The sequence below is a fragment of the Petromyzon marinus genome, chromosome 15 (assembly GCF_048934315.1).
Source record: "Petromyzon marinus isolate PM22_M1 ecotype Great Lakes invasive population chromosome 15, UKy_Petmar_22M1.pri1.0, whole genome shotgun sequence".
Classification (NCBI taxonomy): domain Eukaryota; kingdom Metazoa; phylum Chordata; class Hyperoartia; order Petromyzontiformes; family Petromyzontidae; genus Petromyzon; species Petromyzon marinus.
In genome coordinates this window covers 20,151,563-20,295,741 of record NC_133681.1, presented here as the reverse complement: position 1 = coordinate 20,295,741, position 144,179 = coordinate 20,151,563, and the positions used below count along the sequence as shown (strand labels likewise).

The following is a 144,179-nucleotide window of genomic DNA, read 5'->3' as shown; positions in this document are numbered from 1 at the left end:
AGTTTATATTTAGTCCTTTCACATCGGTTTATTGTATGATAGTTGGGTAGTTGCAGTTCTTTAGCGTCAATATACTAAATGCCTCTGTTGATATGTAAACTCTGACTTTAACATAGCTACTTCCGTGACCAGTTACATGCTAATTCCTCACATTAACATTATGCTAATCTCCCAGTTATATGCTAATTTCTGACTTTAACATCCTGCTAATCTATCACATTAACACAGCTACTTCAATGCTAAATTATTCTGTTGATATGTAAACTCTTTTGGCAAGGCGCTCTGCTCCTCCCACCCAGCTTAAAATACGCTGCCAAGCTTAGCAGTGTTCATTGGAGCGCTGTCTTTTCGACAGTTCTGTTTCTTCACCTGAGGACGGCTGCTTGTGTTGTGGCCGAAACGTCGTGAGAATTTAATTTTATTATGTTTTATTTTATTATTTCCCTTCTACGTGACTTTACCGAAAGAACCAAGAAGATGAATCTCTGCAGTCACGAAAGCTTTAAATCGAAATTTATTCAAATCAAGTTGTTTTCTTTTTACCACAGTACTTTATGGAATCCTGAAGAATAAATGAATTTTTAGAAGTATTAAACTACACTTGAAGATGTGTGAGAATGTAATTCTGCAGATGCAAGCACAGGCAAACTCGTATCTGCATATACAAGTTTCTGGGCCTCCTCACTTCACCAAACCCGCATTGACCGGCATGGTGAAGTATGGTTAAACAACTCCCACGAACGGCATGGTGTGGGGGAGGCCTCTATCAAAACGCTGGATCGACAAAGGGCTGATACATGTCACGACATTGTACGTTAAGATCGTTCTCTCGTCAGCACAAGCCGTCTATGTGGACAATAGAGGGCACGACACACGTGTACACGATGTTTGTGTGCGTATATTCAGCGTGTGTATCACGTCATAATTATACAAGGTCGCGATTATGCTCAAAACGAACCAAATGTATAACATCACGAATAACTTTGGAGGTCTCCAGAGCCTGAACAATATTTGAAGTAGACACTGACCCTTGTCACGAGTTCTTATGAACTATAAACTAAACTATAAACTATTTCTATTTAACCAGGTAAGGCCCACTGAGCTATATAACTCTTATCAGAAGCGACCTGGACACAAATGATAGCTCAACGAAAGTGGCTTATCATGTGGACATTTATAGCAGTCAAGTACTCTAAATTCACGTTTCTAAATGTGGAGGGGAAAACCGAAGGACCAGGAGAAGAATCTACGCGACCACAGGGGAAAAAAATAAACAAATACAGAGCAGGCGTCAGGGTCTGGATGGAACCTCCACGCTGCTGTAGGCCTGCGAGGTAGTTAACATCTCGACACCGCGGCGCCCCTTATTAAAAGCTTAGTCATGTCTAGCAAGGTTATTGACTCATTTCACTCGACTCACGGCACCACAAGTAATGTATTAAACAAATAAAACAATAATAAAGTAGAGAGGCGCTACTTACATTTAACAATGTTGTTGTTAACTTTAAAAGGAGCGCGCTTCCCTCTGGCTTGCAGTCCGGCGTTCGCGGTCTCCACTTCCTGGATAAGCCACGCCCGTCGCGGCTATGCCCCGCCCACTGTCGTGCAAGCCACGCCCCCGTGGATCGGGCCAAGCTCATCCCACGGTGAAAGCCCCACAATCGGAATCTTTATTTACAGACAGTCCTCGACTTACGAACGCCCAAATTACAAACAGCCGCACTTCAGAACCAACTGGCATGAAATATAAATTATTTTATATCGCCTGAAAACGCGAACTCGCGCTTGTGAGTGAGTGCGCGTGCGTGAGTGTGAGCAGGGGGCACAGGTGGTGCATCAGCCAGTCATCTCAGTCATCTCAGTCAGTCGACCCGTGGCACCACCTGGGTCTGCCCCGTGACCTGCCAGCGGGCGTTCGACACTTCACGTGGCCTCAAGGTGCACATGGCCTGGCACAAGCGTCGTGGTGACGTCACCGCCACTTAGTGGCGAATGGCGGTTGTTGTTGTTGTTGTGAGACAGTGAGAGAGTGTGAGGTCGACTCAGCCTCAGATGAGTTCCTGGTGCGGTGTGGAGTGAACATCGCTACTGGGGGAGACAAAGGCGACCGTGGAGGAGAATCCTCCAGGTGCTCACTGATACACTCACCAACTTTACCTCACCAATTACACCTCACCCACCTCACCACCCCAATTACACCTCACAAACCTAACCTCACCAATTACACCTCACCAATCACACCACACTCACCTCACTCACCAAACACCAACTCCACTAACCGCACAAATGGCACTCATCACACCTACTACACTCATCTCACCCACTACATTCACCACACCAACCACTACATTCACCAAACCAACCACTACATTCACCACACCAACCACTACATTCACCACACCACCCACTACGTTCACCACACCACCCACTACATTCACCAAACCAACCACTACATTCACCACACCACCCACTACATTCACCACACCAACCACTACATTCACCACACCAACCACTACATTCACCACACCAACCACTACATTCACCACACCAACCACTACATTCACCACACCACCCACTACATTCACCACACCAACCACACAGTCACCAGACTGACTGCACCCATCTCATCCACAGCACCAACCTCACTCATCTCACCAATCAAAACTCATCTCAACGACCGCAATTCACCACCTTCCATGCTGACATCTACATCAGTGGCCAGCAGATGGCAGCATCTACAGGCCACATTCTTGGCCAGTCGATGGCAGCATGGAACGGAGGTTACCGAGCAATCTATAAACGTACGATATTTATTTTGGCTCTCTACGAGGCGTGAGATCTCAGGTAGGTCTGGTTACTCACACGTACACATTATTTGGTGAGGAATTGGCAAGACGTCCCAAGCAGAATCCTAAAAATTAGAGACTCAACAAGGCATCTGTGGATGAAGTCAGGCCCGTGTCTGTCTGCTCGATTATTTCATATCTGTCAACCCCTTATCAGGGCCGAGCTTATTACAGACCAATTCATACTTTATTGGTCACCCCGTGCCCTTATAAATCTCAACGTAGTGAAAACGCGTTATCGTGTGAACACGCGGGACAGACCCAGGTGTTGTGGGTTAACTCCCCGAGATAAACTTTCTTCCAACTTTGTCTTTTATACGCCCGGCGCTCCGCCAATAATTGTTGTGAGCGTCGCTCCTCTGCCCTCTGTTGTTCATGGAGGGAGACTGCACCCCAGTGCCCAGTATCATCTTCCGCGAGCCTCTTCAAAATGCTGATCTTGACACCGCTGGAAGCAGTCATAGGCCTTGACCTCACCTCACAACAGTGCAATTTTAACAGCTCAACATCAAAACACAATGATGGGTCGCTTGCACCAATCGCACAACATCCCAGCATTGACTCTCAGCTGTTAAATTTTGATTTAAAGCTTTAGTGACTGCAGAGATTCATATTCATGGTTCTTTCAAATTTTCTTGTTGTGGTTTTCACACCTGATGATGATTGCTTGTGTTGCAGTCAAAAGGTCGTGAGAATTTTATTGTTTTATATTTGTATTATTTTATTGTTTCCCTTCGACGTGACTTTCCCGAAAGAACCAAGAATATGAATCTTAGCTGTTTCTTGTGTAGAGAGGGTCACGTGTGTCACCATAATTGCCCTAATCCTACAACTCGTGCTGCGTAATATTTTCACAGTGCCTCTGTGAATGTGTATGCTTTGACTTTAACATAGCCATTTCTGTGACCAGTCACAAGCTAATCACTCAGCCATTTCAATGCTAAATTCAATGCTAATTCCTTTGTCAAGGCGCTTTGTTTCTTCTCACACAGCTTAAAGGTCTCGATCTGAGCTTGGCTTTGTTCGCTCCAGCGCTGTCCTCCAGACAGTCTCGTCCCTTCACCTGATGAAGGCCGCTTGTGTTGTGGCCGAAACGTCGTGAGAATTTTATTGTGTTATTTTATTTTATCAATTTATTACTGTATTCTCATTCTACGTGACTTTACCGAAAGAACCAAGAATATGGCGTGTAGATGCTGCCATCTGCCGGCCACCAACGTGGCGTGTAGATTCTGCTAATTGAAAAATTAAAATAATAAATTGAAAATAATAAGCAAAAATCCAGATTCATATTCTTGGTTCTTTCGGTAAAGTCACGTAGATTTAAAAATAATGAAATAAATTTAATAAAAACAATCGGAAAAAATAAAATTACTTTTATTTGTAATTTTTCAATTGGCATAATCTACACGCCATATTCTTGGTTCTTTGGGTAAACTCACGTAGATTTGAAAATAAAAAGAAAATAATTAAATGAAAATCATGAATTGTTATTATTATATTTTGATTTAAAGCTTTCGTGACTGCAGTGATTCATATTATTGGTTCTTTCAGTAAAGTCACGTAGAAGGGAAACAATAAAATATATTTTTTAAAAATATTATTTAGATGTTTACTTTTCTTTTATTATTTATATTTTCTATCTACGTGACTTCACTCAAAGAACTAAGGATATAGCGTGTAGATTCTGCCAATTTAAAAATACAAAAAAAAATCAAAATTTTGTTTCATTTTTTTTTAATCTCTGTTACTTTACCGAAAGAACCAAGAATATGAATGTGGTTTTTGCTTTTATTATTTTCAATTTCACACTTTTTATTTGATTTGATTTTTTTTCTATCGACGTGACTTTACCGATAGAACCAAGAATATGGCGTGTAGATGCTGCCAATTTAAAAATTAAAATAGATTGAAAATAATCATCAAAAATCCAGATTCATATTCTCGGTTCTTTCGGTAAAGCCATGTAGGTTGAAAATAAAAATAATAAAATTAAAAAAATACAAAAGATAAATGGAAAATAATGAAAGCTTTTATTATTTTCAATTTATTATTTTAATTTTTTTTTTAATTGGCAGAATCTACACGCCATATTCTTGGTTCTTTCGGTAAAGTAACGTAGATTTGAAAATGAAAAAAATATAATTAAATTAAAAAATACTAAATCATGAATTATTATTTTTTCTTTTCTTTATTATTTATATTTTACCCAAAGAACCAAGAATCTGGCGTGTAGATGCTGCCACCTGCCAACGTTGGTGGCCATCAGATGGCAGCATCTACACGCCAGATTCTTGGTTCTTTCGGTAAAGTCACGTAGATAGAAAATAATAAAAAAATAAAAAAATGAAAATTATGAAAGCTTTTATTATTTTCAATTTATTATTTGTATTTTTAATTAAATTATATTATTTTTTATTTTAAAATCTACGTGACTTTAACGAAAAAAACAAGAATTCGGCGTGTAGATGTTGCCACCTGCCGGCCACCAACGTGGCGTGTAGATTCTGCCAATTTAAAAATTAAAATAATAAATTGAATATAACAAAAGCTTAAATAATATTAAAAGCTTTTATTCAATTGATTATTTTAAAATTGTATTTTTTTTTATCTCCGCGACTTTACCGAAAGAACCAAGAATATGAATGTGGGTTTTTTGCTTTTATTATTTAAAATTTCACATTTTTATTTGATTTGATATTTTTTTATTTTCTATGGACGTGACTTTACCGAAAGAACCAAGAATATGAATTCCTGAAGTCACGAAAGTTTTGTCACAATCTACACCCAACAATGGTGGCCAGCAGATGGCAGCATCTACACGCCAGATTATTGCTTCCTTCGGTAAAGTCATCATACTGGTAGGAACGAAGTTGTAAACTGAGTGTACCAGCCTACAATAGATTAATGTGTCCGTCCGTCCGTCCCCTTTCAATACTTTAACGAAGTGTAATACTGGTAGGAACAAAGTTGTAAACTGAGTGTACCAGCCTACAATAGATTAATGTGTCCGTCCGTCCCCTTTCAATACTTTAATGAAGTGTAATACTGGTAGGAACGAAGTTGTAAACTGAGTGTACCAGCCTGCAATAGATTAATGTGTCCGTCCGTCCGTCCCCTTTCAATACTTTAACGAAGTGAAATCTCGTGCTGTTGGGTGTAAAATCAGCAATAGACAGCGCAGAGACTTGTCCTACCAGCCCACCCTGCAGGGACCTGTTAATAAAATTAAAATAATAAATTGAAAATAATAAATTGAAAATAATAAAAGCTTTTATTAGTTTAAATATTATAATTTATATTTTTCAATTTAATTTAATTATTTTTATTTTCAAATCGACGTGACTTTACCTGAAGAACCAAGAATATGGCGTGTAGATTCTGCCAATTTAAAAATTAAATAATACATTTTAAATAATACAAGCTTTCATTATTTCAAAATTTTTTGTATTTTTAATTTAAAAAGCTTTTAGTATAGCTTTTATTATAATATCATAATATTATAATCAAAGCTTTTATTATAATAATAATAATAAAAAGCTTTTATTATAATAAAAGCTTTTTATTATTTTAGGATTCTCCTCCATGGCGGCTTTTGTCTCCCCCAGTAGCGATGTTTACAACACACCGCACCAGGTACTCATCTGAGGCTGAGTCGACCTCACACTCTCTTACTGTCTCAAAACAACAACCGCCATTCGCCACTAAGTGGCGGTGACGTCACCACGACGCTTGTGCCAGGCTATGTGCACCTTGAGGCTACGTGAAGTGTCGATCGCCGGCTGGCAGGAGGTCACGGGGCAGACCCAGGTGCCACTGGTCGACTGACTGAGATGACTGAGATTACTGGCTGATGCACCACCTGTGCCCCCTACTGTGCCAACTTGCTGAGCTTTAGCCACCCGACGGTCTGCTCGTTTTTCTGAGCGTCGATCCTCCGCCCTCCGTTGTTGTTGGAGGGCGACTGCCTCCAACTGCCCAGTAGCGTCCTTCACGAGCCTCCTCCACAGAGGCCGATCTTGACACCGCTGGTACCAGTCATTGGCAAGTCCATTCAGCTCCATATCCTCCTGTACCACATCACTCCATCTCTTCTCTAGTCCGTGCCACGCCCGTTTAGCTCCCTCGATCCGGCCGAACAAAAGCTGTTTGGGCATGCGGTGATTGGGCATGCGGGCTACATGGCCCAGCCAACGCAGCCTTGCCTGCTGGAGGAGCTCACCGATGGGACTTTGTCCAGATCTTTCGAGGATTTGTGAGTTCCTCACACAATCCAGCCTGGTTAAACCCAGGATTGATCGTAGGCAGGCCAGCCTAAATGTTTCTAACCGGTCAAGATGCTGCATTAGGGGGTTCCACGTTTTGCAAGCGTAGAGAAGGGAGGGAATGACTGTGGCCGAGAAGAACCGAAGCTTCATGCGGAGCGACAGACCAGGTAGCTTCCACACAATGTTACACAACCGATGAAAAGATAATGCTGCTCGACTAATTCGGAGTGAGACCTCTGCTGTTAAACCGGAGCCGATCATGAGCACACTGCCCAGGTATGGAAAACTCTCCACTCTCTCCCCAACTGCCCCATCACCGATTGGGAGTTGTGGGGGTAGAGTGCCCGATGGCACAACATACCCAGGCAGGTGCTTCGTTTTGGTGGGGCTGATGGTAAGGCCCCACCTCTTAGTGGCACACTCCAGTTTCAGCAGCAGCGCCTCCAACTCCTCCTCTGAATGAGCAGCAATTACCAGGTCGTCGGCATACATAATGTGGTTGACCAATAGGGAGACATCCCTTGACCGCACCTGGGCAGCGATCAGCCTCCCATTGTATCTGTACCAGACGTAAATTCCTCTGGTACAGCTACTGACGGCTTCACGAACTATGTGGTCGAAATAGATGTTAAATAATGTTGGAGCCAGAGGACATCCCTGTCGCAGGGAATGGCTCTGACTCCCGGCTATGTAGTTTTACTCGGGTCTGCTCACCATCATGAAGGTCCTTAATGAGTGTGAGCAGAGGGTCAGGGACTCTGAAAGCACGAAGAACAACCCAGAGTCCAGGCCTACTGATGGTATCATAGGCCTTAACCAGGTCAATAAAGCAGAGATGTAGGTCTAGTTGGAATTCCCTCCACCTCTGCTGTAGCAGACGGACAGAAAATATTACATTTTTGCAGGACCGCCTTTTCCTGAAACCGCATTGGGGCTTCGCAAGCCTCTCCTTAGCGTACCTAGCAAGGCGATGTTGAATAATCCTTGCCAGGACCTTTTCCGGCACACTGAGGAGTTAGATGCCCCTGTAGTTGTTACAGTCTGTGCGGTCCCCCTTCTTAAAGAGGGGGACCGCCAGGGCATCCTTCCAATCCTGCGGAACCCGTCCAGTGGCCCAGACTGCTGTTATGATGTCATGTAGGGCAGTCTACGCACAAACGCCACCCTCCCTCAGCATTTCGCTTGGGAGATCATCTCTGCTCGGTGCCTTTCCTGGTCTCAGACTCTGAAGCGCCCTCAGTACTTCCTCAACGGATGGTACCTCAGCCAGCCACTCACAGAGGGTGACTTCCTCCTCCAATATTTGAGGCACCGCATCCTCAGCAGGGTCATCCCCACTTTGTCCCATGATGTTTTCTAGGCTGAGGGATTCCCCCTCCCCCAGGACCTCACAGAAATGCTCAGCAAATCTGCAAACCTGTCGCTGGGGGTCGGAGATTGGATCACCCTTCGTTCCCCTAATGATGTAGTGGGTATAAATTGACGAATAAACTTCTGATGAGACAACACGATATTTATTGTCTTCCTTACAAGTCCCTAACACAAAGGGTATATCGGTCCCTTTATCCGATCCCTGGGGAGGTATGGCCTCCGGATTATAGGGCCCTATCACTGGGTACCCCGTTACCCTTTCTCCGGCTGGGACCATAGGAGAGGCTATTTGACCTGACCGTACCCGGTCCGTGGGTCCTGACCACTGGGCTCACTGAGCTCTGGCCCTTAGAAGGACAACGGAGCTTGGGGTCCAGAGTCCTATCTTCAGCCCAGGTCTTCGTTCTTCAGCTTGCAGATGACTGAGCCAGACCTCTGAGAGGTCCGGCTTTTGGTTCGTGGCTTGCTCCGCCCTAGCCACGCTTCCCTTCTAGAACGTTCTGGAAGGTGACATCATCCCCCGGTTCCCCCCTCCCGGGGCCCCGGGGAATGTGTTCCAGGATCCGTTTGCTAGGGTTTATCGTTGGCCCCTTTTTGGGCCATGGACATTAGCCCTGGCGTGATAGCGCTTCCGCCCCCTATTGACGATAAGGGGAAGCTACCAGCCCACAGAGTGGTGAGTGACGATTACCCCTACAATGGTAATAGGTGTGGCGCTGTAGGTTACTTTTTTGATGGAGTTAAATAGGGATTTGTGATCGCGGGCCATTGAGGCAGACTCCATCTCCTCAGCAACCCGCGACCACCACCCATCCTTGCAGCGCCTCACGGCTCTCCGAACCTCCGAGCGAAGGCTGCGGTAAGCCTCCTCATTCTCTGACGTGGGATGCTGTAGACGATTAGAGTGAGCCTGTCGCTTTTTCTCAACCATCCTGAACACCTCCTCTGTCAGCCAGGGTCTCTGGGGAGGTCTGGACCGCGTACACAAAGCAGCCATTGCAGCTGCATGAGTCACAGGCTTAAACCTCGCCCATTTACCCTCGACATCAGGAGGAGTGGGGGACGATGCTGTCTCACTCACACTCACTCACAGCGCGAGGCCGACTCATTACATCTCGCGGAGGATCGCGCTGCGGAACAAAAAAAGTTCCGCGGTTTCAGTTTGCAAGCGCGAGTTCGCGTTTTAAGGCGATGGGGGCCATCCATAAATGACGTCACGCACCTGGGGAGGGGGGGGTCAGACATTTGTGACGGGGGGGGGGGGGTTTGAGAAATGTGACGTCACGTCAAAATGCGCAACTTAAAATAAATATAGACAACATGTTCTATTTAGTTAAATAGACTTTTTAATAAATGTTTTCTCCTACAACATCAGAGTGCAGCGCCACATTAAATACAATGACAATAGTTTAAAGCGATTTGAAGCATGTTTTATTTTCAAAATGAAAATATGGTTTGGGGGGGGGGGGCAGAGCTTTGTGACGTCATACTTGAGGGGGGGGGGGTCTGACTTTTTGTGACGCCGTGTGACGAGGGGGGGGGGTTAAAAATCGTCCAAAATCGCGTGACGTCATTTATGGTCGTGATATATTATTTTTTATTTTATTTTTCCTACCTACGTGACTTTACCGAAAGAACCAAAGAGGACTTATTTTGGTGGATAAGGAGTAAAATAGTAGATGATAGGATCTGCACTATTGAGGAGTTCTGTTATAATGAATCTGTTGTAATGAATCTTACGTCACCTTAAGTATGCCTTTGTGAGTACACTCGTGACACGGGTGTCATGCGCGTGACCTTTGTCTTTTGTATCAGATGTGCGAGAGCAACTCCGCTGCGAGTCATGGTGGTGCTGGGAGAATTGCCTTTACCATCGATGGCACTTCACCAGCACCCGTCTCGACCCCACCTCAATCCGGTAGAGTTACAAGAGCGAAAAAACTCATCTCTTGTGACGTCTGTGGGAAAAAATTCCAACTGGCATGGTGCCTAGAATCCCACGTAAGAACGCACAAGGAGACCCGTGATCAATGGTGTGGCATATGCGGACGAAGTTTTGATCAGCCAGGGAAATTCAAAAGGCATATGAAGACCCACGAAAAGTATTACATGATAAAGGGTGCACCAGGCTTGGTGAATAACGGCAGTTTTGCCAATGCTGTGTTGAATCCGATAGTCACTAGAATCTGATAGAGTCACTAGAGTGAGAAAACGAATCTCTTGCGACGTCTGCAGGAAAACATTCCAACTGGCATGGTGCCTAGAGTCCCACATGAGAATGCACAAGACTGGTGGTCAAAGCTGCAACATCTGCGATCAAAGCTTTGATCAGCCCTACAAACTCAGAAGGCATATGGAGTAACCCACGGAAAGAACTCAAGGGGCGCACGTGGCATGGTGAATGACGGCAATTTTGCCAATGCGGTGTTGAAGGTGTGTCAGAGCTACTCGGCTGCGAGTCATGGTGCTGGAAGAATTGCCTTTGCCATGGATGGCACCAGCAGCTCCAGCAGCAGCTTGTCGAGTCCTGGTGGTGAGGAGGCAGAGTTGCAGACAATGCCACCTTCTGCAAAGGGCGCACCTGCGTGCAACGAAGTTATTGCTATCACAGCGACCGCGCATGGAACGAAGGCGCCTGCTGGGAAACGCCACGCCTGACCAGCGCCCGTCTCGACTCCACCTCACTCCCATAGTCACTAGAGTGAGAAAACAAATGTCTTGCCAAGTCTGTGGGAAAGCATTCCAACTGCCATCATGCCTAGAGTCCCACATGAGAACGGACAAAGAGACCCCTGACCAATGGCATCTGCGGTCGAAACTTTGATCAGCCAGGCAAATTCAGAAGGCATATGGAAACCTACGAAAAGGACTATTGGATATTTCTTTGCTGTTCTATTACTGAAGCTATCAACAGAAGGTGTGTACCGGATTAATTGCACTTGTGGCAAATGCTATGTAGGGCAAACAGGACGAATGATCAGCACGAGACTAAAACACCACAGAAATATGAAATGCTCGCAAATACAACTGTCAGCAGTAGCAGAACACGCGTGCCCACAAAGACACTCAATTGATTTTGATAATGTTGAAGTTCTGTGCAAAACTAGTTACTACTGGCCAAGACTAATTACAGAATCTATCGAAATTTAAATTAAGAAAAATAATTGTAATCGTTTGGATAGCTACCGACTTAGTGCTGCATGGAAGAGAATAATCAAATTACCGTTTGTACGGATATTTTAGAACACACAATGGACACTAAGTACAAGATCAATGGGCTAGCATAATGTGCATGTATAATGTACGTTGATTCATTAATCCCCCCCCTACTTTGCGCTCAAAGAGCGCACAAATGTTGTCATCACATCTACGCCTCTATATAAGGAATGAAACAGGTGGACTTCTCCCAAATCTTGCTGTTGCCTGATGAAGCTAGTTGTAATTACTGATACGTCGTACTCCGATAGTAAATGTTGTGGCTTGGCTCTCCAACACACCACACACCGGTGTGCTGTACTAGTGATGAATTGGCATGTTCTGTTTACGTGACAACCCTTACTAGTTGGCTGTCGGGCAGTGGCGGGTTTAACGACACATTTATATAGTAATAGGTTTTTACCCTTTTATCTGGCACCAAAACTGACACCTTTATACAAGGGATCATGTTTGCAATAACCACAACACAAGCAGACACTTGCCTGGCGGACCACGAATTTCAACGAATTTCAATTCGTGGTCCGCCAGGCAAGTGTCTAACTGTGTTGTTGGCCTGACTGGTTTTGCATCACGTTATTTTTTCTTAGGTTTGTTGAATTCTCGTCTCTCATCTTCTTGTTGTATTTACCTCCGTGCAGTTTGGCGCTCTCTATGTGTTGCGTTGGTGTCGCCCTATATGCTCCCTCGCTATTTGTTGTTTTTTTACACCTGATGAAGATCGCTTGTGTTGCGGTCGCAACGTCGTGATTTATTTATTTTAATATAATTTTATGGTATTTCTACATACATGACTTTACCGAAAAAACCAATGAGTAAAAAGAGACAACTCTGATAATGATATACACTGTCCTTGAAGTTGATTGGTCCACACCCGAGATGGCTTTTCTTAGAGCCTAGTCTCCACTGGTGTTGGACCAGATGACGCCAAAAGGCATAGAACTCAAAAACAGCGCACTATCAGAGTATTGAGAGCTCGGGGTAAGAATATACATTATGAGACCTCCTTTGCCAGTAGCAAGATATAGTAATAGGTTTTTACCCTTTTATCTGGCACCAAAACTGACACCTTTATACAAGGGATCATGTTTGCAATAACCACAACACAAGCAGTCAAAATGCAAACAAAAAGAGACAACTCTGATAGTGATATACACTGTCCTTGAAGTTGATTGGTCCACACCCGAGACGGCTTTTCTTAGAGCCTAGTCTCCACTGGTGTTGGACCAGATGACGCCAAAAGGCATACAACTCAAAAACAGCGCACTATCAGAGTATTGAGAGCTCGGGGTAAGCATTTACATTATGATACCTCCTTTGCCAGTAGCCAGATATAGTAATAGGTTTTTATCCTTTTATCTGGCACCAAAACTGACACCTTTATACAAGGGATCATGTTTGCATAAAGGTGTCAGTTTGGTGCCAGATAAAAGGGTAAAAAACCTATTACTATATCTTGCTACTGGCAAAGGAGGTCTCATAATGTAAATGCTTACCCCGAGCTCTCAATACTCTGATAGTGCGCTGTTTTTGAGTTGTATGCCTTTTGGTGTCATCTGGATCAACACCAGTGGAGACTAGGCTCTAAGAAAAGCCGTCTCGGGTGTGGACCAATCAACTTCAAGGACAGTGTATATCATTATCAGAGTTGTCCCTTTTTGTTTGCATTTTGATTGCTTGTGTTGTGGTTATTGCAAACATGATTCCTTGTATAAAGGTGTCAGTTTTGGTGCCAGATAAAAGGGTAAAAATCTATTACTATATCTTGCTACTGGCAAAGGTGGTCTCATAATGACACATTTATATATTTACGCGATCCAACCCATAAAACCTGTATTCTGGATATTTATCGCGAAAGCGTACGTGTTAAACTGCCATGTATTTTTACGTCTATTGCTGTATTTTCTTACGTGCAATATATTTAATAAACCATCCTAATTTATTCATATTTGTGTTCATAGTTATATCATTGTTGCGCGTGCGGTGTGGTCAGTGGATATTGTTCAGTGGATCAAACCGGGACAAATATTTTTGCAGCAGCTGTGGCTGCACATTGCAATAGCGCATTCCGAATGGTGTAGAACGCATTGCCCAGAATCTGTATCTGTGTGCAAACACCAGGTATGGTTGGTAAGAAACACGTTGGTTTTAAATGAATAGAACTCGAGCTTCAGCCATATTGTTCATTATAGACCCCACTTTGTAAGAATTAATCACGCAAACCTTGCGCCTGATTCATTTGAGTCGGTGTGCTCATGAGCAACAGGGCATTTGTGGCAAGGTGTTAATGTACCACAGATTAGCACGGTTGGCTACGTACACTGCGAAAGAAGTTCAACACATCTTCTTTGGGTCTTTCCGTAAAGTCACGTAGATAGAACAATAAATAAAAATAAAGTGAATAAAAAAGTAAAATATATCACGACGTTTCGATCACAACACAAGCAATCGTCATCAGGAGAAAAATTATGACGATTGCTTGTGTTGTGATCAAAACGTCGTGATATTTTTATTATTATTTCGTATTCACTTTATTTTTATTATTTTATTGTTCTATCTACGTGACTTTACCGTCGTGAGAATTTTATTATTTTATATTTTTATTATTTTATTGTTTCCCTTCTATGCGACTTTACCGAAAGAACCAAGAATATAAACTATATTTTTTTATTTTACCAGTTTGAGGCCCCACTGAGCTATGGAGCTATTTTTCAGAAGCAACCTGGCTATCACAAATGTTATCTTCAACGAAGTGGCTTATCCCGTGGAAATTTATAGAGGCCAAATACTCTAAACGCGTGATGTTTATTCTAAATGTAGTGAAAGAGACATGCAACCTCAAAATATACAGCAGGCGACAGTGTCGGGATTGAATCCACGGCCTCCTGCGTACCAGGCGAGGTAGTTAACATATTGCCACTGTGGTGCCCTGTGGTCACGTGAGGCCTACCACTTCTGAATCGCTTGTGATGCATATTTGAACATTACTGCAAGCGTCTTAGCCTCATTCATTAGTCAGGTATTCGAAGGGAATATTGTCATTTGGTAACGCTATTTCAAATATCGCTCATTAAACGTTCAATTTTAATGCAATGCAATTGAGGGACTTTGTGGAGTCTTGTCGTGGTCTGGAGCTGTGGTTGTTGTGTTGCTACCTTGCCCAAGCTTGCATTTGTTGACAAATTGGCAGGAATGTATGTACTTTGTATTTTTAGCAATTTGCTTACATTTTCTCCATCTTGCCTCTCATCGGTTTTGGAAATAGCTCGCTGACCCTCCCCTACTGGACATATGTGAAAAAGATCTTCATAGCTCATCGGATTCCTCCAGGATATAAAAAAGATTCTGATTCTGATTAATCAGTGGCGCTGCGAACAACCTATTCCCTCTATTGCTGCGGGAATCTGCATCCACACATGATCAAGCACCCCTTGTAATGCAATACACTTGGTTCCTTTGTCATAGACATGTAATTCTGCAAATGCGCAGAAATGTCTACCGCATGCGACTTACTCCAGACAAGGTTAGACTATTAAATGTGACCTGTTGTGACACGTCTAATGTGTATTGTGTGGTCGTTATCACAGAAAGATGCATCTGGTAATGTCCTAATGGACCAAAAATAGTAAAAAGGAGGCTGGGTCTGTGTTGTTCAGAGTGACCACCATATACAGACTCTTGTACGTACAAACGAGTTCGGTTCCATAGGTCTGTTCGTAAGTCGATTTGTTCGTGAGTCCAACTTTACTCCCATCGATTTCAAACACGTTTCACGACTTGTACACTAAACACGGGGAATGGCTTTAACGTTTGCCTCTGGTTCTTCACGTTCTGCAGATGTAGATGCCACCATCACCACCTATTGTGCGGTGGTTGAACTTGCGACTCTCGGTCCGAACAGGAAACTGGACATACGGACAGGTTTGATCATATCTCTGAAAGTTCGTAAGTCGAATGTTCGTAAGTAGAGGAGTCCCTGTGTAGTGGCATAGAATCGTAATGTAACAGCATAGCGCCTGCTGCTGGCAGGGAAAGGGATCTGAGGCTTACGGCCCTGACGTCAGCAGGCCAGGTTATACACAAGAGGGGGATCTAGGGAAAGGTCGCAGAAGGGGCACTGAATTCATAATGATACAATAATTCAGTAACACTGTACAAGTGTACAGCACGTCAGATAATTACATTGCCTAACCCTGGTTGGAAACACCGTGGGAGTGAAGAAGAAGATTGATTAATAATCATTATTTACATTTGTAAGGTGCATTTTATCCGTATGCCACCAGACTTAACTTGGAGTGTCTAAATTCTCTTTGCCCACCAGAATGAATAGACCTCATCTTTCCCACCCCTGCAGACTTGGTATTAAAGTAGATACATGCTAATGTTTACAAAGTAACGGGCACTTGACCAATTTCATTTCCACATAAATCAATCATTTGGAAATAGGCCCCACTATACCCCACCGACTACAGCACTCTAATCTTGCCTCCTCGTTTTGCCTCTTCCACCTGCCTCATGCTCGTCAGCACCGCCTTTCGTGCAGCCATGCGGGTGTGAGGTCATCATCACGAGAGGCCGTGCACTTCATCGTTCGCACACGGCGGAGGAACCACTGAAGTCAAACGTTTACATACGTGCGGTTTAGTGGGGTCATTTCCGAGCGAACTCGGTTTTAGAAGTGTTTATCGTTGAATGTGGAAGGGTTTGGGTTAGTTTTCGGGTTACCACCTTTTCCACTATGGAGATCAAACCCAGACCTATGTTTCAGTCGGTCTAGGTCTGTCAACAACCATGCAGTAGTAAAGTTCAGCACAGTACCGGTACCAGATCTCGGTACAAATTAATTCATGCCACCCAAACACAGATGCCAATTCACAGACTGTCTCGGCTGGACCGGGACAGGAGGTAACCCAAGGGTAGTGGGAGGATAACCGCTTTGTGAGCTATTTGATAGGTAATGCGTTCAGAGTATTTGGCTGCTATAAATTTCCACGTGATAAGCTACTTCGTTAAGCTATAACTTGTGGCCAGGTCGCTTCTGAAAAAGAGCTTAATAGCTCTCAATGGGCCTTACGTGGTAAATAAAAAATAGTTTACTTTAATGGTATACATACTTGAATTTTACTGCGGATGTTTTAAAACATGTCCTGTCTAACTGTCAACTTTGTTTGAATTTCAGTGGGAGAAGATGCTTCTCACACAGACGTTAAAGCAGGTACCAGAGTCCACCTGAAGCTACTGCAGTGTGCGCCTCATTTAGGATTCCGTCCATTACTGTTGGTGCGATGGTTTGGATTTTCAAGTTGAAATCTACTAGTTCATTTTATTTTTACCCAGGCGACAACTCAATTGTCAAGGGTAGTCCTGTTTGGAAGAGGCTATCCTCGTCTCTTGAGTTCCACATCTTGGAGAGGATGTGATTAGTCAGCATCGATGCCATTTTAGTTGGTGTCACGCATCATGCGTGCATTCTTAAATTACTGACGCCGACTGAAGACTGAAGATGCAAGTGTGCCATCTGACAATGAAAGTTATGAAGCCATTTTTTGTCATTGCCAATTTTCCTTTGTGCTCTGTCAGAGTCTGGGATAACACGGCCTTGGTGAAGTCCCCTGGACTTGTGTAATTTCTGTATCAATTATTTTTTTCATTTTGACACCTCTGCTCCACGTCCTTCAATTGCATCCATCTGCACCTCCGATTAGCACGGCTGGCTGACGTATGGCGCGAACGAGGTTCAACGTACATACCTACAAGGAGTGTAAATTCATATGGTGCCAGAAACTCTGCACGAGTTCGTGCCGCGTTCTCCCGATGTTGCCGTCGATGTTTGTCCAGCGACAAGCCATTCGTTGCCAAGCGCGAACCTGTCTCACCTCCACAATCACAGGGCCGAGTGTGTGACGTGTCCGGCAAGCCGTGTGATGTGTCTGCGGATGATAATCTTCAGCAGAGGCCTGTGCCTTCTCCCACAGACGCCGCTCAACTGACGCCGCTCCCAGCGCCACCGACCTCTGCTTCCCCGGCCACGGCCACGGGGAGTTCCTCTCCTCTGCTGGACAACCCGTGTGCTGGACCTGCTGCTCCACCACACTTGCCTGCGCACTACACAGGCACAAAGAGGTACGGGCAGAACTAATGCATACAGTGAGGGAAAAAAGTGTTTGATCCCTTGCTGATTTTGTACGTTTGCCCACTGACAAAGAAATTATTAGTCTATAATTTTAATGGCAGGTTTTTTTGAACAGTGAGAGGCAGAATAACAACAAAAAAATCCAGAAAAACGCATGTCAAAAATGTAATAAATTGATTTGCATTTTAATGAGGGAAATAAGTATTTGACCCCCTCTCAATCAGAAAGATTTCTGGCTCCCAGGTGTCTTTTATACAGGTAACGAGCTGAGATTAGGAGCACACTCTTAAAGGGAGTGCTCCTAATCTCAGCTTGTTACCTGTATAAAAGACACCTGTCCACAGAAGCAATCAATCAATCAGATTCCAAACTCTCCACCATGGCCAAGACCAAAGAGCTCTCCAAGGATGTCAGGGACAAGATTGTAGACCTACACAAGGCTGGAATGGGCTACAAGACCATTGCCAAGCAGCTTGTGGAGAAGGTGACAACAGTTGGTGCGATTATTCGCAAATGGAAGAAACACAAAATAACTGTCAATCTCCCTCTGCCTGGGGCTCCGTGCAAGATCTCACCTCGTGGAGTTGCAATGATCATGAGAACAGTGAGGAATCAGCCCAGAACTATACGGGAGGATCTTGTCAATGATCTCAAGGCAGCTGGCACCATACTAAGAAAACAATTGGTAACACACTACACCTTGAAGGACTGAAATCCTGCAGCACCCGCAAGGTCCTCCTGCTCAAGAAAGCACATATACATGCCCGTCTGAAGTTTGCCAATGAACATCTGAAGGAAGTGTTGTGGTCAGATGAGACCAAAATGGAGCTCTTTGGCATAAACTCAACTCGCCGTGTTTGGAGGAGGAGGAATGCTGCCTATGACCCCAATAACACCATCCCCACCGTCAAACATGGAGGTGGAAACATTATGCTTTGGGGGTGTTTTTCTGCTAAGGGGACAGGACAACTTCACCGCATCAAAGGGACGATGGACGGGGCCATGTACCGTCAAATCTTGGGTGATAACCTCCTTCCCTCAGCCAGGGCATTGAAAATGGGTCGTGGATGGGTATTCTAGCATGACAATGACCCAAAACACACGGCCAAGGCAACAAAGGAGTGGCTCAAGAATAAGCACATTAAGGTCCTAGAGTGGCCTAGCCAGTCTCCAGACTTTAATCCCATAGAAAATCTGTGGAGGGAGCTGAAGGTTCGAGTTGCCAAACGTCAGCCTCCACACCTTAATGACTTGGAGAAGATCTGCAAAGAGGAGTGGGACAAAATCCCTCCTGAGATGTGTGCAAACCTGGTAGCCAGCTACAAAAAAACGTCTGACCTCTGTGATTGCCAACAAGGGTTTTTTCACCAAGTACTAAGTCATGTTTTGCAGAGGGGTCAAGTACTTATTCCCCTAATTAAAATGCAAATCAATTTAGAAAATTTTTTACATGCATTTTTCTGGATTTTTTTGTTGTTATTCTGTCTGTCTTACTGTTCAAATATACCTACCATTAAAATTATAGACTGATCATTTCTTTGTCAGTGGGCAAACGTACAAAATCAGCATGGGATCAAATACTTTTTCCCTCACTGTAAATGCTTTCAACATAAGTTGGAGAGAGTTGAGCCTTTCAAGGAATTCGGCAATGCTTTCCCACCTGTGACTGCTCCCGATATATGACTCGAGAGAATGTAGGTTTTGCTTGCAGGCCACAGACACACTCACACATGAATTATGCGTTTGGTATTATCTCATGGAAAATAATAAGTTGCACAAGGGCCAGGGTCATGCCCCATTCATTCTGAACGATTAAACCAAACTGACCCACGTTCACACACGAGAGCAGAGAGGTTGGCTGCATGGTGACGCATGCGAAGAACGCGTCCCTGTGAAAGAGTTAGAAGGTTCCCCTTCGTACCTTCTTACTCTCCCTCCCACCCCCTCCTTCCGGTCAGGTGATTTTGAAGTGTCGTCGTCACGCGAGGACGTGGACCGAGACAGCGCGTGGAACCAGTGGCTGCGCTCCGAGATTCCGGGGCTCTTCCTGCTGGCCCTGCACACATTTACCGTGAGTCGGTGTAGATGTGGCCTCGCGACTGGGGCTGCCACCTGTCCGCGTTTGACCCCCGGACAGTGTTCGGGTGGCAGCAGGAATTGATTTGTGTCGAGATCTGGTACCCCGGGTATGGCTATGGTTGATTTTATCACCGTGAAATGCACAGTTTTAACAATAGACCTGGGCTCGCTGAGAAATGTGCCTGGGTTTGCTCTGTCGTGGAAATGGTGGCAACTGTACTTGGGGCATCGGCACGTGTATTCGCACTCCGGCTCCATTTACACCGAGAGTCACATGCTTGTCTCGTGTGGGGAGTGGTGGTGTAGCTGTTAGGGGGCATCCATTTAGTATGTATGCATGGAGAGGGGAGGAGGGGTTAACCAAATGTGTACCCTTGCGTATGGGGGGTCTGCTGACAATGTGTAAGCCGACTGCAACGGCATGAATCTGCCCATCGCAGTGACATGGGGAAGTAATTGCTTCCGACAAAGGCGTTCTATGACCTTTTAAATCGTACTCAGGTTTGAGAACGGGGACAGTTTTGCATTAATGACTCTGAATCATTACAATTCCTTGACTCTCCGGCAGTGGTGAATCGTTCCAACCACCAGTATGAATCGTGTATATGTTGTGTACGTGTATGCACAGCTGTACCCATTGGCTTCTGTTGTGGTCATGTACGTTTATTTTTTATTTCGTGGAATATCACTTGCTGTACTCTACGCTGTGAGTGCTTTGTGTAGATAGGAATCATGTTATGTAGAGAATATAAATCTAATTCAGTACCTCTATATGTCTCCCACAGACGAGCGGGGAGACAGCAGCCAGGCGGTGAGCCGGCACTCCCAACAATCGCCCAAGATCTGCGGTTCTCTTTACATTCCGATATTTGCAGCCACTTACTGAGTGTTTACATGTGGGGGGAAACCAGTACACTCGCAGAAAACGAACGAATGTGAGCAAGGGGGCAACGTTCTATCCCGTGCAGATGGAAAGGATTCCACAGTTGTGATCCACTGCCTCCTGGCAAGCCAGGGTATGACTCATCCTCGATGCCCACCGGAAGGGAGATTGCACACTTGCAATTGAATTCCCTGAGATTATTTATATCATGGGGTAGGCAGTGACAAAGCCCCTGACTCACTTAACACGAACATGCGGTCCAGTGCATTGTACGTGCAAGGATACTCGCTTTCCACAATGTATGAAAGTGTGTTGTGCTTGAATCTTGACTTAAAGCTTTCGTGACTGCAGGAATTAATATTTTTTGGGTCTTTCGATAAAGTCACGTAGATAGAACAGTAAAATAATAAAAATAAAGTGAATACAAAATAATAATAAAAATATCACGACATTTCGATCGCAACACAAGCAATCGTTATCATTTTTCTCCTGATGACGATTGCTTGTGCTGTGATCGAAACGTCGTGATTTATTTTAATTTTCATTCACTTTATTTTTATTATTTTATTGTTCTATCTACGTGACTTTACGGAAAGACCCAAATAATATGTGTTGAACTTCTTTCGCAGTGTACGTAGCCAACCGTGCTAATCTGTGGTACATTAACACCTTGCCACAAATGCCCTGTTGCTCATGAGCACAGCGACTCAAATGAATCAGGCGCAAGGTTTGCGTGATTAATTCTTACAAAGTGGGGTCTATAATGAACAATATGGCTGAAGCTCGAGTTCTATTCATTTAAAACCAAACGTGTTTCTTACCAACCATACCTGGTGTTTGCACACAGATACAGATTCTGGGCGATGCGTTCTACACCATTCGGAATGCGCTGTTGCAATGTGCAGCCACAGCTGCTGCAAAAATATTTGTCTCGGTTTGATCCACTGAACAATATCCACTGACCACACCGCACGCGCAACAATGATATAACTATGAACAAAAATATGAATAAATTAAGATGGTTTATTAAATATATTGCACGTAAGAAAATACAGCAATAGACGTAAAAATACATGGCAGTTTAACACGTAGGCTTTCGCGACAAATATCCATAATACAGGTTTTATGGGTTGGATCAAGTAAATATGTCGTTAAACCCGCCACCACCCGACAGCCAACTAGTAAGGGTTGTCACGTAAACAGAACATGCCAATTCATCACTAGTACAGCACACCGGTGTGTGGTGTGTTGGAGAGCCAAGCTACAACATTAACCATCGGAGTATGACGTTTCAGTAATTACAACTAGCTTCATCAGGCAACACAAGATTTGGGAGAAGTCCACCTGTTTAATTCCTTATATAGAGGCGTAGATGTGGTGACAACACTTGTGCGCTCTTTGACCGCAAAGTTGGGGGGGGGATTAATGAATCAACGTACATTATACATGCACATTATGCTAGCCCATTGATCTTGTACTTAGTGTCCATTGTGTGTACTAAAACAGCCGTACAAACGGTAATTTGATGATTCTCTTCCATGCAGCACTAAGTCGGTAGCTATCCAAACGATTACAATTATTTTTATTTCTTTAAATTTCGATAGATTCTGTAATTAGTCTTGGCCCGTAGTAACTAGTTTTGCACAGAACTTCAACATTATCAAAATCAATTGAGTGTCCTTGTGGGCACGCGTGTTCTGCTGCTGCTGACAGTTGTATTTGTGAGCATTTCATATTTCTGTGGTGTTCTTTTAGTCTCGTGCTGATCATTCGTCCTGTTTGCCATCCATAGCATTTGCCACAAGTGCAATTAATCCGGTACACACCTTCTGTTGATAGCTTCAGCAATAGAACAGCAAAGAAATATCCAATAGGCCTTTTCGTAGGTTTCCATATGCCTTCTGAATTTGCCTGGCTGATCAAAGTTTCGACCGCAGATGCCATTGGTCAGGGGTTTCTTTGTCCGTTCTCATGTGGGACTCTAGGCATGATGGCAGTTGGAATGCTTTCCCACAGACTTGGCAAGACATTTGTTTTCTCACTCTAGTGACTATGGGAGTGAGGTGGAGTCGAGACGGGCGCTGGTCAGGCGTGGCGTTTCCCAGCAGGCGCCTTCGTTCCATGCACGGTTGCTGTGATAGCAATAACTTCGTTGCACGCAGGTGCGCCCTTTGCAGAAGGTGGCATTGTCTGCAACTCTGCCTCCTCACCACCAGGACTCGACAAGCTGCTGCTGCTGGAGCTGCTGGTGCCATCCATGGCAAAGGCAATTCTTCCAGCACCATGACTCGCATCCGAGTAGCTCTGACACACCTTTAACACCGCATTGGCAAAATTTCCGTCATTCACCATGCCACGTGCGCCCCTTGAGTTATTTCCGTGGGTCTCCATATGCCTTCTGAGTTTGTAGGGCTGATCAAAGCTTTGATCGCAGATGTTGCAGCTTTGACCACCGGTCTTGTGCATTCTCATGTGGGACTCTAGGCACCATGCCAGTTGGAATGTTTTCCTGCAGACGTCGCAAGAGATTCGTTTTCTCACTCTAGTGATACTATCAGATTCTAGTGACTCTATCGGATTCAACACCGCATTGGCAAAACTGCCGTTATTCACCAAGCCTGGTGCACCCTTTATCATGTAATCCTTTTTGTGGGTCTTCATATGCCTTTTGAATTTTCCTTGCTGATCAAAGCTTCGTCCGCATATGCCGCAACATTGATCACGGGTCTCCTTGTGCGTTCTTACGTGGGCTTCTAGGCACCATGCCAGTTGGAATTTTTTTCCCACAGACGTCACAAGAGATGAGTTTTTTCACTCTTGTAACTCTACCGGATTGAGACGGGTGCTGGTGAAGTGCCATCGATGGTAAAGGCAATTCTCCCAGCACCACCATGACTCGCAGCGGAGTTGCTCTCACACATCTGAAACAAAAGACAAAGGTCAAGCGCATTACACCTGTGTCATATGTGGACTCACAAAGGCATACATAAGGTGACAAGATTCATTATAACAGATTCATTATAACAGAAGTCCTCAATAGTGCAGATCCTATCATGTACTATTTTGCTCCTTATCCACCCAAATAAGTACTCTTTGGTTCTTTCAGTAACGTCACGTACGTAGAAAAATAAAATAAAAAAAACATTACGACATTTCGATCGCAACACAAGTGTTCGTCGTCAGGCGGAAAAAATAATCCAGCGGTAGAACTGCTGAACCAGCGAGAGAGCTGTTAAAACAAGAGGTTATATACGTGGTGAAGGGCAACCAGGTGGGGTCTGAGCTGGAAAGGAATTCCATCCCCGGATGCAAGCACGTCAGTTGTGTTAATGGGGGAGATTAGGGAGAAGATTAGCATGAAATGAGCTTCCGTCGCCGCATAAGAGTATCGTCCTCGCATATGGGCACAAGAGCAGTGTTAATGGGAGATCAGCACTGTGTTGATGGGAAAGATTAGGCAGAGAGATTAGGGAGATTAGCAACTTAATGTCATGTCTATGTGTAACACAAGCCGCGGCGCTGCCAACTGCGCTGTGAGAAGCAAGCACGTCCAAGCAAGAGAACCACCGCAGTGAGACACACAGCCCATCACACAGCCAGAACCATCGATACATCGAGGCTAAGGGAGCAGAGGTGGCCATGTTAGTGAGACCCCAGCCCATTAATGCAGAGGCACCTAACAGGGCAATGCAACTCAGAGAGTCGGAGATAACAGCCAAACGGCAGGGAAGAATGGGAGCGCCACAGCAAGTTACGACTTTGCTTGGTTAATAACGTCCTTCCAATGATTGCTCAGCTTATACCCATCTTCTCGGTTGAAATTGTCTCCGTGTTTATTTTTCTGGATGGCTTCATGGACAAATCTTTGATGGTAGCCCGAAGGTTTGCAGAGTACCTTGGTCTCGGTAAAATAATATCGTGCGAGCCCACTGCGTTATAACAATGATCATCCACGGCAGAGGTATTGGTTCTGCCGTGTTTCAAATCTGCCTTGTGTTCGCGAACACAGTCCGAGACATGTCGTTTCGTTTCCCCAATGTAACTGCTGCCGCAGGACACAACTTAGTTTGTAGACACCAGGGTATTGCATGTCAGGAATGACATCCTTCACAGGTGGGATCAAATCACGGATTTTGTGTACTGTATTGAATTGGACCTGGATCTTGTGTTTGTTTAAGATTTTGGAAATATTTTTGGTGAAACGTGCTATGTACAGTAAGGTGATTGTTTTTATTGGATTCTCAGAAGGTTGTCTCCCCATGGTTGGAGATACAGCTTTGCGGATTGTGCGGTCTGAGTATCCATTCATCTTGAGGGCTTGGTGTATGTGTAGAGGCATTAATCGGCACTCCCCATCCTGTTAGCGGGTAGCTTCCCCTTTCTCGTCAACAGGGGGCGGAAGCGCTATCACGCCACTGTTAATGACTATGGCCCAAGGGGCCAACGACAATCCCTGGGAAGCGGATCCTGAGACACATTCCCCAGACCCCGGGAGGGGGGACTGGGGGATGATGTCACCTTCCAGAAAGTTCTGTAAGGGAGGCGTGGCTAGGGCGGAGCAAGCCACGAACCAGTATATAAGCCGGACCTCTCAAGGGTCCGGCTCAGGCATCTCCAAGCCGAAGACTGTAGACCTGGGCTGAAGTTAATACCCTGGACCCCAAGCTCCGTCGTCCTTCCAAGGGTCGGAGCTCAGTGAGGCCAGTGGTCAGGACCCGAAGACCCTGGCACGGTCGGGTCAGCATAGCCTCCCCTAGGGCCCCCAGCCAGAGGACAGGGAATTAACGGGTTCCCAGTGTTAGGGCCCGTGTAGTCCGGAGGCCATACCTCCCCAGGTATCGGGTGAAGGGGCCGCTACCCCTTTGTGTTAGGGACCCTGTAAAATAGTGTTAATAAATATCGTGTTGCCTCGCAAGAAGTTCTCCGCCGATTATTTACCCACTTCATATGTGCTCCAGTTCACTGGCTAGGTGGCGCTGGTCGGAGATGCAGCGGATTATTTTTTCCACCTGAGGACGACCGCTTGTGTTGCGATAGAAACATCGTTATATGTTATTTTTTATTTAATTTTTCTACCTACGTGACTTTACCAAAAGAACCAAAGAGTATGGATTTCTGCAGTCACAGAAGCTTCAAATCATCACCCAAATAAGATTTTGTATATGAACAACAATGACTATCTCCAATTTCCAAATGTTACCCACCAGAGATCCTTTCTGTATATACACAACAGCAAGCGAATTATAGCACAATACGTTCAGTCCCTATTCATGACACACTTGACTCCCAATCCTCATGTAAGATTGCAATATAATTTCTGCTTGAGGGCCCGTCAAAAAGTGTTGAGAATGGACACTTTTTCCAAAAAACTACGTAAAATATTCTTAATTAAAAGTCCAGTATAGTACTATTCGTGGCACTCATAAGTGAACTTCATTATTGCTCATGTTAATTATTACAATATTAACTATTTACCCAGGAAAGCCTCATTGAGTCTAAAGACTGATTTTTTTCAGAAGTTTCCCATTGCAATGAGATATTTGGCAATTACATTAATGAGCGTTTGGCTCTGTGTGAGTAGAACCCAGAGAGACCCCCACCTTGCACATGGGGAAACAGCACAACTCTGCACAGATTCTACCCACACTCGATAAATAATTAAAACCGATCTTGATTTGAAGCTTTTGTGACTGCAGGAATCCTTACTCTTTGGTTCTTTCGGTAAAGTCACTGTGGAAGAAATAAAATAAAATAAATCACGACGTTTCGATAGCAACACAAGCCATCGTCTTCAGGTGAAAATCGCGACAGCCGCGATGTCTGCTGCGAGCAGCACGATGTCTGCTGCCTTGTGAAGAGAAGCTGCTACCAGCAAGTCCCACATCCACAATTGGAATTTTTATTTACAGGCAGTCCTCGACTTATGAACGCCCAAATTACAAACAGTCGCACTTCAGAACCAACTGCCATGAAATATTAATTATTTTATATGGGGTCGTCCATAAATGACGTTACGCGATTTTGGACGATTTTTGACCCCCCCCCCCTCGTCACACGGCGTCACAAAAAGTCAGACCCCCACGTCAAATATGACGTCACAAAGCTCTGCCCCCCCCCCAAACCATATTTACATTTTGAAAATTAAACATGCTTCAAATCGCTGTAAACTATTGTCATTGTAGCGCGTATTTAATGTGGTGCTGCACTCAGTTGTTGTCGGAGAAAACATTAAAAAGTCTATTTACCTAAGTAGAACGTGTTGTCTATATTTATTTAAAGTTGCGCATTTGATGTGACGTCACATTTCTCAAACCCACCCCCCCCGTCACAAATGTCTGACCCCCCCTCCCCAGGTGCGTGACGTCATTTATGGACGGCCCCCATCGCCTTAAAACGCGAACTCGCGCTTGCAAACTGAAACCGCGGAACTTTTTTTGTTCAGCAGCGCGATCCTCCGCGAGATGTAATGAGTCGGCCTCGCGCTGTGAGTGAGTGTGAGTGAGACAGCATCGTCCCCCACTCCTCCTGATGTCGAGGGTAAATGGGCGAGGTTTAAGCCTGTGACTCATGCAGCTGCAATGGCTGCTTTGTGTACGCGGTCCAGACCTCCCCAGAGACCCTGGCTGACAGAGGAGGTGTTCAGGATGGTTGAGAAAAAGCGACAGGCCCACTCTAATCGTCTACAGCATTCCACGTCAGAGAATGAGGAGGCTTACCGCAGCCTTCGCTCGGAGGTTCGGAGAGCCGTGAGGCGCTGCAAGGATGGGTGGTGGTCGCGGGTTGCTGAGGAGATGGAGTCTGCCTCAGTGTCCCGCGATCACAAATCCCTATTTAACTCCATTAAAAAAGTAACCTACAGCGCCACACCTATTACCATTGTAGAGGTAATCGTCACTCACCACTCTGTGGGCTGGTAGCTTCCCCTTATCGTCAATAGGGGGCGGAAGCGCTATCACGCCGGGGCTAATGTCCATGGCCCAAAAAGGGGCCAAGACAGTAAATATCGTGTTGCCTCATCAGAAGTTTATTCGTCAATTTATACCCACTACACCATCATTAGGGGAACGAAGGGTGATCCAATCTCCGACCCCCAGCGACAGGTTTGCAGATTTGCTGAGCATTTCTGTGAGGTCTTGGGGGAGGGGGAATCCCTCAGCCTGGAAAACATCATGGGACAAAGTGGGGATGACCCTGCTGAGGATGCGGTGCCTCAAATATTGGAGGAAGTCACCCTCTGTGAGTGGCTGGCTGAGGTACCATCCGTTGAGGAAGTACTGAGGGCGATCCAGAGTCCGAGAACAGGAAAGGCACCGAGCAGAGATGATCTCCAAAGCGAAATGCTGAGGGAGGGTTGCGTTTGTGCGCAGACTGCCCTACATGACATCATAACAACAGTCTGGGCCACTGGACGGGTTCTGCAGGATTGGAAGGATGCCCTGGCGGTCCCCCTCTTTAAGAAGGGGGACCGCACAGACTGTAACAACTACAGGGGCATCTAACTCCTCAGTGTGCCGGGAAAGGTCCTGGCAAGGATTATTCCACATCGCCTTGCTAGGTACGCTAAGGAGAGGCTTGCGGAGTCCCAATGCGGTTTCAAGAAAGGGCGGTCCTGCAAAAATGTCATATTTTCTGTTCATCTGCTACAGCAGAGGTGGAGGGAATTCCAACTAGACCTACATCTCTGCTTTATTGACCTGGTTAAGGCCTATGATACCATCAGTAGGCCTGGGCTCTGGGTTGTTCTTCGTGCTTTCAGAGTCCCTGACCCTCTGCTCACACTCATTAAGGACCTTCATGATGGTGAGCAGACCCGAGTAAAACTACATAGCCGGGAGTCAGAGCCATTCCCTGCGACAGGGATGTCCTCTGGCTCCAACATTATTTAACATCTATTTCGACCACATAGTTCGTGAAGCCTTCAGTAGCTGTACCAGAGGAATTTACGTCCGGTACAGATACAATGGGAGGCTGATCGATGCCCAGGTGCGGTCAAGGGATGTCTCCCTATTGGTCAACCACATTATGTATGCCGACGACCTGGTAATTGCTGCTCATTCAGAGGAGGAGTTGGAGGCGCTGCTGCTGAAACTGGAGTGTGCCACTAAGAGGTGGGGCCTTACCATCAGCCCCACCAAAACGAAGCACCTGCCTGGGTATTTTGTGCCATCGGGCACTCTACCCCCACAACTCCTAATTGGTGATGGGGCAGTTGGGGAGAGAGTGGAGAGTTTTCCATACCTGGGCAGTGTGCTCATGATCGGCTCCGGTTTAACAGCAGAGGTCTCACTCCGAATTAGTCGAGCGGCATTATCTTTTCATCGGTTGTGTAACGTTGTGTGGAAGCTGCCTGGTCTGTCGCTCCGCATGAAGCTTCGGTTCTTCTCGGCCACAGTCATTCCCTCCCTTCTCTACGCTTGCAAAACGTGGACCCCCCTAATGCAGCATCTTCACCGGTTAGAAACATTTAGGCTGGCCTGCCGACGATCAATCCTGGGTTTAACCAGGCTGGATTGTGTGAGGAGCTCACAAATCCTCGAAAGATCTGGACAAAGTCCCATCGGTGAGCTCCTCCAGCAGGCAAGGCTGCGTTGGCTGGGCCATGTAGCCCGCATGCCCAATCACCGCATGCCCAAACAGCTTTTGTTTGGCCGGATCGAGGGAGCTAAACGGGCGTGGCACGGACTAGAGAAGAGATGGAGTGATGTGGTACAGGAGGATGTGGAGCTGAGTGGACTTGCCAATGACTGGTACCAGCGATGTCTCTACTGGGCAGTTGGAGGCAGTCGCCCTCCAACAACAACGGAGGGCGGAGGAGCGACGCTCAGAAAAACGAGCGGAGCGTCGGGTGGCTAAAGCTCAGCAGGTTGGCACAGTAGGGGGCACAGGTGGTGCATCAGCCAGTAATCTCAGTCATCTCAGTCAGTCGACCAGTGGCACCTGGGTCTGCCCCGTGACCTCCTGCCAGCCGGCGATCGACACTTCACGTAGCCTCAAGGTGCACATAGCCTGGCATAAGCGTCGTGGTGACGTCACCGCCACTTAGTGGCGCATGGCGGTTGTTGTTTTGAGACAGTAAGAGAGTGTGAGGTCGACTCAGCCTCAGATGAGTACCTGGTGCGGTGTGTCGTAAACATCGCTACTGGGGGAGACAAAGGCCGCCGTGGAGGAGAATCCTAAAATAATAAAAGCTTTTATTATAATAAAAGCTTTGATTATAATATTATGATATTATAATAAAAGCTATACTAAAAGCTTTTTAAATTAAAAATACAAATTTTTTAGAAATAATGTAAGCTTTTATTATGAAAATGTATTATTTAATTTTTAAATTGGCAGAATCTACACGCCATATTCTTGGTTCTTCAGGCAAAGTCACGTAGATTTGAAAATAAAAATAATTAAATTTAATTTAAAAATATAAATAATAATATTTAAACTAATAAAAGCTTGATTATTTTAAATTTATTATTTGAAATTTTAAAATACAAAAAAATAAAATACAAATAATAAATTGAAAATAATAAAAGCTTTTATTATTTTATAATAAATTGAAAATAAAAGCTTTTATTATTTTCAATTTATTATTTTAATTTTATTAACAGGTCCCTGGAGGGTGGGCTGGTAGGGCAAGTCTCTGCACTGCCTATTGCTGATTTTACACCCAACAGCACGAGATTTCACTTCGTTAAAGTATTGAAAGGGCACGGACGGACACATTAATCTATTGCAGGCTGGTACACTCAGTTTACAACTTGGTTCCTACCAGTATTATGACTTTACCGAAGGAAGCAATAATCTGGCGTGTAGATGCTGCCATCTGCTGGCCACCATTGTTGGGTGTAGATTGTGACTTAAAATTTTCGTGACTTCAGGAATTCATATTCTTGGTTCTTTCGGTAAAGTCACGTCCATACAAAATAAAAAAAAAATATCAAATCAAATAAAAATGTGAAATTTTAAATAATAAAAACAAAAAACCCACATTCATATTCTTGGTTCTTTCGGTAAAGTCACGGAGATAAAAAAAATACAATTTTAAAATAATCGATTGAATAAAAGCTTTTAATATTATTTACGCTTTTGTTATATTCAATTTATTATTTTAATTTTTAAATTGGCAGAATCTACACGCCACGTTGGTGGCCGGCAGGTGGCAACATTTACACGCCGAATTCTTGTTTTTTTCGTTAAAGTCACGTAGATTTTAAAATAAAAATAATATAATTTAATTTAAAAATACAAATAATTTTCTATCTACGTGACTTTACCGAAGGAAGCAATAATATGGCGTGTAGATGCTGCCATCTGGTGGCCAACAACGTTGGCAGGTGGCAGCATCTACACGCCAGATTCTTGGTTCTTTGGGTAAAATATAAATAATAAAGAAAAGTAAAAAAAATCATGATTTAGTATTTTTTCATTTAATTCTATTATTTTCATTTTCAAATCTACGTTACTTTACCGAAAGAACCAAGAATATGGCGTGTAGATTCTGCCAATTTAAAAAAAAATTACAAATTAAAATAATAAATTTAAAATAATAAAAGCTTTCATTATTTTCCATTTATCTTTTGTATTTTTATTTATTTAATTTTATTATTTTTATTTTCAACCTACATGGTTTTACCGAAATAACCAAGAATATGAATCTGGATTTTGATTATTATTTTCAATCTATTTTAATTTTTAAATTGGCAGCATCTACACGCCATATTCTTGGTTCTATCGGTAAAGTCACGTCGATAGAAAATAAAAAAAATTATCAAATCAAATCAAATAAAAAGTGTGAAATGGAAAATAATAAAAGCAAAAACCCACATTCATATTCTTGGTTCTTTCGGTAAAGTCACAGAGATTAAAGAAATGAAACAAAATTTTTATTTTAAAATAATAAATTGAAAATAATAAAAGCTTTTATTATTTTCCATTTATTTTTTTGTATTTTTAAATTGGCAGAATCTACACGCTATATTCTTAGTTCTTTGGGTAAAGTCACGTAGATAGAAAATATAAATAATAAAAGAAAAGTTAAAATTTAAATAATATTTTAAAAAATATTTATTTTATTTTATTGTTTCCCTTCTACGTGACTTTACTGAAAGAACCAATAATATGAATCACTGCAGTCACGAAAGCTTTAAATCAAAATATAATAATAACAATTCATGATTTTCGTTTAATTATTTTCTTTTTATTTTCAAATCTACGTGACTTTACCGAAAGAACCAAGATTATGGCGTGTAGATTATGTCAATTTCAAAATTACAAATAAAAGTAATTTTATTATTTACGATTATTTTTTTATTTAATTTATTTCATTATTTTTAAATCTACGTGACTTTACCGAAAGAACCAAGAATATGAATCTGGATTTTTGCTTATTATTTTCAATTTATTATTTTAATTTTTCAATTTGCAGAATCTACACGCCACATTGGTGGCCGGCAGATGGCAGCATCTACACGCCATATTCTTGGTTCATCTTCTTTGGTTCTTTCGGTAAAGTCACGTAGCATGAGAATAAAATAATAAATTGGAAAAATAAAATAACACAATAAAATTCTCACGACGTTTCGGCCACAACACAAGCGGCCTTCATCAGGTGAAGGGACGAGACTGTCTGGAGGACAGCGCTGGAGCGAACAAAGCCAAGCTCAGATCGAGACCTTTAAGCTGTGTGAGAAGGAACAAAGCGCCTTGACAAAGGAATTAGCATTGAATTTAGCATTGAAATGGCTGAGTGATTAGCTTGTGACTGGTCACAGATATGGCTATGTTAAAGTCAAAGCATACACATCCACAGAGGCACCCCTTGACAAAGGAATTAGCATAGAATTTAGCATTGAAATAGCTGAGTGATTAGCTTGTGACTGGTCACAGAAATAGCTATGTTAAAGTCAAAGCATACACATTCACAGAGGCACCTAGTAAAAATCAAACAGGAAAATTTAGCATTGAAATAACTAGGAGAATTTAGCATTGAAATAACTGAGTGATTAGCTTGTGACTGGTCACAGAAATGGATGTGTTAAAGTCAAAGCCTACACATCTGAGCTATTAATAGTAACTGGGTCAGTGTCTACTTCAAATATTGTTCAGGCTCTGGAGACTTCCAAAGTTATTCGTGATGTTATACATTTGGTTCGTTTTGAGCATAATCGCGACCTTATATAATTATTACGTGATACACACGCTGAATATACGCACACAAACATCGTGTACACGTGTGTCGTGCCCTCTATTGTCCACATAGACGGCTTGTGCTGACTAGAGAACGATCTTAACGTACAATGCCGTGACATGTATCAGCCCTTTGTCGATCCAGCGTTTTGATAGAGGCCTCCCCCACACCATGTCGTTCGTGGGAGTTGTTTAACCATACTTCACCATGCCGGTCAATGCGGGTTTGGTGAAGTGAGGAGGCCCAGAAACTTGTATTTGCAGATACGAGTTTGCCTGTGCTTGCATCTGCAGAATTACATTCTCACACATCTTCAAGTGTAGTTTAATACTTCTAAAAATGCATTTATTCTTGAGGATTCCATAAAGTACTGTGGTAAAAAGAAAACAACTTGATTTGAATAAATTTCGATTTAAAGCTTTCGTGACTGCAGAGATTCATCTTCTTGGTTCTTTCGGTGAAGTCACATAGAAGGGAAATATTAAAATAAAACATAATAAAACAAAATTCTCACGACGTTCCGGCCACAACACAAGCAGCCGTCCTCAGGTGAAGAAACAGAACTGTCGGAAAGACAGCGCTCCAATGAACACTGCTAAGTTTGGCAGCGTATTTTAAGCTGGGTGGGAGGAGCAGAGCGCCTTGCCAAAAGAGTTTACATATCAACAGAATAATTTAGCATTGAAGTAGCTGTGTTAATGTGAGATATTAGTAGGATGTTAAAGTCAGAAATTAGCATGTAACTGGGAGATTAGCATGATGTTAATGTGAGGAATTAGCATGTAACTGGTCACGGAAGTAGCTATGTTAAAGTCAGAGTTTACATATCAACAGAGGCATTTAGTATATTGACGCTAAAGAACTGCAACTACCCAACTATCATACAACAAACCGATGTGAAAGAACTAAATATAAACTACATCAATTTAATAAATGTACTCAATATATTCTCCACTAAGCTGAGCTACTAACAATAAGTTATTATACATTACACTTCTATGTCGCAAAAAATATTATAATATGCCTCCAAATAATATTTTTATTATAAACTGGCATAGACAGACCACAACACTGAATTATACACTGAGTTACTATACACTACCCTATACGTTAGATTATAATAATATTAGACTTGTAATATTACACTATGTATTATTTTACCAACCCTACTGTATACCACACTGCTGTAGATTCACTATACAATTACGATACTATATATTACCAAATAAATTATATTAAACATTACACTGAGTACTTTGTTGAACAGGGAATGCTTTGAGCTTGTGGGTTGAATCCATCTGTGTGGAGTTGTGTTATTTCCCAATATGCAAGGTGGGGTCTCTCTGGGTTCCACTCACACAAACATCTCAATGCAATGGGACCTTTCTGAAAATGCAGTACTTAGACTCAATGAAGCTTTCCTGGGTAACTAGTTAACATTGTAATATTAGCATGAGAGATAATGACGTTCACTTATAAGTGCCATTAATAGTACTATACTGTACTTTTAATGAAGACTATTTTGCGTAGTTTTTTGTAAAAAAGTGTCCATTCTCAAAACTTTTTGACCGGCCCTCGTACAGAAATTATATTACAATCTTATATGGAGATTGCCAGTCAGAGTGTTGTGAATAGTGGAGTGAACGTGTGGTGCCATCATTATATTGTTGGTGTGTATATACAGAAAGGCCTATTGGGTGGGTAACATTAGGTAATTGGAGGTAGTTAGTCATTGTTGTTTAGAAACAAAATATTAATTGGGTGGATAAGAGGGTAAAATCGTACATGATAGGAACTGCAATTTTGTGGAGTTCTGGTATAATGAGTTGTAGTATATATGAATCTTATGTCACCTTAAGTATCCCTTTGTGAGTACACTCGTGACACGGGTGTCATGTGCGTGACCTTTGTCTTTTGTTTCAGATGTGCGAGAGCAACTCCGCTGCGAGTCATGGTGGTGCTGGGAGAATTGCCTTCACCATCGATGGCACTTCACCAGCACCCGTCTCAACCCCACCTCAATCCGGTAGAGTTACAAGAGCGAAAAAACTTATCTCTTGTGACGTCTGTGGGAAAAAAATTCCAACTGGCATGGTGCCTAGAAGCCCACGTAAGAACGCATAAGGAGACCCGTGAGCAATGGTGCGGCATATGTGGACAAAGGTTTAATCAGCCAGGAAAATTAAAAGGCACATGAAGACCCATGAAAAGGATTATATGATAAAGGGTGCACCAGGTTTGGTGAATAACGGCAGTTTTGCCAATGCGGTGTTGAATCCACCATCGCCCTATGAGATGTGCTCAGTCTGCGGATTTTTAAGTCCTATTGAAATCCTGAAAACTCATGAAAGTCTTCACGCACAGTTCTTGTTCAGACCGAAGCCTGAACATGATTACACTTCGACAAAAGATAGCGGCGTTAAGATAAATGACATGAAATCCAAATTTCTTGAATGCTTTGGCCTAGTTCCACGTCAAGAAACTGCTTCACCAGTCAGTGAGAATAAACCATACGCTGCTCTCGATCCTATTACGAGCATGAAAGTGTTGATGACCTTGCAGCAGAATAAGAAGGAAAAGCGAAGTAGACCTAAGTCCATTAAAAGAAAGAAGACCACCACCAGTGTCACCAATTGCAGCAGTAGCAACAGCCAGAATTCGGACATCAAGAGGATGGACTGCACGGAAGCAGGAGGCTGCGTGGAGCAGAGCATCCCCAAGGTGGATGAACCCAACCTGGCACCTTTAGGTACGTCCTAGTAATGCACACACTACATTTCATTTGGATGTAATTCATAATTTCACAAATTAGTTAATGTACGCATATGTTGACCATATCTGTATGCCTGCGCTGAGGAGTCTAGAGATCTGATGTGGTGCTGCTCGGATGTTGGGTTAAACCGTGAAACTCGGGGTTTTCTGTCACCGAACCACGATTAAACTGGCTTCTCATTGATGGTCTTATCCAGTTACCAAACACTTCTTCCAGCAAACACTTGAACCTACAGCCCCAGAGCCCACTTGGACTCTTTGATGAATACCTCGAGATGGGTACAATGAGCTCAGAGGATCACACTACGGAGTCAACGCGTTTTACTTTATTATAAAAAAAACACACACAATTGGGTATCATTTGACTATATAGGCACGTGTGTACGGCCCCTGTGTATCTGTCGGACATTGTTGTGGGAGGGAAATTACCCACACTTCGGGTTGTTGAAGGCAGGGAGCACAGATGTAAGAGCTTAGATGTACAATACAACAATGTAATTTGCTGCACTGTCCTCTGCTGCTCACAACCCCACAATAACTATTGCATGGTCACCCATCCAACCAATTTTCAGGCTCAGCTCTCCTTAACTTCTGGGATCTGATTAAATCTGACGCATACTGGGTGATTTGGCCATAGGCACCAATCTATGGATATACTGTAACACAATTGTCTTTGAGCATGCGCGTATGTGCATATGTACGGAGTTAAGTTTTAGAAACAATAGGAGCACATATTTGCTCCTCTTGTCTGCTAACCAATGCAGCTACATTGGTCAGCTTGGATTGACGGTTTTCCCCCTTACTATTTATTTAAAACTCTTGTGCATCATGTCCACTGTGGTTAACTGCTGTGATTTGTTGGCATTTCAGCCACAGTGCATATGCCTAAAAATGTGTGGTACGGTTAATGGAGTCCTCAATACAGGATGTGATCTAGTTATTATAGCCACCTAGTGGTGGAAAATGGTGCAAAAGAAACCCAGGTGAACCAGAGCTGAACATTAAAGATGGTAGTGGCTGGTCGCATGTCAGTGGCCAATGTAATGGACACGATAATTTTGTGAACAAATGACACGAAAATGTGACCATATTTTGGGGTCTCCTTTGACTAAAACACATTCAATGCATTGAAAACATGTTTTGTTTGCTTAAAGTAATCACAACATAACAGCATTAAGAGTGTATGTCTATATCCTGTTTCACTCATTATCCTATCCTTGCCCCCCTACCCATTCTCAAAATATACCCCAGTTATCCAATTCGGGTTTGTCACTCTCTTCGTGGCATCATTTCCACTTGCGCCATTGCTCGCACTGCTCAACAACATCATCGAAGTGCGGGTCGACGCGTGGAAGCTCGTAACAAAGATGAGGAGGCCTGTGGTTTCACGAGCAAGAGGAATTGGAGCCTGGGCCGACATTCTGAGTATCGTTGCCACCCTCTCTGTAATCACCAATGTAAGTCGCCAGATTGTCCGCTCGCTTTCTCGCTCAATATCCCATCTTATGAGTGACATAACATGTCATGTTAGCCGTGTGGGTTCTTTTTACCATACTTCACCATTCTGGTCCTGGCAGGTTTGAGAAGAGGTGTAGTGGGGGACCAGGAGCGGTTCGGGTATCACTCGTCACTGATGTTAGTCGTAGCTGGAAGTCAATTGCATGTGTGCTGAATTCAAAGTGCAGTGCACGAATCACTGCACCACCGCTCCTATCCACTCTCTCCCAAAATCGCAAAAGGTAAAGCCTTGCCATTGCTTGCTCATGTCACTGCTGGCAGAAGGGCCTCAACTAAAGGTAGCTCTAGAGAACCCCTCTACACGGTATTTGGCCTACTCTTCCATGATGACCAGACATGTTGTAAGATGTGGAATTACCTGCGCTAAAACAGTGATGAACCCATTTATATTGCTAATTGGACAGAGGTGGGGGAGATTTAAGAAAATGATCCATTGCTTCAACTGTTGTGTCAGGAGAATGAACTGACGACTGCCAGATTGCAAGTCCTTATATGGTAACCATTTCACTCTGGCAGCAACCCCCCAAATTGTATTTGTGAAAATTAATGTAATTGCCAAGGTAAGATGTTCAGAAGCCTTGGTCAAATCATTGCATGCTAAGTGACCGCTATCGCTGTGCCTCCGTATGCTAATTCCACAGTCATGCATCTTGGCATTCACAACGGACATCATCCCACGCCTGGTGTATTATTATGGATACTCAGCAGAGTATGGCACAGGTTCGCCTACAATGCATGGGTACACGGAGGACAGCTTTTCAATTTTCAAGATCAGCAACTTCAAGGAGCAAAATTATCCCAACATCCTGCCAGCCTGGTTTGATCCGGCAATCCACACAACCTGCAGGTTTGTGCCATTCAGTGTCATGCCCAGCTATCGGGGGTGCCGTCCCTGCGAATGTGATGCACTGATGTCTGGGTGTGGCGTCCTCCTGGCTCCGCCCCTTCCTGATTATGCTCGTTTTCTTCCTCTTTTCACTCCGTGACTTTCCTTTTAAGACCCACACTTCCCCTAGGCCCCACCTCTGTTTATGCCCTGCCCCTTACCGTGGACACAGGGTTTGGCTTCGTTGGGTAGTAAGGGGTTGTGGTAGGGTTGGGGGAAGAGTGTGCATGGTGGGTGGGGACAGTAAAGGGGGTGGGGGGGGAATTGGAGGGGGGGAGCAGTGGGTACGGGTGGGATGGCTTCACAACCAAAGTCCCACTTAGAGAAATATAATAATAGATTGATATAAATTCTAGCTCATTGTTACCCTGCTAAAGAGTAATGTTATTTATTTATCTATCTATCGATCCACGACTGCTTAATTGAGTCTCAAGATCCCTTTTCAGGAAGACCGTGCATTGGGATTCCAGTTTAAGGTGGTCTTATGCATGTGGGATGCAATAAGAGGTCCTGGAGAACCCATGATAATGAAATGAAGCTTAAAGGTCCACACAGACATGAAACCACTTGCTCTACAGCCATCTTCTGGTCACCTCACAGCACAGTTAGTTAGGAAATTGATGCGATCTACCAACCCTTTTCTGTAACGTTTTTGAATTGCTGGCATACACAACTATAATCAATATAACCATATTGATCGATATTTAATATAACCTTACTTGACTATGACCAAATCACCACGAATACAGCTAATCTTAGATTCCGGAAGTCAAGCAGGCTTGAGCCTTGTTCGTGCTTAGATTGATGAACACCATGCACAATGCAGGTGCAGTAGGCGACTTTGGAGCTAGGTTGTCAGCAGTGGGTAGATCAGAAAAATTAATAGTTGTGCTATATTGTTCTCCCATTATCTGTACTCCCTACCTTCACCAACCTGGTACGGACCAGCGTGAACCATGGTCAATAGAGCCCCCACAAGCTGCACGTTGTGGGAAGGCCCTCTTTCAGAAGCGGATTTTTTAAAGGGCTGTGAACGCATATACCGTTTGTGCACAACCATACTTGTTCAATTTAGCGCCAACTCTACTTTCGAGGCACTTTGCTCAATATAGTCCATGCGTGCTTGTGGTTGTATGTGTGTAGGTATCCAGGTCATCGCTACCCGCCGGATCATCCCCAAGCCTACTCCGTCACCAAGCAGTACTGGAAAGTACTGACGGCAAAGCTGGCCTTCGTCATTGCCATGCAGGTACACATCAACATGCACACACACACACATTCATAAACCCATTGAAAGATAAAGGTACAGCCCTCCAATTACTTGCTCATGTCACTGATGGCAAAAGGGCTCCTGCTATAGGGAGCTCAAGAGAGACCCTTAAGATGTATTTGAACTGCTCTTCCACACTGGACAGACGTCTTGGGAAGAGCTGGGAGTTCCCGCACTGAACAGCACCAAACTCAGCCGACCAATTGACTGGATGTATTCCACTTACACTGCTTGGTGGATAGAGGCAGTGGAATGTAAAAAAAAACCTTTCACCGTTGTTTACACTCCCACGATCAAAGATCAATTCACACCCGTGACCTCTGGATTGCAAGTCTAGTGTGCAAAGCCTTACACTACTGCACCATCGTATAGACTCATCTGTGAGCAGTTGTTAAGGTCAGCAGAGCAAACCGTGATCATTGTCAATGGGTCATTACAGATAATGCCAGTAATGCTATTACACCTCACAATTGCACAGTATTTCTGAGATCACAAATAATAGTGGTAATACAATACTCACTTTCATCATGCAGCAGACGATTCATGTTGTTGATGCAATTTGTCACACGTAAGCATGTGTGCGTGTGGGAAGGGGAGCGGCTGCGTAGTTGTTTGTGAACTGCGCTACCAATCCTGTGTGACCGGAGTACTATTTCTGGCCACAGCCAACAACAGTGGAAAATATTAGAACCAGTGTTGAGCTTCCCTTAAGTTGATTCTGTCTTAAAATGAGTACTTGATGAAGTGTGTGAAAATCATCACTGGCGAGATAAAGGTGCACACCACCCCCACAGGCACTGTGCCACCCTTCATAGATGCACTTGTCTCAGTCTGTGAAAGGCTACACAGGGAATCTTTGTAGTGGTGACATGGCCGAGTGTAAGTGTTTGCTGATTGTTGCGGTAATTTGCGGCTGCCCAGGTGAATACTGTGGGTGCATTAACTGCACATCATAAATGTTGCCTGCTGCATAGTGAACGTAAAAAACCCATTAAGTAATTCAAAAAAAGTGTCTCGGTATAATTTGCCAAATGTTCAAAAATTACTCAAATGACTTAATTTAATTGGGAAAAACGACGTAACAATATAATATCCCTGGGCTTCAGGTCCCCGGAATAGTTGACCTGAGATGTAAAGCACTTTAAGATGCTGCCATATTATATTTAGTAAGCACCCTTTACATGCAAATCCTGAAACTGAAAATCCTTTACCTGTGTGTGGACGTGTGCAGCACGTGGTGTTACTCACGAAGGCCTGCATTGCATACATCATCCCGGACACGCCATCCCATGTGCGCGCCTGCAGGCGCCTCGAGCGCTTCGTCGTACAGACGATTCTGCAGCAGGCAGAGCTGGGCCGTCTCCGTAACACCCTCCTCACCGATGCCCCCAGCTCACCGCCATCTCCTCAATTCCACGTTGAGGATGAGCAGGCAGAGATGGGCCTGCTTCGCTGCTCGCTGCATAAGGAGTCTCCTGGCGTATTGCACCCACCCCAGCCGTGCCACATGGAGAATGAGCAGGCAGAGAAGACTGGTGACGACTCACTGCTGAAGGGATCCGAGGAGGAATCAAGCAACGAGGATTCGTCAACTGTCTTCTACAGCGTATAAATCTACTCTGGCTTTTAAAGGAGGCTGCTATCCTAACTCTGTTTGCACGTGGACAAGGACATTGCAGTCGAGGACTATCTGTATATATATATTAATAAATACGTTTATGATTTAACATGTCTCAATCATCTCATGTCTGTTCATACGAATCACGATGTGAATGAGGAAAACTAGAAATTATTGTTATTTTGTATATATTTTAAATTTTGGTTTAACATGTAGGCTTTCGCGCCCAATATCATCCATAGAGGTGTTTTTTGGATTAGATCGCATACATATATAAACGTGTCGTTAAAACCCGCCACCACTCGACACAGCCAACTAGTAAGGGTTGTCACGGAAACAGAACAAGCCAATTCGTCACTGGTACTTTGGAGAGCCAAGCCACAACATTTACAATTGGAGTACGACGTTTTGCCAGTAATTACAACTAGCTTCATCAGGCGACAGCCAGATTTGTGGCACTCTCGCGCAAAGTGGGGGGGGGAGATTACCGAGTCAACGTACATTATGCATGTGCATTATGAGAGCCCTTTGATCTTGTCCTTCCTGTCTATTGTGTATTAAAATAGCCGTACCAATGGTAATCCCTATTGAAGTATGCTGCCCTTTATAGGCATGCATTTAAATAATGTATTATTTGTTGGCACCCGTGTTCAGCAGTAGCAGAACACACGTGCCAACAAGGACACTCAGTTGATTCTAATGTTGAAGTTCTGTGCAAAACTAGCTACTACTGCCCAAGAATAATTCGAGAATCTATCGAAATTGGAAGAAAAATTTACAGTTCGGATAGCTACCGCCTTTGTGCTGTGTGGAAGCGACTCATCAAATAGTACATTAGATGAAACTCCGAGTACCCACTCAGGAGGTATAGTGGTAAAACAGTGGAGGAAAAAAAAGCTTTTTTTTTTTAATTTGCCCTTGTTGAATGATAGAGTCGATACACACAGCAAGCGAGATTAAGAAAGCGCATCGGAAGAAATACCGGAGGAGAGAGAGAAGACAATTGCTTGCTGCAGAAGGAAAGGCATTCCTACCGAGGGAGACAAGTTGACAAAGATTTTGATCATGGGAACCGGTGGCGTGGCTCGATCTTCCCTATGTGCGCAACACGCTACCGAAGGAAAACAGAAAATCCTATTCAAAGGCTAAAATAAGCTCCATTTTTTGTATAAGAGCCCGATAAACAATAACCCCATCCATAGACTGAGAAAGAAAGGGAAGAGCCTGAACAAAGGGGAGGAGATTACGACGGAGATGGGTTGGAGGTGGAGAGAAGGGGAGAGGGGAGGCCGTAAAGGCAGCTGCACATTCAAGGAAAGCGGTGTAGAAAGAGTTGAACGGGGACATGGAGACAGCAGAGACAAGGGTGGAGAAAGAGGAAGAGAGGATCTTTCAGTGCTCGCTACAGGAAACCCACAAAACTGAATTTCCTAAACTCGTGTCGCCTCCGTGACAGCAGCACCACGAACGCCACAGACTCACGCTCCCCAAATCGACAATACCATCTCCATTGCCGACCAGCCACGAGATGGTTGCTCTCAACACCTCGGTCGTGGTGTAAGCAGCAAAAGACTTCCGGCTGGTGAGCATCCGGCCATTACGAGGGTTGGAAAGAAACTGAAGCACGGGGCGACTCCCACAACCTTCGGGTATTTCCAAACTGGATGACGTCTTGGGATGAAGCTAGAAGTAAGCCAAATCTGCACTCAATAAATGGGACAAAGATTCCAGAGAAGCCTCCAGAAATGTCACAGGAGGCTCGGGTGCGAGAAACCAGACTCCATGTGGGGTCCTCCAGACCTTTGCCCTCCAGTTCATCAACATTTGTAAAAGCAGGACGTCTCAAAGGTACGTAGCATGGGTGAGGTACGAGGTTGAGAACCACGTTCCGAGATTAGGCGCTTTGACAGGTTGGGGTCCGAGTAAACTTTTAATGGAGCTCACCCTATGACATTACAGATAGAAGGATAGTGTGCCGGCACAATCCGGACACCCTGCTACACCGAAACAATCTGCTGCATCAAACTCCCTGGTACAGCTAAACACTGGCACGATTGCGCTCAAATACACACAAACTCTCGCTCGGCCAGTTGGTACACAGGTTGTCAGTTGTGGGGGATGCGGGCCCCCGGCTCCCCCCCTGGGGGAGGGCTGATCTCGAGAGGGCTGCGGGCTCCGGACTCCTCGCTCGAGTGAGAGCAGCCGCTACTCGACTCCTCGCTCGCGGTGAGAGGGCTGCCGCTCTCCGGCTCCTCTCCTCGCGCCGCAGCCCCTCGGGTCCGCGGGTCCTGTTTGTGGGGCATAGCTCGGGGCTGGCACGTGGCTGCCTGGAATCAATCCGTCGCTTCTCAGCCACTCAAACGCGACGTCTCCGCTCACACAACCCCGCGCACCACTCACACGAACTGAACGGGGGGTCAGGGGTCAGAGGGCAATGACGTCCTTCGCACACGCGTTGCCGCCGATGCCGGGCAATGGAGATTGTTTAAAGGGCTGCGGGGCGGGGATTTAGAGTCAGTTTTAGAGCGACACACCAATCGCACGCGCGGGACGGGGGGGTCGGGGGTTAAAGGGCAGGGACGTCACTCATACACGCATAGCCGATTGGGGGGCTGTATTGGAGATTATTTAAAGGGCTGTGGGGGCGGATATTCGGGATTGGTGTTAGCCCGCAGTCACGAAAGCTTTAAATCGAAATTTATGTTAAGTGTAATGTGTTGGTGTTAATAAATAGTGTTGCCTCCCAAGAAGTTGTGTGCGCCTATCTCAGCCCATTACATATAAGTGTAGACATGATTATGTAATTCTTGTGTTCATACAAGTGTAGTGACACAGCGCTGACTGCTGTCCATTAGCGGCAACTGCAGTGGAAAGTTTGCACACACGCCGTTGAGCATATATACGGGTATGCCGGCCGGGCAGAGGAATTGGGGCAAGGGTCATGGAAGACCTCATAGGGAAGCCTCTGGAACCCTCTGGTCGGTTCGAGAAGGGAGGCGTGGATAGGGCAGAGCCAAGCCGCGCCGAGTAGAATATAGAATATAATATAAGCAGCGGAGAGCGAGAGCTCCGGGCTGCCGGTTCTGGGAGTGGACTCGTCTCGTCGTCGCTGTCGTTGCCACCGCATTCGCCCAATCATTGCGTGGCCAGACAGTAGCTGGCCTTCTCGGTCGACGCCGTCGGTGCAACACAGACAGGGTCGTGTCTAGGCCGGGCTCTATGGCAACGTGGTCGAGTGAGGCCGGAGTTGGTGTGAACAAGATAATAAAGAGACGGTGTCTCCTGCAACTACCTCGTCTTCGACAGTGTGTGCGACACACACCACACGTCGGAAGGAGAACACTTCACAAGTATAAATGCTGCCTGTGTCAGTCGAGTCACATTTGCTCTAATTTATTTTGGTGACCTAAGACAGGAGAAGCAAAATGCACTTCTTCAGGAAGTGATATTTTTTTCATAATGCAGAGGCTGTGCCTGATACACATCTTTCATGTGCCCAGTAAACGCCATATGGCCAGATCTTTGCATTGAATTCCAAGTATTAATTCCTCCATACTTGTGCACAGTTGAGTTTTTATTCCATTCCCTTCATGAACCATGTCTTTGAACTTTACATCATAGTAAGATAGTACATGCCGATGAATAATTAATAGATGCTTGAAAACATCTATCCCCAACCATCTGCCTGTGTTTGGCCTAAAACCCAATCACCCAGAATGCCCAAATTCACCTTACATACTCTAGGAATGTAAGCAGGTTAATGCTTGTATATCCATCACAATCATCACCCCCAAATGTGAAGACATGTCACGAGACTCGCTGACTTTTCTTAAAATACTTGAGAAATACAAATCATAGCTGAATATTTTCAATTCCATGTGTATAAGCCTTTGTCTCAGATTTATTGTAAAATAAATATACATGTACAATATAAACATTCAAATATCAGAAAATATTTAATGTATGTTGAATTTCTTTCACACTGTACATAACCAACCATGCTAAACAAGACATGATAAAAACAATCCAAGTCATGGGTTGCATACAATATGCAACTTTGGTTTATTGATTACAAGTTACATAAAAGGTTCTGAAATTTTACAATACAGGTATAGTGCAATCTAAATAAGCAAATGTACTTTTACAGTGATTTCCCAAATGTTTATAACTACACAAATACTAGCATGTATGTTCCCAATAAAGTAGTCTCCTTCCAAAATGGATAAAACCAAAATAAGTTTAGTTGTGCTCACAATATTTTTCACATATCCGTTCTCTTTCAAGTGACATTTGAGTCTGCATGGATTTGCTGTGCAAAATACTGCTGCAACCATTCACTAACTCCAACCCTGAACGAACTTCATCACATTTTTCCAATACTTTGTTGTGGCACTTCCATTAACAGGGCAATTACTGTGCCCCATGGGCCCCACAAGTTCACAAGTAATTGCGATTCACACCACAGCACCTGAAGTACCATTGATGTTTAACAACCATGAATTAGCAGGACCAAGCGAACGTATCCTTCTGAGTACAAACCTCGACCACCGCCTTAAAATGCAGCCATCCTTGTTCTCCTTGATGGTGTCAACCAGCTCTTTCAGACGCGACAGGTGGTACACGGCCCTGAGAAGAGACACGATTGAGAGAAAATTACTTGGTTGACTTATTATCATGGTGGAAGCCAGAAAAATCTCACCAAGTCTCAGGCGGGTTTGGCAGTGATATTTTGCAAATTTCATCAGCGAGTGGTATGTGAGAGGAAATCGGAGAACCCGGTGAAAACAGAGGGAGTAAAATGCAAAACTCCGGATATAGATTCAAGATTCCATTGCTGTATTACTAACTCCTGGTTACCTAGCAGCCAAAATCTATAATATATGCTATTACCAAATAGTCTCCCATCCAAGTAATAACCAGGCTTACCTGCTTAGCTTATAACATTCATAATCTGACATCATACTTAGAGGCGGTGCAGCCTCTATGCTGTGCGTGAGTGTGAATATAAAGATAAATTCACAATGGCGTGGAGGGGTTTTCCCAGGGACGATCAGCCCCTAGGAAGACGTCCGTGTTGAAGCTGCCCGGGGAGGGGGCCTCCAAGCCGGGGGATTCCAACTCCATGCGCGCCCTGCTCAGCAGCTCCTCCAATGAGGCTGTGCATCAAGAATCACGCATCGCACGTCACAACCACATGGGTGGCCGCTCAGTCGTCTCTGTGAGAAAAGACTGAATATGTACCTGAAAACATATGAAATGTCATCTGCTATATACAGACTATATATATACACACACACACCTAGGGATCTAAGGTCCTCTGACACGGGCTCCTCGTTGGCTACATTCGTAAGGCCGGAGATGTCCAAATCTTTGAGCCACGCTGGGTACTTTGGTCTGCTTTGCGGGCTCTGAGCGGCACCTGCTCTCTTCGTGCTGGTATCCGTCTCGTGGCTGCTGGTCTGGGAGTCCACATCGCAGTCACGCAGCCAGGCCGGGTACCTGAGCTCAGGAATGCTCGTGATCCCCGACACATCCAGCTCATCCTTTTGGCTTGTCAACCACCTGGGATAGGTACTTGTCGCACAGCCGCCGTTCGGCAAGTGCTCACGCCTAGTTGCTTCACTGCTCCGTAAGTACAACAAAACATTCTTCTGGTTAGAAAAGAAATAATTTTTGGGCTTTGCCGACTCATTTAATGGCATCAGGGCCTTGTTGCTTCTCGCTGTTGAGCTCTACCGTTCAGTTGGCTTATTGCCCCTCACCAATGATGCGCCGAGGCTGTGCGCGGTGACCCCGAGAGATGACCGCTTGCCTCTGTGCGACACTGCGAGGTCTCGGTGGGCGCCAGGCGAGCGGAACAAGGACTTGGAGGAACCGTCAACTGGCGCCTCTAGGAACTGGTCCGTGGTTAGACTGACCGTCGGGCTATAAGCCATGACCGCTGCAGCGCAGCAGTGAGGCTGCACGTGCCCGAGATGAGGTCCTCCACAGGCAGCATGCCACCTGCAATGTAAGACCCACAGACATTTTACTGGTACACAATGAATTTGCTCTCCCCTAGATTCCTTGACCCCTGAACGGCAATCCTGCAATGTTGCCTTACTTTGCACCATCAGTAACTAATGATGTTATCCGTTTGTGGAGTTTGTGAGAATATGGGATAAATCAGTGCATGAGCTGTTATTGTTTAAACTTCAGATGTGTCCAGTCTAGGATCTGCAAATTTTGACACAAAGGTTGGAGGATCACTTAGATTTCACAAACTTTACAAACTCGATAATCAGTGAAGTTGCTGGAAGATGACAGGAGAAAGAAATGCATGCTCCGACCTATCTGTTCAGACCTATGCTATCCTCTCATATGCGTGTGCTTACTGTGGATAGTTTTCTCTGACATAAAATGAACTCATTAATGGAATTTGCCAAGCATCCCAGTGTGGGACTCTCACGAAAATGTATCTTTAGACCTTATTAAGGGTTTTTTTCTAGGGGAATTACATTACATTCATGATAGCATAGCATAATTGACAAGCACCCAGTACAAGCAAATAAATAGGGTTCTCCTCTCCAATTATCCCCCCTCCAGTCAACTAGCTTCGATACCTTATGAGACCTCCTTTGCCAGTAACAAGATATAGTAATAGGTTTTTACCCTTTTATCTGGCACAAAAACTGACACCTTTATACAAGGGATCATGTTTGCGATAACCACAACGCAAGTAGTCAAAATGCAAACAAGAAGACGCTAAGAATAAGAAGACGCCTTTTTGCGTCTTCTGGTCCAACACCAGTGGAGACTGGGATCTCAGAAAAGCCATCTCGGGTATGGACCAATCAAATTCAAGGACAGTGCATATTATCAGAGTTGTCTTTTTTGTTTGCATTTTGACTACTTGTGTTGTGGTTATTGCAAACATGATCCCTTGTATAAAGGTGTCAGTTTTTGTGCCAGATAAAAGGGTAAAAACCTATTACTATAGCTTCAATACCATTGCACCACGTGCACACTCGATAGCCACTCGAGTGCAAGCACCACGGAGCGATTCCTCGCGTGGCGAGAGGCGCAACCCACCTTCATCCACACTGTGCATCCTCCTCTCCTCCGCGCGTCTCCGCTCCGCCATGCTGCGCGGCGCTGTGCTCTGCACGTATCCTGGGTGGCGGTGACGCACAGATTCCGCTCTGCTCAAAGTCCTCGATGTAGGCGTCCAGCGCACCGCTCGCCTACGAGCAGCACTGCTCTCCGCACACCACAGGGCTGCGCTAGCCCCCGCTTCCGGTCCGGAGCAGCGTGCTGCCCAGGCTGCCGCGAGGGCTTGTGTCCGTCACCGTGCTGTCGCCCGAAGGGCTGTTTGTCTCACCACCGTTGCAGTACATTTTGTACGATTTGGGATGCCTGGACCGGATGGGGCCAGGGAGAGGAATGGCTGTGGCTACAAGGTCACCACTGGTCCTGGTATGGGGGGCACCATGAGGAGCTGCTGTGTGCGGAAAGTGGGTCCGCTGTCGCAACGCGATCGCATGGGCCAGTGTCGACCACTTCGCGTTAGGTCTCTTAAGCTACTGTGGCTGTTGTCCTTTTTTCAACAAAAATTCCACCCTTTCCCATGGTTTCCTTCATCACACCTGCAAGCTCTATGTACAATTGAAGTGTCATAAATGCACTACCTGCCTACTACTACATTATGAATGATATACATTTAAGAATTAGCTGGAGACAACTCTATGTTTAAAACACACTGTATTCAAAAGAGAAGGCTTAACATTTAACATTGGTTAACGTTTGGCATGCACACCTGCATATAAAAAAATTACCGTACTACTAATACAATGAATGCTAAATATTAAGTGGTATTACAATAGTATGACTACTTATATTTATATATTATCGCACCTCCGAAGAGCACGGTTGGCTTTGTACGATGCGAAAGAGGTTCAACACACATACAGAATACAATACTTTCCGAGCACATTATGCGTACCGAACCTCCAAGTTCCTTACCCTACCCTGAATAAGAATGTGTGCGGAGTACAGCTCCTTTTTAAATCCATTGCTGGCTGACAGCTGTCCCATGCTATGCAGCTCCCAGGGGGAGGGGTTATTTACCATACTTCACCACGCTGGTCAGTGTGAGTTTGGTGATGGCAGGGGGCTATAGAAGTGCATTACAACCATGTACTGAATATTGCTGCACTGATGGCAGGGGGCTATAGAAGTGCATTACAACCACGTACTGAACATAGCTGCATTGGTGGCAGGGGGCTATAGAAGTTCATTACAACCACGTACTGAATATTGCTGCATGGATGGCAGGGGGCTATAGAAGTACATTACAACCACGTACTGAATATTGCTGCACTGGTGGCAGGGGGCTATAGAAGTTCATTACAACCACGTACTGAATATTGCTGAACTGGTGGCAGGGGGCTATAGAAGTGCATTACAACCACGTACTGAATATTGCTGCACTGATGGCAGGGGGCTATAGAAGTACATTACAACCACGTACTGAAAATTGCTGCACTTGTGGCAGGGGGCTATAGAAGTACATTACAACCACGTACTGAATATTGCTGCACTGATGGCAGGGGGCTATAGAAGTACATTACAACCACGTGCTGAATATTGCTGCACTGGTGGCAGGGGGCTATAGAAGTACATTACAACCACGTACTGAATATTGCTGCATTGATGGCAGGGGGCTATAGAAGTGCATTACAACCACGTACTGAATATTGCTGCACTGGTGGCAGGGGGCTATAGAAGTGCATTACAACCACGTACTGAATATTGCTGCACTGGTGGCAGGGGGCTATAGAAGTGCATTACAACCACGTACTGAATATTGCTGCACTGGTGGCAGGGGGCTATAGAAGTGCATTACAACCACGTACTGAATATTGCTGCACTGATGCTCGCCACGTGAGAGCCACACAGCAGGACAATGCTATACTGTACAATATTGAAATGATTCTCCTACAAATACTAAACATTATTGTCTTAACAATCAATACTACTTTTAACATGAACAATAACTAATAAATGCACGCGTAGATATTGCCGTGCTAACCCTTAGCGTGCAATGTGAGCAGAACTTGTGTTGTAAGTCGTACCCAGTCCATTACCGCGCCACACACTCCCATTAACAAACCAACGACATTTACTGAATGTCCTCCTCCTTTACACGGCACAACCAGACAACACTTTGCACACCGAAGTGTCCAAGCCGCGTGCTGAGTGAAGCAAACCCCATTCACTCTGCGCTCAGCGTTCAACAAAGTTGAACCTGGCTCGCCCTCACGCCTGCCCATCTCTCTCCGTCTCTCACCGGAGATTATTCCATTGATCGTCTTCGCCTTGCCGTCCAGAGATCCGTGTGGATTATCCGTGAGGGTAGTTAAAGGTCGCGGTTATTCGGAGAAGTTTTTTTAATTAATTTTCCCGCCACAACCGCCGCGTCGCCAACGGCCGCTGAAGGCGATGTCCGAGACGCGCGGCCTGCGCATGCGCACTGAGGGTTGAGAGAAACCTGCGGGGAGGGGCAGCGGGGGGCGGGGAAGCCGCAGCCGTTGGCCACACCCACATTCTGGCCACGCCTATATTGAACCGACGTCACGGTGACATCATTCTGGGTCGGACTTTATCGTGGGCTGGCTGTGCACGCGAGGAGCTCCTGACTTCTGACTCTGAATTCGAGAAAAAATCAAAGATTCACGATGTCTACCTTCGTCGAGATAGGTAAAGTTTAACGTTAGTGTTAGAGATGTGTGTTTGTGTTAAATGTTGAGCCTGTGGACAAAACTGCTGGGGATGTGCCAGATGTCTCCATCTAACGTTAAGGAGGTTGGAGCCTGGATAGTGCATACCAGGTGTTACAGGCTACATGATGGGAAGCAGAAGGCATTCTAGTAAAATAGGTTTTTGTTTGTACGTTAATGCTCCTCCTTTTCCTTTACCAACCCATACTCACCGGCATGGTGAAGTATGTGCAAATAACCAACACGATTCGTGCGATCGTCAAGAGGCTCTCCAGCAGGGGATTGGCAAAAGGCCGTACAGGAGCAGTTTTGTGAAAAATCATTGATTCTTTCATAATGTACATCTATGATTTATTATTATTGTTCATGTGGGTAACCTCGGCGAGGGGGGAAGCAAGGTCGGGAAGAGCGGGGGATGGGGCCGCTTTTGACCACGCCCATATTTAGGTGACGTCACGCCCTTTTGCTGTGACGTCACTATAGCAGGGAGTTATCCTTGGCTGGCTGTGCATGAGGAGCTCCCGAGTTATAACTCACAAGATCTGAGATTAGACCAAAGATTCATGATGTCCACATTTGTTGAGATAGGTAAAGTGTAATGTTCGTGCTATGACGGGGCTTTGGGCCAGTTTTAAATATTGAGATCTCGTCAGTGTTTTAATCGGACGCTCAGCAGGGTTTGAGCCAGGATAGTGCATAACAGGTCTAAAAGTGTGGTGTCGGGCTACATGGTGGGCAGCAAAGGGCAGTCCATCAAAATTGGTTGTACTATACATACTATACATCTTCACCAACCCACATTAACCAGAGTGGTGAAATGTGGATTTGAAGCTTTCGTGACTGCAAGGATCCATACTCTTTGGTCCCTTCACCTGATGAAGGCCACTTGTTTTGTGGCCGAAACGTCGTGATTGTTGTTCATTTTATTTATTTATTTTTCCCTACGTGACTTTACCGAATAGAACCAAAGAGTACATATGTTATCTCCCGCGCAATATGGTATCTCCCTCGCAAGATGTTATCTCCCGCGCAAGATGTTATCTCCCTGACAAGATATTATCTCCCTCACAAGATGTTATCTCCCTGACACGATGTTATCTCCATGACAAGATATTATCTCCCTCGCAAGATGTTATCTCCCTCGCCTCGTATGCAGGAAGTCCGTGAGTTCGATCCAAATTGTGACGCCTGTAATATTTGGAGTTTGCGTGTCTCTCTCTCTGTCTTCTCGTGGCCGCGTGGATTATTCCCTGGGTCCTCCGGTTGTTCCTTTAACATTTAGAATCAACGTGCTTTCAGAGTTATTTGGCTGCTATAAATTTCCACGTGATGCGAATTATTTTCCACCTCGCTACCAAGCCGCGCCAGGGCAGTGCCGAGCCAGCCCCGTGTGGCTCTCAAGGCACCAAGTTATGTTTCCACTGCGGAACCCGAGCCGTGCCACGGACGTCACGTGTGACGAGCGCGTCGAGACGCATGTGGGTGGTGTAGTGCAGTAATTTTCTTTTTTTTTTTACTCGGGGGTACGCGGACCCCTGGGGGCTATGTGGCAATGCCCCAGGGTGTACGTGAGATAATGTATAAATATGTGAAATCATATCGGACATGAGTCATTGGTGAATAGTCATGTATGAATCAGACAATGTAAAGTAACAACGATACAATTTGTATCCACGTGGTAACCTGGAACGATATGAAAGCACTTTCTAAACTCACTGATCGTACACAATGCGGGTTTACAAGAGCAGCCAGGGAACTAATGACGTCTCGCGTGCAGAACGTCCGTTTAATTTGTTTTTATTCGCTTGCAGTTACTAGCAGCTGGTTAGGATATACCTCTCACAAAGTGGACAATTGGTTAAAATATTGACGTTCATTATTCACACGTTGATTTCTCAGAACCACGTTGGGTCAAGGGGGGAGTGGGGGGGGCTACTCGGTTTAAACTAAATTCAACAACGAGGGGGGGCACCGGTAGCCAACAACGGTTGAGAACCACTGGTGTGATGTGCGCTGGTGTCCTTACCGTGCACTCACCGAATGTCACGCACAATGTACGCGTCATTATCCCCGCCCCTGGCCCTGCTTGGCCCCAAGCCATATTCAGACACCGCGTGAGGTTAGCGTATCCCGGTTTTTGGTTCTAGCGCAACATGGAAAACGGCCAGTGGAGAACCAGGCAATAGAAATGTGGGAGGCACTGTTGGCACGTCCATATAAAACTGCACATGTTATCCCGTGGATACAAAATGCAGGTTAAGAGGAAGAATCGAGGCACGGTGATAAAAAAAAACGTGATAACCCAGCAGGGTTTGAGCCAGGATAGTGCATAACAGGTCTAAAAGTGTGGTGTCGGGCTACATGGTGGGCAGCAAAGGGCAGTCCATCAAAATTGGTTGTACTATGCATACTATACGTCTTCACCAACCCACATTAACCAGAGTGGTGAAATGTGGATTTGAAGCTGTCGTGACTGCAAGGATCCATACTCTTTGGTTCTATTGGGTAAAGTCACGTAGGTAAAAAATAAACCAACAAAAATCACGACGTTTTGGCCACAACACAAGTGGCCTTCTTCAGGTGAAGGAACAGAACTGTCGGGACGACAGCACTTCAATTGAAATGTGGTCAAGTAACCACCATGATCTGTGTGGTCACGGGGAAGCTCTCGCAGAAGCTGACAAGCTTCCATCTTGGCAGTAATCATGTTGCCTCTTTTTTACTCTCAGCCTCTCTGCAGCGCTTGCCGCGCTCGCACTCCTCGCCCCATTCACCCCCACCCTCCCCCTCTCTGACTTATTTAACTGCCCTAACCCTGGTTTCTCTCCCACTTCAGTAAAACAGTTTCCTTGCTGTGGTTGTCACACCTGATGATGAGTGCTTGTGTTGCATTCGAAACGTCGTGATTTATTTCTATTTCTATTTTTTTTCACCTACGTGACTTTACCGAAAGAACCAAAGAGTATAGCTGACAAGCTGTCAGGGCAAAAATGACTTTGCATATTCCAACTAATATTTTTTGCCCTGGTTTGTGTCTGACCATGCTGGGCACGGCTTTGTTAAATTGTACGATATTCAATGGGGTAAAAGTCCCCTAATGGTAATACAACTTTATACCACAGGTGTACTCACACTGGAGCAGCGTCGACATTTATGAGAAAGCTTTACACATGAGTACCATGTGCGGTTCTTTACCGACATTCCCATCCCTGCACCTGCCTCCCCTGTCCCTAATGCAATGAACCCTCTACCCCCACATTACCTATGCAGAGCTCGTGGAGAGAATGAATGAGGAGGAGGGAGCGGAGGGGCATGAGGCTCAGCCTTCAACGGTGCCGCAAGACTTTTCGACGTCATCATTTCAATCTACCCTGGCCCAGGTACGATGCGGCACAACGTGGATTTGCACTGCCTATAAATTAGCTTGGCTAATGTCAAAGATGGGAGATTCCTGGTATTTACAGATTTAGTTGTTGTTTGCATTCGCCAACTAATGGGCCCCAAAGTGTAGACATGGCTGCTCCTCATTTATAGATTTGCAGCCTTTGCAGCAGTGCGTTTTGGTGACTATACTGTGCTGATGAGTCCGAATGAGGATTACACCGGTCCACAGTTGCATATCACTGCATAACTGCTGCTGTTAGTCTGTCACATTTGCTCAACTTTATTTTGATGGTGGTTTAAGATAGCATTACCACAATGCACTTTAGAAAATACTGATGTTTTTTGTATAATGCACAGGGGCTAGATGCTTTGTGTACACATTTCTCCAGGTCTCTGGTTTCCTCCCATAGCTAAATGACACAGTGTAACTGGTATTGGCCAAACGTACCAATGCTGAAAAAATACATGCAAATTATTCAATTGGAATTAAACTAAGCAACTTCGTTCTCGACTGCAAAAAAACAGAACTTGGTAGGACCCTCCTTGAAAATAAAAATGTAAACTCATTGAGGTTTTCCTGGGTAAACAAGTACATCATCATAGCAATAAACAACTTGCATACAAATAGCAGATTAACTTATGTCCTGATACATGTATCATGAGCTTATGAATAAATATACATTTCATGCATAAGCTATTACATCTCTCATATTCGTGTGTGTGCTTGCCTTTGCGTGTAGGACACTATCTACTTTTGCGATGGAGTCCGTCGGATCGATTTCATCCTCGCGTTCGATGATGAGGTCCATTCTCAGGACGCCATCAACAATCAGGTGAGAACGAGGAACCTACAAATAATGCTCCACCTTCCTGCACCCAGCATTATCACCCCTCCCCACGTGCAACACCACACGCCTCTAAACCTAGGTTTGACGCAGTGGTGCCAGCTCAGCTCTCTGACTGCTGAGTCACCCTGCCACCTCCATACGAGTCTTTAAATCCACAGTATACATCCTTTATCAAACTGTATCGTCAACTGCAGACCATGCTAGTCAATGAACGCTAGACTCCCATCACTCAACTCGCACATCCATACCCTGAACCATACGCCTCACTGCTTTGGCAAACAACAATCAATTATCGTTACGTATCACACTCCATCCACAACTCCTCAATAAATACACCACTTTCATATTGCACACACCGACACCCAGACATAACTTACAGGATATATGTAATATCCACATTCTAACTGCCAAATGGAAAACTATTATAACAGTGCTGAAGTACCCAGTATGCATTCTCTGCAATATTGATGTTTTTGTTTATTTTGTTGCTATTGTACCCACGCACAATGGATCTATCTCCCTTGTAAAATAGCAAAGCAACTAGCTAAGTGAGACCATCCCTGTAACAAATAAGGTAAACTCAAAGAGTTGATTGACAAAGAGCTGTGCAAATTTTTATTTTATTAAGGTCTGCTGAAGTGACACCGACTGAAGCAGTTCAGTGATGCTACTTTGCAGAGCCGTTCTCTGATTGATTCCCATGTGAGGCTCTACTCACTGTAAGAGTTCAAGAAGTTTCCTCACCTCTTGACTTGACTCCCACAGTGACACAACTGAGAACAATGTATAACACAGATGGTCAATTTTGTTTGACAGAAGAAGAGGACCGAATATCAGGCAAGCCTGATGAAGATGGGGCTAGATCTCGAGATTGAACCCAAGGAGGTAAGTTTCCTGCGTGTCTCTCTGCTATAGATGACAGACACTGTATACAAATAAAAAGGTGTTAGACTGTGATTGCTTCATAATTTCACTGCTGGCACACATTCCTTGAGTAAGAGCGCTAAAGATCCCCGCTGGAGGGTATATGGCCTACTCTTCTCTGCTTGCCAGACGTCTTGAAAGAGATAGCGAATACCCATACTTTACCCCACCATGCACAATCTTAAGATGGATTAATTGTGGCTTACCCATTTATACTGGAGGGTATAACAGTCTCCACCTTAATGTGGCATGCCAGCTATTTATACTGTAGTAATAAGTGTTCGATAACTGCACGTACGTTATGCAATTTGCTTTTGGGTTGTGCCACACGTTGATCGGCACGAGGTGCTAACAACACGTGACACAAGCACGAAAATCCACGTGGCCGTGGACACTCTTCCAAATGAGACCATCCTGTTCCCTTGAACTCTCACCTGGTCAAACAAAGTCTAATAAATACAACTAAATGCACTCATCTAGAGTCTGACGATGAACTTCGTGCCATCCACTAGGAGTCGGTGAGCGGACGCACCACCTTTGTGAAAGTACACGCGCCATGGAACCCACTCACCACCTATGCCGAGATTCTACACATCCAGGCAAGATTCTGATGGTCATTGTAATGATGATCATGATGATGCCGATGATTGTGATGATGATTGTGGTGATGATTGTGATTATGATGGTGATAATGAATGTGATGACAATAATGTTTGTGAAGATTCATCATGGTTGTGATGATAATTGCGATGATCATGCATGTGATACAGAGTATGATGGTGAGGGTGATGATTGTGATGATTATAATTTATGACGTTCAACGATAATAATCGTAGCACTGACATTACGAGATATCGAGAGACGTAAATATACAAACGGATTAGAAAAACGTACATTTGGAAAAATATGCATATTAGCAACATATTGACTCTTTTTAGAAAAGTGAATGGGCTCGGGAAGGGCACGTTGCTTGAAGGGATGATGTCTGCTGGCCGAAAATGACATTGGAGTGGCAGCAGAAGGAGAGAACGTGCCCAAGATGATGTATATCATAGAGATGGCGAGATAAGATTGGCTCATGTGCGTGTGCTCATGACTGGGGATATTGGTGGGACAACTTGAAGAGTGGGTGGGATATGCAGTGGAGGCTTTTGGCATATTAATTGTTGCATTATAGGACTTGTTGTATTATAGGACTTGTTGTATTATAGGACTTGTATTATAGGATTTGTATTGAATGTTGTATTATAGAACTTGTTGTATTATAGGACTTGTTGTATTATAGGACTTGTTGTATTATAGGACTTGTTGTATTATAGGACTTGTTGTATTATAGGACTTGTTGTATTATAGGACTTGTTGTATTATAGGACTTGTATTATTATAGGACTTGTTGTATTGTAGGACTTGTTGTATTATAGGACTTGTTGTATTATAGGACTTGTATTATTATAGGACTTGTTGTATTGTTGGACTTGTATTATAGGACTTGTTGTATTATAGGACTTGTTGTATTATAGGAATTGTTGTATTATAGGACTTGTATTAGAGGACTTGTTGTATTATAGGACTTGTTGTATTATAGGACTTGTATAGAACGTTGTATTATAGGACTTGTTGTATTATAGGATTTGTTGTATTATAGGACTTGTTGTATTAAAGGACTTGTTGTACTATCGGACTTGTTGTATTATAGGACTTGTATAGATTGCAACAACTTGGGGAGACCTTCATCCATTCGTGGACTGATTTTGGCTGATGATGATTCCATGTGCTCGAGGCAAAGGGTTTAATACATTTAAAATCAAACAGGTGCCACTCAAGGAGAGCGACCTCCCCCAGGTGTCAGGCTCAGACAGTGGGCCTCTTCACTACCTGGGAAATATTCACCACCTGAAGCCGGGAGCCGTGCCCAAACAACCGGACTATTTCACGGCACCCTACCGGCGTTCGCAGCAGGACATCTATCCTATAAAGGATCATGACGTCCTCATCCCACCGGCCGTACGCAGCCAAATCGTACGTTTGTATCAATAATGCTGTATAAATAATGCCAGAATGGGGTGGTTTTTTTGCAAAAACATGTTAATTTAAAAGGGTTTTGTCGTGTTTTTATCATTTTAATTAAAGTTTTCAGCTCTGTATCGCAACTTGCGATCTCTGAGTGACATGTGGTTAGAAGTGTAAATCATTATGGTTTATTAAGAATGCCTGGATTTATGATTTATGGGTTGTGGTAATATGTGTCCCTGTAGAGAAAGCTACCAAATTTTTGGGATGCTTAACCAGGAGACATGGTGAGCTAGCAGCCCCACCCTTTGTAAGTCCTGCCCACATTATATAACCACGTCCCCTCAATCACTCTCCCCTGCACAACAAAAGAATGAAAGACTACTGTTGATATGGTTCTTGGTGAGCAGGTATCCTGTCGAGCCAATATTGTGGGCATTTGGGGTTTTGATAGTATTGTATTCTGAATAAATTGCCTTTGTGCATGGAAAGCATGCATAAAATGTCTCCTTGAAATCTGGATATTGTACTTGCTGAAATCGGTACATATCTGCTTCAGTTTTTGGGGTGTTCTATGGACCTTTCCGAGTCGGGACTCAATAAGAGTTGTGGGCCCATTATAACTGTGTAGGCTGGTGGTGGTTGGAGAGGGGGAAACATTTCAGAGTGGAGTGAGTCAATAATAGCTTACCCACCCAGCCCTATGTTTCATGCATGTTATGTTTGTCATGTGTGTCATGTGTGCTCACACAGGTCCACTACATGCTGCAAAACCCCATGCCACAAGACAGCACGAACATATTAAATATCAACCAAATGATTGAAAATGGCTGCTATACTGCAGCCTATCCACTGCATGACGTAAGTTGTTGGGGGGGTAGGGGGTGGAGGGCACACTGACACCCTACGGGAGGCCCAGGTACGACACCTGAATTGCACACCTGTATAGGACGCTATAGCATAGTCTAAAGCTTACCACATACTTAACATTAGTGTCCCACAGAGATGCGCCGCATAGGTGTCCAGGTTCCCCAGCTCACTAAACACACCTCTGATTTGCATGGTTGGCTACATACGGTGCAAAAGAAGTTCAATATCCATGCATTGGAAAGGACTCCACGAGCACTCTAGAGAGCCATTCTCAAGGGTATTTGGCCGACTATTTCACGTGGGACAGAAGTCTTTGGAAGAATTAGAAGTACCCACACTTCATCCCACAACACGTGAACAACCAATAGATTAACTGTGGGTGCACCCATTTACACTGCTTGCTGGGAAGAAGCAGCGTGATTAAGAAACGTGGTCATTGTTTTAACTGTCGTTCCCATGAAATCAAATGGGCGACCTCTAACTTTGCAAGTCCAGTGCAGTGTGCAACACCATTACACCACAGCAGCGCCACGGCAGAGTTTTGGGGGGGTGGAGCTGGTAATTTGTGAATGTCTATGCAGTGTTTGTGACTAACAATTGCTTTCCCCATGTCAGAGTGAGTCTGTTCATCCCACCAAAAACCCGAACACGCTGGGCGACCGCAACACGCTGCGACGGGAGTGGGCGAGAGCCGGGCGCTCTTTCAAGGAGCAGCCTCTTGACCTTGTGCGGTAAGTTCATGCCCTATCCACTGCTGGATGAAGACTTCTCCAAGCCTTCGCCATCTCTCCCAGTCTCCTGATGCAACGATCCATGTGGCTCCTGCACACATGCTGATTTCATTACTTAAATCTCTGTGGTGCACATCCTCTCAGACGCATTCCTTCTCTTGACTGCCACATCATTCTTAGTCTCGACCACAGGCCATCGTACCTCTTAGGGACGTGCCCTGTCCAGAAAGGTCCTAAGGCTGGACTTGAATGCTAGCTGGGAGTTGATAGCACAGACGGCTGGGGAAATGGAGTTCCAGAATAGCATTTGCCCATGCCTTCCCTGCTCTTCACATTTCCCTCCAGCCCATGGTCCTTGCTTACATATTCGATAGCTACACCACTGGTGCCATGTGCGGTTGGTGATGTTTGCGCTGTGTGTGCGAGTGATGTTGTCGGCACAGGTCATACTTCGGGGAGCAAGTGGGGCTCTATTTTGCATGGCTCGGCTTCTACACAAAGATGCTGATCTTCGCTGCAATCGTCGGCCTGATCTCCTTTTTCTTTGGAGTATTCAGCAATGACCGTGACATCACTAGGTACTGGCCCGACACATGCATACAGACAAATGCATACAAACACACACACACATACACTCATGTGTCAGATGTAGAACTCACACAGATCTCCTGTATAGGAATACAGACTGAACAATGAGTATCAGCAAGCACCTACTAAGGCTATACACAAGTACATATACACGTAAAGTACATATAGACATACATATACACTTATATACAATCCCATGGGATGCTGCCATGGCGTAATAGTTACATTTCTAGAATTGCAGTTTATAGATTTCCAGTGCGATCGCCTGGCATGGCAGCTGAAATAATGGCTAGGTTTCTTCAGTTATCCCACATATGCTCAGCAGTATAAACGGAGACACCGCAGTTAGATGATTGGCAGTTCAGATGTGATGGGGTAAAATGTGGGTACTCCCACCGTGTCCAAGACGTCTGGCCATCATGGACGAGTAGGCCAAATATCATCTCGAGGGGCAATCTAGAGCATTCTTTAGTGGAGGACCTTCCACCAGCAGTGGCATGAGCAAGCAATTTCAGGGCCACATCTTTAACATTTCACTATTAAAGTACATATGCACATATATACAATCTCATACAGTTTATATACATATACAGTACAAATATAGTACATTCAATATATTGTATATGTATATATGTTCCAAATGTCTCTGTTTCTAAAAGTAAATCCAAAAAATCAAGCCTAGCTACAATATTTCGGACAATCCAGGGAAAATTAAACATTGTTTTGGATTGCTCAGAAAACATGACATTGCCCATTGTGACGTCACTCACGACGACACGTATCACGTGGCATCGGGTTTCGTCACTCTTGTTCACATGAATATATTGTACATTAAATTTTGATTTAAAGCTTTCGTGACTGCAGTAATTCATATTCTTAGTTTTTTCGGTAAAGTCACGTTGAAGAGAAACAACAAAATAACAAAATATATATAAAACAATAAAAAATTCTCACGACGTTTCGACCATAACTCAAACGGTCATCATCAGGTGTGTCGGTTTGCATAAATTTATTTTGAAAACGGCATATTTATTTATATATATAAAAATAACGTTTGCGTCACGCGCAACGATGGCAGTTTGCCAGGACTAGTCCATCTATTTTTTGAAAAGAGGAGGGGGGAGACGAAATTTGTTTTTATGTAAGCTGTCTGAAAGGCACTGTAAGCGTGAACAATCAATCAAGAACTGAAATGATTTATCAAATCTTTCCAATGATTGCTAAGATAGAATCCATCTTCTCGGTTGAAATTGTCTCTGTGTTTGTATATGTGGATAGCCTCATGAACGAATCTCTCATGGAAGCCAGATGGCTTACAAAGAACCTCCGTCTTGGAAAAGTCAATGGCATGTGAGCCTACTGAATTAGAACAATGATCTGCTACGGCCGAGGTGTTGGTCCTACCGTGTTTAAGGTCTGCTTTATGTTCACGAATGCGGTCCGAGATATGGCGTTTGGTTTCTCCAATGTAACTACTACCACAGAGGCAACTTAGTTTGTAGACACCAGGGTATTGTATGTCCGGAATCACATCTTTTACAGACGGAACCAGATATTATGTAATGTGTTGAAACGGACCTTAGCAATCATTGGAAAGATTTGATAAATCATTTCAGTTCTTGATTGATTGTTCACGCTTACAGTGCCTTTCAGACAGCTTACATAAAAACAAATTTCGTCTCCCCCCTCCTCTTTTCAAAAAATAGATGGACTAGTCCTGGCAAACTGCCATCGTTGCGCGTGACGCAAACGTTATTTTTATATATATAAATAAATATGCCGTTTTCAAAATAAATTTATGCAAACCGACACACCTGATGATGACCGTTTGAGTTATGGTCGAAACGTCGTGAGAATTTTTTATTGTTTTATATATATTTTGTTATTTTGTTGTTTCTCTTCAACGTGACTTTACCGAAAAAACTAAGAATATATATTGTACATTCTTACGAATTGTAAATAATCCGAAAATCAAAAGCAAAAAATATTCAAATCCAAAATGTTTAAATGTGAAACGTATCCTTATAATACGACTTACACACATAGACTCTTTGGAGCTGCATGACGGACAGCGGGGAGCAAGTGCAGGAAATACATTGCTGTACTCTGTGTCTGGAGTCTTCGCTTCCCATATTCAACCCGTACTGACCAGTGTGGGATGACTAGAATTAAATAGCCCTCATGACCCACGAGGTGTGGGGAGGCCCTCAGCCAGAAGTCGATTGATAAAAGGGCTGTAAACACCCCTGGAAATCAATACATAGAGATGTTACACCACTGATATCAACGAAAATTATAATTAAACATCAGCAAATACCTTCTTTGGTTCTTTCGGTAAAGTCATGTAGAATGAGAATAAAATAATAAATTGATAGAATAAAATAACACAATAATATTCTCACGACGTTTCGGCCACAACACAAGCGGCCTTCATCAGGTGAAGGGACGAGACTGTCTGGTAGGACAGCGCTGGAGTGAAAGAGCCACGTTCAGATCACGGCCTTTAAGCTGTGTGAGAGGAACAAAGCGCCTTGACAAAGGAATTAGCATATAATTTAGCATTGAAATGGCTGAATTATTAGCTTGTGACTGGTCACAGAAATAGCTATGTTAAAAGTTAAAGCATACACATCCGCAGAGGCACCCCTTGATAAAGGAATTAGCATAGAATTTAGCATTGAAATAGCTAAGTTAAAGCATACACATCCGCAGAGGCACCCCTTGACAATGGAATTAGCATAGAATTTAGCATTGAAATAGCTGAGTGATTAGCTTGTAACTGCTCACAGAAATAGCTACGTTAAAGTCAGAGCATACACATTCACCGAGGAACTTAGTACAAATCAAACAGGAGAATTTAGCATTGAAATAACTAGGCGAATTTAGCATTGAAATAACTGAGTGATTAGCTAGTGACTGATCACAGAAATGACTATGTTGAAGTCAAGGCCTACACATCTGAGCTATTCACAGTACTATATAGTGAACCAATAAGAAAACGTGCCAGTTTGTAGGTGGGGGAGTTGATAGTAGCTGCCATCGTTGAGAACTACTCAACGATGGCAGCTATACAAAAATAAAAAGAGATCCCACCAACAGCCTGGTCACCAAAACGAACAAATCATCTCTGATTCAACAGCATTAATTGATGAGATCAAACAGTTCTCGTTGAAACCCTCTGCTGCCAGACCACCAAGATTATATGGCCTTCCAAAGATACACAAAGAAGATACACCCCTTCGTCCCATCGTCTCTACTATCAGCTCCCCCACCTACAAACTGGCACGTTTTCTTGCTGATATACTGCGACCTTTCACTGGAAAAACCACCTCTGCGGTACTAAATTCTACTCACCTGGTATCGACAATCAAAGGCATTTCCCTGTCCCCAAACGACCTGCTTGTCAGTTTTGATGTGGTGTCCTTGTTCACCAAAGTCCCGGTACCTGACACCATCGCTATCATTGAAGACCTGGTTCATCAAGGACTGCATACTGATGTACCCCCCCTGGTGAGACATTGCTTAACCAACACATACTTCACCTGGAATGGAACTTTCTACAAACAAACTGAGGGCACCCCAATGGGCTCCCCGCTATCTCCGGTTGTAGCCAACGTATTCATGGAAAAATTTGAAACTGACGCCATCCAGACTGCCACTCTACGCCCGACCTTATGGAAGAGGTACGTTGATGACACCTTTGTCATCTGGCCACATGGCCAGCCTGCTCTAGACCAATTCCGCGACCACATCAATTCCATACACCCAGCAATCAGATTTACCATGGAGGTCGAAAAAGATGGCAAACTACCCTTTTTGGATGTCTTAATTAAAAGGAGACATGATGGTTCAATGAGCCACTCTGTCTACAGGAAAGCTACCCATACAGATGCTTACTTGAAACCGGATTCCCACCACCATCCATTCCAGAAGAACTCCCTCATTAAGACTCTATACCATAGAGCCCAATGCATTTCCGACCAGGAACACATTACCAGTGAACTCAAGCACGTACACCAGGCTCTCAGGGCTAATGGCTACTCCGACTACACAATCCGCAAAGCCATCACTCCAGTCATGAAGAAGGATCCTCTTGTGGAGCCACTCAAAACCATCACCTTACCCTACATTGCAGGGGTCACTAAAAAGATCTCCAAAATCCTGAATAAACACAAGATCCAGGTCCGATTCAACACAGTACATAAAATCCGTGATTTAGTTCCATCTGTAAAAGATGCTGTTCCAGACATACAATACCCGGGCGTTTACAAACTAAAGTGCCTCTGTGGTAGTAGCTACATTGGAGAAACCAAAAGACATATCTCGGACCGCATCCGCGAACATAAAGCAGACTTGAAACACGGTAGGACGAACTCCTCTGCCGTGGCAGATCACTGTTATAATTCAGTGGGCTCACATGACATTGACTTCTCCAAGACGGAGGTTCTTTGCAAACCAACCGGCTACCATGAGAGATTCGTTCATGAGGCCATTCGCATATACAAGCACAGAGACAATTTCAACCGAGAAGATGGATTCTGGCTTAGTAACCACTGGAAAGATGTTTTAAACCATTTCTGTTCTTAATTAATTGTATTTTTACGATGACCTTCAGACCGCAGCTCTTTCGCCAGCATTGACTCTTAATACCTCTCACACCACGGTTAATGGTATGGTTTTACAACATGGAGTATAATAGCGCCTCGCAGCTGTCTCTCTCCCCCTCCTCTGTTCCGACCATGGACGAACTCGTCCGTCTGAACGGGGCCCGTAGCTATCCGTGGTGCTAAAGTTGAGGGTAAGAATCCACCCATTTTTTCGCCATATAGCATTGTGATATATAACGACTTATTGTTGGTAGCTTAGCTGATTGGAGAATATAGAGTTTATTGATAACATTAAGGTAATTTATATTTTAGTTTTTTATTGGTTCACTATATAGTACTGTGAATAGCTCAGATGTGTAGGCCTTGACTTCAACATAGTCATTTCTGTGACCAGTCACTAGCTAATCACTCAGTTATTTCAATGCTAAATTCACCTAGTTATTTCAATGCTAAATTCTCCTGTTTGATTTGTACTAAGTGCCTCGGTGAATGTGTATGCTCTGACTTTAACGTAGCTATTTCTGTGAGCAGTTACAAGCTAATCACTCAACTATTTCAATGCTAAATTCTATGCTAATTCCATTGTCAAGGGGTGCCTCTGCGGATGTGTATGCTTTAACTTAGCTATTTCAATGCTAAATTCTATGCTAATTCCTTTATCAAGGGGTGCCTCTGCGGATGTGTATGCTTTAACTTTTAACATAGCTATTTCTGTGACCAGTCACAAGCTAATCATTCAGCCATTTCAATGCTAAATTATATGCTAATTCCTTTGTCAAGGCGCTTTGTTCCTCTCACACAGCTTAAAGGCCGTGATCTGAACGTGGCTCTTTCACTCCAGCGCTGTCCTACCAGACAGTCTCGTCCCTTCACCTGATGAAGGCCGCTTGTGTTGTGGCCGAAACGTCGTGAGAATATTATTGTGTTATTTTATTTTATCAATTTATTATTTTATTCTCATTCTACGTGACTTTACCGAAAGAACCAAAGAAGATGAATCATTGCAGTCACGAAAGCTTTAAATCGAAATCAGCAAATACATTTTACTTTGGAAAATGCTTGATCTTGGAACCCATAATTTAGTCTGACTTTGTTTAAAGGGAGGGTATGACACATTCAAAGGTGGCATGACCTTTAGGCAAATTATATTTCTCATCCAAGTGTACTATGCCCATTAGTGTGTTTATGTTCGTGCGTGTCTATGTGTGCAGTGGAGAAATATGCAACAACACCATCGGAGGATCCCTGGTCATGTGTCCCCAGTGTGACCAAAAATGCACCTTTTGGAGGCTAAATGATACCTGCGAGACTGCGAAGGTATCACACAAATACACCATCGATGTTCCCTCTAAATAAGGATACTTATTGGTTTTTGGTGCTGTGCATCATTATCACAAAGCCAACTCACGTTGCTGAGATTGTATCATTAACATTAACCATGATCACTAGATTGCAGCACATCATGCTAAACACTATGCTGCCATTCGTGTGGGTGTTAAAATTTTTTATACTAATAATACACGTGTGATCATTTTTAAGGTAGTTAGTTATAGTTTTAGCAAATAGGGCATTTTAATGGACTAAGTCGATGGTTAGACAAATACATGAAAATGAATGCATCGTCACATCCCAGCGGGAGTGCAAAAGTTACTTTGTCTGAGTAAATCCGACACGATGTATTTCATGAGTATTTCTCCACGATCAATACAAGTGGACAAAGTATTTTGAAATCTGAATTTCAGTGCTAATTAGTTGACATGTCATGCCGAAATAATGATTATTCACTTTAAAGTGTCAGAAATGTATGTCCACAATCATGGAACTGCCTATTGCTTATTTTGCTCTTTCTGTCACATTTATACAGATTTGTTTGATACATGAATAGCGCTATAATATCAGACATTGTAGAGCATTGTCATCTCCACAATTTAATGGATGTTTCATGAGTGATTAATCTATTTTAACTTAAAAATCAATCGATGCATCATTACTTTCCTGCTGTTGATATTGAAAAGACGTGGATGCTAAGATTTAAGGTTTAATTGTGACTAACACCTCTGATTGTGCCGTTGCAGACTTCACACATGTATGAAAATCCGGTCACCATATTCTTCGCAGTTTTCATGGGACTTTGGGGTAAGTGATGCTAAGCATTGGCACACATTGTCCAGACACAGTGACAAGTATCAACATGTTTGCAATGATGATGAGCACATTTGGCCACATACAGTGTTAAAGAAGTTCAACATACATACGTACAACCATATACAGTACCATCATGTCTTGCAATGTTCGTATGCAGTGATCCTGACAGTCCTATTATGAACCCACTGCTCAATGAGGGCAAATTTGGACCATGACTTGCACACATTGTCCTACTCTTACGAATGATAACCGATAATCTTTAATGTCCACTGTGAAGCAGATGGTGTGTATTTTTGTGTAATTAATACACGGGCAATATTAATCAGGGCAGCCACATAATTTGAACCACGAACCTCTGCAACAAGCAACGAATGCGGTACCCCAAGGCGATTCCATGAAAAATGCAAAGTGGCCAGGTGGCTCAGAGTTCAGAGTGCTGCGTTGTCGCCGCTGAGATTCTGTGTTGAAATGAAAGTGGCCACCTGCGATTAAACCAGTTTCTCAATTATAGCAAGATGATGGTCTCAACTCAGTCACCGATATCTGCACAACAAATACAAAAAATCCATAATGTTAAAGTTGGTTCTGTACTTAATTAGGCTACATTCCAGCTCTGAGAATAAAAATGTTAGCTTGACTATCACGTAACAAACGCTCCTCTCCGTGGCAAAGCATTTGGGAAAGAGCTACCCCTACTGTGTGGACCAGAGATCACAGAGGTAGCTCTGTGACATTCACTTTTGTGTAACATTTTGTAACACGAAGAGCAGCACTGCTCTGTTATAGATCCAAAGGAAAACTCAATCTCATGCCATGCCACTCAGTGCAAGTGGGATAAAATTGTGGCAATGTACCAAAACAAGCCAATAAAGGTATTTATGAAAGAAAAAAAAGTACTAATGAAGTTACTTTGAACATTACATTTAACAGACTACATTAGGTAACCTTTGAACCCTTGAGCAATCGATAGTGAAATTACTTTTCTAAGTAAATCCTCCCCGTGTGGTGTGTCGCAACAGCCACGGTGTTCCTGGAATTTTGGAAGCGTCGCCAGGCATCGCTCGCATACCGCTGGGACCTGACGGCAGCGGCGGAGGAAGGAGACCCCATCCGGCCCGAGTACCTGGCTCGCTGCACGACCACGAAATGTAACATCATCACCATGGTAATGCTTTCTGCCGTCACCACGGCGACTACCTCATTGCACACACACACCTCTGTTTTGTAATGTTGCATGTGTAACTGTTCACTGTTTTCCTAGTTTTTCTTCTAACATATTTGTTGGCCTTTGGTCAATTGTGTTTTCCTCCCAATATTATCCCGATTGTCCTATCGGCATCGTTATGAAACAATGTCCATTTGGAACTCTATGTTATGGAAAGGTTTGCTGAAGCAGATGTTACATAATTACTTATAAGATCCCTTCAAGTGAACACACACTAGAGGGTGGCCCTTTCGCATCAGCCCTGCTACAAAGAAATGTTCATGATGGTCAAACTCATCTTTTTTAATTCTGAAAGGTGAAATTTGTCCAAATTAAGAAAAGAAACAAATGTAATATTGGTGACCAGGCTGATCGGCTTACTACTTGGTTTTATTGGAGGCAGCTGCCTGGATTAAAACCAAGAAATATCAGCGCTGCCAGCTCAACTCTCAGACATCAGGACCATCAAATCCATTCCTTTATATCATCGCATGCTTAACTAGTAGTGGGGAAAACAAATAATAGTTCATCAGTCAACCTTAACGGCTCACACTAGCATTGGTCACTCCGACAGACTAATCTATATACAAATGCTTTTCCGTCTGTATCCGTGCATTGTGAGTGCAGAAGGAGGAGCCTCATATGCCTAAGAGGATACTGAGGTTCCGATACTGCCTCTCCGGGATCATGGTGTTGTTCTGGGTGAGTCCGCCAACTCAACAGCAACATTGAACCCCTTCTCCTGATCCAGTGAGCTATGGCCAAGTCACCTGCTATGTGCCTCATCTTGGAGGCGAAGCAGGTTTTGAGCCTGGGTACTGCACGAATGGGTAACCATCATGCACAAAATGGACTGTAGGCTGCTGCAGAGCTACCTTGTGGCCAACAGAGAACTGCATTCTTTTGCTTCCATCCTTTACCAACCTGTACTGGTGTGCATGGTGAAGTATGGGAAAATAACCCTGACAACCTGCACAGGTTTGGGGAGGCCATCATCTAGCAGTGGATTCATATACGGGTTATACACATATATATTTTTACTTGACCCAATCCTAACCTCCACACTCTGCTCCACCAGTCAGAATCGCTCTCAAACTATGTTGTTCCTCCTGTGTGATCCATTGAGTGATTACAAGTGGGGGTATAGATACATGCATAATTATATAACTTACAGCCCTTTGTCAATCCAATCACCTGAAATATCTACAGGTGGCCCAAGGCAATGAATACATCATGAGCCGTATCATGTTATCCACCTGCTCCTGTCAACCTCGATTTGGGTTTCTCGAGACCAGTACTCGGCCTTAAGGCCAGATGGAAAAGATTTCCTCAGCTCCTTGGCCTTGAGTGTGTGGCCTCAGTCCGAGGAGGTTTCTTAGAGGTACCGACCTTGACACTGGCCTCATACTAGCGCACCCAACCTTGAGTGACCTTGACACTGATTGTGGCCTAAAAAGCTGCCGCCTTGGCCTCACCTTGGCCCTGTGGCTTTTGGTCTCAACTTCACATCTGAACGTGGCTCGAGGTCAAGCAGGGCCAGGGATAGTAATTCCTTTCATAACCTTGCATCATTTTCTACAATTGACCACGTGACGTTACCATTACACGTTCATTGTGTGTGATGTTAGCGAAACAGCTCAGGTTTTGTTTAACATGTAGGCTTTTCGCGACCAATATCATCCATAATATTTTTTTTGGATTAGATCGCGTAAATATGTGTCATTAAACCCACCACCACCCGACAAAGCCAATTAGTAAAGTTGTTCACGTAAACAGAACATGCCAATTCGTTACTAGTATAGCAAATTCACAATATCTACAATCTGAGTACGACATTTTGCCAGTCATTTGGTTCTGCTGTAGACAAACGAACTGGCACCTCCTGAGCCACACCAGGCTAGCTGGGCACAGCTAACTCACGGCTTGGTTATATAGTGGAAAAGAGCTACAAGACTGTCAATCTCACCCACCTGTGTGTTTCTTGTGTTACTGGCAGATCCTCCTGATTCTTGCTGCAATTTTGGGTGTGGTTGTTTACCGCCTGTCCATCTTTGGCATACTCTCCTCGAGTATCCCCAATCATGTGACCAAGATCAAGGTGATCGGTGCCCTACTCACACCTGATATGGTTACCACCATCACGGCCTCCATCCTCAACATCGTAATCATATTACTACTCAACAAAGGTTACGACAAGCTGGCCCTCGTCCTCACTGATCTGGGTAGGTGTCATCACCATCACGGTTTGCATATGTTTATTTTATTATACGCCACAAGAGAACACATGTAAATTTGAAGCTTGGATAAATGTTGTGCATGGTAAATAATGTCGCTGTAAAAATGTCATCATGATTTTAACCTTGCACCATGGGGCCATGAATAGCAGCATCAGTGCATCATCCAGTCACTTGTTCAACTACTGCCTGTTTTTGTCAGAACTCTCTTAAATTTTTCCTCCAGTTTCATTCCGATTGGGCTATCAGAATCGTGTCTTGAGATGAAGTATCCAATGGGATCTCTTGTAGACCAGTGCAACCCTTAATGTCATGAAATGGCCCTAGAAGTGAATATCACTGAGCTACCTCTGAGACCCTTCATTCAAGTGAACTCTGGTTCACACATTAGGGGGAAGCACTTTTCAATCCACACTACTACGGAATATAATGTTAATCTCGTAACAGTCAAATTGCTCATTCTCACAACTAGAATTTCACCAAATTAAGTGATGAACCAAATGGTGTATGTTACAAATGTATATGCCATCATTAGTAACCGTCCTGAAGCCATCAATTCACTGCACTTGAGAACACATGTTACCAGAGGCCGCTGCCTGGATTTAAACCCAGGATCTCAATGGTGCCAACTTAGCACTCTGATTTCACCTCTCGATCCATTGAATCACTGAATGTAATTGTGGGCTGACCCTAACTGCTGCATTGCTACCTTCTAGTCAGCTGTCAGCTATCTGCTTGTGTTGCTCATGTTGCCAGCTACTGAGCCCTTTATTAGTAATTTATCCTGCTGAAGCCTGCACCCCCTCTGAAAGGTGACCCATGATAATTACTAAGATACACCTTATAGATATTTGAGAATCAAGTGCACCGGCTTTCAGACATCATACGGACAGTGTAAATGGCTTAATTGCAAATGGAGACTGAAGGACACTCCACAGGGCGAATGTGGTGAACAACACCTGGTAAACAACTTGTGCACTGTCACTCATTCCCCAGCAACATCTTTGAAATTAACTTTTGATCTTCAAATTCATTTTAATGGATATCAAAGCACGTCACATTGTGAAATGTTGCTATTCCTCAATGCGGCATCATTATCAGTGGCTTCTCGTAGCCTGTGTGCCAGAAACTATGAAAGTAACATCAAAACTGATTGCCCTGTTTGATGTTTGTGTCCATGTGTGCCTTTGTATCACACCCACAGAGATGCCCAAGACGCAAGGAGAATATGAGTATCGGCTGACGTTCAAGAAATTCTTATTTCAGTTCGTCAACTTCTACTCGGCGTCTTTCTACATTGCATTTTTCAAGGGGAAATTCATCGGCTTCCCCGGAAGCTACACTTACTTTGGAAAATGGAGAATCGAGGAGGTGTGTAAATCTGAGGGGTTGGCCCCTCTGTTTTCTATGCTGTTTGTACAACATTTTTATGTTTTACTTTTGTAGTTGATATTTTTCCCAACAATTGTCTTCACACCGTGCTGTTGGTGAAATGTCGAAATAAGGACTCTTTCTTTTGGAACTCTAAAAGGCCTCATTGTCTTCACACCTGGTCACCAGCTCTAGCATTAACACAGTCTCCGGAGTAAAACAGTTTTCGAAACCAGACTTGAGAGGGCACGAGGTCACCACGAGCAGAACACATGTTAGACTGATGCAATTGGTAACCCAGTTAACTTGAGGGTGTTAGTTTATCACATATTTTGCAAGTAGTACCCTTGTGGTCTCTCATTGGACATTTTCAATTATATACCGTATTTATCAAACGCCATTTATTTAAAATTATATATTTGATCATCCTTAAAAATGTACAGTATTTCAGTCCCCCTCAAGGATATGTTTAGCCACTACCTATGACTCACTGTGGCGCAGTGGAGCACGTTGTGTTAGAGAACGGCCCCGTAATATGATATCAAGAACGAATTCTGGAGTAAGGAATTAAGCAGCATTGCGTTGTGCACACGTTAAATCAATGTCATTAAGACAGTGTTAATGACACGTAGTTTAACATTTACATAATTGCCATTCAGAGTCACCCTGAGTATTTGCAGTCACTCTATGCTCGGAAGAAAGTCCATTGCCCAAAATGTGCACCTGTTGCTCATGTTTCTGTTTGAAGGCAGACTTGTTGACACATGAGATGATTATAATGAGTACATTTGGTGTTATATTAAGGTGCTTACTTCTCCTGCTGCAGATTTGTAGGAAATCGTCACGAGGGCGATTCATTGATTGATATCCTCTCAAAAACAATACACATAAAGGATAAAGAATACAGCTTATTATTTAAGTGCCTCTGTGTTTTCTACCAACTTAATACCATGTTTTACGATTATTATATTTACTAGACGATGCTCTGCAATTAAACTCACCTGATACTAAACACCAACTGCAGTATGCATGTTGTGTGTTGAACTTATTTTGCACTGTACACAGCCTGCATCGGATGTGTGGGGGAAGGACAACAAACAAAACATTATCAGATGCGCCACCATTTTCTTTATTTAAAATACATGAGGGGGAGGGGGAAAGTGTTTCTTATAATCTGGAGAATATTGATATTCTTAATCACTGTCCCCTCTAACATATGGAGCCGTCAGTTTTGCAGTGTGCAATTGACTGAAGAGAAGAATGTGAGAGGATCATTAGAAATGATGTGTGGTATCCATATATGTATTACCCAATATTTCATATTTTCAGTGTTTAACCTGAATCTATTCTCCACCTCATCCCCCCTCCAGTGTCCCCCAAACGGCTGTCTCTTTGAACTGACTTCTCAACTCACTGTCATCATGGTAGTGAAGCAGATGGTTGGCAATTTTCAGGAGGTCATCATCCCGTAAGTATCGCATGAACACATGATAGCTGTGAAGTCTGATTACGGCGTTTCCTCGTGTAACGCGGTAGATGCGTTCCTGAAAATTTCCGCGTGAAGTAAAAACGCGCAAAGCAAGGAATTACTGAGTTAATCACATTTTCACAGTACATTCAACCTGCAGTCATCCCATTGTGGGATAAATAACTCAGGCTAGGCTGCCGTGTTACTGTATCATTCGGCATCCTTTATCAAACTGCTCTGCCGCGCAACTCAAGACAGTCGTTCATCGTCGACTGCTCAGGAAAGCATTATAATGGCCGCGTTCGGCGTTTTAACAGTGTGCATTCCACATTATAATGGACACGTTCCACGTTGTGTGAAAAGTTTTCCCAAATATAAGAACCATGTTACAATGAAAATGTGTTGTGTGAAAACGCATTCAGCGAAAAGTCGTGTCGACAGCTTGTTAGCAGTGTGCACTGGTTAAGCAGTGAACACCAGTCAAGTGGACAAAGTTCACCTCGTTAGTATCATGCGATATTCCGATCAGACGCTTCGTACATAGTTTCATAATATTAGACAAGCAACTCCCATGACTGAAAGAGTGTAGTGGATTGACAACGGGCTAAATGAAAAACAGCTACTACTTAGGTTTTAGCAGTTGTTTTGTACAGCTCTCTGACATGTTTTGTGTCATACCGCATATTGTTTGGCATGTCTTGACGTTTCGCTCCACGTGCTTGGGATATTCAAATGATACAACCTGAAAACGCAGTGGAAAGCTATGAAATAGCAAACCTAGTGTTGATGAACAAATGGATATGCACGTGTGTAAGGGTGTCTCTGTGTCTGCACATGCGTACCTCCCTCCACAATTCCCCAGATGGTTCAGCAATTGGTGGGCCCAGCGTCGGGCCAAGCTAAGGCCTGAGGCTGTCTACACGCGCTGGGAGCAAGACATGGACCTACAGCCCCAGAGCCCACTTGGACTCTTTGATGAATACCTCGAGATGGGTACAATGAGCTCAGAGGATCACACTACGGAGTCAACGCGTTTTACTTTATTATAAAAAAACACACACAATTGGGTATCATTTGACTATATAGGCACGTGTGTACGGCCCCTGTGTATCTGTCGGACATTGTTGTGGGAGGGAAATTACCCACACTTCGGGTTGTTGAAGGCAGGGAGCACAGATGTAAGAGCTTAGATGTACAATACAACAATGTAATTTGCTGCACTGTCCTCTGCTGCTCACAACCCCACAACAACTGTTGCATGGTCACCCATCCAACCAATTTCCAGGCTCAGCTCTCCTTAACTTCTGGGATCTGATTAAATCTGACGCATACTGGGTGATTTGGCCATAGGCACCAATCTATGGATATACTGTAACACAATTGTCTTTGAGCATGCGCGTATGTGCATATGTACGGAGTTAAGTTTTAGAAACAATAGGAGCACATATTTACTCCTCTTGTCTGCTAACCAATGCAGCTACATTGGTCAGCTTGGGTTGACGTTTCTCCCCATAATATATATTTAAAACTCTGGTGCATCATGTCCACTGTGGTTAACTGCTGTGATTTGTTGGCATTTCAATCACAGTGCATATGCCTAAAAATGTGTGGTACGGTTAATGGAGTCCTCAATACAGGGTGTGATCTTGTCATTATAGCCACCTAGTGGTGGAAAATGCTGCAAAAGAAACCCAGGTGAACCAGAGCTGAGCATTAAAGATGGTAGTGGCTGGTCGCATCTCAGTGGCCAATGTAATGGACACGATAATTTTGTGAACAAATTATACGAAAATGTGATCATATTTTGGGGTCTCCTTTGACTAAAACACATTCAATGCATTGAAAACATGTTTTATTTGCTTAAAGTAATCACAGCATAACAGCATTAAGAGTCTATGTCTATATCCTGTTTCACTCATTATTCTATCCTTGCCCCCCTACCCATTCTCAAAATATACCCCAGTTATCCAATTCGGGTTTGTCACTCTCTTTGTGGCATCATTTCCACTTGCGCCATTGCTCGCACTGCTCAACAACATCATTGAAGTGCGGGTCGACGCGTGGAAGCTCGTAACAAAGATGAGGAGGCCTGTGGTTTCGCGAGCAAGAGGAATTGGAGCCTGGGCCGACATTCTGAGTATCGTTGCCACCCTCTCCGTAATCACCAATGTAAGTCGCCAGATTGTCCGCTCGCTTTCTCGCTCAATATCCCATCTTATGAGTGACATAACATGTCATGTTAGCCGTGTGGGTTCTTTTTACCATACTTCACCATTCTGGTCATGGCAGGTTTGAGAAGAGGTGTAGTGGGGGACTAGGAGCGGTTCAGGTATCACTCGTCACTGATGTTAGTCGTAGCTGGAAGTCAATTGCATGTGTGCTGAATTCAAAGTGCAGTGCACGAATCACTGCACCACCGCTCCTATCCACTCTCTCCCAAAATCGCAAAAGGTAAAGCCTTGCAATTGCTTGCTCATGTCACTGCTGGCAGAAGGGCCTCAACTAAAGGTAGCTCTCGAGAACCCCTCTACATGGTATTTGGCCTACTCTTCCATGATGACCAGACATGTAAGATGTGGAATTATCTGTGCTAAAACAGTGATGAACCCATTTATATTGCTAATTGGACAGAGGTGGGGGAGATTTAAGAAAATGATCCATTGCTTCAACTGTTGTGTCAGGAGACTGAACTGATGACTGCCAGATTGCAAGTCCTTATATGCTAACCATTACACTCTGGCAGCAACCCCCCAAATTGTATTTGTGAAAATGATTGTAATTGTCAAGGTGAGATGTTCAGAAGCCTTGGTAAAATCATTGCATGCTAAGTGACTGCTATCGCTTTGCCTCCGTATGCTTATTCCACAGTCATGCATCTTGGCGTTCACAACGGACATCATCCCACGCCTGGTGTATTATTATGGATACTCAGCAGAGTATGGCACAGGTTCGCCTACAATGCATGGGTACACGGAGGACAGCCTTTCAATTTTCAAGATCAGCGACTTCAAGGAGCAAAATCATCCCAACATCCTGCCAGCCTGGTTTGATCCGGCAATCCACACAACCTGCAGGTTTGTGCTATTCAGTGTCATGCCCAGCTATCGGGGGTGCCGTCCCTGCGAATGTGATGCACTGATCTCTGGGTGTGTTGTCCAGGTAGATGCGACATCCTTCTGGGTGTGGCGTCCTCCTGGCTCTGCCCCTTCCTGATTAGGCTCGTTCTCTTCCTCTTTTCACTCTGTGACTTTCCTTTTAAGACCCACACTTCCCCTAGGCCCCACCTCCGTTTAGGCTCTGCCCCTTACCCTGGACACAGGGTTTGGCTTAGTTGGGTAGTAAGGGGTTGTGGTAGGGTTGGGGGAGGAGTGTGCGTGGTGGGCGGGGACAGTAAAGGGGGTGGGGGAGGGGGAATTGGAGGGGGGGAGCAGTGGGTACGGGTGGGATGGCTTCACAACCAAAGTCCCACTCAGAGAAGTATAATAATAGATTGATATAAATTCTAGCTCATTCTTACCTTGCTAAAGAGTAATGTTATTTATTTATCTATCAATCCACGACTGCTTAATTGAGTCTCAAGATCCCTTTGCAGGAAGACTGCGCATTGGGATTCCAGTTTAAGTTGGTTTTATGCATGTGGGATGCAATAAGAGGTGCTGGAGAACCCATGATAATGAAATGAAGCTTAAAGGTCCATACAGACATGAAACCACTTGCTCTACAGCCATCTTCTGGTCACCTCACAGCACAGTTAGTTAAGAAATTGATGCGATCTACCAACCCTTTTCTCTAACGTTTTTGAATTGCTGACATACACAACTATAATCAATATAACCATATTGATCGATATTTAATATAACCTTCCTTGACTATGACCAAATCACCACGAATGCAGCTGATCTTAGATTCCGGAAGTCAAGCAGGCTTGAGCCTTGTTCGTGCTTAGATTTATGATCACCATGCACAATGCAGGTGCAGTAGGCGACTGCGGAGCTAGGTTGTCAGCAGTGGGTAGTTCAGCAAAATTAACAGTTGTGCTATATTGCTCTCCCATTATCTTTAATCCCTGCCTTCACCAACCTGGCACGGACCAGCGTGAACCATGGTCAAAAGAGCCCCCACAAGCTGCACGTTGTGGGAAGGCCCTCTTTCAGAAGCGGATTTTTTAAAGGGCTGTGAACGCATATACCGTTTGTGCACAACCATACTTGTTCATCTTCTTTGGTTCTTTCGGTAAAGTCACGTAGAATGAGAATAAAATAATAAATTGATAAAATAAAATAACACAATAATATTCTCACGACGTTTCGGCCACAACACAAGCGGCCTTCATCAGGTGAAGGGGGCGAGACTGTCTGGTAGGACAGCGCTGGAGTGAGAGAGCCACGTTCAGATCACGGCTTTTAAGCTGTGTGAGAGGAACAAAGAGCCTTGACGAAGGAATTAGCATAAAATTTAGCATTGAAATGGCTGAATGATTAGCTTGTGACTGGTCACAGAAATAGCTATGTTAAAAGTTAAAGCATACACATCCGCAGAGGCACCCATTGTTAAAAGGAATTAGCATAGAATTTAGCATTGAAATAGCTAAGTTAAGGCCACCTAGCAACATCAGCAAAGACGAACGTTTTGAATTATCTCAATTAAAAAAGAGGGATGATATTTTCGTTCTCTCAGCCGACAAAGGCAATGCCACTGTCATCATGGACAAAACAGAATATAACAACAAAATTCAAGAACTACTCAACGATGGCAGCTATACAAAAATAAAAAGAGATCCCATCAACAGCCTGGTCACCAAAACGAACAAAATTATCTCTGATTCAACAGCATTAATTGATGAGAACAAACAGTTCTCGTTGAAACCCTCTGCTGCCAGACCACCAAGATTATATGGCCTTCCAAAGATACACAAAGAAGATACACCCCTTCGTCCCATCGTCTCTACTATCAGCTCCCCCACCTACAAACTGGCACGTTTTCTGGCTGATATACTGCGACCTTTCACTGGAAAAACCACCTCTGCGGTACTAAATTCTACTCACCTGGTATCGACAATCAAAGACATTTCCCTGTCCCCAAACGACCTGCTTGTCAGTTTGGATGTGGTGTCCTTGTTCACCAAAGTCCCGGTACCTGACACCATCGCTATCATTGAAGACCTGGTTCATCAAGGACTGCATACTGATGTACCCCCCCTGGTGAGACATTGCTTAACCAACACATACTTCACCTGGAATGGAACTTTCTACAAACAAACTGAGGGCACCCCAATGGGCTCCCCCCTATCTCCGGTTGTAGCCAACGTATTCATGGAAAAATTTGAAACTGACGCCATCCAGACTGCCACTCTACGCCCGACCTTATGGAAGAGGTACGTTGATGACACCTTTGTCATCTGGCCACATGGCCAGCCTGCTCTAGACCAATTCCGCGACCACATCAATTCCATACACCCAGCCATCAGATTTACCATGGAGGTCGAAAAAGATGGCAAACTACCCTTTCTGGATGTCTTAATTAAAAGGAGACATGATGGTTCAATGAGCCACTCTGTCTACAGGAAAGCTACCCATACAGACGCTTACTTGAAACCAGATTCCCACCACCATCCATCCCAGAAGAACTGCCTCATCAAGACTCTATACCATAGAGCCCAATGCATTTCCGACCAGGAACACATTACCAGTGAACTCAAGCACGTACACCAGGCTCTCAGGGCTAATGGCTACTCCGACTACACAATCCGCAAAGCCATCACTCCAGTCATGAAGAAGGATCCTCTTGTGGAGCCACTCAAAACCATCACCTTACCCTACATTGCAGGGGTCGCTAAAAAGATCTCCAAAATCCTGAATAAACACAAGATCCAGGTCCGATTCAACACAGTACACAAAATCCGTGATTTAGTTCCATCTGTAAAAGATGCTCTTCCAGACATACAGTACCCGGGCGTTTACAAACTAAAGTGCCTCTGTGGTAGTAGCTACATTGGAGAAACCAAAAGACATATCTCGGACCGCATCCGCGAACATAAAGCAGACTTGAAACACGGTAAGACGAACTCCTCTGCCGTGGCAGATCACTGTTACAATTCAGTGGGCTCACATGACATTGACTTCTCCAAGACGGAGGTTCTTTGCAAACCAACTGGCTACCATGAGAGATTCGTTCATGAGGCCATTCACATATACAAGCACAGAGACAATTTCAACCGAGAAGATGGATTCAGGGTTAGTAACCACTGGAAAGATGTGTTAAATCATTTCTGTTCTTAATTAATTGTAATTTTACGATCACCTTCAGACCGCAGCTCTTTCGCCAGCATTCCCTCTTAATACCTCTCACACCACGGTTAATAGTATGGTTTACAACATGGAGTATACTAGGGCTTCGCAGCTGTCTCTCTCCCCCTCCTCTGTTCCGACCATGGACGAACTCGTCCGTCTGAACGGGGCCCGTAGCTATCCGTGGTACGGAAATTTGAGGGTAAGAATCCACCCATTTTTTCGCCATATAGCATTGTGATATATAACGACTTATGGTTGGTAGCTTAGCTGATTGGAGAATATAGAGTTTATTGATAACATGAAGGTAATTTATATTTTAGTTTTTATTGGTTCACTATATAGTACTGTGAATAGCTCAGATGTGTAGTCATTTCTGTGACCAGTCACTAGCAAATCACCCAGTTATTTCAATGCTAAATTCGCCTAGTTATTTCAATGCTAAATTCTCCTGTTTGATTTGTACTAAGTGCCTCGGTGAATGTGTATGCTCTGACTTCAGCATAACTATTTCTGTAGCAGTTACAAGCGAATCACTCAGCTATTTCAATGCTAAATTCTATGCTAATCCCATTGTCAAGGGGTGCCTCTGTGGATGTGTATGCCTTAACTTAGCTATTTCAATGCTAAATTCTATGCTAATTCCTTTTAACAATGGGTGCCTCTGCGGATGTGTATGCTTTAACTTTTAACATAGCTATTTCTGTGACCAGTCACAAGCTAATCATTCAGCCATTTCAATGCTAAATTTTATGCTAATTCCTTCGTCAAGGCTCTTTGTTCCTCTCACACAGCTTAAAAGCCGTGATCTGAACGTGGCTCTCTCACTCCAGCGCTGTCCTACCAGACAGTCTCGCCCCCTTCACCTGATGAAGGCCGCTTGTGTTGTGGCCGAAACGTCGTGAGAATATTATTGTGTTATTTTATTTTATCAATTTATTATTTTATTCTCATTCTACGTGACTTTACCGAAAGAACCAAAGAAGATGAATCATTGCAGTCACGAAAGCTTTAAATCGAAACATACTTGTTCAATTTAGCGCCAACTCTACTTTTGAGGCACTTTGCTCAATATAGTCCATGCGTGCTTGTGGTTGTACGTGTGTAGGTATCCTGGTTATCGCTACCCACCGGATCATCCCCAAGCCTACTCCGTCACCAAGCAGTACTGGCAAGTACTGACGGCAAAGCTGGCCTTTGTCATTGCCATGCAGGTACACATCAACATGCACACACACATTCATAAACCCATTGAAAGATAAAGGTACAGCCCTCCAATTACTTGCTCATGTCACTGATGGCAAAAGGGCTGCTGCTATAGTGAGCTCAAGAGAGACCCTTAAGATGTATTTTAACTGCTCTTCCACACTTGTCAGACGTCTTGGGAAGATGTGGGAGTTCCCACACTGGACAGCACCAAACTCAGCCGACCAATTGACTGGATGTATTCCATTTACACTGCTAGGTGGATAGAGGCAGTGGAATGTAAAAAAACTTTCACCATTGTTTACACTGCCACGACCAAAGATCAATTCACACCCGTGACCTCTGGATTGCAAGTCTAGTGTGCAAAGCCTTACACTACTGCACCATCGTATAGACTCATCTGTGAGCAGTTGTTAAGGTCAGCAGAGCAAACCGTGATCATTGTCAATGGGTCATTACAGATAATGTCAGTAATGCTATTACACCTCACAATTGCACAGTATTTCTGAGATCACAAATAATAGTGGTAATACAATACTCACTTTCATCATGCAGCAAACGATTCATGTTGTTGATGCAATTTGTCACACATTAGCATGTGTGCGTGTGGGTGGGAAGGGGAGCGGCTGCGTTGTTGTTTGTGAACTGCGCTACCAATCCTGTGTGACCGGAATACTATTTCTGGCCACAGCCAACAACAGTGGAAAATATTAGAACCAGTGTTGAGCTTCCCTTAAGTTGATTCTGTCTTAAAATGAGTACTTGATGAAGTGTGTGAAAATCATCACTGGCGAGATAAAGGTGCACACCACCCCCACAGGCACTGTGCCACCCTTCATAGATGCACTTGTCTCAGTCTGTGAAAGGCTACACAGGGAATCTTTGTAGTGGTGACATGGCCGAGTGTGTTTGCTGATTGTTGCGGTAATTTGCGGCTGCCCAGGTGAATACGGTGGGTGCATTAACTGCACATCATAAATGTTGCCTGCTGCATAGTGAACGTAAAAAACCCATTAAGTAATTAAAAAAAAGTGCCTCGGTATAATTTGCCAAATGTTCAAAAATTACTCAAATGACTTAATTTAATTTGGGAAAAACGACGTAACAATATAATATGCCTAGGCTGCAGGTCCCCGGAATAGTTGATCTGAGATGTAAAGCACTTTGAGATGCTGCCATATTATATTTAGTAAGCACCCTTTACATGCATATCCTGAAACTGAAAATCCTTTACCTGTGTGTGGACGTGTGCAGCACGTGGTGTTACTCACGAAGGCCTGCATTGCATGCATCATCCCGGACACGCCATCCCATGTGCGCGCCTGCATGCGCCGCGAGCGCTTCGTCGTACAGACGATTCTGCAGCAGGCAGAGCTGGGCCGTCTCCGTAACACCCTCCTCACCGATGCCCCCAGCTCACCGCCATCGCCTCAATTTCACGTTGAGGATGAGCAGGCAGAGATGGGCCTGCTTCGCTGCTCGCTGCATAAGGAGTCTCCTGGCGTATCGCACCCACCCCAGCGGTGCCACATGGAGAATGAGCAGGCAGAGAAGACTGGTGACGATTCACTGCTGAAGGGATCCGAGGAGGAATCAAGCAGCGAGGATTCGTCAACTGTCTTCTACAGCGTATAAATCTACTCTGACTTTTAAAGGAGGCTGCTATCCTAACTCTGTTTGCACGTGGACAAGGACATTGCTGTCGAGGACTATCTGTATATATATTAATAAATAGTTTATGATTTAACATGTCTCAATCATCTCATGTCTTTTCATACGAATCACGATGTGAATGAGGAAAACTAGAAATTATTGTTATTTTGTATATATTTTTAATTTTGGTTTAACACGTAGGCTTTCGGGCCCAATATCATCCATAGAGGTGTTTTTTGGGTTAGATCGCGTACATATTTAAACGTGTCGTTAAAACCCGCCACCACTCGACACAGCCAACTAGTAAGGGTTGTCACGGAAACAGAACAAGCCAATTTGTCACTGGTACTTTGGAGAGCCAAGCCACAACATTTACAATCGGAGTACGACGTTTTGCCAGTAATTACAACTAGCTTCATCAGGCGACAGCCAGATTTGTGACACTCTCGCGCAAAGTGGGGGGGGGGGGGGAGATTACCGAGTCAACGTACATTATGCATGTGCATTATGAGAGCCCTTTGATCTTGTCCTTCCTGTCTATTGTGTATTAAAATAGCCGTACCAATGGTAATCCCTATTGAAGTATGCTGCCCTTTATAGGCATGCATTTAAATAATGTATTATTTGTTGGCACCCGTGTTCAGCAGTAACAGAGCACACGTGCCAACAAGGACACTCAGTTGATTTTAATGTTGAAGTTCTGTGCAAAACTAGCTACTGCTGGCCAAGAATAATTCGAGAATCTATCGAAATTGAAAGAAAAATTTACAGTTTGGATAGCTACTGCCTTTGTGCTGTGTGGAAGCGACTCATCAAATAGTACATTAGATGAAACTCCGAGTACCCACTCAGGAGGTATAGTGGTAAAGCAGTGGAGGAAAAAAAGCAATTTTTTAAATTTGCCCTTGTTGAATGATAGAGTCGATACACACAGCAAGCGAGATTAAGAAAGCGCATCAGAAGAAATAACGGAGGTGAGAGAGAGAAGACAATTGCCTGCTGGAGAAGGAAAGGCATTCCTACCGAGGGAGACAAGTTGAGAAAGATTTTGATCATGGGAACCGGTGGCGTGGCTCGATCTTCCCTATGTGCGCAACACGCTACCGAAAGAAAACAGAAAATCCTATTCAAAGGCTAAAATAAGCTCCATTTTTTGTATAATAGCCCGATAAACAATAACCCCATACATAGACTGAGGAAGAAAGGGAAGAGCCTGAACAAAGGGGAGGAGATTACGATGGAGATGGGTTGGAGGTGGAGAGAAGGGGAGAGGGGAGGCCGTAAAGGCGGCTGCACATTCAAGGAAAGCGGCATAGAAAGAGTTGAACGGGGACATGGAGACAACAGACAAAGGGTGGAGAAAGAGGAAGAGAGGATCTTTCAGTGCTCCCTACAGGAAACCCACAAAACTGAATTTCCTAAACTCGTGTCGCCTCCGTGACAGCAGCACCACCAACGCCAAAGACTCACGCTCCCCTAATCGATAATACTATCTCCATTGCCGACCAGCCACGAGATGGCTGCTCTCAACACCTCGGTCGTGGTGTATGCAACAAAAGACTTCCGGCTGGTGAGCAACCGGCCATTGCGAGGGTTGGAAATAAACTGAAGCACGGGGCGACTCCCACAACCTTCGGGTATTTACCAACTGGATGACGTCTTGGGATGAAGCCAGAAGTAAGCCAAATCCGCACTCAATAAATGGGACAAAAATCTCAGAGAAGCCTCCAGAAATGTCACAGGAGGCTCGGGTGTGAGAAACCAGACTCCATGTGGGGTCCTCCAAACCTTTGCCCTCCAGTTCATCAACATTTGTAAAAGCAGGACGTCTCAAAGGTACGTAGCATGTGTGAGGGACGATGTTGAGAACCACGTTCAAAGATTAGGCGCTTTGACAGGTTGGGGTCCGAGTAAACTTTTAATGGAGCTCACCCTACGACATTACGGATAGAAGGATAGTGTGCCGGCACAATCCGGACACCCTGCTACACCGAAACACTCTGCTGCATAAAACTCCCTGGTACAGCTAAACACTGGCACGATTACTCTCAAATACACACAAACTCTCGCTCGGCCAGTTGGTACACAGGTTAAAAGTTGTGGGGGACGCGGGCCCCCGGCTCCCCCCGCGGGGGAGGGCTGATCTCGAGAGGGCTGCGGGCTCCGGACTCCTCGCTCGAGTGAGAGCAGCCGCTACTCGACTCCTCGCTCGCGGTGAGAGGGCTGCCGCTCTCCGGCTACTCTCCTCACGCCGCAGCCCCTCGGGTCCGCAGGTCCTGTTTGTGGGGCATAGCTCGGGGCTGGCACGTGGCTGCCTGGAATCAATCCGTCGCTTCTCAGCCACTCAAACGCGACGTCTCCGCTCACACAACCCCGCGCCCCACTCACACGAACTGAACGGGGGGTCAGGGGTCAGAGCGAATGACGTCCTTCGCACACGCATTGCCGCCGAGGGCGGGCAATGGAGATTGTTTAAAGGGCTGCGGGGCGGGGATTTTTTTAGAGCGACACACCAATCGCACGCGCGGGACGGGGGGGTCGGGGGTCAGAGGGCAGGGACGTCACTCGTACACGCGTAGCCGATTGGGGGGTTGTATTGGAGTTTATTTAAAGGGCTGGAGGGGCGGATATTCGGGATTGGTGTTAGCCCGCACGCAGCAGGGCGGGAGTCCGGGGTCACAGGACGAAGCGCTCACTCGCCGAGTCCTTCGGGCGCGGCGTTTCTTCTACCGTGAAACTGCGCCCCGACCACACGCGTTACGGCGAGCGCAAACACACCACCATGCACTTTCCCCACACTCGTAGAAACCACACGAGGCTGTTATCGATCACTAACGATTTATTCCCGGTGTGTCTGCGAGCCACTATTACCCGAATCAGTCTGAGTCAGCAGGGTGTGGTGCCGCCGCAGCGGAGCCACTCCAGCGGAGCCGTGCCCACAGCCGCGACGCCGTCACCGATGCCTCGGATTTCCCGCCACTCTCCCGGGGCCGGTGCCTTCTCAGACGTCCGCGTTTTGCCCACTGCACAGTCGTGAGGCCGCCGCAGCAGAGCCGCTCTGCCGAGGCCGTGCCCACCACCGTGAAGCCGCCACCGGGGGATGCCGACGCCGACGCGGTGCACCCTCGCCACCCCCCCCCCCCCGCACGAACGCACACACGCCCCACGTAGAGCCGGGAGGGGAGGTCACCCGGCCGATAGGTTTTTTTCCAGAAGTCCCTAATGGGATCGAACTTCATGGTTTCTTGCGGCCGGGAAATTGGGCGATCTTCCCCCTGTAGCTGACATGCACTGCGGCGCCATGACCTAATATTAAAGTTGCATGGTCACGGCAAGGGCCATCGTGCCACCGCGAGTGGAACCACGCACGCACAAGCACGGGTCAGTGGACTGGTAGCGGGAGAACAGAGAGCGGACGTCGGAGAGATCACTGCGGCGACATGACCCGAGCTGGGATCCGGGTATCGAAAGGGCGGGAAAATCCGAGCCCCTGATTGGACGGGAGGCCAAGAGAGCGAAACGGCGAAATTCCTTTGTTGTAGGTGAGTTTGGGCTATTTGATCGAGGGTAGAAAGCAGAGCGATAGGCAGATGAAATACAGTCTAGGATCCCAAGGGGAATAGGCTGATATCCACTGACCCACACAATTATGCGTAGCTTAACGGGTTGCTCGCAGTAAATAAAATAACTGGTAGGGGAATAAACTGTTTCGTGTGGTCCTTTGGAGGGTGAAGAGGAGGGTGGAGAGTGTTTTGTGTTCGTGCGCACACGCGGCTGTTTGCGGCGAATAAGGGAGTAGAGCGTGCTTGGTGTCCGTACCTGTACGATCGTTTACAGTATTGTTCAGCGCGCGCGTGCCTACACGGCTATTTTCGGTGGTGCCCAGCGCTCTCGTACCTGTGCAATCGCCTACAGTAGAGCTTTGCGCTCGCGTGCGTGTGCGGTTGTTTACAACGAGGCGGAGTGCTCAGTGTGCGCGTGCCTACGCGTCTGGTTTTGGTGGCGTTTAGCGCTCGTGTACCTGTACGATTGTTTACAGTAGGGCTTAACGCTCGCGCACCAGTGTGATGGGGTGGCGGGGTGGCGGTCGCGCCCCCCGCGATTGTCTAATAGCGAGATAGCGAATTAAGCAACTAGCGTGCGCGAATACGCAGCTCTGTAAACAGCCCGTTAAATCGGAGCAAAGTAATCGCGGCGTGTTTGTTTTTGCTTAACCGCGTGGAGCGTGGGTGGGAGGGAATCCCATGGTGGCGCGCCGCACCTGTTTATTCCCGTGCAGGACGGGGTTTTACTTTGCGAGCGCGCTCACAGCGACACGCCGTCGTTGAACAGGGTAACGCATCGCAAGCGCAAAGCATACGAGCCGCTAATTAAGCTACGCAAACGCGGTCGACATCCCAGGCAGAGGTACAGGGGGGCGAGGCATTAGGGGTCGGTAGTCTGGACCTGACAGAGCAACCGGGGGGGTAGCGGTATGAATGGACCGGGGGAGTCGGTGGACAACGGCCCCGACAATCAGCGATGGCGGGGGACGGTAGCCCCCACAGAACCACCTCATGTAAGAGAAGAGCTCGTGGAAGGAGATATCATTGCACTACTCATGACATCCCTTCGTGACCGTTTTTTATCCACTAGGAGGTTATTGCAATTACCTACACATCACGCGACATCAGAAGTGTTTGCTGGAAGAAGTGTTTGGTAACTGGATAAGACCATCAATGAGAAGCCAGTTTAATCATGGCTCGGTGACTGAAACCCAGAGTTTCACGGTTTAACCCAACATCCGAGCAGCACCACATCAGATCTCTAGACTCCTCAGCGCAGGCATACAAATATGGTCAACAATGCGTACATTAACTAATTTGTGAAATTATGAATTACATCCAAATGAAATGTAGTGTGTGCATTACTAGGACGTACCTAAAGGTGCCAGGTTGGGTTCATCCACCTTGGGGATGCTCTGCTCCACGCAGCCTCCTGCTTCCGTGCAGTCCATCCTCTTGATGTCCGAATTCTGGCTGTTGCTACTGCTGCAATTGGTGACGCTGGTGGTGGTCTTTTTTCTTTTAATGGACTTAGGTCGACTTCGCTTTTCCTTCTTCTTCTGCTGCAAGGCCATCAACACTTTCATGCTCGTAATAGGATCGAGAGCAGCGTATGGTTTATTCTCACTGACTGGTGAAGCAGTTTCTTGACGTGGAACTAGGCCAAAGCATTCAAGAAAATTGGATTTCATGTAATTTATCTTAACGCCGCTATCTTTTGTCGAAGTGTATTCATGTTCAGGCTTCGGTCTGTACATGAACTGTGCGTGAAGACTTTCATGAGTTTTCAGGATTTCAATAGGACGTAAAAATCCGCAGACTGAGCACATCTCATAGGGCCACGGTGGATTCAACACCGCATTGGCAAAACTGCCGTTATTCACCAAGCTTGGTGCACCCTTTATCATATAATCCTTTTCGTGGCTCTTCATATGCCTTTTTAATTTTCCTAGCTGATCAAACCTTCGTCCGCATATGCCGCACCATTGTTCACAGGTCTCCTTGTGCGTTCTTATGTGGGCTTCTAGGCACCATGCCAGTTGGAATTTTTTCCCACAGACGTCACAAGAGATAAGTTTTTTCGCTCTTGTAACTCTACCGGATTGAGGTGGGGTTGAGATGGGTGCTGGTGAAGTGCCATCGATGGTAAAGGCAATTCTCCCAGCACCACCTTGACTCGCAGCGGAGTTGCTCTCGCACATCTGAAACAAAAGACAAAGGTCACGCGCATGACACCCGTGTCACGAGTGTACTCACACAGGCATACTTAAGGTGACATAAGATTCATATATACTAGAACTCATTATACCAGAACTCCACAATATTGCAGTTCCTATCATGTACGATTTTACCCTCTTATCCACCCAAATAATATTTTGTTTCTAAACAACAATGACGAACTACCTCCATTTTCGTAATGTTACCCACCTAATAGGGCTTTCTGTATATACACACCAACAATATAATGATTGCACCACACGTTCAGTCCACTATTCACGACACTCTGACTCGCAATCTCCATATAAGACTGTAATATCATTTATGTATGAGGGCCGGTTAAAAAGTTTTGAGACGGACACTTTTTTTACAAACAACTACGTAAATTATAGTCTTCAATAAAAGTACAGTATAGTACTATTAATGGCACTTATAACTGAACGTCATTATCTCTCATGCTAATATTACAATGTCAACTAGTTACCCAGGAAAGCTTCATTGAGTCTAAGTACTGCATTTTCAGAAAGGTCCCATTGCATTGAGATGTTTGTGTGAGTGGAACCCAGAGAGACCCCACCTTGCATATGGAGAAATAACACAACTCCACACAGATGGATTCAACCCACAAGCTCAAAGCATTCCCTGTTCAACAAAGTACTCAGTGTAATGTTTAATATAATTTATTTGGTATTATATAGTATCGTAATTGTATAGTCAATATACAGCAGTGTGGTATACAGTAGGGTTGGTAAAATAATACATAGTGTAATATTACAAGTCTAATATTATTATAATCTAAGGTAGTGTATAGTAACGCAGTGTATAATTCAATGTTGGTGTCTGTCTATGGCAGTTTATAATAAAAATATTATTTGGAGGCATATTATAATAATTTTTGCGACATAGAAGTGTAATGTATAATGACTTATTGTTAGTAGCTCAGCTTAGTGGAGAATATATTGAGTACATTGATTATATTGATGTAGTTTATATTTAGTTCTTTCACATCGGTTTATTGTATGATAGTTGGGTAGTTGCAGTTCTTTAGCGTCAATATACTAAATGCCTCTGTTGATATATAAACTCTGACTTTAACATAGCTACTTCCGTGACAAGTTACATGCTAATTCCTCACATTAACATCATGCTAAAATCCCAGTTATATGCTAATTTCTGACTTTACCATCCTGCTAATCTATCACATTAACACAGCTACTTCAATGCTAAATTCTTCTGTTGATATGTAAACTCTTTTGGCAAGGCGCTCTGCTCCTCCCACCCAGCTTAAAATATGCTGCCAAGCTTAGCAGTGTTCATTGGAGCACTGTCTTTCCGACAGTTATGTTTCTTCACCTGAGGACGGCTGCTTGTGTTGTGGCCGAAACGTCGTGAGAATTTTATTTTATTATGTTTTATTTTTATTATTTTATTATTTCCCTTCTACGTGACTTTACCGAAAGACCAAGAAGATGAATCCCTGCAGTCACGAAAGCTTTAAATCGAAATGTATTCAAATCAAGTTGTTTTCTTTTTACCACAGTACTTTATGGAATCCTCAATAATAAATGCATTTGTGGAAGTATTAAACTATACTTGAAGATGTGTGAGAATGTAATTCTGCAGATGCAAGCACAGGCAAACTCGTATCTGCATATACAAGTTTCTGGGCCTCCTCACTTCACCAAACCCGCATTGACCGGCATGGTGAAATATGGTTAAACAACTCCCACGAACGACATGGTGTGGGGGAGGCCTCTATCAAAACGCTGGATCGACAAAGGGCTGATACATGTCACGACATTGTTCGTTAAGATCGTTCTCTAGTCAGCACAAGCCGTCTATGTGGACAATAGACGGCACGACACACGTGTACACGATGTTTGTGTGCGTATATTCAGCGTGTGTATCACGCAATAATTATATAAGGTCGTGATTATGCTCAAAACGAACCAAATGTATAACATCACGAATAACTTTGGAAGTCTCCAGAGCCTAAACAATATTTGAAGTAGACACTGACCCAGTTACTATTAATAGCTCAGATGTGTAGGCTTTGACTTTAACATAGCCATTTCTGTGACCAGTCACAAGCTAATCACTCAGCTATTTCAATGCTAAATTCTATGCTGATTCCTTTGTCAAGGGGTGCCTCTGAGGATGTGTATGCTTTGACTTTAACATAGCCATATCTGTGACCAGTCACAAGCTAATCACTCAGCCATTTCAATGCTAAATTCAATGCTAATTCCTTTGTCAAGGCGCTTTGTCCTTCTCACACAGCTTAAAGGTCTCGATCTGAGCTTGGCTTTGTTCGCTCCAGCGCTGTCCTCCAGACAGTCTCGTACCTTCACCTGATGAAGGCCGCTTGTGTTGTGGCCGAAACGTCGTGAGAATTTTATTGTGTTATTTTATTTTTTCAATTTATTATTTTATTCTCATGCTACGTGAGTTTACCGAAAGAACCAAAGAAGATGAACCAAGAATATGGCGTGTAGATGCTGCCATCTGCCGGCCACCAACGTGGCGTGTAGATTCTGCAAATTGAAAAATTAAAATAATAAATTTAAAATAAGCAAAAATCCAGATTCATATTTTTGGTTCTTTCGGTAAAGTCACGTAGATTTAAAAATAATGAAATAAATTAAATAAAAAACAAATCGGAAATAATAAAATTACTTTTATTTGTAATTTTTAAATTGGCATAATCTACACGCCATATTCTTGGTTCTTTCGGTAAAGTCACGTAGATTTGAAAATAAAAAGAAAATAATTAAATGAAAATCATGAATTGTTATTATTATATTTTGATTTAAAGCTTTCGTGACTGCAGGGATTCATATTATTGGTTCTTTCAGTAAAGTCACGTAGAAGGGAAACAATAAAATAAATATTTTTTAAAATATTATTTAAATTTTTACTTTTCTTTTATTATTTATATTTTCTATCTACGTGACTTTACCCAAAGAACTAAGATTATAGCGTGTAGATTCTGCCAATTTAAAAATAAAAAAATGGAAAATAATAAAAACTTTTATTATTATTTTCAATGTATTATTTTAAAATCAAAATTTTGTTTCATTTTTTTTTATCTCTGTGACTTTACCGAAAGAACCAAGAATATGAATGTGGGTTTTTTTGCTTTTATTATTTTCCATTTCACACTTTTTATTTGATTTTATTTGATAATTTTTTTATTTTCTATCGACGTGACTTTACCGATAGAACCAAGAATATGGCGTATAGATGCTGCAAATTTAAAAATTAAAATAGATTGAAAATAATAATCTAAATCCAGATTCATATTCTTGGTTCTTTTGGTAAAGCCATGTAGGTTGAAAATAAAAATAATGAAATTAAATAAATAAAAACAAAAGATAAATGGAAAATAATGAAAGCTTTTATTATTTTCAATTTATTATTTTAATTTGCATTTTTTTTTTAAAATTGGCAGAATCTACACGCCATATTCTTGGTTCTTTCGGTAAAGTAACGTAGATTTGAAAATGAAAATAATAGAATTAAATGAAAAAATACTAAATCATGATTTTTTTTTACTTTTCTTTATTATTTATATTTTACCCAAAGAACCAAGAATCTGGCGTGTAGATGCTGCCAGCTGCCAACGTTAGTGGCCACCAGATGGCAGCATCTACACGCCATATTATTGCTTCTTTCGGTAAAGACACGTAGATAGAAAATAATAAAAAAAATAAAAAATGCAAATTATGAAAGCTTTTATTATTTTCAATTTATTATTTGTATTTTTTAATTAAATTAGATTATTTTTATTTTAAAATCTACGTGACTTTAACGAAAAAAACAAGAATTCGGCGTGTAGATGTTGCCACCTGCCGGCCACCAACGTGGCGTGTAGATTCTGCCAATTTAAAAATTAAAATAATAAATTGAATATAACAAAAGCTTAAATAATATTAAAAGCTTTTATTCAATTGATTATTTTAAAATTGTATTTTTTTATCTCCGTGACTTTACCGAAAGAACCAAGAATATTAATGTGGGTTTTTGCTTTTATTATTTAAAATTTCACATTTTTATTTGATTTGATAATTTTTTATTTTCTATGGACGTGACTTTACCGAAAGAACCAAGAATATGAATTCCTGAAGTCACGAAAGTGTTGGTTTGCATAAATTTATTTTTAAACGGCACATTTATTTATTTATTTAAAAACACGTTGGCGTCACGCGCAGCGATTGGCAGTTTGCCCAGGACTAGTCCATCTATTTTTTTTTTAAAAGAGGAGGGGGGAGACGAAATTTTTTTTATAATGTATGCTGTCTGAAAGCCACTGTAAGCGTGAACAATCAATCAAGAACTGAAATGATTTATCAAATCTTTCCAATGATTGCTAAGATAGAATCCATCTTCTCGGTTGAAATTGTCTCTGTGCTTGTATATGTGGATAGCCTCATGAACGAATCTCTCATGGAAGCCAGATGGCTTACAAAGAACCTCCGTCTTGGAAAAGTCAATGGCATGTGAGCCTACTGAATTAGAACAATGATCTGCTACGGCCGAGGTGTTGGTCCTACCGTGTTTAAGGTCTGCTTTATGTTCACGAATGCGGTCCGAGACATGGCGTTTGGTTTCTCCAATGTAACTACTACCACAGAGGCAACTTAGTTTGTAGACACCAGGGTATTGTATGTCCGGAATCACATCTTTTACAGACGGAACCAGATCACGGATTTTATGTAATGTGTTGAAACGGACCTGGATCTTGTGTTTATTCAAGATTTTGACGGCAATAATGTCCACATCGGATTGGGAACATGTAGACAATATGACTGCCTCTTCAGCTGCTACTATGTCGACCAAATGTAAGGAAAACCTGATTTCCAAATTTAACCTCCTCTTCAACAAAAGACCGGACCCACACACCAAAAAGTTAGACGTTAATAAAGTCGTAATTAATCGCAGTAACAGTTCTATTTCCGATGGTCTGAAATCCGTTTTAGCTAAAGGTCTAAACTTTGCAGTCACACCTAAACACATACCAGTTAATGATATAATTGCCCAAGTAGACGTTGCTCTCAGGGGCCTGGGTCACATCGCTGCAGACGTAGCAAGATCTGAAATCGCTGCAACCCTCAAAAACGCTAAGATGCCAGCTAGCAACCTCAGCAAAGATGAGCGTTTTGAATTATATAAATTAAAAAAGAGGAATGATATTGTAGTTATCTCAGCTGACAAAGGCAATGCTACTGTCATCATGGATATAATAGAATACAACAACAAAATTAAAGAATTACTCGACGATGGTGGTTATACAAAAATAAAAAGAGATCCCACCAACAGCCTCGTCACACAAACCAACAAAATAATTTCTGATTCAACCGCATTAATTGATCAATCTAAACAGTTTTCGTTGAAACCTTCTGCTGCCAGGCCACCAAGATTATACGGCTTACCAAAAATACATAAAGTTGATACACCTCTTCGTCTCATAGTCTCTACTATCAGCTCCCCCACCTACAAACTAGCTCGTTTTTTGTCTGAAATCCTGCGTCCTTTCACTGGAAAGACCACCTCTGCGGTACAAAATTCTACTCACCTGGTATCAACAATCAAGGGTATTTCCCTGTCCCCAGACGACCTGCTTGTCAGTTTTGATGTAGTTTCCTTATTCACCAAGGTTCCTGTACCTGACACCATTGCAATCATTGAAGACTTGGTTCATCAAGGACTAAACACTGAGGTACCCCCCCTGGTGAGACACTGTTTAACCAATACATACTTCACTTGGAATGGAACTTTCTACAAACAAACTGAGGGCACCCCAATGGGCTCCCCCCTTTCTCCAGTTATAGCTAACATTTTCATGGAGAAATTTGAGACTGACGCCATCCAGACTGCCACTCTGCGCCCAACCTTATGGAAGAGGTACGTGGATGACACTTTTGTCATCTGGCCACATGGCCGGCCTGCTCTAGACCAATTCTTCGACCACATCAATTCCATACACCCAGCCATCAGATTTACCATGGAAGTCGAAATAGATGGCAAGATACCTTTTTTGGATGTCCTAATTAAAAAGAGACCTGATGGTTCAATGAGCCACTCTGTCTACAGGAAAGCTACCCATACGGATGCTTATCTGAAACCGGATTCCCACCACCATCCATCACAGAAGAATTCTCTCATCAAGACTCTGTATCATAGAGCCCAATGCATATCCGACCAGGAACACATAAGCAGTGAACTCAAGCACGTACACCAAGCTCTTAGGGCTAATGGTTACTCCGACTATACAATCCGCAAAGCTATCACTCAAACCATGAAGAAGAACCCTCTTGAGGAGCCTTTCAAAACCATCACTTTACCCTACATTGCTGGGATCACAAAAAAGATCTCCAAAATCTTGAATAAACACAAGATCCAGGTCCGTTTCAACACATTACATAAAATCCGTGATCTGGTTCCGTCTGTAAAAGATGTGATTCCGGACATACAATACCCTGGTGTCTACAAACTAAGTTGCCTCTGTGGTAGTAGTTACATTGGAGAAACCAAACGCCATGTCTTGGACCGCATTCGTGAACATAAAGCAGACCTTAAACACGGTAGGACCAACACCTCGGCCGTAGCAGATCATTGTTCTAATTCAGTAGGCTCACATGCCATTGACTTTTCCAAGACGGAGGTTCTTTGTAAGCCATCTGGCTTCCATGAGAGATTCGTTCATGAGGCTATCCACATATACAAGCACAGAGACAATTACAACCGAGAAGATGGATTCTATCTTAGCAATCATTGGAAAGATTTGATAAATCATTTCAGTTCTTGATTGATTGTTCACGCTTACAGTGGCTTTCAGACAGCATACATTATAAAAAAAATTTCGTCTCCCCCCTCCTCTTTTAAAAAAAAAATAGATGGACTAGTCCTGGGCAAACTGCCAATCGCTGCGCGTGACGCCAACGTTTTTTTTATAAATAAATAAATGTGCCGTTTAAAAATAAATTTATGCAAACCAACACACCTGATGATGACCGTTTGAGTTATGGTCGAAACGTCGTGAGAATTTTTTATTGTTTTATATATATTTTGTTATTTTGTTTCTCTTCAACGTGACTTTACCGAAAAAACTAAGAATATGAATTACTGCAGTCACGAAAGCTTTAAATCAAAATTTATATTTTTTATTTTACTAGTTTGAGGCCCCACTGAGCTATGGAGCTATTTTTCAGAAGCAACCTGGCTATCACAAATGTTATCTTCAACGAAGTGGCTTATCCCGTGGAAATTTATAGAGGCCAAATACTCTAAATGCGTGATGTTTATTCTAAATGTAGTGAGAGAGACATGCAACCTCAAAATATACAGCAGGCGACAGGGTCCGGATTGAATCCACGGCCTCCTGCGTACCAGGCGAAGTAGTTAACATATTGCCACTGTGGTGCCCTGTGGTCACGTGAGGCCTACCACTTCTGAATGGCTTGTGATGCATATTTGAACATTACTGCAAGCGTCTTAGCCTCATTCATTAGTCAAGTATTCGAAGGGAATATTGTCATTTGGTAACGCTATTTCAAATGTCGCTCATTAAACGTTCAATTTTAATGCAATGCAATTGAGGAACTTTGTGGAGTCTTGTCGTGGTCTGGAGCTGTGGTTGTTGTGTTGCTACCTTGCCCAAGATTGCATTGGTTGACAAATTGGCAGGAATGTATGTACTTTGTATTTTTAGCAATTTGCTTACATTTTCTCCATCTTGCCTCTCATCGGTTTTGGAAATAGCTCGCTGACCCTCCCCTACTGGACATATGTGAAAAAGATCTTCATAGCTCATCGGATTCCTCCAGGATATAAAATAGATTCTGATTCTGATTAATCAGTGGCGCTGCGAACAACCTATTCCCTCTATTGCTGCGGGAATCTGCATCCACACATGATCAAGCACCCCTGTCTAATGCAATACACATGGTTCCTTTGTCATAGGCATGTAATTCTGCAAATGTGCAGAAATGTCTACCGTATGCGACTTACTCCAGACAAGGTTAGACTATTAAACGTGACCTGTTGTGACACGTCTAATGTGTATTGTGTGGCCGTTAGCACAGAAAGATGCATCTGGTAATGTCCTAATGGACCAAAAATAGTAAAAAGGAGCTGGGTCTGTGTTGTTCAGAGTGACCACCATATACAGACTCTTGTACGTACAAACGAGTTCGGTTCCATAGGTCTGTTCGTAAGTCGATTTGTTCGTGAGTCCAACTTTACTCCCATCGATTTCAAACACGTTTTACGACTTGTACACTAAACACGGGGAATGGCTTTAACAGTTGCCTCTGGTTCTTCACGGTCTGCAGATGTAGATGCCACCATCACCACCTATTGTGCGGTGGTTGAACTTGCGACTCTCGGTCCGAACAGGAAACTGGACATACGGACAGGTTTGATCATATCTCTGAAAGTTCGTAAGTCGAATGTTCGTAAGTAGAGGAGTCCCTGTGTAGTGGCATAGAATCGTAATGTAACAGCATAGCGCCTGCTGCTGGCAGGGAAAGGGATCTGAGGCTTACGGCCCTGACGTCAGCAGGCCAGGTTATACACAAGAGGGGGATCTAGGGAAAGGTCGCAGAAGGGGCACTGAATTCATAATGATACAATAATTCAGTAACACTGTACAAGTGTACAGCACGTCAGATCATTACATGGCCTAACCCTGGTTGGAAACACCGTGGGAGTGAAGAAGAAGATTGATTAATAATCATTATTTACATTTGTAAGGTGCATTTTATCCGTATGCCACCAGACTTAATTTGGAGTGTCTAAATTCTCTTTGCCCACCAGAATGAATAGACCTCATCTTTCCCACCCCTGCAGACTTGGCATTAAAGTAGATACATGCTAATGTTTACAAAGTAACGGGCTCTTGACCAATTTCATTTCCACATAAATCAATCATTTGGAAATAGGCCCCACTATACCCCACCGACTACAGCACTCTAATCTTGCCTCCTCGTTTTGCCTCTTCCACCTGCCTCATGCTCGTCAGCACCGCCTTTCGTGCAGCCATGCGGGTGTGAGGTCATCATCACGAGAGGCCGTGCACTTCATCGTTCACACGCGGCGGAGGAACCACTGAAGTCAAACGTTTACATACGTGCGGTTTAGTGGGGCCATTTCCGAGCGAACTCGGTTTTAAAGTGTTTATCGTTGAATGTGGAAGGGTTTGGGTTAGTTTTCGGGTTACCACCTTTTCCACTATGGAGATCAAACCCAGACCTATGTTTCAGTCGGTCTAGGTCTGTCAACAACCATGCAGTAGTAAAGTTCAGCACAGTACCGGTACCAGATCTCGGTACAAATTAATTCATGCCACCCAAACACAGATGCCAATTCACAGACTGTCTCGGCTGGACCGGGACAGGAGGTAACCCAAGGGTAGTGGGAGGATAACCGCTTTGTGAGCTATTTGTAAGTAATGCGTTTAGAGTATTTGGCTACTATAAATTTCCACGTGATAAGCCACTTCGTTAAGCTATAATTTGTGGCCAGGTCGCTTCTGAAAAAGAGCTATATAGCTCTCAATGGGCCTTACCTGGTAAAAAAAAAAAGGTTTACTTTAATGGTATACATACTTGAATTTTACTGTGGATGTTTTAAACATGTCCTGTCTAACTGTCAACTTTGTTTGAATTTCAGTGGGAGAAGATGCTTCTCACACAGACGTTAAAGCAGGTACCAGAGTCCACCTGAAGCTACTGCAGTGTGCGCCTCATATAGGATTCCATCCATTACTGTTGGTGCGATGGTTTGGATTTTCAAGTTGAAATCTCCTAGTTCATTTTATTTTTACCCAGGCGACAACTCAATTGTCAAGGGTAGTCCTGTTTGGAAGAGGCATCCATGTCTCTTGAGTTCCACATCTTGGAGAGGATGTGATTAGTCAGCATCGATGCCAGTTTAGTTGGTGTCACGCATCATGCGTGCATTCTTAAATTACTGACGCTGACTGAAGACTGAAGATGCAAGTGTGCCATCTGACAATGATAGTTATGAAGCCATTTTTTGCCATTGCCAATCTTCCTTTGTGCTCTGTCAGATTCTGGGATAACATGGCCTTGGTGAAGTCCCCTGGACTTGTGTAATTTCTGTATCAATTTTTTTTGTTTCATTTTGAAATCTCTGCTCCACTTCCTTCAATTGCATCCATCTGCACCTCCGATTAGCACGGCTGGCTGACGTACGGCGCGAAAGAGGTTCAACGCACATACCTACAAGGAGTGTAAATTCATACGGTGCCAGAAACTCTGCACGAGTTCGTGCCGAGTTCTCCCGATGGTGCCGTCGATGTTTGTCCAGCGACAAGCCATTCATTGCCACGCTCGAACCTGTCTCACCTCCACAATCACAGGGCCGAGTGCGTGACGTGTCCGGCAAGCCGTGTGATGTGTCTGCGGATGATAATGTTCAGCAGAGGCCTGTGCCTTCTCCCACAGACGCCGCGCAACTGACGCCGCTCCCAGCGCCGCCGACCTCTGCTTCCCCGGCCAGGGCCACGGGGAGTTCCTCTCCTCTGCTGGACACCCCGTGTGCTGGACCTGCTGCTCCACCACACTTGCCTGCCCACTACACAGGCACAAAGAGGTACGGGCAGAACTAATGCATAAATGCTTTCAACATAAGTTGGAGAGAGCTGAGCCTTTCTAGGAATTCGGCAATGCTTTCCCACCTGTGACTGCTCCCGATATATGACTCGAGAGCATGTAGGTTTTGCTTGCAGGCCACACACACACACACACATTAATGATGTGTTTGGTATTATCTCATGGAAAATAATAAGTTGCACAAGGGCCAGGGTCATGCCCCATTCATTCTGAACGATTAAACCAAACTGACCCACGTTCACACACGAGAGCAGAGAGGTTGGCTGCAGGGTGACGCACGCGAAGAACGCGTCACTGTGAAAGAGTTAGAAGGTCCCCCTTCGTACCTTCTTACTCTCCCTCCCACCCCCCTCCTTCCGGTCAGGTGATTTTGAAGTGTCGTCGTCGTCACGCGAGGACGTGGACCGAGACAGCGCGTGGAACCAGTGGCTGCGCTCCGAGATCCCGGGGCTCTTCCTGCTGGCCCTGCACACGTTTACCGTGAGTCGGCGCAGATGTGGCCTCGCGACTTGGGCTGCCACCTGTCCGCGTTTGACCCCCGGACAGTGTTCGGGTGGCAGCAGGAATTGATTTGTGTCGAGATCTGGTACCCCGGGTATGGCTATGGTTGAATTTAATCACCGTGAACTGTACAGTTTTAACAATAGACCTGGGCTCGCTGAGAAATGTGCCTGGGTTTGTTCTGTCGTGGAAATGGTGGCAACTGTACTTGGGGCATCGGCACGTGTATTCGCGCTCCGGCTCCATTTACACCGAGAGTCACGTGCTTGTCTCGTGTGGGGAGTGGTGGTGTGGCTGTTAGGGGGCATCCATTTAGTATGTATGCATGGAGGGGGGAGGAGGGGTTAACCCACATGCATACGCTTGCGTATGGGGGGTCTACTGACAATGTGTAAGCCGACTGCAACGGCATGAATCTGCCCATCGCAGTGACATGGGGAAGTAATTGCTTCCGACAAAGGCGTTCTATGACCTTTTAAATCGTACTCAGGTTTGAGAACGGGGACAGTTTGCATTAATGATCCTGAATCATTACAATTCCTTGACTCTCCGGCAGTGGTGAATCGTTCCAACCACCAGTAGGAATCGTGTATATGTTGTGTACGTGTATGCACAGCTGTACCCATTGGCTTCTGTTGTGGTCATGTACGTTTATTTTTTATTTCGTGGAATATCACTTGCTGTACTCTACGCTGTGAGTGCTTTGTGTAGATAGGTATCATGTTATGTAGAGAATATAAATCTAATTCAGTACCTCTATATGTCTCCCACAGACGAGCGGGGAGACAGCAGCCAGGCGGTGAGCCAGCACTCTCAACAATCGCCCAAGCTCTGCGGTTCTCTTTACATTCCGATATTTGCAGCCACTTACTGAGTGTTTACATGTGGGGGAAAACCAGTACACTCGCAGAAAACGAACGAATGTGAGCAAGGGGGCAACGTTCTATCCCGTGCAGATGGAAAGGATTCCACAGTTGTGATCCACTGCCTCCTGGCAAGCCAGGGTATGACTCATCCTCGATGCCCACCGTAAGGGAGATTGCACACTTGCAATTGAATTCCCTGAGATTATTTATATCATGGGGTAGGCAGTGACAAAGCCCCTGACTCACTTAACACGAACATGTGGTCCAGTGCATTGTACGTGCAAGGATACTCGCTTTCCACAATGCATGAAAGTGTGTTGTGCTTGATTCTTGACTTAAAGCTTTCGTGACTGCAGGAATTAATATTTTTGGGGTCTTTCGATAAAGTCACGTAGATAGAACAATAAAATAATAAAAATAAAGTGAATACAAAATAATAATAAAAATATCACGACGTTTTGATCACAACACAAGCAATCTTCATCATTTTTCTCCTGATGACGATTGCTTGTGTTGCGATCGAAACGTCGTGATATATTTTACTTTTTTATTCACTTTATTTTTATTATTTTATTGTTCTATCTACGTGACTTTACGGAAAGACCCAAAGAATATGTGTTGAACTTCTTTCGCAGTGTACGTAGCCAACCGTGCTAATCTGTGGTACATTAACACCTTGCCACAAATGCCCTGTTGCTCATGAGCACACCGACTCAAATGAATCAGGCGCAAGGTTTGCGTGATTAATTCTTACAAAGTGGGGTCTATAATGAACAATATGGCTGAAGCTCAAGTTCTATTCATTTAAAACCAAACGTGTGTCTTACCAACCATACCTGGTGTTTGCACACAGATACAGATTATGGGCGATGCGTTCTACACCATTCGGAATGCGCTGTTGCAATGTGCAGCCACAGCCGCTGTAAAAATATTTGTCTCGGTTTGATCCACTGAACAATATCCACTGACCACACCGCACGCGCAACAATGATATAACTATGAACAAAAATATGAATAAATTAGGATGGTTTATTAAATATATTGCACGTAAGAAAATACAGCAATAGACGTAAAAATACATGGCAGTTTAACACGTAGGCTTTCGCGACAAATATCCATAATACAGGTTTTATGGGTTGGATCAAGTAAATATATAAATGTGTCGTTAAAGCCGCCACGACCCGACAGCCAACTAGTAAGGGTTGTCACGTAAACAGAACATGCCAATTCATCACTAGTACAGCACACCGGTGTGTGGTGTGTTGGAGAGCCAAGCTACAACATTAACCATCGGAGTATGACGTTTCAGTAATTACAACTAGCTTCATCAGGCAACACAAGATTTGGGAGAAGTCCACCTGTTTAATTCCTTATATAGAGGCGTAGATGTGGTGACAGCACTTGTGCGCTCTTTGACCGCAAAGTTGGGGGGGGATTAATGAATCAACGTACATTATACATGCACATTATGCTAGCCCATTGATCTTGTACTTAGTGTCCATTGTGTGTACTAAAACAGCCGTACAAACGGTAATTTGATGATTCTCTTCCATGCAGCACTAAGTCGGTAGCTATCCAAACGATTACAATTATTTTTATTTCTTTAAATTTCGATAGATTCTGTAATTAGTCTTGGCCCGTAGTAACTAGTTTTGCACAGAACTTCAACATTATCAAAATCAATTGAGTGTCCTTGTGGGCACGCGTGTTCTGCTGCTGCTGACAGTTGTATTTGTGAGCATTTCATATTTCTGTGGTGTTCTTTTAGTCTCGTGCTGATCATTCGTCCTGTTTGCCATACATAGCATTTGCCACAAGTGCAATTAATCCGGTACACACCTTCTGTTGATAGCTTCAGTAATAGAACAGCAAAGAAATATCCAATAGGCCTTTTAGTAGGTTTCCATATGCCTTCTGAATTTGCCTGGCTGATCAAAGTTTCGACCGCAGATGCCATTGGTCAGGGGTCTCTTTGTCCGTTCTCATGTGGGACTCTAGGCATGATGGCAGTTGGAATGCTTTCCCACAGACTTGGCAAGACATTTGTTTTCTCACTCTAGTGACTATGGGAGTGAGGTGGAGTCGAGACGGGCGCTGGTCAGGCGTGGCGTTTCCCAGCAGGCGCCTTCGTTCCATGCACGGTTGCTGTGATAGCAATAACTTCGTTGCACGCAGGTGCGCCCTTTGCAGAAGGTGGCATTGTCTGCAACTCTGCCTCCTCACCACCAGGACTCGACAAGCTGCTGCTGCTGGAGCTGCTGGTGCCATCCATGGCAAAGGCAATTCTTCCAGCACCATGACTCGCATCCGAGTAGCTCTGACACACCTTTAACACCGCATTGGCAAAATTGCCGTCATTCACCATGCCACGTGCGCCCCTTGAGTTATTTCCGTGGGTCTCCATATGCCTTCTGAGTTTGTAGGGCTGATCAAAGCTTTGATCGCAGATGTTGCAGCTTTGACCACCGGTCTTGTGCATTCTCATGTGGGACTCTAGGCACCATGCCAGTTGGAATGTTTTCCTGCAGACGTCGCAAGAGATTTGTTTTCTCACTCTAGTGATACTATCAGATTCTAGTGACTCTATCGGATTCAACACCGCATTGGCAAAACTGCCGTTATTCACCAAGCCTGGTGCACCCTTTATCATGTAATCCTTTTCGTGGGTCTTCATATGCCTTTTGAATTTTCCTTGCTGATCAAAGCTTCGTCCGCATATGCCGCAACATTGATCACGGGTCTCCTTGTGCGTTCTTACGTGGGATTCTAGGCACCATGCCAGTTGGAATTTTTTTCCCACAGACGTCACAAGAGATGAGTTTTTTCACTCTTGTAACTCTACCGGATTGAGACGGGTGCTGGTGAAGTGCCATCGATGGTAAAGGCAATTCTCCCAGCACCACCATGACTCGCAGCGGAGTTGCTCTCGCACATCTGAAACAAAAGACAAAGGTCAAGCGCATTACACCTGTGTCATATGTGGACTCACAAAGGCATACATAAGGTGACAAGATTCATTATAACAGATTCATTATAACAGAAGTCCTCAATAGTGCAGATCCTATCATGTACTATTTTGCTCCTTATCCACCCAAATAAGTACTCTTTGGTTCTTTCAGTAACGTCACGTACGTAGAAAAATAAAATAAAAAACAACATTACGACATTTCGATCGCAACACAAGTGTTCGTCGTCAGGCGGAAAAAATAATCCAGCGGTAGAACTGCTGAACCAGCGAGAGAGCTGTTAAAACAAGAGGTTATATACGTGGTGAAGGGCAACCAGGTGGGGTCTGAGCTGGAAAGGAATTCCATCCCCGGATGCAAGCACGTCAGTTGTGTTAATGGGGGAGATTAGGGAGAAGATTAGCATGAAATGAGCTTCCGTCGCCGCATAAGAGTATCGTCCTCGCATATGGGCACAAGAGCAGTGTTAATGGGAGATCAGCACTGTGTTGATGGGAGAGATTAGGCAGAGAGATTAGGGAGATTAGCAAGTTAATGTCATGTCTATGTGTAACACAAGCTGCGGCGCTGCCAACTGCGCTGTGAGAGGCAAGCACGTCCACGCAAAAGAACCACCGCAGTGAGACACACAGCCCATCACACAGCCAGAACCATCGATACATCGAGGCTAAGGGAGCAGAGGTGGCCATGTTAGTGAGACCCCAGCCCATTAATGCAGAGGCACCTAACAGGGCAATGCAACTCAGAGAGTCGGAGATAACAGCCAAACGGCAGGGAAGAATGGGAGCGCCACAGCAAGTTACGACTTTGCTTGGTTAATAACGTCCTTCCAATGATTGCTCAGCTTATACCCATCTTCTCGGTTGAAATTGTCTCCGTGTTTATTTTTCTGGATGGCTTCATGGACAAATCTTTGATGGTAGCCCGAAGGTTTGCAGAGTACCTTGGTCTCGGTAAAATAATATCGTGCGAGCCCACTGCGTTATAACAATGATCATCCACGGCAGAGGTATTGGTTCTGCCGTGTTTCAAATCTGCCTTGTGTTCGCAAACACAGTCCGAGACATGACGTTTCGTTTCCCCAATGTAACTGCTGCCGCAGGACACAACTTAGTTTGTAGACACCAGGGTATTGCATGTCAGGAATGACATCCTTCACAGGTGGGATCAAATCACGGATTTTGTGTACTGTATTGAATCGGACCTGGATCTTGTGTTTGTTTAAGATTTTGGAAATCTTTTTGGTGACACGTGCTATGTACGGTAAGGTGATTGTTTTTATTGGATCCTCAGAAGGTTGTCTCCCCATGGTTGGAGATACAGCTTTGCGGATTGTGCGGTCTGAGTATCCATTGATCTTGAGGGCTTGGTGTATGTGTAGAGGCATTAATCGGCACTCCCCATCCTGTTAGCGGGTAGCTTCCCCTTTCTCGTCAACAGGGGGCGGAAGCGCTATCACGCCACTGTTAATGACTATGGCCCAAGGGGCCAACGACAATCCCTGGGAAGCGGATCCTGAGACACATTCCCCAGACCCCGGGAGGGGGGACTGGGGGATGATGTCACCTTCCAGAAAGTTCTGTAAGGGAGGCGTGGCTAGGGCGGAGCAAGCCACGAACCAGTATATAAGCCGGACCTCTCAAGGGTCCGGCTCAGGCATCTCCAAGCCGAAGACTGTAGACCTGGGCTGAAGTTAGGACCCTGGACCCCAAGCTCCGTCGTCCTTCCAAGGGTCGGAGCTCAGTGAGGCCAGTGGTCAGGACCCGAAGACCCTGGCACGGTCGGGTCAGCATAGCCTCCCCTAGGGCCCCCAGCCAGAGGACAGGGAATTAACGGGTTCCCAGTGTTAGGGCCCGTGTAGTCCGGAGGCCATACCTCCCCAGGTATCGGGTGAAGGGGCCGCTACCCCTTTGTGTTAGGGACCCTGTAAAATAGTGTTAATAAATATCGTGTTGCCTCGCAAGAAGTTCTCCGCCGATTATTTACCCACTTCATATGTGCTCCAGTTCACTGGCTAGGTGGCGCTGGTCGGAGATGCAGCGGATTATTTTTTCCACCTGAGGACGACCGCTTGTGTTGCGATAGAAACATCGTTATATGTTATGTTTTATTTTATTTTTCTACCTACGTGACTTTACCAAAAGAACCAAAGAGTATGGATTTCTGCAGTCACAGAAGCTTCAAATCATCACCCAAATAAGATTTTGTATATGAACAACAATGACTATCTCCAATTTCCAAATGTTACCCACCAGAGATCCTTTCTGTATATACACAACAGCAAGCGAATTATAGCACAATACGTTCAGTCCCTATTCATGACACACTTGACTCCCAATCCTCATGTAAGATTGCAATATAATTTCTGCATGAGGGCCCGTCAAAAAGTGTTGAGAATGGACACTTTTTCCAAAAAACTACGTAAAATATTCTTAATTAAAAGTCCAGTATAGCACTCTTCGTGGCACTCATAAGTGAACTTCATTATTCCTCATGTTAATTATTACAATATTAACGATTTACCCAGGAAAGCCTCATTGAGTCTAAAGACTGATTTTTTTCAGAAGTTTCTCATTGCAATGAGATATTAGGCAATTATATTAATGAGCGTTTGGCTCTGTGTGAGTTGAACCCAGAGAGACCCCCACCTTGCACATGGGGAAACAGCACAACTCTGCACAGATTCTACCCACACTCGATAAATAATTAAAACCGATCTTGATTTGAAGCTTTTGTGACTGCAGGAATCCATACTCTTTGGTTCTTTCGGTAAAGTCACGTAGGTAGAAATAAAACAAAATAAATCACAACGTTTCGATAGCAACACAAGCCATCGTCTTCAGGTGAAAATCGCGACAGCCGCGACGTCTGCTGTGAGCAGCACGATGTCTGCTGCCTTGTGAAGAGAAGCTGTTACCAGCAAGAGTTTATATACGTTTTTGAGAACAAAGGTAGCCAAAGTAGTGCTAATGGGTTATTATAGTGTAAAGGTAATAAATAGCGTGCCATGTTAAAGGAAATGAACTTAGATGAGCATGTTGGATTATAGTGCAAAGTTAATTTGCTTCCGTAGCGCATAAGAGTTCAGATTAGCATGTAGGATTAGCATATGTATTTTGATAAGAGATGCATGTAAAAGTTAGTGAAAAAAATAGCAAGTTAATGTCAGTCTATGTGTAACCAAGAATAGCATGTTAAAGTTGATGAGAAAAGTATGTCAAAGTCAATGAGCGAAGTTAATGAGAATATCATGTTAAAGTCAATGAGAGATGAGCAAGTCGATGTCAGTCTACGTGTAATAAATAGCGTGGTATGTTAAAGTTAATGAACTTAGCATAAGAACGGCTGGCGGGAGAGAGAGAGAGAGAGAATGTGTTTTAATGAGAGAAGCATGTAAAAGTTAATGAAAAAATTAGTAAGTTAATGTCAGTCTATGTGTAACCAAGAGTGGCATGTTAAAGTTAAAGAGAAAAGCATGTAAAAGTACATGAACGAAGTCAATGAGAATATCATGTTGAAGGCAATGAGAGATGAGCAAGTCGATGCAGTCATGCCGGTGGTAGCATGTCCACGTGTGACAAAAGCAGCCGTGTGAGCGATCCAAAAGATGGCCGTGCCAACGTGTTCGGGTGCGGAGCTCGCTCCCGCCGCGGAGCTCGCTCCCGTTACGGAGCTCGCTCCCGCCACGGAGCTCGCTCCCGCCGCGGAGCTCGCTCCTGCTAGGAGCTCGCTCCCGCCACGGAGCTCGCTCCCGCCGCGGAGCTCGCTCCCGCCGCGGAGCTCGCTGACGTCACAAAGCTCTGCCCCCCCCCCCAAAACCATATTTCCATTTTGAAAATAAAACATGCTTCAAATCGCTTTAAACTATTGTCATTGTATTTAATGTGGCGCTGCACTCTGATGTTGTAGGAGAAAACATTTATTAAAAAGTCTATTTAACTAAGTAGAACATGTTGTCTATATTTATTTTAAGTTGCGCATTTTGACGTGACGTCACATTTCTCAACCCCCCCCCCCCTCGTCACAAATGTCTGACCCCCCCCCTCCCCAGGTGCGTGATGTCATTTATGGACGGCCCCCATCGCCTTAAAACGCGAACTCACGCTTGCAAACTGAACCCGCGGAACTTTTTTTGTTCAGCAGCGCGATCATCCGCGAGATGTAATGAGTCGGCCTCGCGCTGTGAGTGAGTGTGAGTGAGAGAGCATCGTCCCCCACTCCTCCTGATGTCGAGGGTAAATGGGGGAGGTTTAGGCCTGTGACTCATGCAGCTGCAATGACTGCTTTGTGTACGCGGTCCAGACCTCCCCAGAGACCCTGGCTGACAGAGGAGGTGTTCAGGATTGTTGAGAAAAAGCGACAGGCCCACTCTAATCGTCTACAGCATCCCACGTCAGAGAATGAGGAGGCTTACCGCAGCCTTCGCTCGGAGGTTCGGAGAGCCGTGAGGCGCTGCAAGGATGGGGGGTGGTCGCGGGTTGATGAGGAGATGGAGTCTGCCTCAATGGCCCGCGATCACAAATTCCTATTTAACTCCATCAAAAAAGTCACCTACAGCGCCACACCTATTACCATTGTAGAGGTAATCGTCACTCACCACTCTGTGGGCTGGTAGCTTCCCCTTATCGTCAATAGGGGGCGGAAGCGCTATCACGCCAGGGCTAATGTCCATGGCCCAAAAAGGGGCCAAGACAATACATATCGTGTTGCCTCAGAAGTTTATTCGTCAATTTATACCCACTACACCATCATTAGGGGAACGAAGGGTGATCCAATCTCCGACCCCCAGCGACAGGTTTGCAGATTTGCTGAGCATTTCTGTGAGGTCCTGGGGGAGGGGGAATCCCTCAGCCTGGAAAACATCATGGGACAAAGTGGGGATGACCCTGCTGAGGATGCGGTGCCTCAAATATTGGAGGAGGAAGTCACCCTCTGTGAGTGGCTGGCTGAGGTACCATCCGTTGAGGAAGTACTGAGGGCGATCCAGAGTCCGAGAACAGGAAAGGCACCGAGCAGAGATGATCTCCAAAGCGAAATGCTGAGGGAGGGTGGCGTTTGTGCGTAGACTGCCCTACATGACATCATAACAACAGTCTGGGCCACTGGACGGGTTCCGCAGGATTGGAAGGATGCCCTGGCGGTCCCCCTCTTTAAGAAGGGGGACCGCACAGACTGTAACAACTACAGGGGCATCTAACTCCTCAGTGTGCCGGAAAAGGTCCTGGCAAGGATTATTCAACATCGCCTTGCTAGGTACGCTAAGGAGAGGCTTGCGGAACCCCAATGCGGTTTCAAGAAAGGGCGGTCCTGCAAAAATGTCATATTTTCTGTCCGTCTGCTACAGCAGAGGTAGAGGGAATTCCAACTAGACCTACATCTCTGCTTTATTGACCTGGTTAAGGCCTATGATACCATCAGTAGGCCTGGGCTCTGGGTTGTTCTTCGTGCTTTTAGAGTCCCTGACCCTCTGCTCACACTCATTAAGGACCTTCATGATGGTGAGCAGACCCGAGTAAAACTACATAGCCGGGAGTCAGAGCCATTCCCTGCGACAGGGATGTCCTCTGGCTCCAACATTATTTAACATCTATTTCGACCACATAGTTCGTGAAGCCTTCAGTAGCTGTACCAGAGGAATTTACGTCTGGTACAGATACAATGGGAGGCTGATCGATGCCCAGGTGCGGTCAACGGATGTCTCCCTATTGGTCAACCACATTATGTATGCCGACGACCTGGTAATTGCTGCTCATTCAGAGGAGGAGTTGGAGGCGCTGCTGCTGAAACTGGAGTGTGCCACTAAGAGGTGGGGCCTTACCATCAGCCCAACCAAAACGAAGCACCTGCCTGGGTATTTTGTGCCATCGGGCACTCTACCCCCACAACTCCCAATCGGGGATGGGGCAGTTGGGGAGAGAGTGGAGAGTTTTCCATACCTGGGCAGTGTGCTCATGATCGGCTCCGGTTTAACAGCAGAGGTCTCACTCCGAATTATCTTTTCATCGGTTGTGTAACGTTGTGTGGAAGCTACCTGGTCTGTCGCTCCGCATGAAGCTTCGGTTCTTCTCGGCCACAGTCATTCCCTCCCTTCTCTACGCTTGCAAAACGTGGACCCCCCTAATGCAGCATCTTCACCGGTTAGAAACATTTAGGCTGGTCTGCCTACGATCAATCCTGGGTTTAACCAGGCTGGATTGTGTGAGGAGCTCACAAATCCTCAAAAGATCTGGACAAAGTCCCATCGGTGAGCTCCTCCAGCAGGCAAGGCTGCGTTGGCTGGGCCATGTAGCCCGCATGCCCAATCACCGCATGCCCAAACAGCTTTTGTTCGGCTGGATCGAGGGAGCTAAACGGGCGTGGCACGGACTAGAGAAGAGATGGAGTGATGTGGTACAGGAGGATGTGGAGCTGAGTGGACTTGCCAATGACTGGTACCAGCGGTGTCTCTACTGGGCAGTTGGAGGCAGTCGCCCTCCAACAACAACGGAAGGCGGAGGAGCGACGCTCAGAAAAACGAGCGGAGCGTCGGGTGGCTAAAGCTCAGCAAGTTGGCACAGTAGGGGGCACAGGTGGTGCATCAGCCAGTAATCTCAGTCATCTCAGTCAGTCGACCAGTGGCACCTGGGTCTGCCCCGTGACCTCCTGCCAGCCGGCGATCGACACTTCACGTAGCCTCAAGGTGCACATAGCCTGGCATAAGCGTCGTGGTGACGTCACCGCCACTTAGTGGCGCATGGCGGTTGTTGTTTTGAGACAGTAAGAGAGTGTGAGGTCGACTCTGCCTCAGATGAGTACCTGGTGCGGTGTGTCGTAAACATCGCTACTGGGGGAGAGAAAGGCCGCCGTGGAGGAGAATCCTAAAATAATAAAAGCTTTGATTATAATATTATGATATTATAATAAAAGCTATACTAAAAGCTTTTTTAATTAAAAATACAAAACATTTTGAAATAATGAAAGCTTTTATTATTTAAATTTTATTATTTAATTTTTAAATTGGCAGAATCTACACGCCATATTCTTGGTTCTTCAGGTAAGTCACGTAGATTTAAAAATAAAAATAATTAAATTTAATTTAAAAATATAAATTATAATATTTAAACTAATCAAAGCTTTATTATTTTCTATTTATTATTTGAAATTTTAACATACAAAAAAATAAAATACAAATAATAAATTGAAAATAATAAAAGCTTTTATTATTTTAACATAAATTGAAAATAAAAGCTTTTATTATTTTCAATTTATTATTAAAATTTTATTAACAGGTCCCTGCAGGGTGGGCTGGTAGGGCAAGTCTCTGCGCTGCCTATTGCTGATTTTACACCCAACAGCACGAGATTTCACTTCGTTAAAGTATTGAAAGGGGACGGACGGACACATTAATCTATTGCAGGCTGGTACACTCAGTTTACAACTTCGTTCCTACCAGTATTATGACTTTACCGAAGGAAGCAATAATCTGGCGTGTAGATGCTGCCATCTGCTGGCCATCATTGTTGGGTGTAGATTGTGACTTAAAACTTTCGTGACTTCAGGAATTCATATTCTTGGTTCTTTCGGTAAAGTCACGTCCATAGAAAATAAAAAATATATATAAAATCAAATAAAAATGTGAAATTTTAAATAATAAAAGCAAAAAACCCACATTCATATTCTTGGTTCTTTCGATAAAGTCACGGAGATAAAAAAAAATACTATTTTAAAATAATCAATTGAATAAAAGCTTTTAATATTATTTAAGCTTTTGTTATATTCAATTTATTTTTTTAATTTTTAAATTGGCAGAATCTACATGCCACGTTGGTGGCCGGCAGGTGGCAACATCTGCACGCCGAAATCTTGGTTTTTTCGTTAAAGTCACGTAGATTTTAAAATAAAAATATTATATTTAAAAATACAAATCATAAATTGAAAATACTAAAAGCTTTCATAATTTTCATTTTTTAAATTTTATTATTATTTTCTATCTACGTGACTTTACCGAAGGAAGCAATAATATGGCGTGTAGATGCTGCCATCTGGTGGCCAACAACGTTGGCAGGTGGCAGCATCTACACGCCAGATTCTTGGTTCTTTGGGTAAAATATAAATAATAAAGAAAAGTAAAAAAAAAATCATGATTTAGTATTTTTTCATTTAATTCTATTATTTTCATTTTCAAATCGACGTTACTTTACCGAAAGAACCAAGAATATGGCGTGTAGATTCTGCCAATTTAAAAAAAAAATACAAATTAAAATAATAAATTAAAAATAATTAAAGCTTTCATTATTTTCCATTTATCTTTTGTATTTTTTAATTTAATTTTATTATTTTTATTTTCAACCTACATGGCTTTACCGAAAGAACCAAGAATATGAATCTGGATTTTGATTATTATTTTCAATCTATTTTAATTTCTAAATTGGCAGCATCTACACGCCATATTCTTGGTTCTATCGGTAAAGTCACGTCGATAGAAAATAAAAAAATAATCAAATCAAATCAAATAAAAAGTGTGAAATGGAAAGTAATAAAAGCAAAAAACCCACATTCATGTTCTTGGTTCTTTCGGTAAAGTCACAGAGATAAAAAAAAAATGAAACAAAATTTTGATTTTATAATAATAAATTGAAAATAATAAAAGCTTTTATTATTTTCCATTTATTTTTTTGTATTTTTAAATTGGCAGAATCTACACGCTAAATTCTTAGTTCTTTGGGTAAAGTCACGTAGATAGAAAATATAAATAATTAAACAAAAGTAAAAATTTAAATAATATTTTTAAAAATATTTATTTTATTTTATTGTTTCCCTTCTACGTGACTTTACTGAAAGAACCAATAATATGAATCACTGCAGTCACGAAAGCTTTAAATCAAAATATAATAATAACAATTCATGATTTTCATTTAATTATTTTATTTTTATTTTCAAATCGACGTCACTTTACCGAAAGAACCAAGAATATGGCGTGTAGATTATGCCAATTTAAAAATTACAAATAAAAGTAATTTTATTATTTCCGATTTATTTTTTATTAAAATTATTTCATTATTTTTAAATCTACGTGACTTTTCCGAAAGAACCAAGAATATGAATCTGGATTTTTGCTTATTATTTTCAATTTATTATTTTAATTTTTCAATTTGCAGAATCTACACGCCACGTTGGTGGCCGGCAGATGGCAGCATCTACACGCCATATACTTGGTTCATCTTCTTTGGTTCTTTCGGTAAAGTCACGTAGCATGAGAATAAAATAATAAATTGAAAAAATAAAATAACACAATAAAATTCTCACGACGTTTCGGCCACAACACAAGCGGCCTTCATCAGGTGAAGGGACGAGACTGTCTGGAGGACAGCGCTGGAGCGAACAAAGCCAAGCTCAGATCGAGAACTTTAAGCTGTGTGAGAAGTAACAAAGCGCCTTGACAAAGGAATTAGCATTGAATTTAGCATTGAAATGGCTGAGTGATTAGCTTGTGACTGGTCACAGATATGGCTATGTTAAAGTCAAAGCATACACATCCACAGAGGCACCCCTTGACAAAGGAATTAGCATAGAATTTAGCATTGAAATAGCTGAGTGATTAGCTTGTGACTGGTCACAGAAATGGCTATGTTAAAGTCAAAGCATACACATTCACAGAGGCACCTAGTAAAAATCAAACAGGAAAATTTAGCATTGAAATAACTAGGAGAATTTAGCATTGAAATAACTGAGTGATTAGCTTGTGACTGGTCACAGAAATGGATGTGTTAAAGTCAAAGCCTACACATCTGAGCTATTAATAGTAACTGGGTCAGTGTCTACTTCAAATATTGTTCAGGCTCTGGAGACTTCCAAAGTTATTCGTGATGTTATACATTTGGTTCGTTTTGAGCATAATCACGACCTTATATAATTATGACGTGATATACACGCTGAATATACGCACACAAACATCGTGTACACGTGTGCCGTGCCCTCTATTGTCCACATAGACGGCTTGTGCTGACTAGAGAACGATCTTAACAAACAATGTCGTGACATGTATCAGCCCTTTGTCGATCCAGCGTTTTGATAGAGGCCTCCCCCACACCATGTCGTTCGTGGGACTTGTTTAACCATACTTCACCATGCCGGTCAATGCGGGTTTGGTGAAGTGAGGAGGCCCAGAAATTTGTATATGCAGATACGAGTTTGCCTGTGCTTGCATCTGCAGAATTACATTCTCACACATCTTCAAGTGTAGTTTAATACTTCTAAAAATGCATTTATTCTTCAGGATTCCATAAAGTACTGTGGTAAAAAGAAAACAACTTGATTTGAATAAATTTCGATTTAAAGCGTTCGTGACTGCAGGGATTCATCTTCTTGGTTCTTCGGTAAAGTCACGTCGAAGGGAAATAATAAAATAATTAAAATTAAACAATAAAATTCTCACGACGTTTCGGCCACAACACAAGTAGCCTTCCTCAGGTGAAGAAACAAAACTGTCGGAAAGACAGCGCTCCAATGAACACTGCTAAGCTTGGCAGCGTATTTTAAGCTGGGTGGGAGGAGCAGAGCGCCTTGACAAAGGAGTTTACATATCAACAGAATAATTTAGCATTGAAGTAGCTGTGTTAATGTGAGATATTAGCAGGATGTTAACGTCAGAAATTAGCATGTAACTGGGAGATTAGCATGATGTTAATGCGAGGAATTAGCATGTAACTTGTCACGGAAGTAGCTATGTTAAAGTCAGAGTTTATATATCAACAGAGGCATTTAGTATATTGACGCTAAAGAACTGCAACTACCCAACAATCATACAACAAACCGATGTGAAAGAACTAAATATAAACTACATCAATATAATCAATGTACTCAATATATTCTCCACTAAGCTGAGCTACTAACAATACGTCATTATACATTACACTTCTATGTCGCAAAAATTATTATAATATGCCTCCAAATAATGTTTTATTATAAACTGCCATAGACAGACCCCAACATTGAATTATACGCAGCGTTACTATACACTACCCTATACCTTAGATTATAATAATATTACACTGTATTATTTTACCAACCCTACTGTATACCACACTGCTATATATTGACTATACAACTACGATACTATATATTACCAAATAAATTATATTAAACATTACACTGAATACTTTGTTAAAAAAGGAATGCTTTGAGCTTGTGGGTTGAATCCATCTGTGTGAAGTTGTGTTATTTCCCCATATGCAAGGTGGGGTCTCTCTGGGTTCCACTCACACAAACATCTCAATGCAATGGGACCTTTCTGAAAATGCAGTACTTAGACTCAATGAAGCTTTCCTGGGTAACTAGTTAACATTGTAATAATTAGCATGAGAGATAATGACGTTCAGTTATAAGTGCCATTAATAGTACTATACTGTACTTTTATTGAAGACTATTTTACGTAGTTGTTTGTAAAAAAAGTGTCCATTCTCAAAACTTTTTGACGGGCCCTCGTACAGAAATGATATTACAATCTTATATGGAGATTGCGAGTCAGAGTGTTGTGAATAGTGGAGTGAACGTGTGGTGCCATCATTATATTGTTGGTGTGTATATACAGAAAGGCCTATTTGGTGGGCAACATTAGGAAAATGGAGGTAGTTCGTCATTGTTGTTAAACAAAATCTTATTTGGGTGGATAAGAGGAGTAAAATCGTACATGATAAGAACTGCAATATTGTGGAGTTCTGGTATAATGAGTTGTAGTATATATGAATCTTATGTCACCTTAAGTATGCCTGTGTGAGTACACTCGTGACACGGGTGTCATGCGCGTGACCTTTGTCTTTTGTTTCAGATGTGCGAGGGCAACTCCGCTGCGAGTCAAGGTGGTGCTGGGAGAATTGCCTTCACCATTGATGGCACTTCACCAGCACCCATCTCAACCCCACCTCAATCCGGTAGAATTACAAGAACGAAAAAACGTATCTCTTGTGACGTCTGTGGGAAAAAATTCCAGCTGGCATGGTGCCTAGAAGCCCACGTAAGAACGCACAAGGAGACCCGTGATCAATGGTGCGGCATATGCGGAAAAAGGTTTGATCAGCTAGGAAAATTAAAAAGGCATTTGAAGACCCATGAGAAGGATTACATGATAAAGGGTGCACCAGGCTTGGTGAATAACGGCAGTTTTGCCAATGCGGTGTTGAATCCACCGTCGCCCTATGAGATGTGCTCAGTCTGCGGATTTTTAAGTCCTATTGAAATCCTGAAAACTCATGAAAGTCTTCACGCACAGTTTTTGTACAGACCGAAGCCTGAACATGATTACACTTCGACAAAAGATAGCGGCGTTAAGATAAATGACATGAAATCCAATTTTCTTGAATGCTTTGGCCTAGTTCCACGTCAACAAACTGCTTCACCAGTCAGTGAGAATAAACCATACGCTGCTCTCGATCCTATGACGAGCATGAAAGTGTTTATGGCCTTGCAGCAGAAGAAGAAGGAAAAGCGAAGTAGACCTAAGCCCATTAAAAGAAAGAAGACCACCACCAGCGTCACCAATTGCAGCAGTAGCAACAGCCAGAATTCGGACATCAAGAGGATGGACTGCACGGAAGCAGGAGGCTGCGTGGAGCAGAGCATCCCCAAGGTGGATGAACCCAACCTGGCACCTTTAGGTACGTCCTAGTAATGCACACACTACATTTCATTTGGATGTAATTCATAATATCACAAATTAGTTAATGTACGCATATGTTGACCATATCTGTATGCCTGCGCTGAGGAATCTAGAGATCTGATGTGGTGCTGCTCGGATGTTGGGTTAAACCGTGAAACTCTGGGTTTCAGTCACCGAGCCATGATTAAACTGGCTTCTCATTGATGGTCTTATCCAGTTACCAAACTTCTTCCAGCAAACACTTCTGATGTCGCGTGATGTGTAGGAAATTGCAATAACCTCCTAGTGGATAAAAAACGGTCACGAAGGGATGTCATGAGTAGTGCAATGATATCTCCTTCCACGAGCTGTTCTCTTACATGAGGTGGTTCACTGCTGTGTGAGAGTTGCACAGGGATACTTCATCTCATGACATGGAGCCAATAGCACCATTGGAAGGAAACTGAGCAAAATACATTGCTTGACAAATTCCAAAAAGTATCTATTTCTTAACCGGGGTAAATTTTACTTAAACAAGTGGGTAAATTTAGGGAACATTTTTGAATGTATAGACCGAGTCATTTCCACAATGGGAATTTCCTCTTCATTGTACTAACACCTAACTTCCATGTGTATTTACTCGTTCTATTGCAGGTAATTATTGTGTAATTAATGAGCTGTAATAGAATAATCTGGCTCAACCACCTCAATGTTAAATTATAGTTGTTGCTCTGCATCAACATCAACCACACGAAGAAGTGCAAAATGTTGGGGCTTCAAAATAAGCCCCAAAAATGTATTATGATATTTTTCAGGAAATCACTATCTTGCTTTTCTACTATTTGTACGTATGTTGAACTTCTTTCGTACCATACGTAGCCAACCGTGCTAATCAGAGGTATTTGTTGCTGGCCATTTGGCATTTTGGGCCTTTGGGCCTGTGGTCAGCAACCGTGATTGATAAAACGTCCCATATACATTGTAATGCTATGGCATCCACTGCATGGTGATAAATAAATTATGTATTAGCGCGTGCGTGTGCTCAACGGTGGATGTCTTGTGTTCCAGAGGAAAAGCCCTTCCCGTGCAGTGACTGCTCGTACGGAGCGACGCAGAAGTCGAAGCTCAAGAGACACGTCCTGAGCGTTCACCACGTGCCCTTCGATAGCGTGCTGGACTCCGACTGCCCCAAGAAGAGAAGGCGGCTGGCTGGGTGCCGAGACCACGGCTCAACTCTGGATTTGGAGCGCGCACGATGCTCACGGAGAACTCCCTGATGATTTATTTCATCCTGAGGCTGAGGTACCACGTGTGGGGCGATGAACGCAAGGTTTTGTGCAGCGGACATTTCCATGATGAAATTTCGTCACGTTCACTGCTGCGAGGTTACATCTATTGCTGTATATGTTTAGTCAATTGCTGTTTTTTCTGGTATACAATATATTTAATAAATTGTCCAAATTTCATAACAAAGGTTTTTGGGTTAGATCGTGTAAGTATAAATGTGTCATAACCCTACACCACCTGACACAGCCAATTAGTAAGGAATTTGTCACGTAAACAAAACTCCACTTAGTTACTACTTCAGCCCACCGGTGTTTTGGAGAGTAAATCCACAAGATGAGTACGACGTTTCACTGGTAATTACATCCAGCATCATCGGGCGATTTGCCAGAATAGTGAAGCCATCCACCTGCTTCCGGTCTTAAATAGAGAAAGGCGATGTCATCACTGAACCCATCAGGTGCAGAAATCAGAGGCGGGGAGGGGGATTATTGAAATTATATAATTGATTAGTAATAATTAAATTTGTATGTTTCCTCTATAAGTAATGATAAATGTGAGATGTCTTCTTCTTCCACGCGTTTGTTCCACTCACGTGGGGTCCGCCGTCCTTGCCACCTTCTCCACACCGCCCCGTCCCGCGCCATCTCTCCCTCCGCTCCTCGGGCCACCACGTTCGACCGCATCACCACATCGCCCCACGTCTTCTTCTTCTGCCTTCATCTCCTCATCTTACAATCACAATAACTTAATAATACGCTTCCAGGCCGCACTAAGCCTGTAGCTGTCAGAGAGGTTAAAATAATAACATTTTTCTCAGTTTCAATGAATTCTCAAATTAGTCTTGGCCAGTAATAATTAGTTTTACACAACATCTTCTTTGGTTCTTTCGGTAAAGTCACGTACAATGAGAATAAAATAATAAATTGATAAAATAAAATAACACAATAATATTATTTTATAAATTTATTATTTTATTCTCATTCTACGTGACTTTACCGAAAGAACCAAAGAAGATGAATCATTGCAGTCACGAAAGCTTTAAATCGAAATTTTACACAACACTTCATCGTTATCAAAATCAATTAAGTGTTCTTGTTGGCAAGCATGTACTGCAACTTCCAACAGTTATGTTTGAGAGTGTTTAATATTTATTTGGTGTTCCTTTAGTCTTACGCTAATGTTACATCCCGTCTGTGCAATATAACATCTGCCACATAAGCAATTAATCCGATACATACCATCTGTTGATGACTTAGGCAATTCATCTTTAGTACAAGATACAATTTTTTGAATTTTGTGTACCGTGCCAAATCGTACTTAGATTTTTAGCTTTTTGCTTTTCCAAAAGTCGAGCTAATTTGTCAGTCACTCCCACGATATATGGTATTTTAATTGTTTAATAACCTGATCACTTTCAGCAGTATTGCTGCTCGATGTTGGTTTGGCATTCACTGCTCTGTTAATTTGAGCATTATTGTAGAAATTCAATCCTAGATTTGAAGCTTTCGTGACTGCAAAGATCCATACTCTTTTGTTCTATTCGGTAAAGTCACGTAGGTAAAAAAAATAAAGCAATGAAAAAATCAAATAAAGCAATAAAAACAAATTATAATGCTTTCTTTTATTTGTTTACCTATGTTACTTTACCGAATAGAACCAAAGAGTATAGAAATTCAATCGTCGCATTTCTTTGACATGTTTAATCTCTCTCCTCAGACTTTCACCATCTGACACTGTTTTAGCCAGATGTATGAGCATCGTGATGAGAGAGGTTTTCTGTGCGGGGTGATGATCCGAATCTGCATTCAGATAGGCATCAGTATGCATTCCCTTTCGGTAGATGCTGTGTGTGTTATTTTACCATTTAGACTTTGTCCGATAAATCACCTCTCCCAAGGAAATAAGTATTTAGAGGCCACACCGGACCGGGTGGGGGGGGGGGGAGTTTATCGTTGTGTCTGTTGCTGCGAGCAGACGGCGTGCAATGGAGAGCTTGCTCAGAGCGGAGCTGGGCACGGACTCAGCGAGGACGCTGGGCGCTTCGGCCGGTGGAGGCTGCATCAGCACCGGGCAGAGCTACGAGACTGGGCGCGGACACGTGTTCACCAAGATCAACGCCAAGAGCGGGGCACCCTCCTCTACGCCTCCTCTACACCTCCTCTACGCCTCCTCACTACGCCACCTCACCACCTCACCTCCTGTACCCTCCTCTTTGCCTCCTCTACACCATCTTGCATCCTCGCCTCAACCTTCATTCAGTCAGCCCTGTATCACTTTTTTTTTCGCTGCGACTACTAGCACCACCGTGGTGAATGTTGCAGTGAACTTCCCCTCGTTGATTCCCCCCTCCACCCACGTTAAGGGACTCGGTCTACCAGACACTTTGACCGCTTCATCTCATCCACTCCGCGTTCAACCACCGCGCCTCACTGCAGGTCACAAGAACGCACTCAACTAAACAACTCGGTCACCCACTCATCCAGTCACTAACTCAATCACCCTATCACACACTCATCCAGTCACCCACGCATCCAGTCGCCCACTCATCCAGTCACCCACGCATCCAGTCACCCACGCAATCACCCTATCATCCAGTCACCCACTAACTCAATCACCCTATCACACACTCATCTCGTCACTAATTCAATCACACACTCAGCTAGTCACTCAGTCAATCATCCTATCACACACTCATCCAATCACCCACTCATCCAGTCACCCATTCATCCAGTCACCCACTCATCCAGTCACCCACTCATCCAGTCACCCATTCAATCACGCACTCATCCACTCACCCACTCATTCAGTCACCCACTCATTCAGTCACCCACGCAATCATCCTATCACCTACGCATCCAGTCACCCACGCATCCAGTCACTCACGCATCCGGTCACTGACTCAATCACCCTATCACTCACTCCTCCACTCGTTTACTCAAACACTCACCCATTTACTCACCCACCCACTCACCACCATGCAGGTCACCTCACTCTTCTTTTCAGATTAATCAGTTTGCACTGCTCCACTCTGGAATCCACACCCGGTCTTCCTGTTTTCCCAAACTCTTGCAACAATAAACTTGATCCATTTAAGGAACACGTTTCTTTGATCTTAATGATCTAATTACTCATTGGACAGTTATGTATTATAATTTTTTGTTGTTGCTGGCCGCTTGCCGTTTTGTATTGTGTGGGGTGTGCATCGCTGTCAACCCCTTATCAGTGCCTACCTTATTACAGACCAATTCAGACCTTGTTGGTCACCCCGTGCCCCTTATAAATCTCAACGTTCATCCTACAAAGTCCCATCACAAGGGAGAAACACACTCACTTTCCCCCAACAGAATACGGGTAAACCGTGTGGGTTGGCGGCTATGGGTTTTGTTGTGTTTAGGAGTCCAAGTTATAGGACTGCACCATGGGTTGTGCGTGGTTCTCATTGGTGGGAGATTCTCTTCGCTGTGTTGCACGCCAGTGGCTGGGGGCTGCCTGGGGCCAGAGACGTGTGAGCCGGTCCCAATGTGCACCGGCAAACATTTACCGCCAGGTGGCCCCAGTGTTTATTGCCCGTCCACACGTGGATACCTGAAGCCCATGTCAATCCACTGCTGGATGAGTCCCGCAATGAAGATACAATCAGTACATCCACTTAGCTTTTGGACTCCACCTGTTCCATTGGCGGCTGAATGCGAATCTAAATGTGCATACGTTAGAGACTGGTTAATGCGCATAGAAATCAAACCAATTGACCTACGACCTTTGCCCCATCAACTTTTGTAGAATTTTAGATGTGCATTACAGCTACTTTAGCCGGGTGGTTGTGGTGGCTATGTATGCCTGTAAACCACCACTACGTGGAGGTGAGGGTTGGTGGATTACAACAATATTGCGACAACTCCCACCCCTTGGTCGTCAAGGAGGTAGAGAAGGCGGTGTCGAATAATGTGGACTCCGCCTGTTCCATCTGTAGATTTGTGATAGAGCGTTGGCCCCCCCATTTGCTTGGATTTCTCCAGGTGCTCCGATTTCCTCCCACATGTAAACACTCATTAATCTTGATTTGAAGCTTTCGTGACTGCAGGAATCCTTACTCTTTGGTTCTTTCGGTAAAGTCACGTAGGTAGAAAAAATAATAATGGATCACGACGTTTCTATCGCCACACAAGCAATCTCACTGAGTCTCAAGACTCTTGTTCAGGAGGGGCCTGCCACCTTTTCGCAGGAGTAATTTGGATGTTTGGCTAGTACCAGTTACATTGTATGTTGTTGTTGTTTTGCCATGGGAGTAAACCCATACAGAGAAAGGGACCATAATTAGAAAAGCGAAGCCAGGCAGTCCTTCAGAAGATGTCATGCACGGGCGTGACCACTGCACCACCCTGCCGCCCAAACAAATGTAATTTAAATAATGTACAATACTGGCAAATAAACCCTATTAGTATCAACTGAATTTCTGGACAATCTGGCATGTGTATAGCTGCATCGGTGTTTCTAAAAGTCGTGTTCACATTGCCTGAAATTAATAATATTAAGAACAGGTTTCCCACCTCTGGTTTCGTTTGACTTACCGGTTGTCCTCATTATGTGTGTCACAGATAATATGGCAAGGAAAATATTACGCAGCACGAGTTTCAGGATTAGGGCAATTATGGTGACACACGTGACCCCCTCTACACAAGTAACAGCTGAGAGTCAATGCTGTGGTGCTGTGCGATTGGTGCAAGCGACCCATCATCGTGTTTTGATGTTGAGCTGTTAAAATTGCACTGTTGTGGGGTGAGGTCAAGGCCGATGACTGCTTCCAGCGGTGTCAAGATCAGCATTTTGAAGAGGCTCGCAGAGGAAGATACTGGGCACTAGGGTGCAGTCTCTCTCCATGAACAACAGAGGGGAGAGGAGCGACACTCACAACAATTATTGGCGGAGCACAAGGCGTATAAAACACAAATTTGGAAGAAAGTTTACCTCGGGGAGTTAACCCACAACACCTGGGTCTGTCCCGCGTGTTCACACGATAACGCGTTTTCACTACAACGCGTTTTCTTTAATTTAGGGAACGCTTTTCGCACAACGCGGAACGCGCTCCGTCACAACGCGCTTACTGAGCCACACTGTGTCTCTTAGTTCTTGCAAGCTAAGCTGGAGTGAGTCTCTCATTAAGGCCACATGGCCACACTGTGTCTCTTAGTTCTTGCAAGCTAAGCTGGAGTAAGTCTCTCTCATTAAGGCCACATGGCCACACTGTGTCTCTTAGTTCTTGCAAGCTAAGCTGGAGTGAGTCTCTCATTAAGGCCACATGGCCACACAGTGTCACTTAGTTCTTGCAAGCTAAGCTGGAGTCAGTTTCTCTCATTAAGGCCACATGGCCACGCTGTGTCTCTTAGTTCTTGCAAGCTAAGCTGGAGTCAGTCTCTCTCATTAAGGCCACATGGCCACACTGTGTCTCTTAGTTCTTGTAAGCTAAGCTGGAGTCATTCTCTTTTCGACATGTCTCACCAAATTCTGTAATAATAATGTTCCAGTTTCTCTATATGGTTTTTTAATTTAGATTTAAATAAATCTACATTTTAAAATCCACAATTCTGGCTGCCTCCTGATGATGCTGGTTGTAATTACTGGCGAAACGACGTACTCAGATTGTTAATGTTGCGGCTTTGCTCTCTAACACACAACCGGTGTGCTGTACTAGTAACGAATTGGCATGTTCTGTTTAAGTGACAAACCTTACTAATTGGCTGTGTCGGGTGGTGGTGGGTTTACCGACATATTTTTATATTTATGCAATCTTACCCCAAAAACCTGTATTATGTAAAAATACATTTATTTTCCTCCTTTCTTTTTGGACAGTTTCAAATCTCTAACGTCTTTCAAATTGTTCTGATGTACAGTGCTACATTTCAAATTACTGTCATGTTTGCAACGGGTTGTTTAAAATATATTTAAATGGTGTAGATTCACGTTTAAACTCGCTTCGAATCTGCATTCATCATTTTCTTCTTTAGCAGTCCGTAACCACAATTGGTACATCGATGCATGACCCATTTGATTATGGTTTGTTGGTCTTAATTTATCAATTAAAATGTTATTGAGTGTGCCAAATCCTAAAGAGTGGCATTTGAGTCGACGTTATTTATTTTATATTCACATGTGAAACGCCTGTGCACATGAATGCAATCCAGTTACACACTCTCCTACTTGTTCATCAACTCTCTTCGTGGTGTAGATTTGATGGCTTGTATAGCAACCATAAACAAACACAACAAGTCCGGGTGACTCATGATCCATGATTCACGATGCCAGTGGGCCAGGTTTCACTCTCAACTCTCTACCTGTGTGGCATGAATAAAACGCACCTGTAAATTTGACCTGAAATGATTGCACAACAATTGCCCCGCCTTCATGCGATGTTTATCCTCCACTGTTTATCTGGCTTTGACCTGAATTATATAAAAGTGCGGCTCTGCAACTGCTGTAGAGTCACATTTGTAAAAACGCATTTTACGATATGAACAGCGCATTGAAAACGCGTACTATTTTATGTATTGTTTAACAAGTGTGTTTACAAATCCACACTGAGAAACACGATGATTGACAGAGGGGAGTAAATTATTTTTTAGATAGTGTATGTAAATAGAGCTACTGTAGGTAAGTAGTTTTCAGTTTTAAAGGCATAGTTTAACAAGACAACACTTGCCACCATCCTTCAAACCCATTGGTGAAAAAAAGCAAAGTTTATGTTTACATTATAACACAATGTTTACATTATATATAATATAATGTTTACATTATATATAATATATAATATAATGTTTATGCAAGAGCCGGGGACTTATGAGACCCCGGGGTCCCGCCATAAGGTTCATATGAATGGTTACCTAATAACTTTTGAAACACGGTAATCGCTGTGAAGTGCAGTTTCCAATTCTTATTGTTCACTCAATCTCTCTGGCCTTTCTATGCAATATGAAGAAGGGTCATTGCCCGAAACGTCGCTTATCGGATTTTTTTTCCCTTTTTCAAGGCCCCAGTGCTACTGATGCATGAATTTGTTTGGTATTTGAAATGATACGAAGGCTCAGCAAGTGATTCCTTGCAGACATAAACAGAAGCGATACGCGCCACCCCAGCCACCCATGTCGCGAATCAATTGATTATCGCGATTGAGGGCTCGTAAATAAATTCTAGATTCAACGCCTTGTTTTAAAACGTGAACACAGCCGGCTCTAGTGACTGGAGTGGGTGCGTGTTGGACAATGTGAAACAATGACACGCAACGTATACAAATCTAAAACATAAATTCTTACGCACGCGATCCGGTGTGCATATCGCGATCTTCAGGATGAATGATCACGTCCGAATCAATGCGTCGTCGTTGCTCCCCTAGCATGCGCTCTGCGTAACCCGCTCGTGTTGTTGTTGTTGTTTGCGGCAGAGTTTAGGACCTTCGTGGCCAAGAGCCGCAGCTCCCGAGGCAAAGGAGTGATGGCACGCTTCAAGGTGCCGGACTTGCTGAAGCATCTCATGGAACGATACGGGGCTCCGGATATTCACGATCTGGGCATCCGTATCACCAGCATACCTCTGGGCATTTCCGTACGTGCCGTGCCTGCGTGTATGAGCGTGTGTGTGTGTGTGTACGTGTGTATGCATTGCGTCGCTTGTTGACTGCGAATTGTATTATTATTATTATTGGATGCCTCAAGTAGACTCTTTGGTTCTTTCGGTAGAGTCACGTAGGTATAAAATAAAATAAATCACGACGTTTCGGGCGCAACACAAGCGTCCGTCATCAGGTGGGAAAGCCTTGGTGTGCTGCTGAGGCAGACTGTTTTAAATGGTTTGAAATGTGTGTAGCCCATGGGTCATAAAGAAGTGGCCAGGGCTAGTGATGTTAACGTGAGAAATTAGCGTGTAACTGTAAGGTAGGAAAGCGGCCTCCTCCTCGATTTTACGTGACTTTACCGAAAGAACCAAAGAGTGTGGATTCCTGCAGTCGCGAAAGCTTCAAATCAAGATTGCCTCAAGTATGTATTGTTGTTGCCCTTGAGGGGGTTTACTTTCTGAATTAAATGCGTTCTGGAATTGCTGACACACAGCCACAACGTACGTGTCGCTGTGTTCACACCTGAGAGTGACACTGCATCAGCCTTTTACCAATATTCCCCCGCCCCTGCGTTTGCCTTACACAGCCACAATGCTGAGCTATCCTCAGTTGCTCAGGCACACAAGTTTCACACCTGTCTCCCTGTCAAGTGAATGTGGTGTATCCTTTTGTCATGCAGTCTGAGACAGACTTCCAACACGACTTCAGTTTTGGGGGTGCAGTGCTGTGACAAGAGCACTGAAGTAACTGCTCGTGTAAGTACATCATGTTAATATATATCGTATTGAAGGCTGAGGCCTATTTTACTTTACCGTTCCTTACAGAAATATTCTTTCCCGAGTCTTTGTGCATTTGTCTCTTGTTTCAGAGGTTCGCGATTCGATCCCAGGAGTCGCCCTAGTTAATATTGCGGGTGTATTATCCAAAACTGCATTTCTATATGCTTCACAAATAATGTAAAAAAAAAATCCCGTGTTGTTATTAATGAATGAGGAGGACATGTGTGCCGGCGTCAGAATCAAAATTTGCAAATCTAAACAAGTACTCAGAAATGACTGGATTGGGTAAAACCACAAGTATATATGTTGAACTTCTTTCGCACTGTACGTAGCCAACTGTGCTAATCGGAGGTGTGGAGGGCAACAAACTGAACACAAAAAGCAGTTCTAAAGAAATTCTTTTCAATCTAGATTTAAAAGTGCATAGCTCCAATGGCTTCCTAATATCGAAAGGAAGAGCATTCCAGTTGGCCGCAGAAGCCCATCTGAAAGCGAGTGATGCGGTAACTGTCTTTGTTCGATGGCTTGCCAAAAGCCACTGCTGCTAGGATGATCCACCAATCCCATCTCTCGATTGCAATCGTGCATTAGCAGCACACCTTGCATTCGCTGTTGAACCACTCGTCCATCACGTGTTCCATCATCGCAACTACAGCACTGCCCTGCACCTGTGGCCGCCACAGTTGCTAACATTGTGTTGTTTGTTGAGGTGATCGGCAAGGCCCAGAAAGGCGAGTGGGAGGTGATGGACCGTGGGCTGGCTCGCATCGAGTGTGACATCAAGCAGGAGGTGGAGGGCCGGCCACACAAGATCAAGAAATACCTGTTGGAGTCGTTCCCCTTGCCAGGGACGAGCGCCGATCTTCGCCGACAGTTCACGACACAGCCGGCGACCGAGATGGTGCTGCAGGTCTTCCAGAATGCCGAGGACATCTTTGTGAATAAGCTGAAGAAGGTGGGGCCCATGGCGTCTGGACTTAATGCAACAAAATTACCGTGCGAGAAAGTTCATGCATTTGCTTACATTTGTCAAAGATTTTTCATAATACATTTGTCCTCGGAATTATTTAATGAGTGATAATCGCCATACGTTTCAAGTCTGTGGATACTTCCACCATTATCAAAAAAACTTTCTCTACCACTGAATTAACTCTCCTCTATAATATTTAGGGCCATCGCTTTCACAAAATTCAGTCACACGTTGAGACAAAAGTAAGGGGGGGCATTGAAATTGGTCGGACATCTATGCATGTGTCACCCTCTATTTGTCCCAACAGAGTGATATGGCTGCAAGTGGTTTGGGTCCTTTATTGTTTCCACCAACAGTGTGTGCAGGACTTCCTGGGGCAGGTGAAAGGGGACACGCTGGCCGGGAAGCTGTTTCAGTTGGCTCTGTGCTGTGGCTCCCTCGAGACTCCTCGCGACCTCGTGGTCAAGGAGAAACCGGCCGCGTTTCTCGGCAACATCAGCACTCCCGACACCAGACCGCCGCTTCTTCCGGGGAGTAAGGAGACAAACTTGCATATACAGTAGACTCTCGATTATCCGCGCTAATTACGGGGAAGATGGCTGCGGATGATAAAAAATCTCGGATGATCCAAAGATATCTATTTTCTGCGGATCTCTATGCCACAAACTAACGATCAACCGATCGATGCACGTGGTCGGTGATAAAACTTTCCTGCTCCCGAGCAGAAGACTCGGCCCTCTAAGTGGATAGCAGAGCCACGCCAATCACCATCAATCAAACTCCACCCACTGTTGTAAAGATATGCAACTACTGTACTGTCGAGGTGATCACGTAGATTTCAGATTCATGGGCGCACATATTTGCTCGACATAAGCACGTGACTTGTAACAAACATTTCCAAGAATTACAATGTATAACTATTTTTAGATTATTAATTTGGGCCTAAGGGAAAATCCATGAGTTATTAATAAGTAAAAATCTCATGTGCGTGGTTAATCCGCAAATCAGATAAACCGCACACGGATAATCAAGAGTCTACTGGATTGCACGCGCGCTGAATTGTCGTAGCTTCTCTAAACACCTTATTTCACATCTCGTATCGATTATTACTAATGCATTAGTAAGAGTTTGGCATATCACGACGCATCAGTTTGTCAGATCTACATCGAGATGACCCGGGTGGCTGAGAGAGATTATTAGCATTGAGTTGGAAACGCTGAGATCCTGGGTTCGAATCTGGGTAACCACCTGTGATTAAACTTGCTTTTGTCAAGTGCAGCCAGTTGATGGTCTCAGCTCGGTCATTAATGACTGTCAAAAAAACCCAAGACATACTAAATGGCTATGCACTTAATTTGACCAAGTCCAATATCGGCTCAACAGAGTGGGTGGGAATGTGCTTCCCTTTACTCTGTGGACCAGAGGTCACTAGAAGCAATGTCAGAGGTAGCTTTGTGATGTTCTCTTCTGCGGGCCATTCTCCAATAGGACGGGTTCCGCTGCTCCGTGAGAGATCCGAGTGGATACTCCGTCTCATTACACGATATCGAAAGCACAATCTGAATAAAATGTAGTTTCTTGTATTGTACATAGGGGGTCAGACCACGGAGGACCTTCAGAATGCTGAGTGTGATCTTGAAATTAATCCTGGACTGGTTCGGGGGATAGTTGAACAATTCGAATATTGGGGCGATATCGTCTTGCATACGGGTGCGAGAAGTCTGCCAGTGGTTTTTTTTAGTCCATTCTAGATTTTTGGGTTAGATCATGTAAACATGCACTCAATAATACGCTTTAATATGCACTATTTATGTGACCTAACCCAAAAATCTCTATTATGGGTAATATTGGTCGCGAAGGCCTTCGTGTTAAACTTGTTTTTTGAGTCATCTGGAGAGTGATGATGAAACTTATCGGGAGGCCGTAGATGAGACGTGGGGGGTGGGAGGGCAGAGAGAGAGTTGCAGTTGTTGAGCCTATTGGAGTGAGTTACAGCATCGTTGTCCTCTCCTACAATGGCATTGCTTGTCTCCTTCGCAGAGGCGGTAGCCGAGCATCTGGTCCGTCTGCTGAGCCACGCAAGTAAGATGGCAGAGCCCCTGGGCCTACCCGCGCTGTCACGCGTGGAGAAGCAGCTTGCCGAGCTTTTGACTCGCGCAACCTCCCCAACCTGGGCCTCGGCTCCTTCTTGGACATCCTCCATCGCAACGCACAGGTGCGTACGTGGCGTGCGTGAGCCCACCCGCCTCCAGCTGGTAAGAGGCAGTACAGCAAGTAGGTGTACGACACTGCCCGTGCAAAGTTTGAGTGTACTTATCGCCTCCGAGTGGCGCTCAATGTTAAGTTTGTTTCCAAAATTGTGCGCGGTAATATTAGTTTATTATTACCAACTTAAAACTCATTTGTCGATAACTCAAATACGTTTAAGCGTTATTCAATCACTGCCAATGCAGAGCACAACAAAGTGTCACGTAAGATGCATGGGTTTTCTCTTGTCACTCTTAAAAAATATCTGTGAATTTGGCAAACATCCCAAAGGTAGATATTGAAAATCACCGTTAAAATTGAGTGTACAGCGGTGACATTCAGATAAAATATATGATAACACTATATATGCAAAGTGGACGGGTGGCTCAGAGATCAAAGCGGTGCGTTGGCAATAATGAGATTCTGGGCTTGAATCTGGATTTTGACTGCTTGGGTTGAAACCGAGGTCTCAAGTCTTATCAAGTCGATCGTCCGAGCCCCGTCACCAGCGACTGCACAAAATTACAGTCTCATTAAACTTGGGTTTTGCACTTCATTTTCCTAATTCCATCTCTGAGAATAACAATTTCAGCTTAACTCTCGTGCGCTGCACAATCTCATAACACAGCTAATGTGAAAGTGTTGGCTCCTATTGTGTACAAGATAAAAGGCTACCCACCGCATTTTATGACACAGGGCCTGCACGGCTATGCGAGATTTACGAATGGATGATTTATTTGTCTCTTGACATTACGCCGATAGCGCATTTGGAAAACTAAAATTGAGAACGAATTTTGTGTTAATTTGCAAACTTAAATCTGTATTATTTAATCAGTTTTCGTGCACTGCATTGTGAGATGCAGCTCCATGCGTATCGTTTAGCTTTAAGCCGGTGTTTGCCTTGCGGTCGCCTCGGTGTCAACCAACTGATATTGACGGATTTGTTGTGTCTGTGGTAGCTGTTGGAGGAGACTGGGGTTGTGATCTCCGTCCTGGGTGGATCTGGAGCCAGAGAGAGGAGCCGGAGAGCGGCAGCCCTCTCCCCGCGAGCGAGGAGTCGAGTAGCGGCTGCTCTCACTCGAGCGAGGAGTCCGGAGCCCGCAGCCCTCTCGAGATCAGCCCTCCCCCGGGTGGGGAGCCGGGGGCCCGCATACTCCACAACTGACAACCTGTGTACCAACTGGCCGAGCGAGAGTTTGTGTGTATTTGAGCGCAATCGTGCCAGTGTTTAGCTGTACCAGGGAGTTTGATGCAGCAGAGTGTTTCGGTGTAGCAGGGTGTCTGGATTGTGCCGGCACACTATCCTTCTATCCGTAATGTCGTAGGGTGAGGTCCATTAAAAGTTTACTCGGACCCCAACCTGTCAAAGCGCCTAATCATGGAACGTGGTTCTCAACATCGTCCCTCACCCATGCTACGTACCTTTGAGACGTCCTGCTTTTACAAATGTTGATGAACTGGAGGGCAAAGGTCTGGAGGACCCCACATGGAGTCTGGTTTCTCACACCCAAGCCTCCTGTGACATTTCTGGAGGCTTCTCTGGGATCTTTGTCCCATTTATTGAGTGCGTATTTGGCTTACTTCTGGCTTCGTCCCAAGACGTCATCCAGTTGGGAAATACCCGAAGGTTGTGGGAGTCGCCCCGTGCTTCAGTTTATTTCCAACCCTCGCAATGGCCGGATGCTCACCAGCCGGAAGTCTTTTGTTGCATACACCACGACCGAGGTGTTGAGAGCAGCCATCTCGTGGCTGGTCGGCAATGGAGATGGTATTATCGATTAGGGGAGCGTGAGTCTGTGGCGTTGGTGGTGCTGCTGTCACGGAGGCGACACGAGTTTAGGAAATTCAGTTTTGTGGGTTTCCTGTAGGGAGCACTGAAAGATCCTCCCTTCCTCTTTCTCCACCCTTTGTCTGTTGTCTCCATGTCCCCGTTCAACTCTTTCTACCCCGCTTTCCTTGAATGTGCAGCCGCCTTTACGGCCTCCCCTCTCCCCTTCTCTCCACCTCCAACTCATCTCCGTCGTAATCTCCTCCCCTTTGTTCAGGCTCTTCCCTTTCTTCCTCAGTCTATGGATGGGGTTATTGTTTATCCGGCTCTTATACAAAAAATGGAGCTTATTTAGCCTTTGAATAGGATTTTGTTTTCTTTCGGTAGCGTGTTGCGCACCTAGGGAAGATCGAGCCACGTCACCGGTTCCCATTATCAAAATCTTTGTCAACTTGTCTCCCTCGGTAGGAATGCCTTTCCTTCTCCAGGAGGCAATTGTTTCTCTCTCTCACCTCCGTTATTTCTTCCGATGCGCTTTCTTAATCTCGCTTGCTGTGTGTCTCGACTCTATCATTCAACAAGGGCAAATTTAAAAAATTGCTTTTTTTTCCTCCACTGCTTTACCACTATACCTCCTGCGTGGGTACTCGGAGTTTCATCTAATGTACTATTTGATGGGTCGCTTCCACACAGCACAAAGGCGGTAGCTATCCGAACGGTAAATTTTTCTTTCAATTTCGATAGATTCTCGAATTATTCTTGGCCAGCAGTAGCTAGTTTTGCACAGAACTTCAACATTAGAATCAACTGAGTGTCCTTGTTGGCACGTGTGCTCTGCTACTGCTGAACACGGGTGCCAACAAATAATACATTATTTAAATGCATGCCTATAAAGGGTACCATACTTCAATAGGGATTACCATTGGTACGGCTATTTTAATACACAATAGACAGGAAGGACAAGATCAAAATGCTCTCATTATGCACATGCATAATGTACGTTGACTCGGTAATCTCCCCCCCCCCCCCACTTTGCGCGAGAGTGTCACAAATCTGGCTGTCGCCTGATGAAGCTAGTTGTAATTACTGGCAAAACGTCGTACTCCGATTATAAATGTTGTGGCTTGGCTCTCCAAAGTACCAGTGACGAATTGGCTTGTTCTGTTTCCGTGACAACCCTTACTAGTTGGCTGTATCGAGTGGTGGCGGGTTTTAACGACACGTTTATATATGTACGCGATCTAACCCAAAAAACACCTCTATGGATGATATTGGGCCCGAAAGCCTACGTGTTAAACCAAAATAAAAAATATTTACAAAATAACAATAATTTCTAGTTTTCCTCATTCACATCGTGATTCGTATGAAAAGACATGAGATGATTGAGACATGTTAAATCATAAACTATTTATTAATATGTATACAGATAGTCCTCGACTGCAATGTCCTTGTCCACAAGCAAACAGCGTTAGGATAGCAGCCTCCTTTAAAAGTCTGAGTAGATTTATATGCTGTAGAAGACAGTTGACGAATCCTCGCTGCTTGATTCCTCCTCGGATCCCTTCAGCAGTGAGTCGTCACCAGTCTTCTCTGCCTGCTCATTCTCCATGTGGCACCGCTGGGGTGGGTGCAATACGCCAGGAGACTCCTTATGCAGTGAGCAGCGAAGCAGGCCCATCTCTGCCTGCTCATCCTCAACGTGGAATTGAGGCGATGGCGGTGAGCTGGGGGCATCGGTGAGGAGGGTGTTACGGAGACGGCCCAGCTCTGCCTGCTGCAGAATCGTCTGTACGACGAAGCGCTCACGGCGCATGCAGGCGCGCACATGGGATGGCGTGTCCGGGATGATGTATGCAATGCAGGCCTTCGTGAGTAACACCACGTGCTGCACACGTCCACACACAGGTAAAGGATTTTCAGTTTCAGGATTTGCATGTAAAGGGTGCTTACTAAATATAATATGGCAGCATCTCAAAGTGCTTTACATCTCAGGTCAACTATTCCGGGGACCTGCAGCCTAGGGATATTATATTGTTACGTCGTTTTTCCCAAATTAAATTAAGTCATTTGAGTAATTTTTGAACATTTGGCAAATTATACCGAGGCACTTTTTTTGAATTACTTAATGGGTTTTTTTACGTTCACTATGCAGCAGGCAACATTTATGATGTGCAGTTAATGCACCCACCGTATTCACCTGGGCAGCCGCAAATTACCGCAACAATCAGCAAACACTTACACTCGGCCATGTCACCACTACAAAGATTCCCTGTGTAGCCTTTCACAGACTGAGACAAGTGCATCTATGAAGGTTCGCACAGTGCCTGTGGGGGTGGTGTGCACGTTTATCTTGCCAGTGATGATTTTCACACACTTCATCAAGTACTCATTTTAAGACAGAATCAACTTAAAGGAAGCTCAACACTGGTTCTAATATTTTCCACTGTTGTTGGCTGTGGCCAGAAATAGTACTCCGGTCACACAGGATTGGTAGCGCAGTTCACAAACAACAACGCAGCCGCTCCCCTTCCCACAAGCACACATGCTTACGTATGACAAATTGCATCAACAACATGAATCGTCTGCTGCATGATGAATGTGAGTATTGTATTACCACTATTATTTGTGATCTCAGAAATACTGTGCAATTGTGAGGTGTAATAGCATTACTGGCATTATCTGTAATGACCCATTGACAATGATCACGGTTTGCTCTGCTGACCTTAACAACTGCTCACAGATGAGTCTATACGATGGTGCAATAGTGTAAGGCTTTGCACACTAGACTTGCAATCCAGAGGTCACGGGTGTGAATTGATCTTTGGTCGTGGGAGTGTAAACAATGGTGAAAGTTTTTTTTACATTCCACTGCCTCTATCCACCTAGCAGTGTAAATGGAATACATCCAGTCAATTGGTCGGCTGAGTTTGGTTCTGTCCAGTGTGGGAACTCCCACATCTTCCCAAGACGTCTGACCAGTGTGGAAGAGCAGTAAAAATACATCTTAAGGGTCTCTCTTGAGCTCCCTATAGCAGGAGCGCTTTTGCCATCAGTGACATGAGCAAGTAATTGGAGGGCTGTACCTTTATCTTTCAATGGGTTTATGAATGTGTGTGTGTCTGTGTGTGCATGTTGATGTGTACCTGCATGGCAATGACGAAGGCCAGCTTTGCCGTCAGTACTTGCCAGTACTGCTTGGTGACGGAGTAGGCTTGGGGATGATCCGGCGGGTAGCGATAACCTGGATACCTACACACGTACAACCACAAGCACGCATGGACTATATTGAGCAAAGTGCCTAGAAAGTAGAGTTGGCGCTAAATTGAACAAGTATGGTTGTGCACAAACGGTAAATGCGTTCACAGCCCTTAAAAAAATCCGCTTCTGAAAGAGGGCCTTCCCACAACGTGCAGCTTGTGGGGGCTCTTTTGACAATGGTTCACGCTGGTCCATGCCAGGTTGGTGAAGGCAGGGAGTACAGATAATGGGAGAGCAATATAGCACAACTGTTAATTTTGCTGAACTACCCACTGCTGACAACCTAGCTCCACAGTCGCCTACTGCACCTGCATTGTGCATGGTGATCATCAATCTAAGCATGAACAAGGCTCAAGCCGGCTTGACTTCCGGAATCTAGGATCAGCTGTATTCGTGGTGATTTGATCATAGTCAAGTAAGGTTATATTAAATATCGATCAATATGGTTATATTGATTATAGTTGTGTATGCCAGCAATTCAAAAACGTTAGAGAAAAGGGTTGGTAGATCGCATCAATTTCTTAACTATCTGTGCTGAGGTGACCAGAAGATGGCTGTAGACCAAGTGGTTTCATGTCTGTGTGAACCTTTAAGCTTCATTTCAATATCATGGGTTCTCCAGGACCTCTTATTGCATCCCACATGCATAAAACCACCTTAAACTGGAATCCCAATGCACGGTCTGCCTGCAAAGGGATCTTGAGACTCAATTAAGCAGTCGTGGATCGATAGATAAATAAATAACATTACTCTTTAGCAAGGTAACAATGAGCTAGAATTTATATCAATCTATTATTATATTTCTCTAAGTGGGACTTTGGTTGTGAAGCCATCCCACCCGTACCCACTGCTCCCCCCCTCCAATTCCCCCCCCACCCCCTTTACTGTCCCCACCCACCATGCACACTCTTCCCCCAACCCTACCACAACCCCTTACTACCCAACGAAGCCAAACCCTGTGTCCACGGTAAGGGGCAGAGCATAAACAGAGGTGGGGCCTAGGGGAAGTGTGGGTCTTAAAAGGAAAGTCACGGAGTGAAAAGAGGAAGAAAACGAGCCTAATCAGGAAGGGGCGGAGCCAGGAGGACGCCACACCCAGAAGGATGTCGCATCTACCTGGACAACACACCCAGAGATCAGTGCATCACATTCGCAGGGACGGCACCCCCGATAGCTGGGCATGACACTGAATGGCACAAACCTGCAGGTTGTGTGGATTGCCGGATCAAACCAGGCTGGCAGGATGTTGGGATAATTTTGCTCCTTGAAGTCGCTGATCTTGAAAATTGAAAAGCTGTCCTCCGTGTACCCATGCCTTGTAGGCGAACCTGTGCCATACTCTGCTGAGTATCCATAATAATACACCAGGCGTGGGATGATGTCCGTTGTGAACGCCAAGATGCATGACTGTGGAATTAGCATACGGAGGCACAGCGATAGCGGTCACTTAGCATGCAATGATTTGACCAAGGCTTCTGAACATCTTACCTTGGCAATTACATTAATTTTCACAAATACAATTTGGGGGGTTGCTGCCAGAGTGAAATGGTTACCATATAAGGACTTGCAATCTGGCAGTCGTCAGTTCAGTCTCCTGACACAACAGTTGAAGCAATGGATCATTTTCTTAAATCTCCCCCACCTCTGTCCAATTAGCAATATAAATGGGTTCATCACTGTTTTAGCGCAGGTAATTCCACATCTTACAACATGTCTGGTCATCATGGAAGAGTAGGCCAAATACCGTGTAGAGGGGTTCTCTAGAGCTACCTTTAGTTGAGGCCCTTCTGCCAGCAGTGACATGAGCAAGCAATTGCAAGGCTTTACCTTTTGCGATTTTGGGAGAGAGTGGATAGGAGCGGTGGTGCAGTGATTCGTGCACTGCACTTTGAATTCAGCACACATGCAATTGACTTCCAGCTACGACTAACATCAGTGACAAGTGATACCCGAACCGCTCCTGGTCCCCCACTACACCTCTTCTCAAACCTGCCATGACCAGAATGGTGAAGTATGGTAAAAAGAACCCACACGGCTAACATGACATGTTATGTTGAGCGAGAAAGCGAGCGGACAATCTGGCGACTTACATTGGTGATTACAGAGAGGGTGGCAATGATACTCAGAATGTCGGCCCAGGCTCCAATTCCTCTTGCTCGCGAAACCACAGGCCTCCTCATCTTTGTTACGAGCTTCCACGCGTCGACCCGCACTTCGATGATGTTGTTCAGCAGTGCGAGCAATGGCGCAAGTGGAAATGATGCCACGAAGAGAGTGACAAACCCGAATTGGATAACTGGGGTATATTTTGAGAATGGGTAGGGGGGCAAGGATAGGATAATGAGTGAAACAGGATATAGACACACACTCTTAATGCTGTTATGTTGTGATTACTTTAAGCAAACAAAACATGTTTTCAATGCATTGAATGTGTTTTAGTCAAAGGAGACCCCAAAATATGATCACATTTTCGTATCATTTGTTCACAAAATTATCGTGTCCATTACATTGGCCACTGAGATGCGACCAGCCACTACCATCTTTAATGCTCAGCTCTGGTTCACCTGGGTTTCTTTTGCACCATTTTCCACCACTAGGTGGCTATAATAACTAGATCACATCCTGTATTGAGGACTCCATTAACCGTACCACACATTTTTAGGCATATGACCTGTGGCTGAAATGCCAACAAATCACAGCAGTTAACCACAGTGGACATGATGCACAAGAGTTTTAAATAAATAGTAAGGGGGAGAAACGTCAACCCAAGCTGACCAATGTAGCTGCATTGGTTAGCAGACAAGAGGAGCAAATATGTGCTCCTATTGTTTCTAAAACTTAACTCCGTACATATGCACATACACGCATGCTCAAAGACAATTGTGTTACAGTATATCCATAGATTGGTGCCTATGGCCAAATCACCCAGTATGCGTCAGATTTAATCAGATCCCAGAAGTTAAGGAGAGCTGAGCCTGAAAATTGGTTGGATGGGTGACCATGCAATAGTTATTGTGGGGTTGTGAGCAGCATAGGACAGTGCAGCAAATTACATTGTTGTATTGTACATCTAAGCTCTTACATCTGTGCTCCCTGCCTTCAACAACCCGAAGTGTGGGTAATTTCCCTCCCACAACAATGTCCGACAGATACACAGGGGCCGTACACACGTGCCTATATAGTCAAATGATACCCAATTGTGTGTATTTTTATAATAAAGTAAAACGCGTTGACTCCATAGTGTGATCCTCTGAGCTCATTGTACCCATCTCGAGGTATTCATCAAAGAGTCCAAGTGGGCTCTGGGGCTGTAGGTCCATGTCTTGCTCCCAGCGCGTGTAGACAGCCTCAGGCCTTAGCTTGGCCCGACGCTGGGCCCACCAATTGCTGAACCATCTGGGGAATTGTGGAGGGAGGTACGCATGTGCAGACACAGAGACACCCTTACACACGTGCATATCCATTTGTTCATCAACACTAGGTTTGCTATTTCATAGCTTTCCACTGCGTTTTCAGGTTGTATCATGTGAATATCCCAAGCACGTGGAGCGAAACGTCAAGACATGCCAAACAATATGCGGTATGACACAAAACATGTCAGAGAGCTGTACAAAACAACTGCTAAAACCTAAGTAGTAGCTGTTTTTCATTTAGCCCGTTGTCAATCCACTACACTCTTTCAGTCATGGGAGTTGCTTGTCTAATATTATGAAACTATGTACAAAGCGTCTGATCGGAATATCGCATGATACTAACGAGGTGAACTTTGTCCACTTGACTGGTGTTCACTGCTTAACCAGTGCACACTGCTAACAAGCTGTCGACCCGACTTTTCGCTGAATGCGTTTTCACACAACACATTTGCATTGTAACATGGTTCTTATATTTGGGAAAACTTTTCACACAACGTGGAACGTGTCCATTATAATGTGGAATGCACACTGTTAAAACGCCGAACGCGGCAATTATAATGCTTTCCTGAGCAGTCGACGATGAACGACTGTCTTGAGTTGCGCGGCTGAGCAGTTTGATACAGGATGCCGAATGATACAGTAACACGGCAGCCTAGCCTGAGTTGTTTATCCCACTTTGGAATGACTGCAGGTTGAATGTACTGTGAAAATGTGATTAACTCAGTAATTCCTTGCTTTGCGCGTTTTTACTTCAGGCGGAAATTTTCAGGAACGCATCTACCGCGTTACACGAGGAAACGCCGTAATCAGACTTCACAGCTTTCATGTGTTCATGCGATACTTACGGGATGATGACCTCCTGAAAATTGCCAACCATCTGCTTCACTACCATGATGACAGTGAGTTGAGAAGTCAGTTCAAAGAGACAGCCGTTTGGGGGACACTGGAGGGGGGATGGGGTGGAGAATAGATTCAGGTTAAACACTGAAGATATGAAATATTGGGTAATACATATATGGATACCACACATCATTTCTAATGATCCTCTCACATTCTTCTCTTCAGTCAATTGCACACTGCAAAAGTGACGGCTCCATATGTTAGAGGGGACAGTGATTAAGAATATCAATATTCTCCAGATTATAAGAAACACTTTCCCCCTCCCCCTCATGTATTTTAAATAAAGAAAATGGTGGCGCATCTGATAATGTTTTGTTTGTTGTCCTTCCCCCACACATCCGATGCAGACTGTGTACGGTGCAAAATAAGTTCAACACACAACATGCATACTGCAGTTGGTGTTTAGTATCAGGTGAGTTTAATTCCAGAGCATCGTCTAGTAAATATAATAATCGTAAAACATGAAATTAAGTTGGTAGAAAACACAGAGGCACTTAAATAATAAGCTGTATTCTTTATCCTTTATCTGTATTGTTTTTGAGAGGATTTCAATCAATGAATCGCCCTCGTGACGATTTTCTGCAAATCTGCAGCAGAAGTAGGCACCTTAATATAACACCAAATATACTCATAATAATCATCTCATGTGTCAACAAGTCTGCCTTCAAACAGAAACATGAGCAACAGGGGCACATTTTGGGCAATGGACTTTCTTCCGAGCATAGACTGCAAATACTCAGGGTGACTCTGAATGGCAATTATGTAAATGTTAAACTACGTGTCATTAACACTGTCTTAATGACATTGATTTAACGTGTGCACAACGCAATGCTGCTTAATTCCTTACTCCAGAATTCGTTCTTGATATATTACGGGGCCGTTCTCTAACACAACGTGCTCCACTGCGCCACAGTGAGTCATAGGTAGTGGCTAAATATATCCTTGAGGGGGTCTGAAATACTGTACATTTTTAAGGATTATCAAATATATAATTTTGAATAAATGGCGTTTGATAAATACGGTATATAATTGAAAATGTCCAATGAGAGACCACAAGGGTAGTACTTGCAAAGTATGTGATAAACTAACACCCTAAAGGTAACTGGGTTACCAATTGCATCAGTCTAACACGTGTTCTGCTCGTGGTGACCTCGTGCTCTCTCAAGTCTGGTTTCGAAAACTTTTTTACTCCGGAGACTGTGTTAATGCTAGAGCTGGTGACCAGGTGTGAAGACAATGAGGCCTTTTAGAGTTCCAAAAGAAAGAGTCCTTATTTCGACATTTCACCAACAGCACGGTGTGAAGACAATTGTTGGGAAAAATATCAACTACAAAAGTAAAATATAAAAATGTTGTACAAACAGCATAGAAAAGACAGGGCCAACCCCTCAGATCTACACACCTCCTCGATTCTCCATTTTCCAAAGTAAGTGTAGCTTCCGGGGAAGCCGATGAATTTCCCTTTGAAAAATGCAATGTAGAAAGACGCCGAGTAGAAGTTGACGAACTGAAATAAGAATTTCTTGAACGTCAGCCGATACTCATATTCTCCTTGCGTCTTGGGCATCTCTGTGGGTATGATACAAAGGCACACAGGGACACAGACATCAAACAGGGCAATCGGTTTTGATGTTACTTACATAGTTTCTGGCACACAGGCTACGAAAAGCCACTGATAATGATGCCGCATTGAGGAATAGCAACATTTCACAATGTGACGTGCTTTGATATCCATTAAAATGAATTTGAAGATCAAAAGTGAATTTCAAAGATGTTGCTGGGGAATGAGTGACAGTGGACAAGTTGTTTACCAGGTGTTGTTCACCACATTCACCCTGTGGAGTGTCCTTCAGTCTCCATTTGCAATTAAGCCATTTACACTGTCCGTATGATGTCTGAAAGCCAGTGCACTTGATTTTCAAATATCTTTAAGGTGTATTAAATTTCGATTTAAAGCTTTCGTGACTGCAAGGATTCATTTTCTTTGGTTCTTTCGGTAAAGTCACATAGAATGAGAATAAAATAATAAATTGATAAAATAAAATAACACAATAATATTCTCACGACGCTTCGGCCACAACACAAGCGGCCTTCATCAGGTGAAGGGACGAGACTGTCTGGAGGACAGCGCTAATTATCATGGGTCACCTTTCAGAGGGGGTGCAGGCTTCAGCAGGATAAATGACTAATAAAGGGCTCAGTAGCGGGCAACATGACCAACACAAGCAGAGAGCTGTTTGCTGGCTAGAAGGTAGCAATGCAGCAGTGAGGGTCAGCCCACAATTACATTCAGTGATTCAATGGATTGAGAGGTGAAATCAGAGCGCTAAGTTGGCACCATTGAGATCCTGGGTTTAAATCCAGGCAGCGACCTCTGGTAACATGTGTTCTCAAGTGCAGTAAATTAATGGCTTCAGGACTATTACTAATGATGGCATTACATCTGTAACATACACCATTTGGTTCATCACTTAATTTGGTGAAATTTTAGTTGTGAGAATGAGCAATTTGACTGTTACGAGATTAACATTATATTCCGTAGCAGTGTGGATTGAAAAGTGCTTCCCTCTAATGTGTGAACCAGAGTTCACTTGAATGAAGGGTCTCAGAGGTAGCTCACTTCTAGGGCCATTTCATGACATTAAGGGTTGCACTGGTCTACAAGAGATCCCATTGGATACTTCATCTCAAGACACGATTCTGATAGCCCAATCGGAATGAAACTGGAGGAAAAATTTAACAGAGTTCTGACAAAAACAGGCAGTAGTTGAACAAGTGATTGGATGATGCACTGATGCTGCTATTCATGGCCTCATGGTGCAAGGTTAAAATCATGATGACATTTTACAGCGACAATATTTACCATGCACAACATTTATCCAATCTTCAAATTTACATGTGTTCTCTGGTGGCGTATAATAAAATAAACATATGCAAACCGTGATGGTGATAACACCTACCCAGATCAGTGAGGACGAGGGCCAGCTTGTCGTAACCTTTGTTGAGTAGTAATATGATTACGATGTTGAGGATGGAGGCCGTGATGGTGGTAACCATATCAGGTGTGAGTAGGGCACCGATCACCTTGATCTTGGTCACATGATTGGGGATACTCGAGGAGAGTATGCCAAAGATGGACAGGCGGTAAACAACCACACCCAAAATTGCAGCAAGAATCAGGAGGATCTGCCAGTAACACAAGAAACACAGAGGTGGGTGAGATTTACAGTCTTGTAGCTCTTTTCCACTGTATAACCAAGCCGTGAGTTAGCTGTGCCAAGCTAGCCTGGTGTGACTCAGGAGGTGCCAGTTCGTTTGTCTACTGCAGAACCAAATGACTGGCAAAACGTCGTACTCAGATTGTAGATATTGTGGATTTGCTGTACTAGTAACGAATTGGCATGTTCTGTTTACGTGAACAACTTTACTAATTGGCTGTGTCGGGTGGTGGTGGGTTTCATGGCATATATTTATGCGATCTAACCCAAAAAAAATATTATGGATGATATTGGTCGCGAAAAGCTTACATGTTAAACAGAACCTGAGCTGTTTCGCTAACATCACACACAATGAACGTGTAATGGTAACGTCACTTGGTCAAATGTAGAAAATGATGCAATGTTATGAAAGGAATTACTATCCCTGGCCCTGCTAGACCTCGAGCCAGGTTCAGATGTGAAGTTGAGACCAAAAGCTACAAGGCCAAGGTGAGGCCAAGGCGGCAGCTTTTTAGGCCACAATCAGTGTCAAGGTCACTCAAGGTTGGGTGCGCTAGTATGAGGCCAGTGTCAAGGTCGGTACCTCTAAGAAACCTCCTCGGACTGAGGCCACACACTCAAGGCCAAGGAGCTGAGGACATGTTTTTCATCTGGCCTTAAGGCCGAGTACTGGTCTCGAGAAACCCAAATCGAGGTTGACAGGAGCAGGTGGATAACATGATATGGCTCATGAGGTATTCATTGCCTTGGGGCAGCAGTAGATATTTCAGGTGATTGGATTGACAAAGGGCTGTAAGTTATATGATTATGCATGTATCTATACCCCCACTTGTAATCACTCAATGGATCACACAGGAGGAACAACATAGTTTGAGAGCGATTCTGACTGGGGGAGCAGCGTGTGGAGGTTGGGATTGGGTCAAGTAAAAATATATATATGTGTATAACCCGTATATGAATCCACTGCTGGATGGTGGCCTCCCCAAACCTGTGCAGGTTGTCAGGGTTATTTTCCCATACTTCACCATGCACACCAGTACAGGTTGGTAAAGGATGGAAGCATGAGAATGCAGTTCTCTGTTGGCCACAAGGTAGCTCTGCAGCAGCCTACAGTCCATTTTGTGCATGATGGTTACCGATTCGTGCAGTACCCAGGCTCAAAACCTGCTTCGCCTCCAAGATGAGGCACATAGCAGGTGACTTGACCATAGCTCACTGGATCAGGAGAAGGGGTTCAATGTTGCTGTTGAGTTGGCGGACTCACCCAGAACAACACCATGATCCCAGAGAGGCAGTAACGGAACCTCAGTATCCTCTTAGGCATATGAGGCTCCTCCTCCTGCACTCACAATGCACGGACATAGACGGAAAAGCATTTGTATATAGATTAGTCTGTAGGAGTGACCAATGTTAGTGTGAGCCGTTAAGGTTGACTGATGAACCATTATTTGTTTTCCCCACTACTAGTTAAGCATGCGATGATATAAAGGAATGGATTTGATGGTTCTGATGTCTGAGAGTTGAGCTGGCAGCGCTGAGATTCATTGGCTTGAATCCAGGCAGCTGCCTACAATTAAACCAAGTAGTAAGCCGATCAGCCTGGTCACCAATATTACATTTGTTTCTTTTCTTAATTTGGCCAAATTTCACCTTTCAGAATAAAAAAAGATTAGTTTGACCATCATGAACATTTCTTTGTAGCAGGGCTGATGGGAAAGGGCCACCCTCTAGTGTATGTTCACTTGAAGGGATCTTAGAAGTAATTATGTAACATCTGCTTGAGCAAACCTTTCCATAACATAGAGTTCCAAATGGACATTGTTTCATAACGATTCCGATAGTACAATCGGGATAATATTGGGAGGAAAACTAAATTGAGCAAAGGCCAACAAATATGTTAGAAGAAAAACTAGGAAAACAGTGAACAGTTACACATGCAACATTACAAAACAGAGGTGTGTGTGTGCAATGAGGTAGTCGCCGTGGTGACAGCAAAAAGCATTACCATGGTGATGATGTTACATTTCGTGGTCGTGCAGCGAGCCAGGTACTCGGGCCGGATGGGGTCTCCCTCCTGCGCCGCTGCCGTCAGGTCCCAGCGGTACGCGAGCGATGCCTGGCGACGCTTCCAAAATTCCAGGAACACCGTGGCTGTTGCGACACACCACACGGGGAGGATTTACTTTGAAAAGTAATTTGACTATCGATTGCTCAAGGGTTCAAAAGTTACCTAATGTAGTCTGTTAAATGTAATGTTCAAAGTAACTTCATTAGTATTTTTTTTGTCTTTCATAAATACCTTTATTGGCTTTTTTTGGTACATTGCCACAATTTTATCCCACTTGCACCATGAGTGGCACGGCATGAGATTGAGATTTCTTTTGGATCTATAACAGAGCAGTGCTGCTCTTCGTGTTACAAAACGTTACACAAAAGCGAATGTCACAGAGCTACCTCTGTGATCTCTGATCCACATAGTAGGGGTAGCTCTTTCCCAACTGCTTTGCCACGGAGAGGAGCGTTTGTTACGTGATAGTCAAGCTAACATTTTTATTCTCAGAGCTGGAATGTAGCCAAATTAAGTACAGAAGCAACTTCAACATTATGGATTTTTTCTATTTGTTGTGCAGATATCGGTGATTGAGTTGAGACCATCATCTCGCTATAATTGAAAAACTTGTTTAATCGCAGGTGGCCACTTTCATTTCAACACAGAATCTCAGCGGCGGCAACGCAGCACTCTGAACTCTGAGCCACCTGGCCACTTTGTATTTTTCATGGAATCGCCTTGGGGTAGCGCATTCGTTGCTTGTTGCAGAGGTTCGTGGTTCAAATTATGTGGCTGCCCTGATTAATATTGCCGGTGTATTAATTACACAAAAATACACACCATCTGCTTCACAGTGGACATTAAAGATTATCGGTTATCATTCGTAAGAGTAGGACAATGTGTACAAGTCATGGTCCAAATGTGCCCTCATTGAGCAGTGGGTTCATAATAGGACTGTCAGGATCACTGCATACGAACATTGCAAGACATGATGGTACTGTATATGGTTGTACGT

At 44.1% G+C, this 144,179-nt stretch overlaps 1 protein-coding gene and 2 long non-coding RNA genes across 3 annotated transcripts; 2 read left to right on the top strand and 1 right to left on the bottom strand.

Annotated features, from left to right (window-relative positions):
- Positions 1 to 45,063: 45,063 nt before the first annotated feature.
- LOC142924613 (uncharacterized) lies at positions 45,064 to 47,042 on the bottom strand. The gene is made up of 3 exons (XR_012941717.1): positions 46,957 to 47,042; positions 46,059 to 46,194; positions 45,064 to 45,664 (listed from the first exon to the last, which is right to left on the bottom strand). It is a non-coding gene; the product is annotated as an uncharacterized LOC142924613 (long non-coding RNA).
- Positions 47,043 to 59,429: 12,387 nt separating this feature from the next.
- On the top strand, positions 59,430 to 82,327 carry LOC142924605 (anoctamin-5-like; the record flags this gene model as incomplete). The annotated part of the gene is made up of 14 exons (XM_076067145.1): positions 59,430 to 59,563; positions 60,007 to 60,141; positions 65,970 to 66,075; positions 66,834 to 66,894; positions 67,923 to 68,068; positions 68,735 to 68,809; positions 70,104 to 70,329; positions 71,546 to 71,712; positions 73,083 to 73,180; positions 74,043 to 74,173; positions 75,144 to 75,349; positions 76,049 to 76,194; positions 80,576 to 80,681; positions 81,928 to 82,327. Coding segments are annotated over 14 exons (2,118 nt in total), but the record flags the coding sequence as incomplete, so codon positions are not given.
- Positions 82,328 to 96,413: 14,086 nt separating this feature from the next.
- Positions 96,414 to 98,675, top strand: LOC142924612 (uncharacterized). The gene is made up of 3 exons (XR_012941716.1): positions 96,414 to 96,505; positions 97,761 to 97,796; positions 98,558 to 98,675. It is a non-coding gene; the product is annotated as an uncharacterized LOC142924612 (long non-coding RNA).
- Positions 98,676 to 144,179: the final 45,504 nt, after the last annotated feature.